Source organism: Rhinichthys klamathensis, unplaced genomic scaffold, assembly GCF_029890125.1.
Source record: "Rhinichthys klamathensis goyatoka isolate OS25496 unplaced genomic scaffold, OSU_Roscu_1.1 h1tg000021l_1, whole genome shotgun sequence".
Taxonomy (NCBI): domain Eukaryota; kingdom Metazoa; phylum Chordata; class Actinopteri; order Cypriniformes; family Leuciscidae; genus Rhinichthys; species Rhinichthys klamathensis.
This window is the reverse complement of record NW_026606572.1, coordinates 1,988,944-2,110,490: the sequence shown is the minus strand read 5'-3', so window position 1 is coordinate 2,110,490 and position 121,547 is coordinate 1,988,944. Positions and strand designations below refer to the sequence as shown.

The 121,547-nt window shown below is 39.5% G+C and overlaps 1 protein-coding gene across 1 annotated transcript; it reads left to right on the top strand.

Annotated features, from left to right (window-relative positions):
- Nucleotides 1-12,387: 12,387 nt before the first annotated feature.
- man1a2 (mannosidase, alpha, class 1A, member 2) lies at nt 12,388-121,313 on the top strand. Its single transcript, XM_056241580.1, has 14 exons — nt 12,388-12,542; nt 14,454-14,923; nt 36,292-36,550; nt 60,569-60,665; nt 84,672-84,790; nt 87,857-87,937; nt 103,144-103,238; nt 104,060-104,183; nt 104,259-104,352; nt 113,368-113,483; nt 113,570-113,789; nt 114,713-114,885; nt 119,643-119,758; nt 120,114-121,313. The coding sequence occupies exons 2-14, from the start codon at nt 14,613-14,615 to the stop codon at nt 120,244-120,246; spliced, it is 1,938 nt and encodes a 645-aa protein (XP_056097555.1). The 5' UTR covers nt 12,388-12,542; nt 14,454-14,612; the 3' UTR covers nt 120,247-121,313.
- The last annotated feature ends 234 nt before the right edge of the window (nt 121,314-121,547 follow it).

Sequence of the window (121,547 nt, the reverse complement as noted above, 5' to 3'; positions counted from 1 at the left end):
TGAACAGCTTGTTTTCTCTCCCAGTCATTCATATAACGTTATCTGACAAAAGTAAGAATATCAGATGTTGTCCGTTTTGTTGATAGTTTTCAGGGAGTTGTGAAAAGATCGAAATTGGACAAATTCTTGACGTTTGCTTAGTGCTTACATAAAAAAAGTTCCATTCATTTTTGGCATGACACTTGATGACTAAGCTCACATTTAACGTTAACATATCGAAAAACAATAAATAAATAAATTGAAATGATGTCTGATTGTAGGCTATGAGTTAAATCTAGTGGCTTTTGTTAAAAAAAATCATGTTATTAAGTGTTAGTCCAGGAGATTGCAGCAATCTTCCACTACTAGATTATGGCTCCTTTTTCATGTTACCATGAATGAAACTAAGAATTGTACATCTTTACAGTGAATTGGACCTAACGTTGCTAGTATGTCTAATAATGAAATTAAGGCAAATAAAAAAATATTTAGACTAAAAACATCAATGAAGTGATTGATTTTACATGTTTAAAAAAAATCATGTTACAAAATAATATTTAACTGTCTGGGGTCCCCTTATGAAAAGAAAATATTCCCTATATGAATGATCAATATATGAAATGGTTTAACAGTATATTTGAAAACATACAGAATAATATATGGTGATAATATATTACAATATATTGAATGAAACATGTCATTCAAGTCACTTTTTGCATAGAAACAAGTCATTTTCATATATTTAAAAATGTGAGAATATATTTACTAATATATAATCTAATTTTATATTCAGTAATACACTAAAAAATATATACAGGGATTAAAGTTATCCGTCGCTACGACGGACTTCCGTTAATATCAGGTTTCTCCCTGTATTTATGTCTTAAATCACCCTTTTCATTATTTTAAGGCCGTAAATATGCTTATATTTCTCAAATAGTGTAATAAATGTCTTAATTTTAGTTCGAATGGGTCGGAAGGACGAGGTGTTCACCCGCTTAGGGAGATGTGATCAAAGCCTGGACTGGAGCAAAAGCCCGTTCCTCTCTGCACAGAAGCGTTCTATTTTCACTCCGCTCCTGATCCACTCCGGGTTTTCCAGTCCCACTCACGGGAAAAACTGCTCCGTGTTCAAACAACTTTAAAAATGATTCCAATATGTTTATTTTTTTAAACCACAAACGTCTGAATTTATAAGACTATATGTAACGGTTTGGAAAGTATTTTACACGTTTAATAAATGTCCCAGCTGCCCTTGCTTGCACAAGTAAACAGCAGGCCTAGCATAGCGCACCCAGGTAAAAAGGAAAGAAAGTTACAGAAAACAACTTCTACAAACAATTTTAATTTGCCAACAGGTAATAATAATAAATAAAAGTGCATGACGTGCAAATCGGGTAACAATCAAGTGCAATATAAACATGTTTTGTCAGGGCATCAGTCCCGAACCGGCATCAACACTCCATTTCAACATCTGCTTCCTCCTTCACACGCGCCTGGCGTGATTTAACTTCTCCCCGGTTGTTCCATGAAAACCCGCAAAACACGAAAAGCTGTGAAGTGATCAATAGGGTTGTTTCTTCTTTGGGTTGAAACATAAAAAGGTAAGCAACCGCTTTTAGTCTCCGCATTTGTCTTCCGACTGTAACTGCTAGCGCTTTCACCGGAAAAGAGTTTACCCTACTTCCGGTCTCGGCGGCCACTTTTGTGAAATAGGCCTATTCTCTTTTACTAACTGTATAAGATCAGAACTAAGGTACAGCTATGGCCAAATGTTTGCAAATAAATAAAATAAAATGTGAGCAAGTCAGCTATAAAAATGAATGCTTAATACATTTATGTAACTCACACCCAATTTAGCGCATCATTTGTATGTTAATACAGTAATAATGTTCTTAGATATCAAAATTACTTTGGCAAAGAACTGGCAAAGAACATGTATGGAACTTGTGGAAGGGCTCTTTATTAAGGAATTCAGGTGTTCACTTTCATTTGGAACACAAATGGCGTCCCCTTCCTGAAGTGCCCTTCAAAGACGTAAAACACCGTTTGGACTTTCGCCCAGAATCTCGCTGGAAGAGTCATCCGGGTACTTTTCGCCTACTGTTTTATGTATACTATGAATACTACTCGGTTCACATGTTTTTCGCACACTATAGAGGTACGTACATTCGGACTCTGTGATTGATCTATTCAGGAACTGGGCCATCTTTATGAGTGAGTGTAACGGTCACCAGCTGGAGTTCCCTTGAGAGCCACCAGAGGGCACTCCACATCAGACTATTGTCATCCCCTCACAAACTACATCTCCCATAACTCACTGCCCGGACTCATCCCTGATTGCATCCACCTGTGTCTCATTACCTTGTCAGTCTCAGCCAGGGTTTCCGTTGTCCGGTAATTACCGGACATTGGCCGGGAAAAAAATGAAATGTCCGACAAAATTAAATCTCTCCGGTCAAATTGTCCGATTAAAATTGCGTAATAATCCCGCCCCCCTAACACAACATGAATTTGAGAATAAGCCTAAAATGTATAAAGCAAAAATACACCGACCTTTGGCTATTATAAAGGAACAGGCTCTACCGTTTGAAAGTTATTAAACAACATCGCATGCATTTCAAATAAAGCGCACGCCTAGAACGGCTGTAATATAGACCTAAACAACGAACGATTGAGTGAGACGTTTCAAATATGGCCAGGCCCAGGCAGGCTAGCCTTAAAGGAACACTCCACCATTTTTTTTTTAAATTGGGGTTATTCACGGTCTCCCCTACATTTAGATAGGTGGGCAAATGCATGTTTGGAAGCACAGGCGAAGCACTGCTACTTGGGCGCAGAGATATCACGCAACACCTGAAATAAAGCTTACCACAAATAACCGGCGAAAGTAATGATTATGCATGAAACATTTGAATTAAAGATAAAGTTGATAAATTGATAAAATTGACGATGCAGACTCGCCATCTTCGCAGTAGTGAACGCGCCTATAGAGAGAAGTGTGCACCCGCCGGCGCCTCCGTGTCCTGATTATATTGTCCACTATATTTGCTTCTTATTTATTAATCCAGGCAAATTTGTTGATGAAACATTGATTAAAATTAAGATACAATTTATACAAAACGAAATTTTCAAGCAAAAATAATATTCGAAGATCGCTGGGTTGATTATTATTCGAAAATCGCACCCCTCCACCACATGCACGCACACATGCATTAGGCTACACACCAGAGCATGTGAGCAAAGCGGAGCGGTGTGACGCTTATTATAAGTTAAAAAACTTAAACATACGTTTCATATTTATAAATAATATAATGTTATTATTTTTTTATTTTATCTATGTTGATTAAGGGAACCGCATGAGATGAGTAAGATAGGATCATAAGATGACCAATATATCGGAAAACATTTGTAATGGGTCAGATTTTGACCACTTATTTAGTTTGTTTTGTAGAAAGCCTTTCTTTAAAGTTTATTTCGTTTTATATAAATTGTATCTTCATTTTAATCAATGTTTCATCAACAAATTTGTCTGGATTAATAAATAAGAAGCAAATATAGTGGACAATATAATCAGGACACGGAGGCGCCGGCGCGTGCACACTTCATATGAAGTGTGCATTTCTCTCTCTAGGCGCGTTCACTACTGCGAAGATGGCGAGTCTGCATCGTCAACTTTATCAATTTATCAACAATTCAAATGTTTCATGCATAATCATTAGGCTACTTTCGCCGGTTCTTTGTGGCAAGCTTTATTTCAGGTGTTGCGTGATATCTCTGCGCCCAAGTAGCAGTGCTTCGCCTGTGTAGAGTCTCCGCAACGGCGATAGATTGAAACGCGCGTCCGAGTGAAGATTGCGCAACTCGCGCAGTGCGTCGTCCATGCAACTGATAGCAGCGGACACGAGCGCTCAGCTTGATTTCAAAAACAACTGATTTTAGCGCTAGATCTCTTATTTAATAGCGAACTAAATGAATGATCTGCTAGTTAACTGGAGATGTTTTATTTATTTGTATTAGGTACATCCGTGCCTCAATGTTTCAAAAAGTGAATGTGTGTGAAACCATAGTAAAAAACAATTGGTGTTGATTGACCCCAATCGGACGTTCATGTTTTTTTCCGTCTATTTGAAAGTTAGGCTAATAATAACATGTTGCATTCTATACGGCCTGATTATGTCATTTTTTAAGTTTAGCCTGCCTCCAGTTTTCCTCAACTTGACTAATTAAGAGGTGATATTTGACCGGCATATCATCAAAATGTCCGTTAAACGAAACCTCTGCCGGTCACTTTGACCGGCACCATTTCTTTCTAGCGGAAACTCAGGTCTCAGCCTAATATAAGGCCCCGTTTACACGTACATGGTTATTTTGAAAAACAGAAACATTTCCCTTCGTTTGTGCCCTTTGTTTACACGCAAACGGAGAATACGCCTCTGAAAACGATTCTTTCTAAAAACTCCAGCCAAAGTGGAGATTTTGGAAAACTTCGTTTGCACGTAAACTGAGAAAAACTGAGTTTTAGGCAGCCAACGTCACAGTATGCGACAGAACTTGCACCTGCGTCAAAAGTGCAACCTATGTTTACATTTTCAATTGGCTATGGTGACCATGGATGCATTCAGAGTAGCAGTCGCAATTATGTTGGTGCAAACCCTTTTCGTCTGTTTCGCATTTGCAAATACAGCTGCTCTATTAGCAATTTTGCAACAACTTCTCCCTCCAACACGAAGAGCCAGTCCGCGTTGCCCGTGTTCCCTGCCTTGTTGTGTTTGTCATTATTTGGACTGATTACCCGGTGTTTATGACCTTTGCATGTTTTCGACTACGACTGTGGATTACCCTTTCAATAAAACTGCATTTGGATCCTCAACCTTCGTGTCTCGGAGCAGTACGTGACAGTGAGTCACTGAATCATTCACTCAATTAATTCATTCCAAAACACTGATTCATTTAAGGATCATTCATTCTGGTTGTTGTGACAGTTGATGGTTTGGCTTCGTTTAGAACTATATTCTTTGGACACTGTAGTAACTGGCAATTATGCCCAACAACATGTAATATTAAAGGGTTAGTTCACCCAAAAATGAAAATTCTGTCATTAATTACTCACCCTCATTCCGTTCCAAACCCGAAAAGACCTTCATTTTTTTTGCACACAAAAAGTATTTCTGTCGCTTCATAACATTACAGTTGAACTACTGTAGTCACATGGACTATTCTAACGATGTCTTTACAACCTTTCTGGGCTTTGAAAGTGGCGATCACGTTGCAGTATATGGGGGGTCAGAAAGCTCTCGGATTTTATAAAAATTATCTTAATTTGTGTTCCGAAGATGAATGAAGGTCTTACTGGTTTGGAACGACATGAGGGTGAGTAATTAATGACACAATTTTCATTTTTACCCATTTAACCCTTTTACCTCTTCTTTAATGAACTGTTGTATAAAAACAATAATTTACAATTGTGCTGCTGTTCTTTATTGTTTGATGCTGATTAATTGTAAAATTTCAGTCAAAGGCAAACATTAAGTATTTCACCTGAACCTAAATCTTTAATTTGGTTTTATATGACTCTGATATGATTATATTGTTTAGTGTAACAGTTAGACTATTGTTTAATTATTAGTGTAATCTAGATATGGGTACTTCTGTTACGGAGATGGTTTTTGCCCCCACTCACTTCCTATTTTCTGAAGCATTATGGGGCAGTGCTATGTCGCCTCATTAACTGGAATGTCAGATACAGTCACCCTTATCTACATTTATTGGTGACAGGATATGCAATCGACAGCCGCTTTGGTCCTGCAGAGCCAATCAACTCGCCCTTGCCTAGACTTCTCAAGGTTGACGCTGTATCCCATTCATTTGCTTGCTGAGTTTAAACTGTCATCGTTCACCATTCCTCACTTCAAAGTCTCAGAACACATCCTGACTCGTTATGCAGGCCCACTGGAGGATGGTCTCAGTCTCACCTCTACTGCTCTTAAAGTAAGATAAACCTTTCAATCATCCGTTTCCTCTGCTTTTCCGTCTCTTTGTCCTCTTTTTGCCTTCACAGTACAGAGGTTTGCTGTGAATTATTTTCTCTTAATCCAGTCTTTTTTGTTGTGGTCTGTGGTTTAAGGTCATTCTACTTTTGGCCAGTGATCTGTGTCGTATTCTCACAGAAAACTGAGAAACTCAGCAGAGCGAAACTCCTCCTTTCTGACAGTGACTTCTGTCAGGGTGTCAAATGTGTGCCTCTTGAACTGACTGACAGCAGATCCAGTCCCTTGGCCACTGCCTTCTTATGACTCACACATGATTTTTTTTCTCCACAGCCTTCAACGGCACTGACACTTGCTGTGGGTTAGTCTGGTATATCATCCTTAAATCAAGAGAAAATAACTATACTTATGGCAACCCAAGGACTAAGTCACAGGCTGATCTAAATGGCCTCATTTCTCTGCTGCTCAGCAGAATGTGAACATGTCCTTTGATGGATCCATGATGTATAAGGGCGCAAACTATTTTATATTCAACCCCAAGACTGTCCTCTAAAATAAGTCCTCTAAACATATATTTGATTATGTAAATCATTCTTAAGATTGCATTATCTAAAGTTTAACATATATTTGATTATATGTAAATCATTTATAAGATTTTGTTATCTGAAGTTGAACATATATTTGATTAAATGTAAATCATTTATAAGATTGCGTAATCTAATTTTAACATATATTTGATTATATGTAAATCATTCTTGCATCACCAAAATTTTACATATATTTAATAATAAGCTATGTAGATAATTTCCACAAAGACGTTGATACATTTTCTTTACATGCAGAGGTGGACAGTAACAAAGTACATTTACTTGAGTACTGTACTTAAGTACACTTTGAGTATCTGTACTTAAATATTTTTTTTTTCTGCAACATGACATCATGACTTTGCGTAAACATACACGCCACTTTCAAGTCAAGTGGCGTGTTATCTATACGCATTTTGAGATATCCGCGTGTATGTCTACGCCGAAACGAACCGTCATCTTTTGCGTGTATGTCTCATGGTATGTCTACGCCGTTAAACGTCAGAGTGATTCCGCGTGTATGTGTACGCCGCCGTTAAATGTCCGAGCGAAACGAAGCAAAATTCATATCTACATCTGTGGAGCAATATTTTTTTTCCTAGGATGGTAGGGGAAGACTCATAAATAGTATTAACCCCAGTGACGGGTAGGTTTAGGGACGGGGTTGGGGTAGGTCATATATTTATATATATACAGTAATGTAACGTTAAGTTAACGGCGTTGATAAACACTGACTTTAACTTCATTACATTTGAAAGACAAATATCGTACTTTTCACTCCACTACAATTCTGTCAAGGTCCTTGAGTAGAAAGTAGGAACGTCAGTCAGGGGATGATTTTGGTTGCAGGGGTTGCATTTTGGTTGGAAATGGAAGTCGTTTGACGTCAGAACCCAACGTCGAATTGGCGTCAGATCAGAACATGTCCAACGTAGAAGATTAATGTCAATCTGGCATTGGATTCTGACATCAACCTGATTTTCATTTTCAACGTTGGGTTTGGTCTTCTAAATGTGAAATGTCATATTTTTGGAGCACACTAGCTTATAGATAACAAACACAGTAAGGCTAACATTGTCAGGGTTCTGTCACTTCTGTCTAGTCAATTTCTTGGGTTTGTGACAGAGCCCTGACACTTCTGTTTTATCTTGTCTGTGCGCACATAAAGTATTCTCGTCGCTTGATAAACTTAAGATTGAGCCACTGTAGTCACTTGGACTATTTTAACGATGTCTTTAACTTTTCTGGGCCGGCAAGTTTCAATCCCTTGGAGCCTAGGGAGGATTGATCCAGCTCTCAGATTTAATAAAAAATATCTAAAGCCTGGCTCACACTACAGGAGTTTTAGGCCGATTTATGCCCGATTTTCCCCTCCCGAGAATCGGAGAAAAAATCTTGTCGAGGACCTCGATCGATTCCGATGTTCGGCACAGATTATCTGGTAATGTGAGGCATTCACAGATCGAATCTTGCACCTCCCGATCTGCTCTTACATAAATCGGGCTCGCCCCGATCATTTCAAACATGTTTGATATTTATCGGGATGAGCAAGATTGTGATTACGTCAGTACTGTCACAATAGCCAATAAGTAGGGCTGTCATGGTGAAGGAATTTCCATTGAGGTAATTTTGAGTGACTCAACAGCGCGATGCGCGCATTATCTCCATTTATCCATTTATTGCTAAATAAATAAGCATAATACAGTATAATAAATAATAATAAAATACTAAATGCATAATAAAGGCATCTGAAATAATAAGTAGCCTACAATCTAGTGTTGTCAAAAATATAGATTTTTCGATATCGATCCTGAACCATCTGCAACTCTTCCGTCTTCCGCAGGATGCACGCGATCTTCAGTAGTGAACGCGCCAGAGAGAAATGCACATTTCATACGGATTACATAAGCAGAGTGCAGTCTGTAGTCTGTTTTCTTTCGTTTTGAATTGTTCTGTTTAAAAGTAGACATGTCTGTGAGGCAAGTAGGCTATCTTATACGCTGAGTTTCGGTTAATTTATCAAGTATCGCCGACGCCTCCGTTTCGTGATTATCTATCGTCTGCTATAGCTATTTACTTCCTATTTATAAAAATCCAGGCAATTGGTTGATGAAACATTGTTTAAAATTAAGATACAATTAATACAAAACGAAATTCGATTTAAAGAAAGGTTTTGTGCTTTCTGTTTGATGTCTTTGTGAAAGTTTTAAAGCATATTTTAAAGTCGCTTAGAGCGGTCATGTCCGTGACATTGTTTTTTCCTCAAATGCCAACACGAAAAATAAAATAATATGAATATTTTATGTTCTGTGGAGACTGAGAGCCCTTTCTTCATCCGGTGGGTAGTAGCTACTGTAGGCTATTACTTTGGTTTGCACAGTGTAATTCACAGAATTAGGCCTAGGCCTACACAAAAATATTTTCATTATAAAATATTTATATTCATTATAAAGTTATATTCATTCAAAGATAGGTTAAATGAAACAAGCTGTTAATTATTTTAATTTTAACTTTGAGCTCCACTTTACAATGCTCAGCTGAGCAGCAATGGGCATTGAGCAACGCTGCTGATGCGTTACCTTAGAGATCTATGGCATTGATTCATTGTATTGAACAGAGCTGACGCCATTCATTAGAAATATCCTTATTAAAAGGATGATTTTTTTTAAAGATTTCGCTTTCCTTAGTCACACGGCAACCTTTTCACGAATATGACTTGATATGAAGGACAGATATTTTGTTTACATCCACCTTTCCGCTTCCGATCTGTTGCGTGAGATCACGTGAGGCGCTTTCTCTGGCACGAATCTTAATAGAGGGTATGCGCATGACGTCACCGTCGGCCGGAGTGAATGCGGTCACGCCCACAAGTGGCAAAAAGACTGAGCGGCAGCATTTGTTTTCAGCGTGAAAGCCGTGAAAATCACACAAAACACATCTAAAACGGGAAAGAGCTTTGCGATTGACTGTACAACTAGATTTGACCAGAAATCTGAGGTACTGTATATTTTTACAGACTGCAAAAAGCTACAGAACAGACTATATTCTGCATAATTGGATGTTTTTAAATAAACACTGACAAAAAACTATACAAGTTTTAGGGCTGGACGATATGATGATATACAGTATAACATTAATGTAAGTGATCACTCGGATTTAGACCTATCTATATTGTATTTATATAAAACGTTTACAGGCAAATTGTCTTCATTTATTTCCCCGGCGTCGAAATCAGGCACATATAAATGTCAGGAAACACGATTCCTGGCTGCATGTCAATATCCATGGATCACTGGATCTTTGATAAGTTGTAAGGAACGCTATATCGAGTCCAACTTTTAGTTTAAACTGATAATAGTTTGTTTTACTCGCGTTAACGCAGTTTCCCCTATTAACTCCAGTCACGCAGCAGCTCTTCTGCCACTCAGTCCCGCTGAGGGGGGCGTGTTCCGGCGGGGAAGTGACGTTAACGCATTCCCTCTATAACATTGTGTAGTGTGTGATGCGCCACGATTTTCAAATCTTGTAGTGTGAGCATGTTTAAGATTTGAGGTAAGAAAATCTGCAAAGATTCTCCTTAAGTGTGAGCTGCAACCAGATTTCAAAATCGGTTAGGATTTTAAAACTCCTGTAGTGTGAGTGAGGCTTTAATTTGTGTTCTGAAGATGAACGAAAGTCTTACGGGGTTGGAACAACATGAGGGTGAGAGTATACTGACAGAATTGTCATTTTAAAAACAAGTAAAGCCTGGTTCACACGGCAGGATAATTAGGCCGATTTTAGCCCCGATTTTAGCCTCGCTCACACTACAGGAGTTTTAAAATCCTAACCGATTTTGAAATCTGGTTGCAGATGGTGAGATTATACATCATTTCCGGAGTGTAGCTTTTCCGGTTTCCCCCTTTCCCCCTCCCGCTATACCGCCATTTTTTAAAGTGACCACTGACTGCACTGTTTGTTTCAACGATGGATCAAGTTGAGGAACGTTTGATTCTTCTGCGATTAAACATTTGCAATAAAATCATTTGTGGTTCAACGTCGATTAGCTCCAGCTGCAACAACATTCTCTCTCTTTCGCTCGCCATTAGGCGCGTTTCCATTACAGATTTTCGCAAAACTTCTGCGATTTTTTCTAAATGTCGATAAAAAACTATTGCGAAATGACGGCATTTCCCTTAACCGATGTTATGCGACTAAAACGTCTTTTTTCCCTCTCGCGATAAGTCATTCCAAAAATCATGGCAACGGACGTTGGTAGGTTTATAGCCTATATCACAGACAGCCACAGCACTAGACTTTATTATTATTAATGGAAGGAGACGTGGTATGCTATCCAAGCATTAATGGCAAGGAAAGACACAGAGTTCCTGAGTGTGTCTCCCTCATTTCTGCTCCGAGGCCTTGACTGTGGCATTTCTTTGAGGTTTAGTCCAGTAGGCTATTCCTGTAATTATTGTTTCTTTTATGAATTTAATAAAGAACTCTGTCTCGTATTATGTCCAAACGGTCAGTGTACTTTTGTGTCCATTCGTTTTCCCTTATTTAACCCGTAATTGCAAAACGAAAAATGAACGTTTGTTGTATTTTTAAAACGCAAAGTTGAACACAAATGCTGCGCAAAAAAAAAAAATCTACGAATTTTCAGATATTTGTTTACGACTTTATATCACAAATTAATATGGAAAATTGTTACTTAATGTCATAAAGCAATATATATATACTTGATCATTCATTATCGCAAAATTAAACCTGAATCAAATGCATTCAAATCATTTTTCATTGTTTTTATTTTTGAAATATTTTTGTTTATTATTTTTTAATATTTGTATTGATAATTATTAATCATTTATTAATCATTATTTAAATAATTATAATATGCATGCAACTAATATTCATCTCAATATTCATCAGAAATCTAGTCATGCATATTTTTCATAAACAGCAAATTGAACATGAACATAAACAAGCATACAGAAAAACAAAGAAAGTAGACAAAAAATTAGGAACTCTGAAAAATTACTCCTATAAATGCTCTATTTTCTCTACCGTCCACAGTCTACCGCTATTCATTTTGCGTTGCCCAGAGAGACTCGTACTTGAGCGACGCTCCCTGGCTTTACCAAACGGCAGCTGACTGGATGTTGGAGGACTGAGAGGAGGAGTAGCTGTTGCAGTAACAACATCCTGGATATTAGAGCCTGGCGGCGCACACGGCTACAGAAATAAGGAGGAACGAAGACATATGGGAGGCGGTGGTGGCATTCGCGAATGTTTCAGTGCATAGAAGCAGGGGCATAAACGTGAGCCAGGCAACTTTCAGGCATTAATTGTGGATTTACGGTCTATGGCGCCGATTTATCCCGAGGCACCGACAAGGTGATGCAGCAGCTGCCGGACGGGATCAGTCCTCTACACGGCTGCCAGCTGAATGCCTTTACTGGATGAAAAAGGCACAGCACACGTCCAGCGCAGGCCGGCTTGATATTTTATTAAAATAGGGCATTATGTAGAGAGGATCCCCCAGCGGTTGCGACACACCCGTGGTTTACTTTCAATATTGTATCGGCTCTCGATATCGCTCTCCGGTTCAGAGACGCTGCCACGGCATCTAGCAGATCAGGCCTGTGCTGAAACACCGTCCGCGCGCTCCGCGATATTTACCGTTTGAAGCTCATGATGATGTGATGGGAACTTTTATCGTTAACACGCAGAAGGAAAGCTCTTAGAGCTGTAACATTGTGTTCACTATCCGGTCGGTCAGTTTGCTTTATGTTCTCCTAGGTTGCGTTACTATATTCTCATATCGAACAGTTTTTTTTTCCCTATCGAAAACGTATTGCTAGTTTAAGATAAATACGCCTTACGGGCGGTGAGGGCGGACTCGCCGTTTATCGTGAAGATAACGACTTGACCCAACCCGGCTCGACACCGAGAAAGCGTTTGGATCAAAGCGAGGATCATGGATCAGAATGATAAAAAGACCCTCACGGTATGTGCTCACATTTAACCATATATCTGTAAATATAGTAATAAAATGGTAATAAAAATCCTGGCTGATGTTAAATATAGGCTACCTGCGTTTTGAGCACGAAACGCTTGATGTGGCGCTGTAATGAAGCACAAGCACTTGTAGTACAGGTGTCACATTGTCATGCTGAAAGTCTGATAAGAGTACTGTCTATGTGCCGAATTTTATATATTTGGCGCATGTTCATTCCGATGATTGTTATTTTGATATAATGCTGATCTCATTTGAACGGTTACTCGTCTTTGCTTGTTTGACTCTACCCGTGTTTGACATGAATGTGAAGCTGTGTCAGGGCATGATAGTCCAAACAAGACCATCTAATAAACAATATTTAAAGTAGTTTTGGACCATAATGTATGCTTGCGTCCTCATGATGATTTTTTGTCTTTAAATGTAGACCATTTGTATAGTGTGAACCAAAAGCCCATGTATGTAATTAATGGGTGGAGTATTAGTAGGGAAAAGGATTTAATCCTTATAATTAAGCAATGTATCACGAGCTAGAGTGTTACACAGTAGGCCTACTGCAGGTAATCACATTTACAGCATTGCTCTTATTCTGTAAAACAGCAAAATTGGTTGTGTAATTTTATAGAGTTCAGTATAGAGTATAGGCTAATTAATATCTTAAGTAACTTGCGTTCAGACAACATTTGACTGATTAGTTGGTATATTTCTTTTCCACCAACAAAAATAGTACTGAAATTAGCCAAAACACCAGGCTTTGCCTGTCACCAAGCAAAACAGACTAAAAGCTGGCCTAGATCAGCATATTTGAGTGAAGCGGAGCGACACAGATTTCCCCTCTTGGCTCAGAAAGCCTCTCCCTGCTTCTAAATCAGTCTACTTCCCTATTATATAGTTGGTGAAAAACAGTATGTGAGATAAGTAGTATGTCCAAATTTATAAAACTGTAAATTAAATTACCCAAACAATCTACTACTTTTGGTGAAATTCCCATCTTTACTATCCCATGAGGCCATGAGAGCGGCGTTGTGAATGGCAGTGAAGTGATACAACTGATGTTAGTAGGTCACATGACAAAATGGCGGATGTACAACATCTGAATTTCATTCATATTACCCATATTCATACTATAAAGCACATACTTTGTACTACATACTGTCGTAGTAAGTTTCAAACCAAATGTTGTAGTCAGTATGCAAGGCTGTCTAAACTGTACACTAGTATTAGCATACCAATCTCACTATCTATTGCTAACTTCAAGTGCACATGGGAAACTCATACCTCCAAATCTGCCTTTTGTTATTATGACATCACTAATTCATGGTGGAAACATAACATGGCAGCCTAAACAAAACAGAACAAAACAAAATGTGTGAATAAACCCAAATAGCAATCACTGACTTATATATGGTATCACAACTAAATGTGAAGCAGACCATGAAACTTGAGTGATTTGACACCGTTTGCTACAGACGTGCTTTCTGCTCACAGATCTCTGTGTATAGATTATATATTACATAATATTATATATCAGTGTCTCTGCCATGTTTCAAATCGTCACTCCCCTTTCAATGTCACAACTTGTGTATCATCTAGAACAGTTTCCCACTTGTAAATGCAACTTTGCTCAGTCATTCATACTCGCTCTTAATTACGATATTTCCGACTACACTTTAAGGGCACAAATATATTGCACAAATAATAGACCAAATTACTTGTGACTACTAGTCTAGAACAGAGGAATCAAATTAGATTCCTGGAGCTACCTGTTATTTAATAAAATTTAGACTCATGTCCTTTCTGCTGCTTAACATAATTGCCATGGAAACTGAAGTTCATTTTTAATGGCAAGCTTCTGTTGAATGTCTTATGACAGTCAGTATCTGAAAATGTGTTTGTTTTCAGAGCAAGTGGAATCAGTTGTGATCTACAGGACAACTCAATTTCTATGATAAGAAGACATTTGGCAGTAAAGCTCTCTTTTACCGCAATGAGATAATAGTGTGGCTTACACAAAAACAACCTTGACACTTATCCCACCATATTCCAGTTCATCATCAAAATATGACCACGCCGGCTCTATTGCCACTCTCGGGACGTAGGATACCTACCCTCTCGCCAGGTGCCTCCTCATTCCCCCATCACAGAGCCACCTTACGGCTCTCCGAGAAGTTCATCCTCCTCCTCATCCTCAGTGCCTTCATCACCTTGTGCTTCGGAGCGTTTTTCTTCCTTCCGGACAATTCCAAACACAAGCGCTTTGACTTTGGCTTGGAGGACGTGTTGATACCGCACATCGAGTCAGAGAAGGAGGCGAGGCACAGCAGCAGACAGGTCATACATGGCGTGGGAGCTCACGACGAGCATCGGCACAGGTGAGATCTCCTCAACATCGCCATGTGTTTTTGTGTCTCTGTGTATAGGTGGTATAACATCTTCACTGTGATGCTTTATTCGGAAAACAAACTGAACCGCTTCTAATCTATCTATACAGCAGGTTTACAGTGGAAGTTCGATCATAGATTTGAGTTCGATGCATGATGTCTGTGGGTCGATGCGGCTGTGTCGGCGCATAACATACAGCATAAATAGACTTATCTGATTGGCTTACGGGTAACCAATGATTTTAAACTTCAGACAAGCGCCCCCTAGCGAGAGAGAAAACACTTCTCTATTATGCCATTCCAGACTCTGTCTACGAAGCAAAGTGAAGTAGCAGAGTCTGGTATTACCAGGCTATATGAATTGAGCATTTTAGTCCAAATTTTCTGAAGAGTCTCGATCTCTTTATGATCAACAGATTTAACTTAGGCTTTTATTCACATATAAACATTGATCAGCGAACATAAACAGAAGCTCAACTGAACCTGCTTGATGTGCACGTAAAGCAAACATGGTTGGTTCCGTTGACCATAACGAATGTGTTATGTGTTAATGAATGTTTATATGTGAAAAAAGCACCTAAATTCAATCTGTTTATCATATAAAGCGATCGAGTCTCTTAAGAAAATTTAGACTAAACCACTCAATTCATATGGATTAACTTTTTGAGTCGTCAAAGTGGTAGTAATTTGGTTTGTTTGAGTAATTATTACAAAGGTAAATAAATAAAGAAGCTAATTAAAAGAGATATATACACTCACCGGCCACTTTATTAGGTACCCCATGCTAGTAACGGGTTGGACCCCCTTTTGCCTTCAGAACTGCCTCAATTCTTCGTGGCATAGATTCAACAAGGTGCTGGAAGCATTCCTCAGGGAGTTTGGTCCATATTGACATGATGGCATCACACAGTTGCCGCAGATTTGTCGGCTGCACATCCATGATGCGAATCTCCCGTTCCACCACATCCCAAAGATGCTCTATTGGGTTGAGATCTGGTGACTGTGGAGGCCATTTTAGTACAGTGAACTCATTGTCATGTTCAAGAAACCAATTTGAAATGATTAGAGCTTTGTGACATGGTGGAAGTAGCCATCAGAGGATGGGTACATGGTGGCCATAAAGGGATGGACATGGTCAGAAACAATGCTCAGGTAGGCCGTGGCATTTAAACGATGCCCAATTGGCACTAAGGGGCCTAAAGTGTGCCAGGAAAACATCCCCCACACCATTACACCACCACCACCAGCCTGCACAGTGGTAACAAGGCATGATGGTTCCATGTTCTCATTCTGTTTACGCCAAATTCTGACTCTAACATCTGAATGTCTCAACAGAAATCGAGACTCATCAGACCAGGCAACATTTTTCCAGTCTTCAACTGTTCAATTTTGGTGAGCTCTTGCAAATTGTAGCCTCTTTTTCCTATTTGTAGTGGAGATGAGTGGTACCCGGTGGAGTCTTCTGCTGTTGTAGCCCATCCGCCTCAAGGTTGTGCGTGTTGTGGCTTCACAAATGCTTTGCTGCATACCTCGGTTGTAACGAGTGGTTATTTCAGTCACTGTTGCCCTTCTATCAGCTCGAACCAGTCTGGCCATTCTCCTCTGACCTCTGGCATCAACAAGGCATTTCCGCCCACAGAACTGCCGCTCACTGGATGTTTTTTCTTTTTCGGACCATTCTCTGTAAACCCTAGAGATGGTTGTGCGTGAAAATCCCAGTAGATTAGCAGTTTCTGAAATACTCAGACCAGCCCTTCTGGCACCAACAATCATGCCACGTTCAAAGTCACTCAAATCACCTTTCTTCCCCATACTGATGCTCGGTTTGAACTGCAGGAGATTGTCTTGACCATGTCTACATGCCTAAATGCACTGAGTTGCCGCCATGTGATTGGCTGCTTAGAAATTAAGTGTTAACGAGCAGTTGGACAGGTGTACCTAATAAAGTGGCCGGTGAGTGTACATTTATGTCTCACTGTATAATTTAATTTCTACCTACATTTATTTGTTTATTGTATTTTTTGGGGCAATTAATTGTATGCTTATTTATTTATTGAGCATTTATTTATTTCTGTATTTATTTTTAAATATGGTAGAATTGGTCCTCCATAGACTACAATTCATTGAGAGTTTAAGTGAACTTCGGTGAAAGAAAGCGCTTTCTGCTTCTTTGTTGTTACAGGGGCCTCTTTGTTGTTACAGGGGCCTCTGTGTTGTTTCTGCTTTCACCATTGAGCTGCTGCTTGTACTCTCTGTCTTAAGAACCAAGCCATGGCTTACTGATGCGCCACTTGCTGGGTTTAAAATCTTGTCTAGGTTTATCCTGTCTGAGGTTTGCATGCAACTTCCCAATTTTTTTTTATTTATCTTTGAAAATGAAGTTGCAATCTAACGTTGTTTGAAAGTCACATGACTTTCCCTGTGCAGTATAAGAATGTCAAAGCTTATTTTCTGTGCATCCCGTGCTTTAATATCATAGCAGTTTTCCCCCACACTTTGTTTGTGCAATACGATCCTCCGTGATAGAAACATTTGAATTAAATGCAGCTTGTGTGTTGTTGTTTTTTGTGGTCACACAAGCTTTCATTTTTGGAAATGTGTGGCACATTTCATGTGGCAAATGCTAACTCTGTCTCAGCGAGGCATTAGTGTGACTGAGGACAGTCTCGAAATTTTACCGGCTGGATTGAAAAGAGCCTCTTAAGTACACTAGAAAATAAACCTGCTGAGCTGATGAAATGTTAACGTTAATGCATATTTATATATTTTTTTGGCACTGTCGTCCCAAAGGTAGAGTTGAAGTGCAGTCAGATGCATGTGTATTTGCTAGTGAGAGACAGAGGCCCTGTTTACACCTGGTATTAAGATGCGTTTTGGTCGTTCGGATCACGAGTGCACAAGTTACGCTAAATACAGGTTAAATGGGGTCTAAAACGCCTTGAGCTTCTCCACATTTGACCGGACTGCTATCAAAGTGTAGACGCTCGGTGTGGTTGGATTCCACACCGGTCGGATGCGTTCGACTTCGAACGGCCACAAAAGACCACCTACTCTCCTACTCTCACTCTAATGCGTAAACATTATGGGAAGCGCGCTAGCCAGACAAGATATAAACGTTGTCAGCTGAAGACCCAAGTTTGGTTTAAAGACAAAAAACAAACCAAGCAACCATGGTCTCTCAACATTGATTTCTAACACGCACTCATGGTCACTCACTGCTGCTCTCCATATGTTTCCATATGTCGTCTCCTTTTGTGTTCATATGTAAATTATGCGAGCTTATTTCGTCCATTAGATCATATCTGAAAAAGCCCATACATTTACCCGCTCAAAGACTTCCCCTCTAAGAAATCAGGACAGAAGTGGTTGAAAGTGGACAAAAGAGATGGATCAAAACAGGTGTATGGGAATGTCTCCCTCGTCTACTTGTGACCAAAACTCATCTTAATACTAGTAGGGTTGTAGCGGTATGACGGTATATCACGTCCAATTGCCATATCGTGAACATTTGCTTCTCTTCGGTATTGGTACAGGCGTAAACAGGGCCACAATGCAGTGGATAGCATTGTTTGAGGAGCCATTCTGATGCTAATAGAACAAACAATGCAGAATGTTGTGTGTTTTTATTGTTATTATTATTTGTTTGTTAATAAATAATTGTATTCATATTATTGTTAATAATAAAAATATAAGTATTGTTTTTTATTTTTATTTAATAATAAAATTTGAGATAAATAGAACTAAACATTTCTAAACATCCTAAACATCGTTTTATCTGTCTATTCTGAGCATTACCTCAAACTGCAGTGTTTCCCCTAGGATTTTTTTTCGTGTTACGGATACGTGGTGTAATTTTTTTATTTTTTATTAATTGAAATCATGTATTATGAATCATTAAACTTATACAACATTATTTTTTTAAATATATGAAAATAAAATTCACACTAATTCTGTTTTTTTTTTTTTCTGGTAATAAAATTAAGACATAAAACACAAATTTTATCATTTATCATCAATTTTAATCATATGAAATTAAATAAACTTTTTGTCAAATAACTTGCTGCACAATGAGCTTTAGCCTACTGTTAAAATTAAAACATGGATTATTCCTTAATTTCAGTTTTGATGATAATTTATTTGGATTAGTGTTAGTGTATTATTACATTGGGACATATCTAAATTCTAATGTACAACAGTAATATATTTTTGTCAAGTTAAACCGAACTTTTATTTTGACGGGTTGCCGTGAAGACCTTTTGAGTTTCTGTGTGTTTATGTCATAATGATAGTTTTTCTCAAATGAAGCGGTGAAATGATCACGAAGTGACTTTCAGAGTGGATCTAGAGCCTGGAGAGGAAATTCATGCATTTGTGTCTTCATATAGGCCAAAAAACAGCGCAAGCGTCACACGTGCTTCAGTGTGTCTGTGCGGTAACGTTAAATGAAACTGCGCGTCGGCGGCACCATTCATTCACACAGAACATGCAGGATTCGTATTTAAATGGTCTTTGTGTTTTAATATTCACACACACTAGTCTACATCGCGATTTGATTTCAAGTGTACTGAACTGCTTTCTATTTTTTCCTCAAATTGAAAAATTCCGTGAAATTCCGCGTTATACACTAAATTCCTTTATTATGACTGGATTTCGTCAGCATTTTAGGGGGGGGGGGCGGGCCAAAACAATGGTAGGGGAAACACTGAACTGTAGTCTTGTAGGCTAGACTTGGGATCCTGTCTGCCGTGTTCATGGTGACCATGTGATCCGTCTTCAGCTGTCATGGCTGTGCTGTTTAATGTGATAATGAGTAATGACATCTCATAATGAAAGTATATATTTAGCTTAGTGTCTTCTCTGCATCTTCTCTGCATTATAGACTTAGTTGCATTTATTTATCATGTTTAGTAAGTGCTCAGATGGCACAGTCATATTCCATGCTCCATTTTTCCCATCAGACAAGCGTGATGGTAATAAATGGGCATTCATGCTTGCATACAGGCATGTTCAGGTTCTCTGTGCTGTTATCATTATGACCCTTCCATTTAGCTTACATTCACACACATTACAACAGCAGTCATGAGGTTTCGTCTAGATGTCCAAATAATTAGCATTAGCCTTTCAACTAATGAAAGATGCATGTGTAATGGAATGGGGAGTGGGTTTAATGTGTATATATATATATATATATATATATTTTTTTTTTTTTACATTTATATTATGTCTGATAACTGTTGTACATAAATTATTTTTTATTGTTTTAGCTCTATGACTATTGCCATTTATCAGTAAAATCAATGTTAAAAGTAGATAAGTGTGAAGTTGAACATCAGCAAATGCACCTCATTTGTTTAATTAGTCATTATTACTATAAATATTAATTGGTTGTCTAATCAAATTAAGATGATTAACTTTTCATCCAATCTAGACATTTTAAGGACATTTTACAAGTTTTTCATTGCCGCTCGCTAAAGCTGCACAATTTGGTGCATTTTTCCCCCCGATAACAATTATGATTTTATTTTATTTATTTCGCTCCATGTTTGGTGTACTTTTGTATTGCTGCTGTAGGCCAAAATATTTGTGTTTTTCTAAATATAAGAATATGAAACAAAATAAGAAATCTTAATATTGTAATTTTTCACTCAAATAGAATATTAAGAAAAATAATAGGGATGCACCGATCCACATTTTTTCACTTCCGATCCCGATACCTGAATTTGGATATCGGCCGATACCGATACTTTTCCGATACCAGAGCTGTGTTTGCTTTAATATTATTATTATCATTATTGTTGATTTTATATGATGCTGAAATAAACTCCTCTCTACAGGCAAGTATGATATGTATGTATGTATGCATGTATGTCAATATATATATATTAAACAATAGATAAACAAAAGATAGACAATTAAACAAAGATACACATTATACAGGCCTACACAGTGCTTTAATTTCAGGAAGGTCTACTAACATTATTCAGGTATGGTCTAAAAATAATTATAATAAAGTAATCAAAAGTAAAATAGCACTGCAAAGTTTATCATAGATAGATTTATGCTTATTAAAGCTAAAGTTATTCATTCAAGAGCTGTGAGTGATTTTCTCTTTGCCTTTTGTTGTTTGATTCTCAGTAATGGAGCAATCGTCAGCATGTTTATTAGACTGCTTCCCCTTTAAGAACGAGTGCACCATATTTTCTCCCAACTATTTCCATAACTACGTCCATTTTAGACAAACTGTTTAAGTGAATCTCCAAGCCGGTCATTTTGACATTTTTGTGTAGGCTACATTTGATCGTTTAGACGTGCATATGAAGCCCAAAGTATAATGTGCTTGTCTCGTTGCGGTCTGTTTCGGAGCGCGCGACGCGGGAACAGCTTCTCTTGCGCAGATTTTTGTGCTTTTAATAGCTTTTTTTATTATTAAAAGCGTCCCGCAATTTAGCAACAGTAGAGACTGCATTTTACAACAATCACCGATCATGCTGATGGGCTGTCGTGTTGTGCGCGCTGTGGCACCGCGTGAGAGATCTCTCTCTTTCTCTTCAGCAAACATGCATCACAGACAAATGGTTTAATTAATACGGCTTTGCAAACATTGCATTTTGCTGTCTTGCTCTGCTGTGGTGTTTCCAGTGTGAAGTATTTCCACCATAGGATTTCCACACAGCGAACATGTTGGCAGCTCAATGCTATCCTGCTAGCTGGCTGCAAACTGCGGAATGGATTTCCTGAGGGGGGGTCTCTGTGTCTCATTGAGCCGCACCTCCGTTCAGGATATCCATTCCACAGTTTGCAGCCAGCTAGCAGACTAGCCGGCGGGCCGCGGGAATCACTTTTGGAGTCGTTTCAGCAGACTACGTTAAAGCGCAGACATGGCTCATGGATATCGGATATCTCCGCAGGTTGGATCGGGAAAATCCGATACGTGAATTACGCTGGTATCGGTCCCGATACCGATACTGGATCGGATCGGCCCCATCCCTAAAAAATAATATTATATAATAATATAAAAAATTATTTTGTATTTTACAGTACAACTGTAAAATCTCAGAACTATTCATGGCTGTCTCAATTTCTTTGCTTTCAATTCAAACCATAGACTATATTAGGTTTTGTTTTGGTGGAAAATTTTTAGGGAGCCCTTAACCTCTCTTTTGTTTACAACAGCTGGTTTATAAGCATTTCTCTTTACAAGATTGGGAAGATGTTCGGCTCATGTTGCATTCCCAAATGCACATTAATAATCCTTGCCTAACAACGGCCCTTAGGTATTCTAAAATCACTGTAAACAATGGCTTCTTGGGGATTATTGCTTTATTATAAGCGAGTCGCGGCCCAAACTCGGATTGGATTCATGGATGTGTTTATGTGGAGAAGCATTCACTGCAACGTGTTCTGTTTGTGTGTACAGTCATTACTTTCTCACATTAAGTTGGTTACTGCATCATTCCAGAAGCTTTATGTAAATGTTCCATCTGTATTTGCCTAAATTCCAAAAAAGTCGATTCACTGTTATACATGAGTGATGAATCCTGCTGATTGAACCTGCTGCCCATCTGCTTTCACTCATGACCCAAAGAGCTCATCCTGGCCATGAGCTCTGAAGCCAAACACAAGCTCTCTGACTGATCCGCCTCTTACCTGGGGGGACTGAGATCTGCGACAGCCGTCTCTTGTTATGCCTGTCTGTGTGCCATGTTCGAGCAGCCTATCCTCTATTCCCCTTGTTTACCTGTGCTGCATTGTTGGTTTTTACCAGTCCTGCAGTTGTGATTAGTACCAGGCAGTTTTTTTTACACTGAATTGATCTTTGCCTGTCTTTAGTGCTGTTTGGACAGGGTTAGAAAACCACAATTTTAACATCTGTGATTTCATTTGCTGGTTATTATCCCCCTCCCTCAAATAAAAAAGGCATTTAAAAAAAACTGAATTTAGGTGGGAAAATGGATTTCATGGAGTTGCTCTGTTTGATTGTGAACAAACAAGTTTACATGTTTACATAAATTTTCAAGGTCTAACAAATATGTGGAAATCATTTCCTTCCCCGTTAATTGTAGGTAAATGAATATCGAGATAAATATCGATATCGTATGATATGAAAAAATATATATATTTTTGGCCATATCACCCAGCCCTACGGCGGGTATCTATTGTTTGGATGAGGGTGTTGCCACATGTCCTGTAGATGTTTGCTTGATGAAACCCCTTGAAATAAATTGGTATATGGTTAAGTTTGAAAAAGATTTGTTTCATTCTCTTAATGCTCACCAAAATATGGTAAAAAAAAAAAACTGTAATCTTTTAAATTGTAATAATCTTTTACAATAACTGGTTTCTATTATACAATATTTTAAACTAATTTATTCCTGTAATGGCAAAGCTGAATTTTCAGCATCATTATTTTCAGTCTTCAGTTTCACATGATCTTTCAGAAATCATTATAATATGCTGATTTGTAACAATATATTATATTTTTTATTTATGTTTATAAAACGGTTAGTTCCAATCCTTGATTCTGATTGGTCAATAGCTGTGCTTTATTCACGATAAAACACGGCTATGACCGCTTCACCCAACGGTTCTATGTATCACTACACAACACCCCTAGCAACCACTCTTAGCAACTTAAACAGATGTTTCATCTCATTGATATTGTTCATTTAAAGCTAGAGCAGAGCATTGTGAGAGATCGAGTAAGCGAGTGTACCTGCATTTACAGTAGACGTAGCATTTTCCTTCAGGTCAGTCCTATATTCATAATAAAAAAATGCGTTTGAATGTCCGCTGCATATTTTGTCCTTTTAACAGTCATGGGGTTTTCCGTGCATAACGTTAGTCATCTGTCAGTTGCGTCTGTCTTCTCCGTGATCACAAGTTCGAGTCCTTTCAAAAGCCTTCTCTACAGACTCACTCACTCACTCACTCATAAAGACAGTCTTTGCCGCCATCTATTGGCGAAATAATATATGTAACTTCTGTTGCTGTTCACGTTCCGGGACTATTTTTTCCAGCGGAAGGCAGGCTTTTAGTGATTTTACTTCATGAAAGTTGCATAGATACATATTTTTCGGCTTTAATATTTTTATTGTGTGGCAACCGTTTTATAAAAGCAATAAGGTACTCGAGGCAAGTGCTGTATCGTGAATAAGTAACGGCTGAAGGGGTTGCAGGCACTCCGCTTCGCGTCGTGCCTAACAACGCCCTCCAGCCGTTACTTATTCACGATACAGCACAGCCTCTCGTACCTTATTGCTTACTTATTACATGGCTTGGTAGAATTCCAATGTAGAATGCGGTCTGTTATTTCTTGATAACAGACCTCTGCTAAGTATAACACACCGTTGCCATGAAAAACAGAGCGTTGCCATGGACGCAGTTCAGAGACGGAACGGACTATTTTCTTTAGCGGAAGCAGTACAATCGTTTTTAAATCAATAAACTCCTTTTTAAATCAATATTTTGAGTCAAATTATTGATTTATTTGGTAGGTACTTAGCCATGTAATAAGCGGGATAATGTATAGCGAGGCGGTTGTTGTATTGCTTCCGCTAAAGAAAATAGTCCGTTCCGTCTCTTACTTATACATATCTCTCCTTTCGCTGCAGGGGCCATTTTCTTTTTTGTCTTTTTTTTTTCATCAGATGGGATGCCAGCAGGCAGTGCATGAACCACCAACTGTTATTTTAACCAGAAAGCTGGCAAAAAAAGTCTAAATCCATAATGAAGCTGGGCATAAGGCAGATTTATGCACAATGTGAAATTAGCTTTAGCTACGGTATCCAACAAAGGTCAAAAGAAATGAGAAGCATTGAGAAAATATCCACAATATACAGTTATTCCTATCTGGATGGGATGGTAGACAGATTTCTCATAGGACGGCTTGAGTTAGCCAAACAACCCTAATATTTACAGGGGTTTGTGCAAGAAAAACACAGACATACTTGATTCAAAAGGGATTTAAATCACAAATACGACTTCAAAAGACAAGGTTACTTAACCTCTTCAGGGAAAGCCAAACTAAACTTTGCTGGTCTGTAGGTATTTTCTCCAGGAAGACGGTTCTGAGTCTGTCATGGTTTTATTTGGTCTCTCGAGGAATCCCCAATCCCCTCTTGATCAGTGTAGAAAAGCGTGAACTTCCCCCGTGCGGTTGGCCTGCCGAGTTGTTGTAAAATTAGTGGACGTGGCTCATGTTCTCTGAGTAAGTGTGTCACTGTGGTGGGCTGATGTAACAGATGCCCTGTGACTCGCGCTAATTGAGTTAGCGCTCACACCTGCCAACCTGACATGGAGCTTAAGGCTCCTCTAAAAGCGAGAAAGTGCTCGGCTTGAGCTAAACCAGACCCTTTCTCCTAAACCTGACAGTTTATTTTTCAATTTTAGTCCTGATACTGTTTAAATTGGATGAGCTACGTTTGATGGTATGTTGGAGATTCAATCTGAGTGAAAAATGTACCTGCTCCTGCCAAAGCTTTAGTAAGAGGCAGATTCATTTGAAGTGTCTGAGCTCAGGCACTGTATTAGAGGCTTGTTTCTATTAGAGCAGAGAAACTGACAGATGATGATGTGCTCCTCAAAAAAAGTGATAATGACGTTATTATTGTAGAAAACATCATTTAGTTTCATTGTAGTTAGTTAGTGGTGCTAAGAAAGGGGGCAGCTGTTGTGACCAAGCGAAAAGATTGCAGATCATCTTTCTGAGCTTAAAATAAAGTTCAGCGTCAGTAGTGATAATGGAAATACAATGTAAAGGCCCCGCTATACTCACAGCAAAGTTATTTTTCATTCTTCGCCTTGGGGTAAAACAAAGTTCGAAATGCGTGACCAACGATATACTGTTAGCGAACATCTGATGAATATGTAAATGTGATAAGCTCTTTCCTCTCTCAATAACAAAATAAACACACAACAAAATTGAAAAAAACGCAAGCATTTTTTAACGAAGCATAGCCTAAGTAAAGCATCTGATCATAGCAACGTGGATATGTTTGCACGAGCTCTGCAATTCGGCATTCCAGTAAAGTCACATCACGTCTATTTATATAGCACTTTATACAATATATTGCTCACAATCAAGCAGCTTTACCATATTAAACATGAAAAACAGTGTCAGTGTCTCATTTCATTAGAAGGACAACTTAATTTTCTACTGTAAAGCAACTCTCCAGTGTTTTCATGTTTTCACTCACGGACGTCTGACCTCTACGGACTGAACAGGAGAAATGAAGCGGAAAAGATTTCCACGTGAAAGGTGAAGCCTCCTCGCACACTACCTATTGCGTAATTGCCACAGACCAATGGTAGTAGCTGTTTCGAAGTCCCAAAACAAACCCCAAACGAAGTTCGTTTTGGCCTGATTTTGTTCGAAATTACGTAACATAAGTTCGTTCTTCGATTTCGCTTGAAGTATATTGAGGCCTTTAGGATCAAGAGGAACAGAATCAACTACAACATATTTAGTGTATAAAAGTGAGAATACTACTTGCCCTACCAGATCATTGGTGCATTGGCACTACATCTGACTAATTTTATAGCATTTGTTAATGTGTTTAATGTGTTGTATTAGTTCTCTTACGAGAGGTTCTCTCGTATTGCGTAAGCTAGCTTACGCTGCGGGAAAGATTCATCTTTGCTGAGATATTGAAGCCAAAAAATTATTTCATAATTTTGTATCCATACACAACGCAGTTCCTCTGCGGCAGACCTAGAGCGGGCTAGCTAGCAGCTCATTGGTTCGCTCAGAGAGAACTGCTTAAGCCTATGGGAGAGCGGGGCTGAACCCGCTTCCAATGAGAGGCGCCCGCGCGCTCATTGCGTCATGACCCGCCAGAATGGGCGTGGCCATGGTGTATATAAGGAGCTCTCCCAGGCTTATATGTTGATTCATTTCATCTTCAGCAAGCTGCACGCTTCTGCTGTTCCTGAGAAAAGCCATCGCCGTCGAAGAAGGCATCCTCTAGCGAGCTCAAGGACCCTGAAGAAGCCGGCCGTCTTCGCCACCTTCAGCCGCCCTGCAAGCTAGGCCATCCGACGATTGTATCCTTTTCTCTATATCTAAAAGAGCCGAGCGTCTTTTTAAAGATGTCTCGTTTTTCCTGCGGCTCTTGCCGCGCTCGTCTCGAGGACGGAGACCGCCATGTCATCTGCGCTCTCTGCTTGGGACTCGAGCATGCAGAACTCGCCCTCGCTGATGGAGGATGCGACTTCTGTGAAAGCCTGCCGTTATCGTCCCTGCGGGCACGACTTCTGGCAGTGAAAACCGCTCCCGCGCCGCCTATTCTCTCGCCGCGTAAAAAGAAACGCCGCTCTCAAAGGCCGCCGGAGCCCCCAGCGGAAACATGCGGGCCGCCGCCGCCGCCTCCCGCTTCCCGCTCTCCCTCCCCGCCCCTGCCGGACATTCAGTTGCCACCGAGTGGCCGCTCTGTTGTTTCCGATGACGCCGCGGAGGAGAAGGACTCCTGTTCACTGCTCGCTTCTGACAGTGAAGACTGGTCATCTCTCGGATCCGCGAGAGAGTCGACGGGGACCCGCGCCGGGATAGAAGAGGAGCTGATGCGCCTCCTCTCACAGGCCGTCGAACGCCTCGGTCTCGAGTGGTCTCCTCCACCCGAGCAGGCCCCGAACCGAATGGACGGTAGCTTTTTTCATCGGCGCTCGACCCCCGCGTGCACCCGGGCCGCTCCATTCCTGCCTGAACTTCACGCAGAGCTGACAAAATCCTGGAATGCACCGCTCTCGGCTAGAAATCGCTCCGATATATCCGCCTCGCTGCGCTCGGTGGACGGAGCCGCCGAGAAAGGCTATGCAGCCATGCCGCCCGTCGAGGACTTGGTCGCCACGCACCTCTGCCCGCCCTCCGCTAGATGGCGTTCTTCACCCACGCTTCCTTCGAAAGCTTGCAGAGCGACCTCGAGCTTTCATGCTCGCGCTTACGCCGCCGCCGGTCAGGCCGCCGCTGCGCTTCACTCTATGTCTGTCCTCCAAGTGTTACAGAGCGATATTCTCCGTGAATGGGCCGAAGGCGGTAGAAAAACCCCCCCCGCCGTCACGGATTTGAGAAGTGCTACGGATCTCGCCCTTCGCGCCACTAAAGCCGCCGCACAAGCTCTGGGGAAATGCATGGCCAGCCTTTGTGTTGCTGAGAGACACTTATGGCTCACGCTCGCCGACATGGGAGATTCTGAGCGCGCCGCGTTTCTCAACGCGCCCCTCTCCCCGACGGGCCTGTTTGGATCTGCCGTCACGGGAATCGTCGATCGCTTTTCTGAAGTACAGAAAGCTACTCAGGCGATGAACTTGTTTCTACCCCGCCGCGCTAGCTCTTCAGCGGGCCGCTCTCACGAGCCCTCCGCCAGAGCCCCATCACAGCGCCCCCCTCCGCAGACTCAAACAGCTCAGCGCAGTCAGAGCGGCCGCCCTCGCCCTCGCTCTCGCTCTGACAGCCGCCCTAGACCGCCGCCCCCCCGTGGCCCGCGACCTAAGATCACGCTGAAGCCTGATCATCAGAAGTCTGCCTAACAATGTCAAGAAAACGACGGTGCTCTCCCGCTGCGGCCGGACCGCCGTCAAAGCTTCGCCCTCTGCCAGTCCCCGTTATTTCGCCGACTGCTGTAGTGTTGACCGCCACAAACAAGCCGGTGTCCCAGCCCGCTTGCGAGCGACAAAAAGCCGTTTTTACGGCTACCCAGAGAAATCTCAAAAAGAGAAATTTTGCCAGTTGTGTAGAAAATGTGCCCACAATCATGTGTTCACCCATACACACAAGCATAACATATCCCGTGTCTCTATCAGAGCCCCATCACATGAAACGGGCACAGCCCGCTCTAATATCAGAGAACATAAACACGCCCACGAGCTCGTGCACGTGTCCCCTCTCTGCTCGCTCTGTGTCACGGCCCATAGACTCCTCTCTGAGTGCAAATCCCGTTGCCACACACATTCAAAGCGCGCCCACACACTGTGTCCAGCCCGCTATGTGCAGCAATCAGGGCAATACAGCCATTCGGCCACTAGCCGCATGCTCCAAAGCGTGGGAAGCCATTCCAGGCATTTCCCCGTGGGTGTTAAGCATTATAAAGAACGGCTACCTGCTACAGTTTCGCCGCCGCCCGCCTCGTGCGCACGCGCAGCTCGAATCTTCTGTCAGCCCGCTGGCCGCCGGCACGCTCCGCTCAGAAATTGCGACGCTGTTGCAAAAGGGCGCGATAGAGAGAGTCCCGCCATCTATGACCGAGTCGGGGTTTTACGGCCGTTATTTTCTGGTTCCCAAGAAAGACGGCGGCCTCAGACCGATCTTAGATCTCAGGTCTTTGAACAAAGCGCTCATGAAGAGACCGTTCAAGATGCTCACTACCAGGAAACTCCTCGCGCAGGTGCGCCAGGGGGACTGGTTCATACCTCTAGACCTGAAAGACGCCTATTTTCAGATCCAGATAAATCCCCGTCACAGGCCATTCTTACGTTTCGCCTTCGAGGGTCTTGTTTATCAATACGCCGTTCTCCCGTTCGGCTTATCTCTGGCGCCCCGTACATTCACGAAGTGCATGGATACGGCGCTCGCCCCCCTGCGAAGCCAGGGGCTGCGCATTCTGAATTATCTGGACGACTGGCTGATTTTGGCCCAATCACAGACGGAGCTTCTGTCGCACCGCGCAGTTCTCCTCGACCATTTGGAAACGCTGGGCCTCTCTGTCAACTGGACAAAGAGCTCCCTTCATCCCAGTCAATCGATTTCCTTCCTAGGAATAGATTTGGACTCGGTCACGATGACGGCTCGCCTGTCTACACAGCGCGCGCGCAGTGTTCAGCGTCTAGCCGCCTCGTTCCAGATGGGCACCCGCAGGCCTCTGAAAACTTTTCAGAGGATGCTGGGTTACATGGCCTCAGCCTCCGCTGTACTTCAGTTGGGCCTTCTGCACATGCGCCCGCTTCAGTTCTGGTTGAACAGCCGTGTACCCCACCGCGCGTGGAACACGGGCCGCCAGCTGATCAGGGTTACGCAAACGTGTCTCACGGCGCTGCAGCCATGGACAGTAGCAGAATGGTTTCGTCTAGGCGTCACGATGGGGACCTTTTCCTGCCGAAAAGTCATCTCGACAGATGCATCCAACACGGGTTGGGGTGCAGTCTGCGAGGGCTCACCGGCCTTCGGCCACTGGTCGATTCAGGAAAGCCCATTACACATAAACTGTCTGGAAATGCTGGCGGTCGAGAACGCGCTCTCGCACTTTCTCCCGCGCTTCCAGGGACACCACGTCCTGATCCGTTCGGACAATATGGCCGTGGTCTCCTATCTCAACCGTCAGGGCGGTGTCAGATCCAGAAATCTCTGTCTACTGACGCACCGCATTCTAGTTTGGTCTCAGAGCCGCCTGCTCTCGCTCAGAGCGACGCACGTGCCGGGCCATCTGAACGACGGTCCAGACATACTGTCCAGGAACCTCATCTCCACAGGAGAATGGTCCCTGAACTCACAGACGGTCCAGTTACTGTGGCGACTATTCGGCAGAGCAGAAGTAGACCTCTTCGCGTCAGAAGAGAACGCTCACTGCCCAATATATTTCTCGAAGAGCGAGGACGCGCTAGCCCAGGAATGGCCTCGCCGCCCGCTCTATGCATTCCCTCCGATCGCTCTGTTACCACAGGTAATTCAGAGGATCAGGGACACACGCCACTCGGTGCTCCTCATAGCCCCGCGTTGGGAGAGTCAGAATTGGGTTCCGGAGCTCACGCAGCTGTCACAGACAGCCCCGTGGCCCATCCCAGTCAGAGCAGATCTCCTCTCTCAAGCTCGCGGCACGATCTGGCACCCCCATCCACAGCGCTGGGCGCTACATGCATGGGTGATCAACGACTATTCGTTGATTTGCCAGAGGGAGTAAGAAACACTATCATACAGGCTAGAGCACCTTCCACGAGAAGGCTCTATGCGTCTAAATGGTCTGTGTTCTCAAAATGGTGCACCGACAAACAGCTGGACCCACGGTCGTGCGAGGTGCCGTCTTTGCTTGTTTTCCTTCAAGAGATGCTGGACAAGGGCAGGTCCCCCTCCACTCTCAAGGTTTATGTGGCAGCCGTCGCGGCGTTCGCGGAACCCCGACGCGCTCAGTCATTGGGCAAAGACGAGTTAGTCATCCGCTTCCTCAGGGGAGCTAAGAGGATGAACCCTCCGCGGCCCCCGTCGGTTCCGGTTTGGGATCTTTCTATAGTCCTTGAAGCTATGAAAGCACCCCCGTTCGAACCGCTCGAGTCTGTGGATCTGAAATACCTCTCGCTCAAAACCGTTTTCCTGACGGCTCTGTCCTCAGTTAAACGCGTTGGGGATCTTCACGCGCTCTCATCCAGCGCCGCGTGTCTTGAGTTTGGACCGAATGATTCGATTGTCATTCTCAAACCTAGGCATGGCTATGTCCCGAAGGCGATTGGTACCCCGTTCAGGGCTCAGATTATCTCCCTATCGGCTCTGCCTTCATCCGATAGTGAGCGCGATGCCAATCTCCTTTGTCCGGTGCGGGCTCTGAGATTGTACACTACGCGCGCTGCCGCGTTCAGACGCGCTGAGCAGCTTTTCGTGTCGTTTGGGGGGCGCACCAAGGGTCTGGCCGCCTCAAAACAGACACTGTCTAGATGGATAGTGGACGCTATCGCCTCTGCTTACGCATCTAAATGCCTGCCCTGCCCTCTGGGCATCAGGGCGCACTCCACTAGAGGCATGGCCTCATCGTGGGCATGGTCCTGTGGAATTTCCGTTCATGACATTTGTGTGGCCGCGGGATGGGCCTCCCCGTCCACTTTTGTCAGGTTTTATAACTTGGAAGTTCCCGCCTTGCAGGCAAAATTACTAGCTGTCTGACGAACAGCTCTCTAAGAAGCTGCATTTCTGGAGGTCCCTCACAACCGGTTCGCCCCTTGTGCTCTCCTGTAATGCTTATACACTTCATGTGCCCGCTCTGCTGGCCCCATACATGCTTATGTGTACACTTCATGAGCCCGCTCTGCGGCCTCTTTGTACATTCACTCCACGTTAAAAAAATTCCCCCGGTATATCCCTGGGTTTTTTCATGAGTGGATTCGTAGCGCGCACGGCGTTGGCCAGGTGTTCCCGCAGCGTAAGCTAGCTTACGCAATACGAGAGAACCTCTCGTAAGAGAACGAATCGGTTACCTAACGTAACCTCGGTTCTCTCTAGAAGAGGGAACGAGTATTGCGTTCCCGGCCGTGCTTGCGCTACTAGCGTTTCGCTTCACGCTGAAATAAATCAACATATAAGCCTGGGAGAGCTCCTTATATACACCATGGCCACGCCCATTCTGGCGGGTCATGACGCAATGAGCGCGCGGGCGCCTCTCATTGGAAGCGGGTTCAGCCCCGCTCTCCCATAGGCTTAAGCAGTTCTCTCTGAGCGAACCAATGAGCTGCTAGCTAGCCCGCTCTAGGTCTGCCGCAGAGGAACTGCGTTGTGTATGGATACAAAATTATGAAATAATTTTTTGGCTTCAATATCTCAGCAAAGATGAATCTTTCCCGCAGCGTAAGCTAGCTTACGCAATACTCGTTCCCTCTTCTAGAGAGAACCGAGGTTACGTTAGGTAACCGATTCGTTTTTCTGGGATGTATTAAGTCTATAAAACTACTGAACTATACTGCCAGTGCCTACATCTATGCTAAGATGAACATTTCAAATACAAGTATGCTACTTTTTCACATGACCTCACGGGTGCACATTTAATTCATTTATCATCTCAAAAGTAAAAAAGTTAGAATCTTTAATCCAATTTTTTGTACAAATGTCTACATTTTTGTCTGATAAAATGAGTCAACATTACAAATCATGGTTGATATCGCTCCTGGTTTGTTTTTCATGACTGAAGTAATTAAAAAAGACAGAGTCCATTGCACACAGCTGTCCATCCTCATGAGGCAGCTTTACATCAAATAGGACAGGGATGGAAGTCAGATAAGAGATTTGTTTTTAAAAAGAGACATGAAAAATGTAGGAAGGAATAAAGAGAGGCTTCGCTCAAGTGCTGTCCACTTAAAGGCTGTAGTCAGACCTGTATGCATCATTTGATACCAGGAGGCTGTTATTCCCCAGAGCAGCTTCAGGCTGAGAGTGATACAGAAAGAAACCACCACACAGCGCTGTATCTTTGAACTCTTGAAAGGCAAGATGGGGCTAGAAAGTGATGGATGATGGGGAGGGTGAGGAAGAAGGCCCTTCCTGAACTCTATATTGGAAATATGAGTTGCTGACCTTATTTTCTAGTTTCTACGAAATGGGCCAGCAGCCACGTGGCTTCGCAGGTGTTGGTGGTATTTTGTTGAAAATGAGCTCAGTTCTCAAGGGAATCGTGTGCAAGTACGTTCACATAAACATTTGCAGGCACTGTACTACACTAAATACTAATGAAAAGCACATGTATACAGTATTTATCAGTGGGCGAGTTAAGCAGTGTGTTCCTCTTATTCCTCAATAACACAGCTGAATACTTCAAGCTGTCCTTGATGCTTCAGATTTCTATAGGTGTTTCTTCATTCTCTTTGCATTTCTCGCTGTCTTTAGGCTATCTCTTTTCTGTCTCTGTATGTGAGCAAGGCAGAAAATGAATCCTGATCAAAGCCTAATGATGGGGCTGAGGAATGGGTCTGTCTGAGATAGATTGGGTCTCCTGAGGCGTACAGAATTAATCTGCTGTACCAGAATGAAAACCTGCTTTATACCTAGAGCCACACATGGGGGGATAATGGCTCCAAAAGTGCTTCTGGACCCATTCTGCTATAGACGGTGTTTGGTGTACTTCCACGATAAGCTTTGACTTGTGAAGAAGCTGAGGTTTGAAGGTGGATGCGTGGGTAGGTTGATGGTAGATAGTGTTGAGCGCACAAAACTGATGGAAGCTGAGCATCTTAACACCTGCTCATGGTGGGTGTAATATAATAAGCGCTTATCTGTTCACAATGGCAAGCTCTGCTGAATTTACCAGTGTTCTATTGGCATGGCAGTGCTATCTAACATCCATTATACAACAACACCATCTTGCTGTATCCGTTTACATTTACATTTAATCATTTAGCAGACGCTTTTATCCAAAGCAACTTACAAATGAGGAGTAGAAGCAATAGAAGCAACGGTACAGTAATGAGATCAAAAAGTATGGATTTAAAACCAAAAAAACCATTTATTTAGACATTTTCAGACAATCCCTGTATTCATGCATCATTAGTTAGATTCATTAATCATTATAGATTAAATATGTCAAAATGGTGTTTCTTTAAGGTTTTCTTGATGTTAACTCTCTTACAGGGAGCTTATGTAATGACATTACATTTCAAAGAATATTCCACCTAGAGCTTTTAGGAATGATGTAGGTGGGTTCACATAATGCCTGTAAATAATGGAATTGCTGATGAAAAGTAGTAGCATACGGAATGGATTGATCTAAACATGTTAATTCAGCCACACTTTGATTTACCCTGGACTGACTTTGTCTCAGTTGGGGTAATTGATTCAAACTAATTTTGACATGCTTCTAATTGCATGTTTGACATTATGAGCCTTCCATGAAATCACCTAGACTCTACCGCAGCTTTGAGAAAGCCTTTCAAAAATAGAGAGAGACTGCAGGGCAAAAAAAAAAAAAAAGCCAAAAGAATAATGTGAGTGGGAGCGAATGGTTGCAGGCTGAGATTTGTAGGTGAATCCATTATAATGGAGCGTTACCATAGACTATAGATGTCTGTACTCTAATGCAGTGCAGAGTTTTATTGGTGTTTACTGTCATTAGTGAGACCCTTTGCTCTCATGTCCCTCGCAAGGGGCCATTAGTGCCCACATTTTTCCAACTCGCGCATGTCCCTGTTTGCAGACTAGCCATTTAACCCCCGCATTAGAAATGCTCACATCAGCACTCACTTTACTGTAATTGCAGCTTTTATGCTCTGGTACGACAACGTTAGTGTCAGTCGCATGTATTTCTTAAGCTAATTAAGTACTTTGATGCAAAATAGTGGGTAAAGATTGTCGATATATATTGTAAGTAATGCATTCAAATGATTGTTAAGCCATTATAGTTTAGAAGATACCAGGAGACAGCGAGACTGGGTGGGGAAGAATGACAAAACGTCTCGCTGTCACCTGGCGAACGTTTCCAGGCTGTAACAATGAATGAACCAGTCTGAGATGACCTGCGTCGCCCCGGCATATCACTGTCTGTGTCACTGTATCCATCTGACCTCTTTTCCTTGCAATCCCCTTCTGCTCTTTCTTTAGTTTGGTGTGCTTCATTGATTCACAAGACCTAAAAATCTTGTCTCCACCCTGTGGGTGTGTGGGGCGTTATTATGTTACCTTGCAGCTTATGAGTCTCCTGTGCATTCTCCCACACTCCACCCCATAATTGCTCTTAATTAATACATGCTAAAGAAAACAATAATATTGTTGTAACACGTAGTTTCTGTTAATACAATTTTATTGCGAAAAACTCTGTGAATGAGTTCCAATTGTTTGATTATAAATCAGGTTTGTTGTTAGTGTACTCTGGGTGGAGTACATATAAAGTGACGTGAAGGCCCCTTCTCGTTTCGAAACCACAGAGAGTCAGGACCTCGGTTTAACGTTTCATCTGAAGGACGGTGCTCTTTGACAGTATTGTGTGTCCCCATCACTACTCTGGGGCGTTAGGACCCACACAGACCACAGGGTGAGCTGCTGGCCTCACTAACACCTCTTCCAGCAGCAACCTTGGTTTCCCAGAAGGTCTCCTTTCCAGGTACTGACCAGGCTCAGCCCTGCTTAGCTTCAGTGGGCAACCATTCTTGGGCTACAGGGTGATATGGCTGCTGGCACACACATTAGTAGCAGTAAGTAGTGAACACAAACACACACCCCAAGCAGTGGGCAGCCATTTTTGATGCGGAGCGATTGGGGGTTAGGTGCTCAAGGGCACCTCAGTCGTGAGTATTGAGGGTGGAAGAGAGCGCTGTTCCTTCACTCCCTGCCGATCGAACCTTCAGGTTACAAGTCTGACTCTCTAACCGTTAGGCCACGACTGCCCCTGTACACAGAGTATAGTGTTGAAAATAAGTATTTATTTCTTTTAAAAAAAAGATTAAAATAAATCTTATAGATCCTAAACTTTAAATTTGTAAACGGGCAGTTTAATGCATAGTATACATTTATACATGTATAATTACATTAACAATTTATATAATATGAAAATAATCAATTATATAATATTAATCAAATTATATCAAATAAATAGTATATTAATGAAATATAAATGTTCCACCTCCTATATTAGTAACAATAAACTGTAAGTAAAGTAACTCTTATATATTTCATTGTGCATCTGCAGGGAGGAAGAGGAGAGTCTTCGTGACAAGATCCGGGCAGATCATGAGCGGGCACTGCAGGAAGCCAAGGAAAAGCTCCGCAAATCCAAAGAGGAGCTGAAGGCTGAGATCCAAACAGAGAAGACCAAGGTAGCTGAGGACTTGAAAAAGAAAGACGGTCCCAAACCACTGCCTCCAGTACCCATGCCCAAACTGGTAGGGGTCAACGATGGTGACCCAGGGGATCCTGACACTAAGGAAAAGAGGGACAAAATCAGAGAGGTAAGAGGAGTGTGTGTTTGCATGCTTTAAAAGGTATATTGTGCTTGCTAGTTTTAAAAATTAGGGCTGTGCGATTTAAGCACATTTCATTTCGATTTTGGTTTCCAACGATTATAAAAAAGCTATAATCAAGATAATGCCGACTTGATGCTATTGCTATATTGCTATTGTGAAATAAATTACTCGCATAATGTTTTGGTCATACTGCCCACTCATGATTGTGTTAAATAATCTTGATTACAGTACAGACCAAATCAATTGCTATTAGGATTTTTTTGGTAGTCGAGCAGCCCAACTCAGAATTTTTGCAACTCCTTGTTAGATTCTCTCATGGTCGTGCTTTGGTGAGAGATGAACAGACATCTTCTCCCTCTCAGTAAATTACTTCACATTGCTTTATAAATTGAACAGTTTTGGCCTATTTAATCTGTTGCAATTTGAATCTAACTGAGGTCTCCACAGGTATAATTATCAGCTTTTGAAAATGGGTTGCAGTTTTGGATGAGAAAGTAATAGCCACTGGCTGATTTGTAGAGCCCGACCGATATGGATTTTTGGGGGCCGATACCGATAAAAAAACCCAGATACCGATATATATCGGCCGATATTATTTATGTGTATATTATAATACAGTAGCAATATTATATGTATTATAGTACAGTATAGTGTTGTCAAAATATTCGGTACTTCGGTACCAAGTCGGTACTTAAAAATTTTAAACGTCACGGTACCGAGTACCCGGTCAAACCCGGTTCTGGACGCGCATGCATGCACGAAGGGCGTGAAGTTGCGTCCTCTTCATGAAACCGCTGAGACATGGCGACCGGCGGCGCTGCTGATGTGGTGTATGTGTATATTAAACTGCAAAAAGACTATTTAAATTTTAACCCTGCATGTTCTGCTTGTCTCTGTGTGAATGAACGGCGCAGATGCGCGGTTTCATTTAACGTTACCTCACACACACACACACACACACTGAAGCACGAGTGACGCTCGCGCTGTTTTCAGTCTCTGCTTCCTCACGATATGATGACATGATTTATGATTCAATTCATCTCCGAGAGTCACTTCATGAGCATTTTACCGTTTCATTTGAGAAAAACTATCGTCATATCATACACGCACAGAAACTCAAAGGTCTTCACGGCAACCCGTCAAGATAAAAGTTCGGTTTAACTTAAAGAAATTGACAGAAATAATTATATTAGGCTACTGTACAATAGATTTAACTACGTCTCCATTAATTAAAAATACTACTACTAATAATAATAATAATGTGTGCATAAAAGGTTGCTTATTTTTCACTTGATTTTTTTACAAGCAATATTTCTCAATATCATCAATATTTTCGTTTAAACAGCATGTAGCCTTCAATGCTTTCATAAATTTACCGTCATAAATAATATAGTAATTGAATTTAATTTAATATTTTTTTTCAAATAGTTAAATAAATTGGAAAAATAGTTCAAACTGATTTTGCTGTGGTACCGAAATTGGTACCGAGAACCGTAAAATTTTAATGGTATCGGTACCGACTACTGGAATTTTGGTACCGTGACATCCCTAGTACAGTACCTGTAAAAAGTTTGGACACACTTTCCTATTGGTGTACAAACTTTTGATGGGTACTGTATATAGAATACACAGTATAAACAGAATAAATATATACACGTTTTGCAATGATCACTCAAATGTGGTGATCAAACACTTGTGTGACAAAGATATGTAATGGAGACAGGGTAAGTGATAGAATGAGAATGATACATTTGAGCTGTAACCAAACTAGTTTGCATTGCATGTTATATTATATTCTAAATCAGCCTTTCTCAAAGTGGGTGCCGCGGCACACTGGGGTGCCCCCTGACTGTGTCAGGGGTGCCGCCAAAAAATTACGTAGGCTAAAAAAAAAAAATCTAAAAATAATCTGTTATTTCATATATAAATATATTTACATAAATACATTCTTCTTCTTTTTAAACATATGAACGTATTAATAAAATTGTAAATTCATTTTAGATAAATATATACGAAAATATATACGGTAAAAAAACGATGTTGCCTACACCGTGTTATCCTCTTTTTAAAATTTGCACCCTGTTGACTTAAACGGGGCAAGTTTTAAACCTGCTTTTAGCCTCTTAACAACCTCAATGTGTCATTACAAGTGCACAGCCATGTGAGTGAACACGGTGAATCTGACTGCAGTAAATGTGAAAGATATGAATAAAAATGATGTTTATTCAGCCAGCTCACATACCCGTATTTTCTTCCTGTTTCGGTCGAAGTCCACAGTAGGCGATTGTCGAGTGTGCGCGCGCGATCATTGGTAACTAAGCAACAGTGGAGACTCAGACTGTCAGCTGTCAGCCGATGACGGTGCTGTGTGGTGTTCTGAGAATATCAGCTCAAATGGATAGTTCATCCGAATCAGATGTTGAACACACGGAGGAGGTTTGATCGCGCGCGCGAACTCGACAATCAACTATTGTGGACTTCGACCGAAAACAGGATAAAGAGATTATTCCTGCCTTCGTGAAAGCTCGGATCACAGTTGAGACTGATATATCAGCCCAGGCATCCACGATCCATTGGCAGATAGTGGCGTAAGTCGCCCGGCGCTGTCTCCCCGTCTTGGTGAACGTGTGTTCACCATCCATGTATAAGGCGCTCCGGATCATAAGGCGCACTGTCGTTTTTTGAGAAAATTAAAGGCTTTTAAGTGCGCCTTATAGTGCAGAAAATATAAAAATATAAATATAAATAAATATAAAAAATATATAAAATTAACCATAAAAATCCGTCTCACAAGAGTCAAGACCGAAGCAAGACACACACACAACTTGACGCAAGTGACGCAGCGGCAACCCATAGCAACGCGTTATAGCAACAACACCTCAGACTGACAGAAACGTAAAAATAAACGTGAATTTAGGCCACTTTAGTTTTGTACACATTGTCATGTTAATTATAAGCAAATAATTTTTTTTATTGACCACAATATACCAAAAGGTGCTATAAAATTGTTATTATTATTGTTATTGTTATTTACAGTTCGTATTATGCTCTGTTCATTACTGTTCTGTCTAAATAAACAGGACATTTGCATTTACATTTGGGTTATGCAGTGTTTTTAAATTATATTTTACACTGGGGTGCCTTGAGATTTTATGCACTTTTGAAAGGTGCCCTGACTGAAAAAAGTTTGAGAAAGGCTGTTCTAAATACTGTTGCATAATCTTCACTAACGACTTTGTCTTTTAATTTAGTCAGTTATAAACATAACTTGTATCAATAAATATATCAAAAGTGTCACTGTCAAAACCTTATTATCTTCTATTTTTAGTCTTAATTCCTCTAATCTCTACCAGTGGAGGAAGAACTCAGATCTTTTTACTAAAGTAAAATTAATAATATCATAATGAAAACGTTTTTAATTACATATGTACAGTACTTTTATACTATTTTAAATAAGTAGTAAGCAAAATGTAAACATGAAACAAAGTGTTATAATTATATAAATTATTGGAATATTGCTTGATGTTGTAAGCGTTATAGGCAGAATGAGCTTTAACACTGTCTACACCGGACGCGGCCGTTATTGCTCGTGTCGCAACAGCTGTTTACCCTAGATGCGAAAATTTTTACAAAGCAGAGTGGGGCATCAGTTTACTGTCGGAGATTTGTCGCTCGCGCAATGCATTTTAATCAATGTTTCATCAACCAATTGCCTGGATTTAATAAAGAAGTAAATATAGCAGACAATATAATCAGGACTTCTCAGCTGCGCGCTTGCAATAGTCACAAGCTCACACAATACGTGACAGAGGGTGGTAGCAGAGAAATCAATTCTGTGAATTACACTGCGCAAATCAAAAGTAATAGGCTACTACCCACCGGATGAAGAAGGGTTGGCTCTCAACAGAACATAAAATATTCGTTTTATTTTATTTTTCGTGTTCGCATTTATGAGGAAAAAACAATGTTACGGACTGACAAGCTCTGAAAGCGGCACTAAAGTGCTTTAAAACTTTCACAGAGGCCTCAAACAGAAAGCACAAACCCTTTCATTAAAGTGAATTTCGTTTTATATTAATTGTATCTTAATTTTAATCAATGTTTCATCAACCAATTGCCTGGATTTAATAAGTAAGAAGTAAATATAGCAGACAATAGATAATCTTAATCTAATCGTAATAAACAATTAAAACGTCTCCTTGCTATATTTGATGTACTCACAATCATTACTTTTGCCAGTTCTTTGTGACAGCTTTTATGTGCTTTATTGGCAGCGCCACCCTTACATGAATCACCGCACCCGCATTTTTTAAAATATTCATTTATCGGCCATTATAAATGCCGATACCGATAGTTAGGAAAATGCCTAATATCGGCCGATAATATCGCCCCGCCGATATATCGGTCGGGCTCTACTGATTTGTGCCTGACTGGAACAGACAGATTTCTACTGATGTAATGCAGATTTTGATTTTCACTATTCCAGATGTACCACACAATGTGTCTTACTGTGTGAGATCTGTTCCTAAATGAAGCTGATTGAAAAACGGCTATTAGTGTTGTTTATTAAGGCATGCATTACTGTTTCAATTCTCATACTCTGGGGTTTGAGATTTCTTGCACTTCTCGAGCTATGGACACAAATGATATTCAGATCTAGTTGACTTTTAATATTGATCATGTTTAATGTGTTTTAGTTGGCGGTGGCACTTTAGGACCTCTTACATAAAGCTTAACAGCCTGTGGGTTGCAGATGATGAGTCAGCAATGCTTGCAGTAAATGCCATTATGCCATTATTTTCACTTTCAAATTGCTGCTTGTCTTTAATGAGCTCCTAAACCTGGAAATAAATGTTTTTCTTTTGTTTCAGTACTTTGGAGACTGATCGTTTTGTCCCCACATAAGTGTGTGTTGATGGTAGTGATGGTTATGGTCTTAGAGTAATTGGTGTCCTTGAGTGTAAAGGTGAGATGACGGTTGCCTTAGAGCTTTTCACCTGGCATTTAACCATGGGCTAACGTCTTTTGTAGAACAAAACACTTTAACACTTGTAGTTTTGAAAGAAATCAATGTTAACCTATGTTATGAAATGCTGCTCTGGTATCATGCAAGATCCTATCCGCCTGCAGAATATTACCCCCCTTCAGGGCTCCAGACTAACACTTGAGAGCTGTAGCACCGATGCCACTATGTTCTACAAATGGTGGCGCCAGCACCAGATTTGGTAGCACTGGGGGAAATTCATCATACAATTAACTTATTATAAACTTAATTTATTAACAGTAATGTGCAAAACCCACATTTTTTTATAGGGACAAGTTAAATAGTTAAATTCTACTCTTATTAAATGTACCATTTGTTGTTCTGTAGTATCATACTGAACTGACCAACAGCCTCAGTGATTATAAAAGGAGTGCTCTTTACTTGTTTTTTTGTACAAAGTTTTTGTTTTTCATGAGACTTTGTGACTTCCATATATTAGTGTGTTCCATGTATTAGGGAGTTGAAATGGCTAATAAATGCTCCTCAGCCGCTATCTACTTGTTATAGTGGTAAATTCCTAGTCTTTTTAAATAAAAGTGCTTGTTTGCCACAAAGTGTTAGTTTTCCTACGTCTTTAAATTTTTAGTTTTATAAATCATCATTAAAAATAACATTACAATTGGATAATATTTAGAGCTTTGAAGTGCCAGAAAAAGTGTGAAGCACTTGAAAGCCCTTGAAAATTGCTTGAATTTCACTCTCAAAAGGACGTAAGAACCCTGAGATGAATCATGTAAAAATTTCTGCCACAATACATTTAGCGTTGCTACTAGGGACGGGTACTGAAACCTGGTATTAAATGAGCCCCGGTGCTAAATTCTGAAAGACTGCAGTATCGATAAGCTCCGACACTATCGGTTCTGCTGTTCTGTACAGATCCAAAAACAGCTGTCGTCGTTTTTTTTGTCTGGCAGTGGCAGCAGGTATTCAATAAAATTTCAAATCGGACCTGTGCTCTGACGATTCTGGCACCCAACAACACAAAAGATGACATTTTAAGCTCATTATGTAGCCGACTCTGTGCTGGTTTGTATTATTGTCCGCCTCCAGTTTTGCCTCCAGCTAACGTTGTGACACAATTGTGACGTCAGCACTAAAAGGGTATATAGATGTTTTATATTTGCTTTGATCGAAACATTGCTGTTTCTTTTGCTATAGATATTTAACATTTCAGTTTATAAAGCAATGTTAATTGTGTTCTTAATTAGTTTTATTGTTTTAATAAAAAAAGTCACAAAAAGAACCAAGAATACCATTAAAGTATCAGATTGATAAGCGGGTATCGGTAAGAGTAGTGATACGGTTAACTTTAACGATACCCATCCCTAGTTGCTACATTAAATCCATGGTGGATGTTGGTGATTTGTGGATTGAAAAGCCTTCTATAACTTGTTCGTTCATGGCACAATGTTTCCTCTGGTTTTCACGTCAGCGCTGTTTGATCTGATATCTGTGGTTCAGATCTCGCTGTGATGTTATTAATTTTGCGGCGATTTCAAACGCTTTTTCGCTGTGTAGTAACGGTGTTGCATACTCGAGATCGGCCCACGAGTGCCAGTTTTGTGCTATTATTCCTCCAAGTTGATAAACGGTCTGCGCAGCTCAAACGAGTAGCATGGTGGTTTTGTTTCAGTTTCAATTCGTTTGGCCTTTAATGTTTCTTATATGCAACAGAAATGGCAGCTCCTATCAGTTGGGAAACATAGTGGTGGCACCAGTGCGACCTCTAACAAAATTTAGTCGCACTGGCAGGAAAAAAGGTTGCAAAATATGACACTTTGGGCACAGTCTGGAGCCCTGCCTTTCCTCAATTCCTGATCAAAAGCGTAATGTATTGTTGTCATATCCGGAGCATTCGGTATTCTTTAGCTAGCTGTAGCATCCCTGTTCTTCTTGTACTTTCAGTATCAATACCATAATGGTGTTTGATGATGCACTGCCAACTATCGACATGAATCAGCATGATTGTGTTGCCGCATGGGCATTCATAACGGTGTGTGTCCACTGGAGTGGAGCGAGCATTTTCAGTTCAGTTGAGCTTCAATAGATGAGCTTCCATAGGAATTAATTGAAAAAAAGGGGAAAAACTCCAACGTTCCCCCTACCCCGGTGATACGGGTATTACCGGTGTTGTCACACGTCGATTAACCAGTGGGAAAATTTCCTCACCGTCACATCCCTAGTCAATAGATATAGTAATACAAACGTGACCTGTGATTTGTTACTAACCCAGGGTGATGTTTGATCTTTGTGAAACATGAAACAAGAAACAAGATGAGTTGTGAAAAGTCTATAATTAGCCATAATGAGAGGTCTGCAGAGTGATGTGGATGAGGGAATGCAGGGCTCTGCCATCTGCTCTATCTGTGTGTTAATGTGTTTTAGATTGGGAATGTGGAGTCTTTACTGTATGTGATATACTGTTTATCGAGGAAGCATCTGCCATTCATCAAAAGATATCAATCAACAATCCCTTTTACTTTTTTCTTCTACCTTACACTGGAAATCCAGCATCATAACATCTCTTAGTGGACTGCTCACAGCGGGGCCATCTGCTGCTCACTTTGGGCCCTTAACCCTCTTTTTACTCTGGATCTGTGTGTGTGTGTGTGTGTGTGTGGCCTGCCTTCATTTAAATGCACTTTGTTATCTCAATAAGCATCACTCCAGCTTCCTAAACCCACCACCTTTGCAATTGCATTATTTTTGCATTATTGGCCAGTTTCTCTACGGCTGCTGAATAACGGACTGTCCCTTTTCTGTCAGAGAAATATGATGAAGACTGGACCAAAATGTTCTGATGAACATTTATTTCAACACGTTCTCATTGCTTGTTTTAAACGCTAGCAGCTGTGATTGTGTTTGACTAAAGAGCTGTATCGTTTTAATCACAGCTCAGTTCATGTGTGTTTGTTTTAGTGTGATTCTAGGACAGTGCTCAAACCTTACCTTGGTCATACAAATGAATACATTTCCCTCTCATATTCAAAACGCTATATATATTACACAGCTCTGTGGAATACTTGATTCTGATTGGTCAATCGTGCCATCCAGCAGTATGTTATTCCTTGATAACACTGGCTCATCCGGGTAACTGAAATCAGAGCTATACGCTTGCTATGAACATTTTTATTTCGTGGAAGTTTTGCGTTTGGTGAGCAAATAAAATATTAAAACTCAAATCAATATTTTGTGAACAATCATTTAATTATGTCATTCAGGTATGGTGGACTCGCTCTCTTGTTTCATACAAACGCAGCTGCTGCATTTTGCAACAGTTGTTTTGCACACAGTAATGGATAAGACCACAAACAGGTATGATTTTACAACGTTTCATCTTAAATCAGTATCTCTTAATCCCTATAATTATTTATGTGGCGAAATGGTGTGTAATAAGTGGTATGACTGTACCGTATCCCTTAAATGTCCATCTAGTTTTAACTTACCGCTTGCTAGCAACTGCTTTCTTCGTGAAAGCTTAAAGACCGTATTATGACATAATTAAATAACTGTACACAACTGTACATTGACCTCATTTATACTGTACATGATGTTAACACGTTAGCTTTACCTCACACATACTACACACTAAATGGTTACAGTGTAACCTGATTCATATGTGCACCAACCAGTCTTAGCTGTTGTCTTTCAGCATGGTTTTACACAAGTGATTCACTGAACTGCTTTTGAATTAGCACAGTGCTAGCTATGATTAGCCTGATGAAGGGACTGGAGCTGACAGGAAAAAAATGCTCCCACAATGCCTCACTCTCGCCATTGCTACAGTAGCACACCTCTCTTGCTTCGTCTGATTAAATGAAAGCGCCAAATTTATCTTTCTTGTGGATTAGCTGCTATGTATCCAAAGCTCAGAGGAGAAAGATGAGAAGTTAGCTGTGTACATTGTTAATGGTGCCTGTCAGGGTTTGTTGTTTGCTTTTGCATGTGGTGTGTGTGTGTGTTAAAGGAGTTTATATGATAGATCCTGATAATGTAGCTTGAATCCCAGATCTGTTTCACACTCAGCAAAAAAAGAAAAAAGTGCAAAAACAGTCTCCCACCTAGCTATCACACTTTTTTGTCGCGTAACAGCTCCTCTATACAGGAAATCAATTGTTGAGTTATTATTTTTTAATACATTTGTAATTATAAAAAAGTTATCAGGAGTGTGATATTTCGAATTATTACAAACTTAATAATCATCATGAAATCAAATTACATCTAAATTTATATTAATTAGACCTTTGAAGGGCGCCTAAACAACCACGTGAAGAATCTGGATTTAGTCAAATTTACTGAATAGAAAGTTATGTTTGTGTGCCTGAAGCCCTATATATATAATTAATTATTGGCATCACCAATAATCATCATAAGTTGAACTTTTGTTGCAGACACAGGAGCTCTCACTCTCTTTGTCTTCGTTAGTTTTAAACATTGTTGTCTAATAATTTATTAGACGTAACTGTTAAACTAAGAAAGTAAACGGTATATGAAGAAGTTGTATAGTGTTTTCCTTTATATTATAAGCAATAGAAAAGGTGGAGAAAGAAATATGTGCTGCTTTTACTTGTACATTATTCTATGTACATTACTGAAATGCACTTTCTGTAAAGCTGCTTTGAAACAATATGTATTGTGAAAAGCGCTTTACAAATAAATTTGAATTGAACTTGTGGTGTGAAACCAACTCTCCTTCACTCTGGCTCTTTCTGGGGCTGTTTACACCTGGCCACTTCATGCGTTTTCTGTGATCGGATAGCTATCCGACCATGAAAAGACCAGGTGTAAATGCCCTCTGAAATGCATTCGAGACGGATTTGAATCCGATCGCTCAAACCGCTTCAGGAGGTGGTCTGGGCCGCATTCCAGACGAAACTGGACAAGTGTAAATGCATCTGGTTGTTGAAACCACATATGTAAATTTTACTCCCCCAAAAATGCTAAAAAGTAAACGTGTGAGAGCGTGTTATAGGCTATATGTCATGTTATAGTCGGATATGACGACGCTACTGCAACACTCATCACCGCAGCTGAGCATCTATTCATCAAGCCAACGTGCAAACTATCGCAAATCAAAGTGAAAGTGAGTCGCAGGCGCTTAACACACAATCGTCTTCATTAAAAGTAAAGAAACGAAATGATCTTACCAGGGCTGTTGCCGCTTTCTCTTATTGCGGTCTTTGATTTTGAAATTTTAGCTGATGATCAATAAAATGCAGCTCAGCTCATATCTGTTGCTTTCGGTGACGTGCACTCCATTAAATCTGCATATAGCACGGGAATTGAAGATCGGATGTATATCCGTTTTGCAAAAACACATTTATGTGACCAGGTGTAAATGGAATCGTTTTGATAAATCAGAAAACGCATGAAGTGGCCAAGTGTAAACAGCCCCTCTGTGTCTCTCTTTGTATGTATTTTGAGTCTTCAAAGAGTGCCTGTTTTGTTCAATCTTCTGGATTTTAAATGGATTTATCATCCCAGAGCAGTGCTTTTTATAATCTTTTCATAAACTCTTCTCCACACACTTGCAGAAGTCTCATTTTGACAATTCTCTGAATGTAATTACTTATAATACTCCCTCTACATTAAATCGGTGATAAGCTTAGTCATATTGATTTGTCTAAGGGGCCCTCAACACAAGCTCCTCGGTTCCTTCCTCCACAGCACTATACTCCACAGCCATAACTGGGATTATGAACGGTGTGTGTGTGTGTATCAGTGTGTTCTTGCATATTTCTTTTGCTTGTTCTAATGGTGTCCGCAGGGCTAAAAAAAGCAAACAGTGAGTCACTGACATAGCTGACATGCTTACTCTTGACCTTTAGTGTGATTAACTATTTGATATTTATACATTTTTGGGTGAACTATATACTGAGAAGTCCTCATTTTCTCAGAAACAAAATAGAACATTTAATTATAGAGAAATATGTATAGTTTACTTCCCTTCATGTCATTCCAAACTTGTATGACTTTTTTATATAAAGAAGATATTTACCCCCCCGACCCCCCCCCCCCCCCCCCCCCCCCCCTCCATACAATGGGCACCAACAAATGTTTGCTTGCCAACATTCTTAAATATTTTTTGGATCATCATGAGGGCAAATGATGACAGAATTTAGAACTATCCTAGATAAAGTATGTTTATTTTATTTTATTCTTTGGCTTTGCTGTCAAGGGCAACAGGATCTGGAGTTTGTGAACTGAACTTGAACTCTCATTACCCACATGAACTCCACCTTAATATGTCAGAGCTCGTCTACTAGCCGCCAGGCCAATTATCTGACGCATGTTGTTTGTGGCATGTTGCTGTGAGAATCTGGAGCTCTGTGATGCTGTTTCTGTTAGTATTGTTGGCAGTGTGAGCATTTACACTGCAGGGTACTGAGACCCGAAGAGCATCAGAGGGCAGTTTCATAACTGTGCATATGCCCTGAAGATGAGATGAGGAGAAGGTGAGACTGTACGCCGCAGTCAAGGTCACTGAGGGAATTAATTTGGCCTGTATTTGAAAGCGTTCAGTAAGTGAAATCATCCAACACAGTACAACAGGATACAACTTGACACTACAGTACTTGTTGTCATCAAAGGATTTTGGGTGATTTGGAAGACATGGTTACACAAAGGATGCATCCTTCAAGGTAAACCGAATTTAGAATGCGGAAGGACGGCTTTTATTCAGCAAAGATGCATACATTAAACTTATCAAGAGTGGCAGTAAAGAGACTTTTGCATTACAGAAATTTCCGTTTCAAATGAATGCTGTTCTTTGGAACTTTCTATTCACAAAAAGTTCTACAAAAAGCACAAAAATGACTATTTTATTAAGCAGCACAACGGTTTTCAACATTGATCATGAAAAGACCAAAGCACCAAATCAGCATATTAGAACGATTTCTGAAGGATCAAAACTATGGCTACTGAAAATTCAGCTTTGACGTCACATTTCAATTATATTCAAATAGAAAACAGTTATTTTAAATTCTAATTATATTTCTCAATATTACTGTTTTCACTGTTTTTATAGCATCATGGGGTAATGCGAATTTGGAGAAGCGAAGGGTTTTATGAAATATGATCCAAGGCATGATCTTGTGGATGGGTTTTGTGAATTGTAATATTATTTCACAATATTACTGTTTACTGTATTTAGGCTCTTGGTTAGGATGAAAATGGCATTTTCTTGTTCATCAAATAGATAGGGTCTGGTATAAAGGATGCTTTGCACCGGTTTGTATTCGTATTTGTCAATTGAGGAAGCAGTTAGAACTTGTGGCAGAGACCAGGGATAGTTTTAGACCATTTTTAGGGGGGCTGTAGTCTGTCGTCTCAGCCGCCCTAAAACTATAATCACCTATCTGAAAGATCTGGCCAGTATTGCTTCAAGAAAGTTTATAATTTTATAACGTGTTTTTAGGTCTTATCAGTTTAAACATTCAAGTGATTTTAAGCCATTCAAACGCAAGAAGCCATGAAAGTGACTTTTTGTGCACGCACACAGAAAGCCACCTGTCAGTACACACAAAATTGTCAAAATGACCGTTTTGACAGGTATCCATGTAAACACAGTCTATGTCTTAAGTGAATGAAAAAAATGAAGAAAATATCGGATATGTATGAAAGGATATAGAACGCCGGAAAGCGCAGCAGGTATGGCAGTTGAAGGCGGCGAGGCCAGCGACTCCAGAGCTCGTCCCGCTGAAAGGCTTGCTTCGACGGCGCGGCTTCTCACTCCGGATCCAGCGATGCGAGTGCTTCGCTGAAGAGGTAAAAATCAGCTTGTATCAGCCTAACGAGCATATTTATAGGGTGAGACCACGCCCCTTCTGGCGGGACGTGACGATATGGGCGCGAATTGCCCCCATTGGTCATTACGTCACGCAGAGTCTCTCTCGATAGGCTGCTGCATTTGCTGCAGAGCAACCAATAGGCGCGCGAGCTGTTTCGCCTATGTCTGCTTGCTGCTGCAAAGCGTTTTACATTAATAAAAAATTAAGGATAATTTTTGGCTTCAATATCTCGCGGAAAAGAGTTTTCCCCTAGCGTAAGCTATTACGCAGTACGAGAGATACTCTCGTAAGAGAACAGATGTTATCTTGACAACTTTCTGTTAGTCAAACAGTAACCTAAACTTGTACCGATTTGAACTGTACTACAGAAAGACTGGTATCATTTTATATAATTTGTAAAGTTTCTTGTATTGACTTGGTACCAATTTAAGTACTGGTCGGGTACTTTTGACTTACTATAGTATATTAATATAGTGGTACAAATTTACAAAGAGGCACCACTTAGGCCAGCGGTTCTCAAAGTGTGGGGCGCGCCCCACTGGTGGGGAATAGAGACGTGACAGGTGGGGCGTGCCAAACGGGAGGAAATTTTCCTTTTTATGCCTTTATATCTTTATCCATACATCCCAAATGTCCCGCAAGTTTCGGGAGTCTCCCGCATATTGATAGCGGCTCCTTGACGCCCGCAAATGAGATCCAATCTCCCGGAATCTGGAGCAAGACCACGCACTAGAGTAGAGAGTGACTGCGCGTGTGTGTGTGACTATTAATGCAGCGCGTGTGAGAGCAAACCGTCCTTATAGCTGTGTCTTGCCGCTTATTAGACCGATCACCCCCGGGGGCGACAACAAGTAACAGGAATTCCCCACCCCCAAAATAATGATTGACGTGACGTCGGCATATTAATTGTAGCGGAACAAACTTTTGCACCCATAGATCGCGCCGATGGGTAGCCAGGTGCGCTGGAAGCTGTTTCATGCGTAAGTGGGGACTGAGGGCTGGGTTGGAAAATAAGTGACGTCATTATGTTGTGGCTTACGACAAGACATGAAATTTCTCTGAACATTGAACATGATTTGAGAGTGGCAGTATCAAGCCTGCAACCCTGCTTTGAGAAATTGTGCAATGCAAAACAGGCTCATTGCAGTCACTAATGCAGGGATAAATAGACCTGTCTTGCCAAATGGATTTCTCTTCTTTTCTTTTTTTAACAGATTGCAAAGTGGCACTTTTATTTCTTTTCTATTTTTGAGGCACTTTTATTTTCTCTATTTTTGAATTTCATGCAAGTTATGACACAGATGCACTTCATTTTCTTTATTTTTGAACTTGCTGTTATTTGATGTAGATAGTTAGTTTGTATTTAGATACAACTTGTTACTATACTAATACTACTTGTTACTTCAATAAATTGGAACATTTTAAGCTTGTTACGTATTTCATTAGCATTTTGTCAGGGCGATGGGGGCAGTGGGGCTTGAAAATTCCCCCTTGTCCAAAGTGGGGAATGACCGAAAAAGTTTGAGAACCACTGACTTAGGCAATGGTCTCTTGCTACACATTCTCACTAAGGGCTGAAGATCAAATCCTTCATCCTCCGAACTCCCTGAAGATCAAATCCTAGAACCGCCCCTGGCAGAGATCATGGGAGCGGATCCTTCTAAACTCCGGGGCCTTTCTGCTGGTGTTCTGCTCTAGATGAGCCCAGTAATCATCTGTTTAACACAACATCAGAGGCCACATTAAACGAGAAATCACCTAACTTCATAACATCAATGTGTTTTATTCCCATAACATCTGTGGCTTATATCCAGCTCTTCTTAAACTACAAAATCATATACAGTGGAGAGAGAGGCTCTTTCTTGCAAGATGAGGACCTTGAACATCAACTGAAGAACCAATATATCTGAATTAGTTGAATGATGGGTTATATTTGACATGTCAGAAGGTAGCGCAGTAGTGTCTGGGTGTGATGTTTAAAGGCTGTCTCCAAAACAAAAGAACTGTCCTGAATCTTTTTAAGTGTCAGAATGCTCTTAAAGTCAATTTATCACCTAGTTTTGCGTCGTCACATTTACTGCAGTGAGACTCTGTCAGATAGGATTCTGTCTGTCCGGGTGGACAGGTTATAGCGTCGTAACTTCAACCTGCAGCTCTGTGGCAAAATGGGTGGAGTCTAAATCAATCACAGGGACTCAGGCCTTCACCGGAGGCAACTGGTAATTGCAGCTCTGCTGCCTGATACTTTCAGAGCGGCTGTTCTTTTTTGACCTCGCTGCAGAATTTTCACAGTTGCTCGTCTCTGTTGGTTTGCTGTAGAGAAAAGAGTGATCTATGAATGAATTGCATGTGCCTGGTGGGGGTTAATGCTAATTAATGCAGCTCCCCCTAGAGGAAACGCTGGAGGGCATTTGTGTGTGTGTGTGTGTGTGTGTGTGTGCGCGCGCTCTACTGGTTCTGAATGCTATATTTTTCTAAGCCTGCAGTAATTAGCTGACCTGGTGAAATTTCACCGTCCTCAGCAGTGATTATTAGATTTTTCATTAGGAACAATACACACAGTTGTGACTCCTATGCAAATTTTATTTTGGAACAGTCGTTCCCAACATTTTGTCCTTGAAGCCACCGTCCTTAATCTAAAACCCCTTCCCATACCTGATGCCATACCCATATTTCACTACATGATTATTATGGCCAAAAGAATTTACGATAATATTACGATATCTATAGAAATGTTGAAAAAAATAATGCTATTAGTCAAATTTATCTTTAAAGTAACACCAGGTTACTTTTGCTCTCGGGGTGGGGTCCCCCTACAGTTGGGAAACAGTATTGCCCTCTAGACCTCTACTACTGTCGTAAACTCTGTCATCCTACATGCACGTGCAATTGTTGACAACCACGATAGCCCTGAACACTGTAGGAGGAGGTCACATGCAGGTGTTCTGCTTGCGTCGCGTGTGAAATGTCTTCATCCCAGGTACAGTGGCATATATTTCAGCATGTCATATGAATATAATTTCATGGGTTTTATTTTTTTTTCTAACGACAAATGATCGCGATGATCACGTTTACAAGCCAGCGTCATTATAGTAGCCTAGTCTATTGGTTACCGTTTTACTGAATCTATATGATACTTCAATGCAATGTTTGAGTGGTAGATAATAACCATATATCGTCAAAATTATAATATCAAGCTACCATAAATGAATCTGCAAATTTTACAAATCGATTTGCATTATAGCTTGAGGCAAGACAAATAAACAAATATCACAGACATGTTAGGTATCCTACAATATGATTTTGTACATCTTATATATTTACTTGCAAGAATGTAGCCCCTACCAAACTTGTGCACGCCGTTTAGACAGGCTTTCATTTGATTTTTTTTTTTTTTTTTGCCAAGTCCGCATCGGTCGGGCACCCCTCCTCCTCCTTCAGCTCACGCCAGCGAGAAAATGCTGGCCCAATGTTAATCCTCGTTCTGCCTTTAACGCGATCACTTTCTCTTTTTCTCTTTTTGCTTTGCTCCGATAAAACCTTTGCTTTCTTGTTTTTCTGTGCTGCTTCGGCCTTGACTATAACATTTGGCTCGCACGTCCGATTTTAAGGAAGTGGTGGTGGAAGTGACGTATAAGCCGTAAAGCAGTCGAATTTTGTAGTTCCCTTTGTTCGCCGGTTACTACCCGAAACCCGAAGTTTAAAAGTACGATTAAAAACGCTACAGACCCCGTCAGGCTATGGCAGACGTGTCATTCAACCTATTGTAAGTCGATGTACCATCACAAGAGACTTGGAAGTATATTATGAAGGTTGAAAAGTTACCTGTTGTTACTTTAAATTTATTTTGTGAAATTAATTACACTCAAAATACGATTGTAGGGATTCGGAGAGAGAATTTTAATCATAACTTGTACAAAAGCATTAAAAAAAACTGTTGATTGGCACTTCCTGCAGACTGGGGTGTCTAACACTCCGTCTTTCTATAGAATCCAAAACACTCCCACATTGGCGAGTGAATTTTATTTTTGGGTGAACTGTTCCTTTAAGACTGATTAGTCAACTGAACATTCAGGCAGTTCACTAAAGAGCCAGTTTTGTAAATGCATAGTTTGCACATTCGTAGACTGCACTAATAGCACAAGTGTTATTAGTGGCCTAAGAGTAAGCTCTATGCTGAAACGACTGATTGTCTCACACACCTCTTTCTACCAAATGTTTGTCTGCCTTGTCTCTTGTTTCCTTTTTCCTCCTTTTGTTCTAATTTTTCTGACTTTTTTGGAAGCCTATTGTAGTCTATCTCTCTCTCCACCCATCATTGGCTTTGTCTTTGCTTTAGGAATCCTTCCAGACAGTGTGATGTGCTCTAAAAGGATCTCCCTCTCACGCTTTAATCCCAGCGTGCGGTGGAAAAACCATCAGCATACCCCTTGTAACATGCCCAAGTGCTTTTGTTGCTCCCTGGCAATCATGCACTCCAAAATAAAAGGCCAATGATAATGAGAAGAAAAATCATATTAGAGCGCCTGAAAGCAGCAAACAGCTTCAATAAAGGTGACGGTGCCCTCAGGAAAGACGGTGATGCATTGTAACCACTTACAGTTTTTGAGAACATTCAATCTAATTTGTCTTGCACTCTGACTTTCATGGAGTCCGAAGGCAGTGCTTGATGGACATAACCAATCCACCTGCAGAGCTGATATGAGCACTGATCACTGTTCAAACAAGTGTGTTGGCAGCCGGATGGTAATTGAAATGCACAATAGGCCGGCCCCATCACTCAAGCAGTTGAGCAGAAAGCGCCGACAAGGCTCATCTATCGCTCTCTTTGTTCTCTCTACAATGTGCTGTGTACGATTGATGGGAGGGTGGAGATGATCGTATCTGTCTTCTCTGGAATTGATATGAACACGACTGCCGATCCATAGGGACCGATCCAGTAAATCAATTAGTCGCTTTGTTCAGATGCACCGAATACTGAATTTGCAGAGTAAACTACAGAACCACTTGATGAATACAGATAGCTTTTAGAACATAACATCAGGAAATTGCAATGCACAAGGCCCATAGACGAGAGAGTCCCATAGTGAAAGTGTGGTTTGAAATGAGCTTGGTGTTGTCCCATGAGGCCTACAAAGCAAAGACAACACAGCTGAAACTGGCGCTCATTTAGGACTTTAATTAAGACTAACCGCGCTTTCAAACGCAGTGATACGGTGCAGCCTTCATTTACAGGAACCTCATTTTTCAGAAACCTGTCTTCAGCGCTACATGCGAGACAACGAATGAACCCACAATTCATGGAGGAATGCTGTGGAGTAGTGAATGAAAGGTCATGCCTTTCTAAAATTTAAATAACTGAAGCACTGTCGTTTTATATTACACTACTTATTTGTTTCTCTCTCATTCTCTCTTGTCCCTTTCTATTGTGTATTTGTTATTTCCTTTGAGGGTGAAGCAATAAAAAATAATTGTCGTCTTTCGGCTTCTCCGATTAGGGGTCAGCACAGCGGATCATCCGTCTCCATTTTGCTCTGTCCTCTGCATCTACACCACCCACCCGCATGTCCTCCATCACCACAGCCATTAACCTCCTCTTTGGTCTTTCTTTTCTACTCCTACCCAGTGGCTCAATCCTAGACACTCTACTCCCAACATACTCCACATCCCTCCTCTGCACATGCCCAAACCATCTTAGTCTCGCCTCTCTCACTTTGTTCCTCTTATGCCTCGTTTCCACTGAGTGGTACGGTACGGTACAGTTCGGTTCAGTACGCAATTATTTGCGTTTCCACTGTCAAAAGTTGTGAATGGTACCAAAAAGCCGAACCGTACCATACCACTTTTTGGGTACCCTTCCGTTGGGGTACCTAGCACAGTGGTACGGTACTAAAAGGTGGAGCTAGACTCACTGCAGAACGGTGATTGGTTGACAGAGTATCGTCACTTGCGCGTGCTACAAGGGCATTTAGAAGCATACAGTTGAAATATAATACTACTGTTATTGTGTCACGAAATGTAGTTTTAAGAGTTTTTCAGGCGAGAAAGTAGTTTTTTAAAGCTCAAATCTGTGGTTTATTTATAGATTTATGATAATTTAAGATCTATTCCAAGCAATCACCGGACGCTCGGCGCTCGTGCACCCCGCCTGGAGCAGCCTTTCCCCGGCTAGTCATTCTGATGTTTGCCGCTGACTCTGACGTCTCTGTAGTGGTTAAACATGAGATATAATTCTTCTTGTACAGACCTAACAGGCGATCTTTGGTCTCGTGAATCTATAATTCGTTCCCTGGTCAATAGTTTTGGCAGAAGGCTAAGTGAAGTTTCATATATTTGAGCGCTGAATTTGTATATTTGACTGAATTGTTTGCTTTATGTTATTAAAGCTTTACTGTATATCTTTTTGTACCTTTTACTTATACTTTTATAATGGCTATTATTGATAAAACTGAAATTCAACAAAAATAGATAGTTTTATTTTATTACAAGATCATCTGCAATGTTGTTTATTGCAACATTTGTACCAATGCAATATGCAATACATTGCCTGGAATATGTTTAATATTTTTAAATTTAAACGAAAAGAGGCAGGGTTGTGTTTTATATTTAGTTTTGTTATAAATATAACGTTACATACATGCAGTGAATATAACTAATCAATAGGCTATGCGTTGCCTGAACCACATTTGTGTGCTTATAATGTTTAAAATGTATTTAAATTAAATCGAAAAGAAGCAGAGTGGTGTTTTATAACATATTTCGTTTTATTGTTGCCTAAAATGTACATAACCGGAGTAGCAGAGCGAGCTGAGTGGCACATTCAAGAACGCGCTGTTCCATCAGCAGAATTGCGCGTCCTCGGGAGTCATTCTCCTGAGTCGGACTTTGCGTGGCTACTTGGTATTGAGAAACGCCTAATGCCAGCGCTTGTTTCTTGTGACAAACATGCCGAGAAGCAAGAACAAGATCTGCTGTCTGTCATCCATTGTTGTTTACTATGTCGCTTTCTTCACGCGAAAATGACGTCGATCGCTTCTTTCCGGCAAACACCACGCCTATCAAGTAAGGGTACTGTTGGCAGTGGAAACGCTAGCCGGATCATGCTGTACCGACCCGACCCGTACTGTACCGTACCGTACGCCTCAGTGGAAACGAGCCATTATATGTGCATTTCTAATCCTGTCCATCCTTGTCACTCCCAACGAAAATCGCAGCATCTTTGAGCTGCCTCCTGTCTTTTTGTCAGTGTCACTGCCTCCAACCCATACAACATAGCTGGCCTCACTACAGTGTTGCGAACTTTCCCTTTCGCACTTGTAGGTACCTTTCTTTCACAAATCACTCCTGACTCTCTTCCACCCACTCCTCCCTTCCTGCACACTCTTCTTCACTTCTCTACTGCACTCTCTGTTACTTTGGACAAATGACCACAAGTATTTAAACTCATCCACCTTCAACGCACAAAAAAATTATGGAATATTGTAATAAATGAATGTTTGTTGGACAGTGCTGCTTGGTCTTTTGTTTTCATATGTGGAAATGCAAGATGATCTTTTTTGAATCTTAATTTACACAAATTATATGGTTATATTTACTACATTTTTAAATTTATTTGAAAAAATATTGAAGTAATAGTTCACTCAAAAACTGTATTATTTACAATACTTGTTCAAAACCCTTGACACAAAAGGAGATTTTTTTTTAAAGAATATTGACTGCTGTTTTCCATCCAAAAGTTAGCAACCACATCCGTTAAGCTCAAAAAATGAGAGATCCCAAAAAAGAAATCACCAAAAATTTGGTCCATAAATCTTGTTGTATGCTTTGTCTTCTGAAGTTATACTTTACCTTATTTACTCAAGAACTGTGACATCAGATTGAGTCAGTGCATTGAACCCGGGAACTGGATCAGTGAATGAATGGTTCTTTTTAACTTTTTAAACTTTTGATCTGATTCTGAATAATGGTTTAAATGTTGTGTGTTTCTTACACAAAGCTTTCAAATAGCTTCTGAAAAGTCATATGTGGACTGCTTTTATGATTCTTAATGGTGATTGTTTTTTTTTTCTTCTTCTAGCTTTTAGCTTCTAGCTTTTTTCTACGTGTGGTCTTTACGACTTGTTCTATGGAAAAGAGCGGTGTGCAGATTCTTCAAAAATTTATTTCACAAAATATACGACGGCAATTTTTGATTGAGATGAAGGTAAATAATGACAGAATGCTAATTTTCGCAATATTATCACACAAAAATCTCAGAAATATAATCCCCAGCCACTTGTGACGGTCTCACCTTTTTTATCTCTCATGCGCTTGCGTCCCTGTAGACACATCTTCATGGGGTAGTTAAAAGCCTGGGCTTAATTTAACCGCCAGTTTAAGTTTTCTTCGTGTCGGATAGGATCTGCTCTCAACGCTTCACAAGGTCTCCACTTAGTCAAAACAACTGTTAATTGACAGGCAGAACGACCCTGAACAGCCCTTGAATAAAACATGAGAGGGAGGTTGGAAGTTATGCATGATCAAGTGGGAATTTAGAGGAAAGTGAAAGAGAGATATGCAGACTCATAGCTCTCCATCTCCTTACAGTTTGTATTTTAGGCTTCTTGCTGATCTTGGGCTTTAATTTGTCTACATTAAAGGGGGTTTAACAATCAGTCTAATCAGCCACCAGCTTTCGGTTTGTTGGAAACAGAGGAAATACTGCATTGTGGTAATTCATAATCTGTTGTGCGCACAGCGTGACATGGAAAGATGGAAAGCAGAGAACAAAATGAAATTATTGACTTCTTTTCATTGCCTTGGCGCCCTCCTGGGTTTCTGCTTTTTAGGCTGAGAACAGCGAAGAAAAATCATGGCTTGATGGCAGCCTACAACAACACTTGACAGTCAGACGAACTCCAGAGGGCGTCTACTGCTTCTGTGTTCATAAGCTCCGTGCCAAACCCTAGTGAGCTGCCTATGCGGCAGCATTTTAAGGCATGCTCTCCTATGCTACGGCCATTTTAAACAGTAGGCAACAACAATATATCTTGTTTTGGCCAAATTCAACCCAATATTTTTATACTTGGATTATGGAGTTATTAGCATAGCAACATGCTAAAGTCAAACTCTTTTGGAATGAATTGTCACATTACTTTCCTATGCGTTTCACGCTATTCATAGGACGTTCCTAATTGGAAATTTGAGGTTCCATCTGAGAACAGGATTTGTTCATATCTCTTTGCGGTCTGGCCATCTCACTGTACTTTCAGTGTCTTGTGGCATGATTGTAGCCTAGAAATCTAGACGCACCCTAGCGGCAGCAAAAATTATTTTGCAGCAAAGTGTCCGTTGGCTTTTCAAGCTGGAAAACCAAACTCTGGTCAGGCCAATCACATCGTGTATAGAGTTGGTGGGCGGGCTTAACAATGACGGCAGAGATGTGACGGTTCCGTGTGATTTCCATAGGTGATTTTCCTGCTAACGTTACTTGAAAACAAAGAAGATGTTGCTGGCGAACAGCGGTCTTTCGAATCGGATTTGGCCGCGACTCTGGAGGTCTTGGAGTTAAGAGACCGTAACTTAAGTCATTCTTAAAAAAGGAAGATGTGTTCGGAGTTTTGACGATCGGATACGGCAAAAGTTTAATATATCAACTAGCTCCGCTGATGGGAAAACGCATGGGACTCACACAGCCACAGCCGTTCGTTGCTCTGGTTGGTTGTAGCGCTGTCCTATTGCGTGCCGAGGGATATTGAAAGACAACCGTTTATCCCGCCCCTCGGATTGAGGTATGCAAATTGTGAGTTCCCAGACCTAACATCTTGAAGTAGGTCTGGCTTGCCAGGCTAGCATGATTGCTGAATTTAAGATGCTTAAATAATTCATTTTCTGATGCATATCGCATTTGGACAAATCGGATATATTTGTTTTAAATATACAACCTAAACAAGTGGCAACACATCAGACACATTTGAAAAATCATTCCTTTCAAAGGGACAATGGCAAATGCTTCCTTGTAGTAAAAAAAACTTCTAACCCTTCTGAAATGTATACACTTAAAGTTTAAGTGTACAAGTGTATAGTACATTATTTGGGATGCGACTTTTTTAGGGCAAAAAATGTTTTCTTATATGACCGGCCCAATGTATTCTTCGGTTTTGACCTGAAAACGTGGCATATGCGTACAGCCGAGCACAGCCTTTCAAAGTATACTCCATTCGGTAGAGTGCACGAACACATGCACACTATTAAGTTTCATCTTTGTCTTTGTGTCAGTGCTATTTCTCTCCAGAAAGTTATTCAATTTAAACGAGTTTAAAGACATTTTTTACCAGAGTTGTTAGAATCTCTAATTTCCTTCACTCAAGTGCTCATAATATACGATGATGAAATTTACACATACACATACTGGATGTGTGTAAAAACCAAAGTATAATTTGAGCTTCAGGAGGCAACATTCTATAGGCTACTGCAAGCTGTAGACATCAATGCAGCTCACTAGCTTTTGGAGCAGAACTATAATTTAATTAGTTTGCCTTTCACGCACCTTTTCATCCTTGTCACAAGTGTTCTGCTTTTTGGAGGAAGTATTCCTCCAAGTGGTAATGTTTGAAGACATGTCTAAATGTGGAGTGGCTTGGAGCTGAATCTCAGCCAGCCGTTTAATGGATGTGAGAGAGAGCACGCCTAGAGCCTCAGCTGAGACAAAGACACGCTTAGAGACGCAGACACACACTGTGTCCATTCATCTTTCCCCAGTAGGAGGAAAAAAAAGAAAAACACACACGCATAGAGTGAAGATATATTGACAGTGTGCTGCTAGCCAGTGACCTGAAAGGGGAATGACAACACAGCAGACACAGTCACGGTCACAGCGGGGGCTTTTGGGTAACAGGACATCTCTGATGCAATGTTTCATCTCATACATGAAAGGCCTTTGTGCATCCCTGTATTATTCAACCCTGTTAAAATGTGTTGTTCGTTATCAGACCAAACAGCTTTTTTGGCTTTCATGTTACTACATTTTGCAGTTGTTTCCTTCCGACATTTTTAAAAGGTTTACGATTCATGAAGGCAGGCGGCTGTAGATTAATCAATCAGATGGATGTGGGTTCTGTAATGCAGATATCCACCATACTTTTTTGTGTTTGTGGGTAAGGCTAACTTCTCGTCATTTCTGTGTCCTAGATGATGAAACATGCGTGGGACAGCTACAGGCAATATGGCTGGGGCCACAACGAGCTCAAACCCCTCGCCAAGAAAGGACATTCCACCAATATCTTCGGTAAGTAAGGGTGCATGTTGGAGTCTCATTTACATGTAAATGACTGCTTTGCGGGATGATTTGGTTCATTGTGGTAAGTACAGACACACACAATTCCATCTACATCCACTTTTGTGTCGTCTATAACTCACACCCTCAAACGATAAGACGTGCTTGCGCAGATCGCCTTCCCTAATCATTTCTCTGTTTGTTTGGGTGTGTTGTTTATCACTGGCTCTCAGCTCTAGAGCTAAAGAAGATTCAACTATTGGGATTGAATCAGATCTGTGTGTGTACATGTGAGCATGCCTGAACAAAGATCATGAAAACACAATTCATCCTGTTTGCTTCTTACTCTGCTGCTGATGTAACCAAGGCCGTGTTTGCAGGAAAAAAAAGTTTAAAATAAATAGTTCTGACACTGTATCCTGATAGGAAGAGCTGCATTGAAAGACCTGGGACTGCACATTCTTAATACACCAAGTTGTGATGTTGCTGATAGGACCAAGTCATTTTTAAACTTTTAAATTTTTTTTAAATGTAAATTCATTAAATATATGCATTCATTTTAAATATATAATGTGTTTATATATAATGAAATATGTATTAATATCATTACTTAAATGTTTTGTCAATGCCATTTAATATTGTCTTATTTAGCCTTGCAAATCGACCTCAGTCTTTCTCTGAAACTTGCCAAGATGTTGGATGAGGTTTTATTTGTTCTTTCTCTGAGAGACCAATGAGACTCATATGAGGCAGTGCTGCATTTTAAACAAAATAAGAGGGAGCTTTTGAAGAAGAACTAAGATTTGAGGTGGAGAGAGAGTGTGGAAGAACAAAGGAGCGCCTCATGCTGCAGTGCGGTGTGCTGAAGTGTATTTCACACTTCACTTTCATATTTAATAAGTCTATCTGTTTCTATCCCCACATGTGGAATGAACTCCTCAGCCGGGCATGTATTTATTGATCAACGTACTTGGGTATATTTTGGAGAGAGACTGATGGAACTCTTTTGGATGACTTTGCTCTTCTTTTCCAGAAGTTTCTCTCTCAGATTCCCTGTTGAAACTCGTTCTCAGTCCATCCTCCCATCTTTTTGTAGAACACGGTGTGCTTTGTTTCATCTGAAGTCCTGTCTTCAAGAGACAGACTGTTTTTCTAAGTTGTGTGGCTCTCATGCCATTGGTTTAGCCAATCTTGCTGTCTGCCTGGTCGGGATCTTTTGATTTACTTTATCCCATCTTAATTTAATGGTGTTGGTTCACATACTCAGATGAAACTCAAATGAGGAAGAAATTCTTTCTTTTTTTCGTGGCTAGCCTCAAATAGAAAATTGTGTGTGTGCATGTAAGAAATAATTGACGACAGGCCAGTAAATTTATTCGAAAAATAGTGCACACCTGAAGTGGTAATGCAACCACATCGTGAAGCATGCACTATTTTCCGAATAATTAAATGGCCCGGATTAATTTTTTCTGCTTTTGCTATGGTTACAACTCCTCAAAACTTTGTTCAGATGTTTTATTTCAATACATTTGTCAGGTTTTTGTCCTTAAAACAGTCTTGTGCGTATAATTAATTTCTTACTCATCCCAAGCCTCCATTGCTAATTACAAAATACTGTATCTTTTTTAGTTCTAGTGGTGAAAGCTTGAGCCATTGGTATGCAGACCAATGCAGTTATTATAGTGAGCGAAAGAGATCGATTGATTGATTAATGTAAGTTTAACTGTTTCAAGTGACTACTACCTTGTTACTGAGAAATGCCATGTAGCCTTTCAGCTGCTGAACTATTTTACTGATAAAGTCGCAGGGCAGCGCTGGCAAGTTTCTCTGCACATATGTTTCCATGTGTCTGTACTATATGTGGAACTTCTTTAGCATTGTTTACTGGAAAATAATTGCACACCTTTGTTAACCAATTAGAATCAAGCATTTAAAAGCCCCATAGTGTGTGTGTGTGTGTGTGTGTGTGTGTGTGTATATATATATTATACAGTAGATAATATACTTAATATAATATTTAAATATAAAAAGGCTATATAAGTAGTTCAGACTAGCTGACTTTTTTTTTTTTTTTGGCTAGCCTGAAACAGAAAAGCTGCCTAAACTATATATAGAGCCATTATTAATGAGTGAGCTGATGCTGCTGACAGTTTCATAATGTCATATTCTGTTGACTGAATTTAAACTGCCCACCCCACATCTAGGATGATTGCTGATGTATTTTATCAATCTGACAGCACAAGGGTTGGATTTGGATGGATCGTTCAATAACTAAATAACTGGTTAGTGGAGCGCGTTATATCTAGATTTTTAGCTGTAATATTTTAAGCGGTGGTGATTTTAGAAACACAGATGACGCAGCATGCTAAAACCCAGCCTTTCAACAGTCTTGATGCTTTTATTGTCCACTAAAGTTTTTCAGAGCTAGCTAAAATGCTCTGCAAGAGGTTGTGTTTCTAAACCCCTCTCCTTTAAAATACTGCTACTACTCTGTCAAAGCACTGCTTTTGTAACACATCCAGCACCTTCAACAATAAATGTCAAGACAATTACTGTTGGATTTAATTACTGTTGGACTTCATGGACTTCAGCAGCCATATCACCCTGTAGCCCAAGACTGGTTGCCTACTGAAGCTAAGCAGAGTTGAGCCTGGTCAGTACCTGGATAGGAGACCTACTGGGAAAACCAGGTTGCTCCTGGAGGAGGTGTCCAAATATACTGATAGGCTTCATACTCTGTCTCCTCTCCACCAGTAAGCTGGTGTGTGGTGGGCGTTCTGGCGCAATATGGCTGCCGTCGCATCATCCAGGTTGTATGCTGCACATTGGTGGTGTTTCAGGAGATTCCCCCCTTCCATATGTGAAGCGCTTTGAGTACCCAGAAAAGCGCTATATAACTGTAACGAATTAATTAATCGCTGTGAGCGACGTTCCCATTATTATGCATAATCTGCAAGGCTTTTGTGAGGATTATGATAGTTTTGTGCAATAAAAGGTTATAGTTTTTATCCAATTTGTTGAGTATCTGTCAGTTCATTTATCGCTAATATACCTGTCTGACCTGTGCTTGGTGGACATGACCTTAAACCAGACTAAATTCAAATTTAGGTGCAAACCTTGATACAAACATACAACTTTTAGAAAAACATTATTCTAATATTGCAGTCAAAGCAGAGGGACAATAAATACACACAGAATACACATATGAAGCACAAAATGCAACATCTGTAACACTTGTGAGGTGAATCTGAACTATAGTGCTTTTTATTGTAATTTTTTTTATTATTATAGTTATTCCTTTAAAGGGATAGTTAACCCCAAAATTAAAATTTTGTAATCATTTACTCACCTTCATGTTGTTCTAAACTCAAACTTTTTTCTGTTGAACACAAAAGAAGATATTTTGTAGATCCTTTTCTGGTTATATGTTTCTGGTTCTGGTTGTATGGACAATACAGTGAAAGGTCAGTGGGATCCAAAACAACAACATTGGACCCCATTAACTTTCTTTGTATGGATTAGAAGAAAGAAAGTAATGCAGGTTTGGAACGACATGAGGGTGATTAAATGATGACCAGAATGTTAATTTTTGGGTGAACTATACCTTTAAAGACAGTCTAGTCACAAGTGAAATACTTTTTTGCACAATTGAAATACTTGGGACATAACAGTAGGCCCTTTTTGTGTTTATACCTTGTTAAAGAATACTGTTCATTTGTGATCCCACACTAAGGCTTTGACCTCTTGATTGTACATCTGATGTGTTGGTCAAAAGGACTGACCATTCCAGTGGCTTACTGTTGCGGTAGGACAGGGACTCGCCCATATCGATCCACTGATAGACATCCATTGATTTTTTTTTTTTTTGTGTGTGTGTGTGTGTAAAAACATTTGACCCATGAAAGCTCGAGACTGCTGCTTGAAGGCACTCTCTGGACAGATCGCTGATGGTATGCACTTTGATCTGTAAACAAACACCCTGTTTGCAGGGAATATTCTCCGTCCGGACCCCAGGGTCAGATTGCGTAACCCAACTGCCACCGTTACCCATGCGATAACACAATTCTATAAATAACCACACGTCAACGTGTGCTCGAACGGCGGAGCGAGTGCCTGCTGCTCTGTTTCTGATGTATTACGATTTAATGTTTAATATTGAGTTGATTTACACTAACATTCAAAACTTTGGAGTCTGTAAAAAAATGTATGTACTTGATGACAATGTTTTAAGTCTCTTGTGCAGGTATTTGATAAAAATGAGAAATATGTGAAATAGTATTACAATTTAAAATAGAGGTGTGCGATATTACAATTTTAGATCGTGAACTATTAAAATGTGTCCACGATCTGCCTTTGAAGAGAGATCGTGCTACAGTGCACATTCTGTCAGGTGCAGTTCTGGCACCGCCGTCCCAACATAATGTGCAATGCAATGTACATTCACATCACATTTAAAACACAGCTCTGATTTTGGGTATATACCAGTAGATATGTTACACTTACGTGACAGTCTCCAGACCTAAACCCAATAGAGAATCTTTGGAGGGAGCTCAAACTCTGTGTTTCTCAGCGACAGCCCTGAAACCTGACTGATCTAGAGAAGATCTGTGTGGAGGAGTGGGCCAAAATCCCTCCTGCAGTGTGTGCAAACCAGGTAAAAAAACTACAGGAAACGTTTGACCTCTGTAATTGCAAACAAAGGCTACTGTACCAAATATTAACATTGATTTTTCTCAGGTGTTCAAATACTTATTTGCAGCTGCATCATACAAATAAATAGTTAAAAAATCATATATTGTGATTTCTGGATAAATTTTTTTTGATTATGTCTCTCACAGTGGACATGCACCTACGATGACAATTTCAGACCACTCTATGATTTCTAAGTGGGAGAACTTGCAAAATAGCAGGGTGTTCAAATACAGTATTTATATACAGCGAGGAAAATAAGTATTTATATAGGCTAGGCCAAGGACAGTTCATATAAAATAATTTTTATTCAATGACAATTCATTCTTTGACAATCATAAAATACTCAAAAACTTTTAGAAAGGGGAGTGGCCGGAGCAGCCTTGGAGAATCTGTGGAAAGAAAACTGAATAAACTGGAATAGAAATATAGCCTGCTTATACCAATGACAATATTATGTTAAAGGCACAATATGTAGGTTTTTTCGCCACAAGAGGGCACAGTTTCCAACAATAACAAAGGCATAGGTTGATGACGCAGTGATGAGCTGAATGATGGGACTTGCTGTCAAGCTGATGGATCTAATAATGTTTATGGATGAGTGCAAACATTCATGTTTTTTAACATTACAGTGGTATGAAGCAGGTCGTGATTGCTAAAGAGACAGATATCACACGCGAGTGCCGCGGATATAAAGGATTAAGGACATTTAATTCTACCGAACTACCCGCAAGTGCTGGATTACTCACACAGGTCAGTTTATTAGACGAATTAAACTTGTGAGCTAACGCAGCGCTGCTTCACTTGGTCTAACGTTACACTATCACACTAAACGGCATTTAAATGTGTGTTGAAAGTTATAATGTTATACTACGTGTTAGTTCGTTTGCTATACGAAACTAGCAGTAAGCTAGATCAACATTAGAATAACATACTGACCATATTCTAACATTTCATCATGTTGAGCTAACGTTATATAACATTGATTTGTTTTATGTACATTTGCTCACCTGTCTAATAAAGCTATCAAGTCGTGACTCGTGAAGCTCTGTCAAGTCCAAGTTAGTCGCGGACGTGGAGCTCTTGGCATCTCAAAAACGCCACGCTGATATTGATCCTCATTTTAGTTCTCCTTGTTTGTCCCAAAGTCTGCATGCCATGGTCTATGTTTGAAAGAAACAAGAACTGCGTGCCGCTAAACGTTACGCACTACGCAGTTGTCCACGTCTGTCGCCATGGTTACGTCATGGCTATGGCAGTATGAACGGAAAACGAGGATAGCGCGGATATTGCGTCATTGACAGGGGACATTTTTTTCCGGGACGGCCACTTATTTAAAATTGAAATTTCTCTGAAATAAAAAATCTTTGGAGACTTTTGGGATATTGTAAGTACACAACTGCAGGAAATATATCACACTGTGCAAGTGATTTTTGGATATTTTATTACAAAATTCTTACATATTGTACCTTTAATATTCATGTTTGCAAAGTTACATAAAAAACAACTTTACCTTATGTCATCTCGTCTGTCAGACATGTACATTTCTTTTTTAACCCATCAAATGAATCGTGCGACCACAGCCCCGACGCTAGCGCACTATCAAAGAGCGCATTGTAGTCAACAGAGCGGTCTGCACTGAATGTGCATTGCAACTTTGTTGCATGAGATGACAGTGATGTCGCATTGTGTGTCAGACTCAGGCCTATTCGCGCCATTCGTTTGGCGGGAGGTGAAACTTCCATATGGTGCCTGCCGTGTCATTCGCCCTGCGTGTAGATCCGGTGTATTTTGCATTTGTAGAAGGCTAGCGTTCCAAGCAGACGTTAGCTGCGACAAATAACCTGTAAACAAATAAGTTATAATGTGCAACTGCATACATTTTTCTTTTTCTATAGTAATAATCTGATAGAAAAACAATGTAATACAAACCTTAATTTCATTCAGGAAATTGTTTTTTTCTCAGAACAGAACACAAAACCTCCATTGACAAATTGATCCAGTTTTAACTGGTTTGCACAGACCCACCATTGGGTTACATTGACCCAGTGTATTGTCAGTGAAATTAACCTAGCTGAGTTACACAAAAGCTACCTAGCTACCCAGAACCTGGTTAAAAAATAAATGAATAAATAACCCAATAAAATGACCCGACAGCCTGAATCCAGCATTTAGGTTAAATAAATAAATAAATAACCCAGCATTTTTTATTGTAGTTAAACCATTAAAAGGTTTTTAGCAGACAATGAAGGGGTGGATTTTTTTTTATTTTTATTTAGTGGTCAAGCTTTGTGTTTTCATTTCTTTCCATCATGATATGGCCGAATGAACTCATTAGGCTTAACCTCAGTATGAACCCACATTGAGCAGGAAGTCTTATCCTGATGTGTGAAGAGAGAGAGAGCGGGGAGGCTGAATCTAGACAGTTTTGGTCTGGGCACAGCCCTCCAGACCCACAGCTGGAGACGGGCCATTGTGTTCTCCGTCATCCCGACGTCCAGTGTTGTTGCCATAGTAACGGGAGGGCTAGCTGAGGTCAGAATGCGTATGCTGGCTGATAAGAGGCAGATCATACAGACTACTTAGTCTTTAATCAGCGCTCTGTCTTGATCAATACCCCACAGCCTGCAGCTAATCAGCCGAGGAGACTTGCCTTGAGTCTGGTGCTCGGACCATTGTCCATAACTGGGTTGTTTTTGTCCCTCATATCTGTTCCCAGGAATAAAAGAGCACAATCAATGAGGAGCCGTGTTATAAAATGAGAGCTCAGCGGTTCTCCCTGACTGGTTGAAAGGGGTGGGGCTTAAAGAGAGTACACCCAAAATGAATATTTTGTCATCGTTTACTCACCCTAATGTTGTAATCCAAACCTGTATGAGTTTCTTTCTTCTGCTGAACACAAAATGTTGGTAATCAAACAGTTGACTGTAGCCATTGACTTCCATAGTAGGAAAAAAATACAATGGATGAACAATTTTCATTTTTGGGTGAACTATCCCTTTAAGCCATGTTCACACTTACAGTGATTTTGGTCGCTAGCGGGCATTTCAGCCACTAGATGCTCTAATGTTAGAGGTGCGCTGCATAACTGGTCATGGTGTTTGAAAATCCGATCACAAGCCATATGTTTCATTTATTTATATATATAGACAAGAAATCAGTTTTCTTGCCACTAAAATGGATAATTTTGCACGGTAAAACATTTGCAGGATTTCACAGAACCTTTTCTGATTCTTGTAGCCCAAAATAATTGAATTTGCTTCAGCTTTTTGTTTTGCAGGGATGTGCCCATCCACTTTTTCAGCAGCTTTGGTTCAAAAAGTATTTTTTATATTCAGAAAGTCTTTGTTTATGAGTTATAAGCCATGAAACAAACTAACCAGCGTGACTCACATTACAATCTTTGATTTGAATAAAAAAAAGTAAAAAGACAATGGTGTACTTAATGGCTTTAATGACGAAAGGAATTACAGTCCCAAGAAGCACTGAACGACATAATCAAAATAATAAAATATGGAGAAATATGAAACCATTAATTTAAATGTTGATTTATATATGTAGAAAAAAATATTTTAAATGAATTGCAAATATGCATATATACAAATATGTAAGAAGTCTGTGAGCATAAGGAGATTGACATGTCATTTACAGTGCTTAATGAGAGTGGGTACGATTGGCTTGTTTTGCAATTCTCAGATTGGTGGAGATTTTATTGCAGAATCTATTTATTTTTTTAAATAGCTGAACTAATGCAGACTGATGGCTTCAACAAAAACAAAACAAACAACCTTTTAGCTCACAGTAAGTTGTCTTTAATGTTTTAAAAGTTATCAAGTTATTCACTCTGTAATTTGTGTTAGTAAAATAAATACAATTGCAATTGTACACTCAGCAAATATTGTGGTACATAATAATTGAATATGCAGTAAACAAAGCTTTTCTCAGCCATTAACATGAACTGAGGGCACTTATACATGACTCATCAACTTATATGGGTACTTATATGACTCATCAACAACAGTGAATTGGACAGTGAATTTCCATGACAATTACAGCTATTTGTAATTGTAAGATGCTATTTGGGAAGAGAAAATATTGCTGATTAAATATTTCAGAGCTGAGCATAACTTAAATGTATTCACTATAACAATGTTAAAGGCCGTGAAATGACAACTTTCTTATTAAATGATATTTCCAGGATTTCAATGACCTTTTGAGCACCGTATCATACACATGCACAAGCACAAGGTAAAAATATGAAAAATTAATATTTTTTGTAAAATAAATGGTGTAAACTGGATAAAATTGTAATTATATTCAATAGGGATGCACGATATATCTGCCACCATATCGGTATTGCCCAATATGTTCATTTTTTACGGTATCGTTATCGGCCCAATAAGAAAATTTGGCCAATATATTAAAGCCGATAAATAATGGATTATTTCCTACAGATCCGCACTGTCCGCCATGATGGTTTTGATTTGCTTGAAATATGATTGGAATCACTTTGAGAAAAAGGAAAATACAGCACAAGTTTGTCATACAGGCTACATAAAATTATAATGAGAACATTAGTATTGTGTGCTTGGGACATGGCTTTTAATGGTGAGACTTTTAGTTTTGTTATCAGGCAAATGTAGATTTATCGGCTAATATATCGGTTATCGGCTTTCAAATATAAATAGTTATCGATATCGGCCAAAATGTTCATATCGGTGCATCCCCAATATTCAGGTTGTGGAGGAGCGGACAATGAGAATGAAAGAGAGGGGAGGGAAAACAGCTGTCTGAGGGAGTTGTCAAGACAAGGGATTGTAATGAGAGAGTATTGCCTCAGTCGGCATGGCTCTTTTGACTTTTCCATTCATTTTTGGTATTTATGACCTCATTTGCTTAATTCCCATCAGCCATCAGCCTCGCCGAAATCTCCAATTATATATGCATCTCAGTACTGCCCAACGAATTGCGTTCCCTAGGTGGTTAATATTTTCTTAATGATGCGTGTGATTTTCTGTTTGACTGTGGAGAGCATGGGGAAGTATACACAGCTTCTCAGCATGTGAGTTTAGTGCTCGTGGCGTGTGCGTGTATGAGTTTTGTCTAGAGACCCGTCAGTACATGACCCACTGTGTTGGTAATGCTGTAATGAGTGAACGAGGATGAGCCCTGGGGCATGTTGTCTTCTCCGTGGTGACTTCATATATGACTGCTGCTCGGCTCGGCTCGGCTCAGGCAGGTGCCAAGCACCACTCTCTCCTGCAATGCAGAGACAAAGCAGTTTAACACTGGGGTTTGGGCTTTTCTCATCACCGTGCAAAGTATGCCAGTTGTGCGCGAATACATCCCAAGCCCGTGCTAAACGCTGATGGATGCACAGTACTAGACAGTTAGTCATGTGTTTTTCCTTTAAATGTCTCACACATTTCTGCTAAAGCCTGTAATGCATTCATCCATCTGTTCAAATGGCATCTTTTCTACAAACAATGCAGATGTAACTTTTATATCGAAGGCTTATTTAATCGTTGAAATGTGTGACTGTACTTGAAGAGGCAATTTGTTCATTTTGTGTAGATAAATATATGTATAAAATACAAATGTAATCGGCTTTTAAAAAATACAATATTATACATGTGTGCATATTTCTAGTGTGTGTCTATGTATATGTGTATATATTCCTCAATTAAATATCATTATGTGGATCATGGATGCGTATTAATTTTTTACTTAATACTGTTTTTAAATCACTACAGTACATAGTATAGCTGTATAAAACAGGCAAATTGCATTCTCGCTTGGCAAAAGTCTAGTCCCTAGCCAATACACCACTTCCTGCAGACAGCAAACACATTCAATAAGTTAGGTCATGCCAGCTCTGCCATCTGAGTTTAAGGTGATGGATTCTTTGAGAACAGAACTCCCCCTGCATAAATTAGTATGAGAAAAAGGTTGGGCTGCATGTGTCTCACTCAAAGCGTAGTGCCATAAATCATGTGAATACGTGAATATAGCCTACACATCTTGCATGATGTCTGCTTTCATAGCTGAATTTCTATAGACCGCCGCTGTCTTGCAGCTTCAAGGGGATTCATAGGGATTCATTGTTTCATTTATATAGGGCTTTTTTGGGTACTCAAAGCGCTTTACACATGGAAGGGGGAATCTCCTCAACCACCACCAATTGACTAGTTCATCTAGATTTGTAATTTTTTTATTTTACCTGTCAGGAAAACCCTAATTTTACAGTTTTTTTTTTTTTTTAAGACCTAGTAGTCGACTAGATGTTCAGGTAAACTTCCAACGAGTTGTCTTTGAAAATATGTACTTTTGCACACACATCGATATCATGCCCTTAGCACTGTTCTGAAGTGACTTGTATTTAAGTGTTACGAGGCTTACTTTGAGTTAGCATGTTTCCAGCTGGCACAGAAAGAAAATGCTGCAAACCCTCCCAACTGACTGACTGATTCCAGCTCAATTCCTGCTGCTTTTCCCGCTCTGCCGGGGTTCTGCTGGGATTAAACTTTTAATAGATGAGAAGATGCCAAGCGCAGGTGGGAAATCGCACAAATTCGGTTCTGTGCAGTCCACCAGGAATGCACGCAAGCCCTTGACATGTTAGAGGAGACCTAGAAACAACGCATTGAAAAGAGTTGGAAATGAAATGGAAAATGGAGTTTGAGAAGGAGAAAAAGTGCAGATAATTATTTTTTGCAATAATTCAGAGCAGTAATTATTTGGCACATAAGCACTATATAGTCATATAATAATAATAATAATAATAACTGAATTAAAAACTTACTCATAAATGGGCCTATTTGATTAAATATAATATTTGTGAATGTATATAATAATAGTTTTTTTTGTTTGTTTTTTTAAACATGTCAAATGCATTGCAGGCAGTGATTCAAATTATTATTATTTTTCTCATTCATCTAATTGCTGTTAACTGGAAAAGCTGCTCTGGTCTGAGCTGCAGTGTTTCTACGGAAAAATGTTGTCGGTGACATTGCTATTTTTTTTAATCGGTTACTCTCCAACATGATACAAACCCTGTTCTTGCTGCACTACCCGGATAATGGCGTGCCCCATGAGTCTCTGCAGCATTAAAATGGTGCAAGAGTCTGTGAGTCTGAGAAACAGGGATCACTCCTCTCCCTCGGCATCACAACTACAGCCATTCATCAAAGTGCTGTGACTCAGTAAATATTCATCAGCCACTTACCAGTGACTGACAGCAAACACCAAATTACAAACAGAGCAGAGATAGAAGAGCGCAGGATGGAGGCAGAGGTTTGGTGAAAAAGGAGACACTGTGATGGAAATAAGGTGTTGAAATGTCTGTGCAGTTATTCATTAAGAGATCATGAGAGACAGACAGACACCAGTGTGCCCTTGAGAGCTGAATGTACGTGACTTGAGTGCCGACACGTTATTTTGACCAGAGCACCTGTACATGGACTGTGATTGCATGTGTGTGTGTGAGTTACAGTGTTGAAAAGCGCACATGGCGGCACCAGATTACTGTAACAAAAAAAAAAATCAAGGCTGTCTGTGAGTTTTTTTAATTACATCAAAAGGTAAATGTATCTTTTGGAGGCCAAAAATGTTGCCTTGATACATTAATGCAGTCAAGTAAATTGTCTTACCCTGGCTGGTATTTTATTTTTTTGTATTCATTCATTTTGTATTTTTAATTTTGTTTACTTTATTTTTATTTTTGCATTTTACTTTTTAGACTTAAGTCGTAAAATATCTTTTGGTCATGGAGGAAAATCATCTTGTAACTCTTAGCGTGAGATTCTCATTAAGTGCCTTAGAGTTTTATCTTGACCTTTGAAGTCCTGCGTCCTTAATTGTGGCTCACAGTCCTGCAGTGTGACCGTTCTGGCAGCTGTCTAGTAAAGAATCAAGCCGACCACTTCTGCCCAGCCACATCTGACTCCAGGCCAGGCTTTAAACTGCTGTCATTAGTGCAAGGTTTCTGCAGTATTATTTCAGTTTCACATGTAAATGAGGACGGCATGATAGCTGTGTTCTGCTGACTTAAAATGGCCAGTCTACACTGTCAGTCATGAAATTCCTAGCTATGATGTAGAGCTTACTGTCTGGCATAAAAGACCATTGATGTTGGTCTGTCTGCCTTTGCTTTTACCCAAGATCATACAATCTAACAAGCAACAGTCAAGAACTACTGAGAAAAGTAAATGCTGTACACCCAGCTTTATACAAAAAACCTATATACCATCAAATGGAGAGCCATGGTCATTATTTCTGTTTTATTCTGTAGTTATTTTTATTATCCTTTGTCATCCGCTGCTGCTGAGTGGGTAGTAATGCCATACTGTATATTTTTACTGTAACTACCATTTAAAAAAAATGTTGCTTGTATTTTTATTTCAGCGAGGATGCATTACAAAGACTTCTACGTTGTTCATACCTGTCAAGTATCCCGTTTTGGCCGGGAAAGTCCCGTATTTTACCTTTCTTTCCCGCCACCCTCCCGTATTAGGATTTTCCTGTAAATCTCCCGTATTTTAACCTGCGTTATTGAAAAATAATAATACCCCGGGCGGAGTAAAAAGCCTCGCGATAACTACAGGTGTGAGGTTAGTGTGTGAGGTCAGATGATGAGTGACAACGCGGGGAAAACAAAAAACAAACAAAAACAGAGACGGATGATGGACGCTATGACAGAGCAAGGCGCTCCTGCCAAAAAACCAAAACCCTCATGTACTAAATACCGCGATCAATGGGATAGCGAATTTACTTTTCTGAAGAGGACCAGGGTGGGGGACAGTCACGCGTTTTGTAAGTTTTGTAACTGCGACTTTAGCATCTCACACGGGGAAGGAATGATGTATGTCAGCACGAGACAGGGTGTTTAGCATGGTACGAAAGATTGTTACAGAGAATAGGATGACGTTAGACAACAGAACTGTTTGCTCTACTCTCATGTAAAATTAACCACTCTGGCCCAGCCCACAAATACACTCCTTCCAAAACAGTTAATACAAAGTCTGCAAAAAATGTGTTCAATAACTCACTAAAAGAGTAAAGAAAAGTTATGTGAAATGAAAAGAAAAACTGCAAATGAAAAGAAAAACTGTAAAAGAAAAGCAATATGAAATGAAAATAATGTGTGGAATGAAAATAAAATGTAAATGTAAAGACAAGCAATGTTAAATGAACAGAAAATATGCAAATAATCCTTTAAATAAATGCTCTTAATATATACCCTATATATATACCATACACACACATATATATATATATATATATACACTCACCGGCCACTTTATTAGGTACACCTGTCCAACTGCTCGTTAACACTTAATTTCTAAGCAGCCAATCACATGGCGGCAACTCAGTGCATTTAGGCATGTAGACATGGTCAAGACAATCTCCTGCAGTTCAAACCAAGCATCAGTATGGGGAAGAAATTTGATTTGAGTGACTTTGAACGTGGCATGATTGTTGGTGCCAGAAGGGCTGGTCTGAGTATTTCAGAAACTGCTAATCTACTGGGATTTTCACGCACAACCATCTCTAGGGTTTACAGAGAATGGTCCGAAAAAGGAAAAACATCCAGTGAGCGGCAGTTCTGTGGGCGGAAATGCCTTGTTGATGCCAGAGGTCAGAGGAGAATGGCCAGACTGGTTCGAGCTGATAGAAGGGCAACAGTGACTGAAATAACCACTCGTTACAACCGAAGTATGCAGCAAAGCATTTGTGAAGCCACAACACGCACAACCTTGAGGCGGATGGGCTACAACAGCAGAAGACTCCACCGGGTACCACTCATCTCCACTACAAATAGGAAAAAGAGGCTACAATTTGCAAGAGCTCACCAAAATTGAACAGTTGAAGACTGGAAAAATGTTGCCTGGTCTGATGAGTCTCGATTTCTGTTGAGACATTCAGATGTTAGAGTCAGAATTTGGCGTAAACAGAATGAGAACATGGAACCATCATGCCTTGTTACCACTGTGCAGGCTGGTGGTGGTGGTGTAATGGTGTGGGGGATGTTTTCCTGGCACACTTTAGGCCCCTTAGTGCCAATTGGGCATCGTTTAAATGCCACGGCCTACCTGAGCATTGTTTCTGACCATGTCCATCCCTTTATGGCCACCATGTACCCATCCTCTGATGGCCACTTCCACCATGTCACAAAGCTCTAATCATTTCAAATTGGTTTCTTGAACATGACAATGAGTTCACTGTACTAAAATGGCCTCCACAGTCACCAGATCTCAACCCAATAGAGCATCTTTGGGATGTGGTGGAACGGGAGATTCGCATCATGGATGTGCAGCCGACAAATCTGCGGCAACTGTGTGATGCCATCATGTCAATATGGACCAAACTCCCTGAGGAATGCTTCCAGCACCTTGTTGAATCTATGCCACGAAGAATTGAGGCAGTTCTGAAGGCAAAAGGGGGTCCAACCCGTTACTAGCATGGGGTACCTAATAAAGTGGCCGGTGAGTGTATATATATATGTGTGTGTGTATATGTTTTCATTTAGGCTATAACACCTGTCTTAAAATGTAAGGGATACTGCTAATGACTGCTCGCGGTGGGCGCCGGAAAATTTCCCTTATTTTCAAATCCAAAACTTGACAGGTATGACGTTGTTACAGAAAATAATCCTATTTAAAATAAATGCTGTTCTTTTAAACTTAAAAGGAATAAATTACATTTTAAAATATATTAGTAGAAAACAGTTATTTTGAATTGTAATTATTTCATTATATTACTGTTTTCACTGTATTTAATCAAATTCATCCTAGGTGAGCATAAGCAAACATTAAAACACATAACCCATTAAAAAAACTAACTCTGTGTGTATGTGTGAAATAAGAATATAAGCACTAATAATATAATAATAAGCTTTAGCGTTTTACTGTATCACAGCCAAATTCATAATGTAACAGGACCGTAAGCTATTCTTTAGCTTTAATGGTGACCTTGATTCTTGATGAGGCAAATGTGATTTCATTCTTTCACTGACACACTTAATTGGGGTGAGGATCTAAACATGATTTTTCCGTGAACTTTTCTTTTAATATCGGTGTGTGACATTTTGCGGCCACGTCTTGGCCAATTGAGGCCGGTGGTATTAAGCATTGTAATTTTAAAATCACAATGAAAGTTGGAAAGGGATTAATACAAGAGAAAATAATCCTCAGGAAACCGCACAGTTCAAATATGTGATTTGTTTTCATTTCCAATAGACCAAACTTCAAAATAATTCCTCATCCATGGCAAATTCGCAGTACGCACACTCGAGCTTTCCAGTGTTGCGTTCTCTCAATATTTACAGAATCCCGCTTCTTCTTTCTACTAGCTAAGATCCACCTGTAGTTTCATTTGCAGCACCCACATTTCCAGTCATGCTTCAGTGGGTTTGCAATTTGAGCCTGTACGGATAAGTAATGGCTAAGACTGTACGGAATAAAAGTAAATGCAGAAATGATGGAAAAACGCAGCCGAAAGCTTCCAGCAAATGTACATGCCCCCAGACAACATGCAGGCCGTGTCTGTGGACATGAGCTCTAGTGGCCCAATCTATTGATTGAAGGTGATCACTTCTGACAGTGCAGCGTTTTATCTGGTCAGAATATACAGTATGTTTCATGTTCTGCTTCAGATGCTTCCTCCTTGTGCTTGTCAGATTTCTCGGGGGGAGGAAAGGCAGAAATAAGTTTGTGACCTTAAAAGGTTCATCTAATATCCTTAGCGTTAACTGCACTGGAGCTTGAAATTAATGTTGGATTTTCATTTCAAGAGCATCAGCAAAGTTAAATTTCTTGGGGAAAAGGCAAGTTGTCCACCCTGAAGCAGTTGGTAATGCCTAACACACATCATAATGTGATGAAGAACCTCCGACACCGAAGGCAACTGCTGGGCAGTGTTTTTATATGAAGACAGGCTTTTAAGAATGCCACTACTAGAATCATAATGCCACCTCTAGAACAAAATCAAGTGAGCTTTAGAAACAACCAAGCAAATCATCACTATGATGCTTATTTCTTGGTAAAAACTGAGCAATAAATTGGAAAACAGGATATTTATCAATTAAACCACTGCTTCAGATTACATTTTTTTCATTCCACCAACAGGATGTTACTTGATTGAATTTTGAAGTGCCTTTTAGCCTTTCTGCATCTGTATACTCTCAGCATTTTTCAGCAATAGTTTCATCATGCGCTGATTCACCAGGAGCGTGATGACTTGACCCCGCAAAACATTGAAACCTTTCATTGGTTACTCATATCAAGATGCATCTTAACAGCCTATCACAGCGGCCGTGTTCACCAGCTCACTAGTTGGCTGTTATCTAGAGTTCAGCATTGCTTTTGCCCTCATGGCTCATTTGTGGAAATTGCACTGGAGATGTTTTTTTCTTTTTGTGCTTGGTCTCAATGCACTTTATGGAGTACAAATTGGTGATGATCATAAAACATTCCTTGAGAGAGTTGCTGCATACAGAATAGAGCCACAAAGCAATTAGACTTTATGGTGTTTAGTTCAAACCTACAAAGTATGTGCCTTACTAATGCTTAGGTTAAAATTGGAGCTGTTTGATTTGTGGATTTTAATTGTAGGTCTTTCTGGTCTGATCTAAAGCAATTTAAAAGTGCTTTAAATAATCTGGTCAGGCAATATTACAATCTTCATATTGATCTTTATATGTTAGCCTGTTTATACACTGCTGTTCAAAAGTTTGGGGTCAGTAAGATTTTGATTTTTTTTGATGAGTTAATAGTTTTATTCAGCGAAGACGCAATAAATTGGTCAGAAGTGAAATACATTTATATGGTTACACAATATGTGTTGAGTAATATCTGTTCATCAAATAATCTTGAAAGAAAAGTTTCGCGGTTTCCAGAAAAATACTAAGCAGCACAATTGTATTCAAGATTTGTAATAATAAGAAATATTTCTTAAACACAAAATCAGCATATTAGAATGATTTCTGAAGAATCATGTGACTGAAGACTGGAGTAATGGCTACTGAAAATATGCCATTTTATATCATATTTTATGTTGTCATAACATTTTTTTTAAAAAAATGACATTTTTTTTAAATATATTAAAATAGAAAGTGATTATTTTAAGTTATAATACTGTTTTACTTCAATTTTTTATCAAATAAATGTAGCCTTGGTAAGCACAAGAAGATTAAAATAAAACCGGCAACACTTTAGTTTAGGGTCCAATTCTCACTATTAACTAGTTTCTTATTAGCATGCATATACTGTACTAGTATATTGACTGTTTATTAGTACTTATAAAGCACATATTAATGCCTTATTCTGCATGACCATATTCTACATCCCTAATCCTACCCAATACCTAAACTTAACAATTACCTTACTAACTATTAATAAGCAGTAATTAGGAGTTTGAGGCAAAAGTGGTAGTTAAAGGTGGGGTATGTGATTTTCTTTTTTGACCATTTTTTTTAAAATCACTTTAAATCCTATTCCTAACCCACTTACAGCCACTGAGTAAGAAGCACTGAAATGAAAATTAAGCAATCTTTTTAATGGTAGTGTGTGTGTATATATAAGATAAAAAATCTTCAACAACTCCATCTGTGTGGTCTAATGTCTCTTGTACATTACTCTCTCTCTTTTCTTTCTACTGTCCCTCTTGCACACACTAGCCAGAGCAGTTTGTTGATGAGCACAGCAGATGTTGCGTTCAGGGTCCAGGGAGAATCAGTGGCAGCAGAAATGGTGAGCACTAAACTGTTAGCTATGGATGGGGTTTGGCTCTCTCCCCACTGCATTCCCTTGATAAACCTTTGAGACGAGACGGATAGAGGGAAAAAGCCTTCTGACTCATGCCTTTGGCTTGGAGATGCAACAAAGTAAAACTCCTCCTCCTTTTTTTTTGGTATAAATAAGTACCCAGAGTCACAAACACATCCCTGCATTACTACATAAACCTTTCCACCACTGAAAACCTCTCCATTGGTTCTCTCTCAAGATGAAGAATCTGAAGAAAAACACAATCTGAACAATGAAATCATCATGCCGGCTACCACTTGCGTGTTCATGTTAGAACAACTTGCAATCTGTCACCAAATGAAACTGGCAAGGATGACACTAAGTGGGGGAGTGTGGGATGAAAAGATGGCTTGTAGGAAGCAGAGAGAGAAACCTGGTCTGATTACCATTGGAATTCCCCAAGTAACTTTGAGTCCAATTTGATTTACACCAGCAAAGTCTGGCATCCAGAATGCCAGCCTTGTGTAAATGCCAATCAAGATTCATTCAGTATGATGAGGCCTGAGAGAGCCAGAGAGTGTGGATTTTAGTCAAGATGGGCAGTGTATTTATGGGAGTGTAAATGAGGTGGTGAGGGATGAATGTGCCGTCAGTTCAGTGGGTCTTGGGTTATATCAATTTTTTTTGCAACCTTTTTAGCCTGGAAATCCAGACCCAAATCCGAAAGATTAAGGGTCTGGCATTGAGTAATGAAAATCGTCCAACTTGAGGGGCGGCACCAAGCATGCATTTGAAAATCTCACTGCACGCAATTGGATAAAAATATGACCAGTCACAACAATACACCCCATACGCTTAGCTACCAGCGGAGCTAACTGGTAGATTAGACTCTTGCCGTATCCGGTCGGCAAAGCAGCAGAAAATTCCTTCTTGCAAAGGAACGTCGAGCGCCGTCGTCTGTTCCTCTTTTAGATAAAAAGCCAAGTCTAACTCGTTCATTGTAGCGGCCAAAGCCGTTTCAAACAACTGGTGTTCATCCATAGCCATCTTGCAATGTTTACTAATGACTTCGACGTCGCAGCGCTGTCGTCATCTGTTTAGCTCGCCTCTGGCCCGCCTATATCAGATACACCGATGTGATTGGTGCAGCTCGGCTACAAGGGCATTAGTGGTGCAACAGATCATCATTGATCCGTGATCCGTTCGGATCATTATCTTCGGTTCGGCACACACGTGATCCGCGGATTGATTTATGAAAAAAAAAAAAATCGTACGCATGTTCAGTCCACACACATCTCCACAGCGTGGTCATGGCGAGCGGAGGAACGGAGGAGCTTGAACGCCCCGCGTCATTTAAATCCCCTGTATGGGAGCATTTTGGCTTCCCTGTCAAATATAATGATGAAGGAAAGAGGTTAGTGGATAAAACCGTGACAGTGTGTGTAGTAGAGTGGCCATACGTCCGAATTTTGGCCGGACAGTCCGGAGTAGCGCTGAATTGTAAGACAGAGAGCATCCTGATTGGCCTGTTTCGGTAAGTCAACCAGTCAACCCCCCCCTAATATCTCTAAAAATAAGATATTGCCTTGTGCACTTTAAGTTGATTTTTTATATTTTAATTTAATAATTTAAAAGACAAAACTTATGTTTATTTGTCTTGTCTTTTTTGCTGATCCGAAAAATGATCCGATCCGTGACTCTGATCTGAGAAACAATCCGAACCGTGAGTTTTTTGATCTGTTGCACCCCTAAAGGGCATAGTTAATGAGCATCCTTACTCGATGCCAGAGTGACTCGCTGAGCAAATTCAAATTGTGCTCTCGCGAGAACTCTGGATTTCCAGGGTACAACCTTTTTGTTTTCTTTGATTAATTTTCTTTGATTTTATTTGAGTTATATTGGTGAACTTGCAAATGAGGGAGTGATACATCTTTGGTGATGGTTCCATAGTGAAATGAAAAGGTGTAGAAAAACACTGAAAATAAAATGGAAAGGGCGATAAAGAGGAAGGCAGTAAATTTAAGTATAGTCTTAAATGACCTAAGAGGACAGGGCTTTAAGTCTTGTAAAAAGAGGGATGAAAAGTGTTTATGTGGTTTTTGAAGGGCTGGGTCCATTTGGGGTGCCTCTGGACAAACTGAAGCAGGAGTCTGGACAGATTAGAAGAGCTAAGAGGCTGAGGGCTGCTGGGTATTTTTAGAGTGATTTAGAGTTCCTGACAATAATGATGATGATAACACTGCGGTTCTACAGACTGAGAGTGAGAGAGAGAGAGATGCCACACAGCATGTCTCAACAGTTTTCCACTCTTGAAATAGTTTTATTTGTGGAATAACAGGATTGCTGAAATCTGATCTTGAACTTTAAACGGAGCTCTTTACCAGGACGGGATAGTTTTACAGGGGCTTTCCACGGATTATATTAAAATATTAAAACAGAAATACAATGTAAAGTTTCTGCTAAATCTTGAGATCTGCTCTAGCTCTCCTTCATACTAGGGATGTCTGAATCCTTCATTTGAATTAGATCTTTTCAAATGAAGAAGTTTGTCCAGTTCACAAATCAGACTAAGACAGTGATTTGAACTCAAGAAATGGATCAATTATCCATTCGCAGGGGTTAACAACTGACTAGAAGGGAAGATTATTGGTGTCATACACCGATTGGTCTGCGCAGCGGCGCTTTAACGTGCCCCTATTATGCTATTTTAAAGTTTCCTAATGTTGTTTTGGAGTCTCCTACAACAGGTTTACATGCATTAAAGGTCAAAAAGAGAAGGTTTAATTTTCTCATAATATATTGCACATTACCACATTTTTCAGTGATTCTCAAACAACTCGTCAGATGAATCAATTTCTCTAAATCCCTCCTTTCCGTGAGCTACTCTGCTCTGATTGGTCAGACAGCTCATTCTGTTGTGATTGGTCTACCATGTACAGCGCGCGTCGAAAACAAAAACGCCCATTGCCATAACGTCAGCTCTGCGTGTCCTGAGGCTTCCTACACCGTAAACTAAACACAGTAACGAACAATGACGTTGATTTTACCATATCAATCTGAGCGCGAGTCCGATCATGAAACACTGGAAGAACTAGTTATTCAACCCGAACTTCCATCGTAAGGACGACTCGAGCAGAACGTTTCTCAGTGATACACTACTCAATTTGAGGTACATTATGCGATGTTGCAACTGTAATTCCTCACCATCAGCATTAACAAGTGCATGTCCATCAACAAACCGAATATTTTACTTATAACGTTACTCATTTATTTACAGAGTATTTTTCTAATTTATTGTGGTGAACTTGTGGAAACTATCAATAACAGTGCATGCATTAGCCGAGCTCTAGCGTGAATTACTGATGTAACATAACCGTTGGTAAAACAAATCTTGCTCCATGCTTAATCTTTTCTCAAAGACTCAAAGTAGTGAGAACGACGGACAATCTGCATTAATAGACACAGTTTTAGGTAATAGTGGCCCACAACTGATTAGCAGAAGTATTTCAGTAAGACAGTAATAATGTGAGTTAGCAGGAGACCTACTGTACACAATATAAAACACAAAACTAAGTATTTTGAACACCATCTTTCAAGAGCAAGCGGTTTGCGAATCCTGCATTTGTCAGTAAAATGAAGGGAACAGCAAAAGTTTAGGATTATACTGCTGTGGTATCATGGTAAAGATGAATTTTCACCACTGATTCTTCACATGCTCGTCCTTGGGCAGTGGGTCTTTACCTTCACATTGTAGAGCACATCGTCTTCTCGACATGATGCTATCCAGTGTCCACAGTGTCCTTTCAGATTTAAAACTTTGCAGGATGTTTTCATTCACTTAGAGCTATGTTACACCCTATATGAAAGGTCGTTTTCCTAAATCCACAATAGGGGCACTTTAAGTCAAACACACCTAATGTGTCCATAGGAACTTAAATTTCAGTCTTTTACCTTATACAATCATAATTATTCCTCTAATGTCCTCTGGAAATAAAAAGTGTACATTACCATTCAAAACGTTTGGGGAGATTTTGATCAAGTCTCACCAATGTCTCACCAATGCTGCATTTATTAGATCAAAATGCAGTAAAAACAGTAATATTGTGAAATATTATTACAATTTAAAAATAAACTGTTTTATATTTAATATATTTTAATATACTTTAAAATGTGATTTATTCTTGTGATGTCAAAGCTTAATTTTCAGCATCATTACTCCAGTCTTCAGTGTCCCATGATTCTTCAGAAATCACTCTGATAATAAGAAACGTTTCTTGAGAAGCAAATCAGTACATTAGTGTTGAAAACAGTTGTGCTGCTTATTTTGGAGTAACAGTGATCATTTTTTTCAGGATTGTTTTATGAATAGAAAGCTCAATGAACAACATTTATTTTAAATGGAAATCTTTTGTAACATTATATGGTTATTCCATGTCAAATCAACCAAATTTCGGAAACATCCCCAGCTTAAATTTCTGATTTTGTTAATATTTTTTTTCTGAAGACAGACAGATCAATTGTGATAAAAGCCAAAATATTAAAGGGTTAGTTCACCCAAAAATCACTGTCATTAATGACTCACCCTCATGTCGTTCCAAGCCCGTAAGACCTCCGTTCATCTTCAGAACACAGTTTAAGATATTTTAGATTTAGTCCGAGAGTTTCCTGTCCCTCCATTGAAAATGTATGTACGGTATACTGTCCTTGTCCAGAAAGGAAATAAAGACATCATCAAAGTAGTCCATGTGACATCAGTGGGTTAGTTAGAATGTTTTGAAGCATCGAAAATACATTTTGGTCCAAAAATAACAAAAACTATTACTTTATTCAGCATTGTATTTTCTTCCGGTTATCTAAGATATCTAAAATATCTTAAACTGTGTTCCGAAGATGAACGGAGGTCTTACGGGCTTGGAACGACATGAGGGTGAGTCATTAATGACATAATTTTCATTTTTGGGTGAACTAAGCCTTTAATGTCATGGATGAATATTTACTGAATAATCCAGTTTTGTAGAGGGGGGTCAAAATGACAATTTTCTCCTGAGGTTTGGAGCCCGTCTAAAATAATGATGGTGCAATCTTTCTAAAGTAATTTTTACTCCTCTGTAATCTGACTCCAAACCTCAGGGTTGTCATTTTGACCCCCCTCTACAAAACTGTGTATTACTCAGTAAATATTCATCCATGACATTTAATATTTTGGCTTTCTACTTCATTTTTATGTATTTTTGTCACCAGACAAAAAATGATCTCAATTTTTAGCTGGGGACCTCTGGTTGAGTGTACACAGAAATTACCCTAAATATGTCTTTATGTGATTTTGATCCAATTTAATGCATTCTTGCTGAATGAAATGATTAATTTCTTAAAAAAAAAAAAATCTTACTGACCCCTTGTTTTTAATGGTAGTGTATCTATCCACTGGTTTGTTTTTCCTCAACATGCTCTGCCTTTAGCTTCACACTAATGCAAATGAATATTGCTTGCATCAGATGGGCCTTATTATGTAACTTTAAGTTTGTTTACATTTAATTAGTGTGGTGCATATGTATTCAGTAAATATTTCACATCCTCTTCTTCGCAGGTAATTCCCAGATGGGAGCCACTATAGTAGACGCCCTGGATACCCTTTACATAATGGGCCTCCACAACGAGTTTAAGGACGGCCAGGAGTGGATCGAGCAAAACCTGGATTTCAGTGTGGTAAGTGGCCAAGACTCGGACATGAACACACAACCAAGATCACCAACAGCACTTGTCTTTGTAGGTTTGGGACAAAGCGAATCTGTTTTTGTTTATAGACACAGTGATATCTCAGGACACTGTTATTTCACAGTGGTGAGCCGTATACTTTGGCAGCAGACTGACACAGCTGTATTAACAGTCGTTCGACACCCCATAACTCCTCAAAGACTTCAGTCCTCAGCGTGTGTGAATCTTTCAGGTTTTGATCAGATTGTGGTGGCACTTTGTGAAAAACATGTGGCGAGAAAAGAGTTGATGTGACACATCACCGTATCCAGGAGACAAGACTGGCGCCATGGAAACAATGCGAGCCTCCAGAGCTCTGCCTCCAGAATTAGCTGGTGATGTTGAGAAAAAAAATGGCAGACAAAAGAGACGTCAGAGAAGGAGCGGGGCCATTGACTGCCCCCAGGGGCCCTGTGTCTCCTGCTCTTTCTCTGTCTGCATTCACATTCTAACCCATTAATGGGATTTCTCCAGTTTCTCTCCCTATCAGTTGTTTTTCCGGCCTCTTCTTCATCAGATATGGAGAATCTGTATGCTCTTCTCAACTTTATCAATCTCTCTGGTCTCCATGTGTTGTCATTTTTCTCCCGTCTATCTCTTAGCAGGACTTACAGCGCATGAAATCTCCTCGGGGTGTTTAGTTCATCTTTTTGGCTTTTCGAGCAGTGGCCTCATTTCTTCTCTCACCCCTCCTCACTGTTACTTTTGGATAAGTGTATCTTATGAAGCATGTGCACTTTGAGGAATGACTCACGCTTGGACCGTTGGGTCTGGCCGTTGAGGGCTCAGCGTGTCACAGTGGGATGGAGGTGCTGGAAGGATTTTTTTTGGAGGAGGGGAATAAACTGCAAAGCATGGGCGAGGAAGGGAAACAGGGAAATATTGGTTCTACAAAAATATTAAGCAGTACAACCATTTTCAACATTGATAGTAGTATTTAAATGTTTCTTGAGCAGCAAATCAGCATATTATAATGATTTCTGAAGGATCATGTGACACTGAAGACTAAAGTAATGATGCTGAAAATTCAGCTTTTACAATTACATTTGAAAATATCTTAACATAGAAAACAATTGTTTTAAAAATATTTCACAATATCATATTATTACTAAAAAAATTTACTGTTTATTGTTAGTTCATGATACCTAATGTATTATTTGTGAATTTATGTAATAAGTTTAAATTAATTATTTCAATCAATTGGGTCTTATTATAAAGTGTTGTCCATTTTATAATTAAATGAATAGTTCACCCAAAAACGAAGGGAAAAAAAATGAAGAGAACATTTTCTCACCCTGATGTCGTTCTAGACTGTTTCAGTGGTTTTTGTATATCAATGAAAATCATACAATGATTGGACCCCATTGAATTTCATTATATGTACATTAAAAAAAAAATACTTTTGTGTTCCACAGAAGAAAGAAATGCATGTCTCTCTCTCTCCCTCTCTCTGCTTCTCTTGTGGTGATGGATGAGGCTGTCTGCCATCAGCATTAATTGCAGCTGTTAAACCAAAAACTAAATTAATGGACCTTGGTCAGGGAACGGTCATATCTGAATTAATCTGGCGCACGTTCATTTTTGTCAAAATTAATAGACATGCTAAATGAATGCTAAGTGAAAGGGTTGGTTAAAGCATGTTCTTGTCTTATCAAATTAGTGTAAAACCTAGTCAATATAAGATGCTTTAGAAGCGTTATGTTACGAACTAGAAAACCTGCTTGTATTTCATAAGCAGGATACAAAAACAGGTGCTGTATTAATTTGGGTGCTGTGGATTATGGGATTGTGAGATGGCTAAAACAGGATTTTTGGAGTTTGTACAACCATGCCATTGAACCTCACTGTGTTTAGATTTTTTTTTTGCATTGGGTGAATGTTATTTTGTTATACTAGACTTAGAGTGTGTGTGTGAGATTAGTTGCTGTTTGCGGTGCGATCTGTGTGTGAATGAAAAAAGCTGCTTCATGGTAATTTTCTCTAAATATAGGTTGAAACGCTATATGCTCCAGCATTCATTTCCGTCTCACTGAGAGATTATTGAATCAGCTTTAATGTAGAATTGAAGTTCATTTGATAGTGCTGCATGGCTGTTGTGTATAGTAGATAATTCATGCAGATTAATGAAGCTGCTTATATGTTTGTTTAAATTATCATGTATAGTAGGTGGCTTCTGGAAGTAAAAATCACATTCATTTTCTCCAGAAAGATTGTTTTTAAAAATACTAGCGTATTCTTATCTCAAACTGATGAAATATTTGAATATTTGGCACTATTTTTGCACAAATATATTGTATTTTTTTATAATTGAATTTTATTCAACAAGGAGGCATTCAATTGATCAAAAGTGACAGTAAAGGCATATATGATGTTACAAAATATTTATACTTCAAAATAAATACTGTTCTTTTCAACGTACTATTTATCAAAGAATCCTGAAAAAAGTCACGTTTCCACAAAAAGATTAAGCAGCACAACTGTTTTCAACATTGATAAGAAATGTTTATGAGTACCATATTAGAATGATTTCTGAAGGATCATGTGACACTGAATAATGTAATGATGCTGAAAATTCAGCTTTGCCATCACATAAATTCATTACATTTTAAAATATATTCAAATAGCGACTTTCAAAACCATAAAATCTTACCGACATCAAACTTTCAAAAGGTAGTATATTTGACTTTTAAGATTTAGTTTTATATTGTTCTGATGTCAAGTTTTATATTGTCATTGTTTTATTTGATATTTGATTTCATTTGCAATGGTTCAAAGGATGCCTTATTAAAGATAAGTAAAATATGCAGTCATGTCTTTTTGAAGGTTTTTATTGTTATAATTTCCCCGAAATGAAAGTTTATGAATTATTTCTGAGCTGGTTGGTTTCATTTAGTCTATTTATCGAATATTTTTTTGAAATACTTGTGGGAAAAATACTTTGTGATTCAAGGACCCTGAAAAAATGGGCAATCACTATTTTGCCCTAACTCCCTCTAATTTTCCCCTCTGTTTCTACAGAATGCAGAAGTCTCTGTCTTTGAGGTCAACATCCGCTTCATTGGAGGGCTTCTGGCTGCATACTACCTCTCCGGACAGGAGGTACATTGTTATCACTTCTTATTGATTTTTGTGTTTCTTCTCTGTCTGTGCTGTTCCGTTCTGTAGTTATTTTGTATGATGGAAGTGTGTACAGGCCTCCACATAGATGAAGTTCTGGACAGAGAGTTCATCTAAGGCCAGTGATGTTGGATCAGAGAACTATGAACAGCTTTTTCAGGGGAAATAAATGTCCCTCTTTCAAGCCCATGTTAATTAACGCTTCCCTTCTGTCTTATCTGCCCATGGACATTAATGGAGAAGAGCACAAATACTCTCTCTCTTTCCCCCCTCACTGAGTAGCATATCTCTGCCACTGCATATCACAATGTTCTCCTCCTTTTAGTCTGAAGGTGAAAATGCAAAGGAATTAAACCGCAGCCATGCGGCACGACCTCGCTGCCACTCCACACACTTCATTAGATGAGTTTAGATACTGGACGTGAAACTCGCCACACTTGCATACAAAGTCTTCATGCTGGTCTGTCCCCTGCCTGCCTCTCTGTCCCCAGTGACCTTTTGTTCTGTCAGTACAGTGTTTGGACATGCCTGGGTGTCAGACCTTCAGTCAGTTTCAGCACAGTCACATTATGTTCATCGGAGTGTTTCCTACATATGTGCTGCTGTCATAGACATGCAATACAGCATGTGCCGAATGTTGGAGGCAGAGTGTCAAAATTACTAGTGTTTGTACTGCCACTGGCAAACACAGAGAGAAGAAGAGTCATTCAATCTTAAATCATTAAATCAGGATTAACAGTGCATTTATATATGTAGTAATTACACATCGTCGCCAAAAAAGCTTTGTACAGGCAACAACATTTACAGAGATTTCGTTTACGTAGATCAGAATCAAAGCAAGCGTTAGAAATACTGAAATGTTGGTATAGCTTAAACAAAATCAGTGCTGTGCAGATACAATTTAAGTTTGTTTTGTTTTGATGGGTTTTTAAATTTAAGTTTTTTTGTTGTTTTTTTACTTTACTTTTGGTCCTTTCTTTACAGTAGTTTTTGAGTTACTTTTTTTTAAAAGACGCACAATAAATATGTATATATTTTTAAATTTACAGAATCAATCAATATTCTATATTTAATTGCGCTGCTCATTTCCCCTATTTTTACATTTAGATTTCATTTGTCATCAAACACTCACCAAAACTTGATAATTAGAAACACTAATAATTTAATAATATAATTAAATATAATCAGGTAATCTTTTGTAAATCTCAAAATGAATATTGATTTTTCATGCTCTACAATTATTTTGTGATTCCTAAATTCACTTTATCTTTTTAATTATACATTTTTAGGTTTTTTTTAACGTTTTATTCTTAAAGCTGCCGTCGGCAAAGTTTTAGAAAAAAACCCGCGCTTCTAACTCCACCTGGAGCGTGTTATTTGTTTTGCAAAAATCCACAGCTCCCGGATCATCGGGTCCAATCAGCGCAGGGGGGTGTGAGATCTGACTGTCAATCACAGATCGGGCACACGCCACCCCTCGCGCACGTTACAATCACATGCACACGCCTGAAGTTCGCGGAAGTTCGCGCAGTAACGAAGAGTGATGGCGGAAAATCAAGTAAGCTCATTTAGAGTATAAATGACGTTAGCAATTGCAATCTATCGGTAGATTAGCCAGGACAGCATACCTCCAAATAATCCATGGTGTTGATGGATGCTGATGAGACGGGCGCGTTCACTGAAAATCTGGTGCACACACACTGACGAGCATGAACTCGGTGGGAGGGTATTCGTTGATAGTGGGGGAGGGGCATGAGAGTTGTAAACATTCAAAATTTTGCCTAAATCCACTCAATCTGCCAGACTTGCCGACTGCAGCTTTAATTTAGTAATTAGACAAAAATAGTATAGCATTTTAATCTTGGTCATTTATCGGCCATAATATGAAAATTATCATCTTATTGCTATCGCCCAGAACTACCTTTAATCTGGCGCTTTAATTTCTTACAGTAGCTTTTGAGTCACTTTTTCGTAAACATATGCATACTCTCTTGGTAGATCTTCAGCATTATGGGAACCAAAGTGTCTTTCTCCATTGATGACCATTCAAAAGCACTGAGTGCCCATGAGCAAAGATGGCTGATTTAAAATTGCTTTCTTTCAGGGGATCATGCAACAGCCAAGAAGTTAACTTTGAGATTTATTGGAGGGCTAATGATAACTTTCTCTAGGTATTATTCTCTAGATCTCCTTGGTGCAGGCAGAGTGTCTACATATGTCCTCTATGCGGTGTAGGCAGCATGGAGCAGATGCCAGAGGCAGTGACTGAAGGCAGTGTGTCGTAAACTGAAAAACCATGCCTCTTTAATAAGAGATTTTTGATCAGACATGATGGAGAAAGCCGCTGAGGGTAGAGGGAATGAAAGCGAGTCAGGAGTAAAGAGAGTTGTGTACTGGACTGATGTCCAGCTGGTGTTTCTCGAGAAGAGAATTTGATCTGAAGAAACGAGGACTCTGTACTTTATCAGCTCTGGAGGTTATCTCTCCTGTGCAAGACCACATCCTCTCTCTCTCTCTCTCTCTCTCTCTCTCTCTCTCTCACTCTCTCGCTCTCGCTCTCTCTCCTGTCAGCCGGCTCTAGCAGAACCCCTATGCAGTGATGGATGATGTTTACTCTGCTGTCCCTCTGTCCTCTCTTCCACTGTCTTTTGATCCTCTTGTTTTTTCTTTTATCATTTTCTTTCATCTCTTTCTCAGTCCCCCTCCCATGTTCCTCAGCTCCTCTCACCCCTGCATCTCTTGGCAGTGTTATTTCATGATGGCAGAGAACAGTAGTTTGGTACATGCTGTACCATGATGGCAAACTCTTTTTAATTGACAGCCATTCAAAAGTAGTTAGTAGCACAGTTATATTCAACCCAGGATCATCGGAAATACTTGTATTGTTGTCATGAAATACTTCTGTGAAAGGTGCTATATAAATAAACTTTACATGACTCTTCTGCAAAACATACATATGCATACAATTCACTGCAGTTTCCAGCTGAAATTAATACTAGAGGCAGTAAAACACCAACAACTTAAATTATTTTTTAACAAAAATTACAATTACGGGGCAGATTACTGATTAATAAAGATTTTATTCTCTTTTACACGTTTCACTTTGGACATTTCAACTGCCTTGAAACGTGTTACAAGCAATGCAATATTTTGCAAAAATGTACCCACATGCTGTTTAATAAACCCGCATCTGCAATGGAGAAAAAATATAATTTCTTATATTATTTTTTGGGGCAATGTTTTTTTAATTTGATATTTTTTTTCTTATACACTTATGTCTTAAAATAAAGGGTCTTCAGTACAGAATCTTTATGTAGTTCTAAGGCACTGTAACCTAATACTAATTTTTAAAAGTAATTTTAATTTTTATATTTCAGTATTATTTTATTTTAATTTTATTTATTATTGTATAGTTTAACTAAAGGCATTCGATATATGACGTTGTATGTGAAGACCAGAAAGAAGCAGTTGTTCCTTTATGGTCATAAAAAGTGACTGGCTCAAAAACTTTTTTGAATAACTCTTTCTAAATGCTTCCTGGAATATGTATTTTTATAGATTTTTTTTCCTTCTGTGGTTAAGACCCTCATAACTTTTTCCAGGTAACTCACCGGCAAGCCAGCAATTTTGTAGACTTATTTCAGGTCTCATGTCTAACAGTAATTTTCTAGTGCATCTAGACAGCGTGTTTCTTCTTATCTTTAAAAGACAAATGCAGATTTTTGTGCAAAAATCAAATATCATTTTTTCTCCTTTTGCTCCTACAGATACTCTGACATTTTGGCAGTCTTTTCTGAGATGGTTCAATTACGGTGTGTTTGACAGCCCAGTTTCTGTACTAAATCAGTAGGTTTCTTTAAACACAATCCTGACGGAGGTTTTCTATCTTAGCATTTTTTTTTCAAGTCAAGTCATCTTCATTTATATAGCGCTTTTAACAATGGAGATTGTTTCAAAGCAGCTTTACAGAGATAAACATACAATTTACGGTAACAGAGATTGTTTTGGCTTTATAGTGATTTTTGAATAATGTTATTTCCAGCTAAAGTTAGTTTTGATTGATTCACTTCCAGCAAAATTATCATTTGTTATTACATTAGGGGCCACTAAGACGACGGCGTTCTCTCTAAACAGACTTTAAACGCGAACCTGTGACCTGATGGCGTTCACATGCGCATTAAAAATTGATTCTATAGTTATATTCGTTTGAATATATGTGCGCAGGTTTGTAATTTCCCTACAGACCATGGCTAAACAAACTACTTGTCTTGCCTATACATTTGATAAAGAATTTTGTTTTATTTTATCACTTCGGGGTACGCGAACCGGATTTTCAACAACGCTTTATCTGTAGAGTGGGAAAGGGATCCTCCATAGGGAGAGGATAGTTGACACTTCAGCACTGCATTGTCATCGGGTCCAGGCGAAGCTCCTTCGTCAGATCTGGATACGGCCTGGATCCGGCAGGCTGCGGGAAAACCTCGGGATAAACAAAGACACTAAAGTTAGCGTAGATGCCATTCTTCTTATGATGTAACGAGTACATCAGGAAGCCAAATAGGATCATAGGCTGTAAGTGAAGAACACAGGCAAATATTGGTTCTTTGTCTTGATTTGCACATTTATTACAGCAGAGATGGTGTGAGGAAATGGTGTTTGCTCCAGGCATTATGCACCAGTTATCTTTCTTTCTCCCTCTCACCCTCCCCATCACTCTCTATGTTGATGCGCTGTCCTGTGGTTGTATATCCTTCACAGTGGTGGAGAATATGCGGTGTCACATTAGGGAGCAGCAGACTCTTCTGTTGTCAAACACAGATCTCATCAAAGGCAGAACACAACCGCAGCCCCGGGCCCAGCAGAGGCAAGATAAGGACAGAGATTTAAGAAGGGAATTTGATGGATGAGAAGATGTTTGTCAACTACTCGTCTGCGTGTTTGATGTGCTGCAGACTTTGGTCATGCCATCACCTATAAAATCTCCTCTTGGAATACAAATAAGTGAGCTTTCTAGACTGGCATTTCCTTATAAACATATCTGGTTTTCTAGGAGCCTCTGGTTTGCTGCTGTATTGCTTGGTCTGTAGATGAGAACGTGTCCAAAAACACTCTGGAAACTGCCAGAAAGTTAACGTCATTGAGCGCCTAACAAGTGGTTATATAAAGATTTGTTTGGCTTTGTACATCTAGACCACCGGTGTTGGTGTTTATTTTGACATCCCAGCGGCGGTTTTGTTTTCCACACTCATCGATGTGAAATGAGACGCATCGTATGCTGGGCCAGCTGAGAACTGAGACGAAATAATTGGTCAATCTCTCAAAAAGTGTGCTGCTGGTGTTATTTCATCCCAAAATCAAAAGCAAGGGCGAATAAATTTAGCATTAAGAGGTTTTGCATTGTGTTTTTGATAAAAGTTAAAGGAATAGTTCACTTAAATAAATAAAGAAATTCTGTCATCATTTACTTAAACCTGCATGAATTTATTTCTTCTGCTGGACACAAAGGAAGATATTTTGAAGAATGTCGGTAACCAGACAATTGGCTTCCATAGTAGGAAAAAAAAAAATACTCTGGAAGTCAATGGAGTTCATCAACTGTTTGGTTACCGACATTCTTCAAAATATCTTCTTTTGTGTCCAGCAGAAGAAAGAAACTCATACAGGTTTGAAACAACTTGAGGGCGAGTAAATGATGACAGAATTGTAATGTTTAAGTGAACTTTTCCTTTAAGTACATTTCCCCAGTATCTTATTACTGTGACGGGGAAACATTTTCCTGTTACCTGTCATGTTTAAGAAGTTATTTAATTGTATACATCATGGTGAGAATAGTTATACTGCTTTTATGCTGATTTAGAAATTCATCAAACAAAAATCTATTTTTCCCAATAATAAGTCTTATGCGAATCACCATTGAGAATAATGGAAATGTAAAAAAAGCTTAAAAGTTAACATTGTAATGCATCACGGTAATGAGAATTTGGGGGAATAGTTCCCATACCAAATACCAACACATTCTATGCAATTTTACTTTGCAAATGTACACAATTTAAAGGTCATATATTGTAGTGAGAAGACTTTTTTTCAGTTACTAGAAGGCTTAAATAATAGTATGCTTAAATAACGAAAAACAACGATATAATTCCTTATTTTCTTTTTGTATTGGGGTGAAATATGTGAGATTCATTAATTGACACAACAAATCCAGCTGTGTAAACATTAAATTGGTGATTAATGGGTCTGAAGAATCTCCTGAGAGCGGCATCATAATGTAGTTCAATCAAGAGGAGCTTCCTTAATGATGTTTGTCTCTTTTTGACATCTTGTGCATTCTGACTGTTTTTCTTTGTAGACTCTGTTGTGTATCTCTTACATTTGTCTCGTCTTCTATAGCCATGCAGTTTATTTATAAACCTGGAGGAATCATTTTAAATAAAGGCAGAAAATGTGTTTGAAATGTAAATGTAGAAATGTACTGTCGCTATTTGCTTTGAGGAGATGAGAAGCTTTTGACTTAATGCGCATTAACATTCTCACAGACAACAGCCTAATTTCTTCATTAGACGACGTCTCCGGTGCTGTGATGCTGATGCTCTGATTGGCTGTGCTTGCGTCAGATTGGTGGTGTTTGTGTCTGCCTTGATTGGCAGCTCCCAATAGTGCTGCCATGGCGACAGATAGAATAAACACCAGGCAGAAGGTTTTTCATAAAAGGCTGCAGATGCACAAACACACTGAGACCCAGAGCAAGAGTGAGGGCAGAAATTTCAGCTTTAACCCTGAACCCCTGGGGAATCCACTGTACAAACACTCATTCCCTCCATTTCCAATGTGTTCCCCATAATCTCTTTATATGCTTCCGTTAGACGTTTAAGGCACATCTCAGGCTGAGGGCGCCATAGTGTATGTATTTGTGTGTGTGTGTTTGTGTACAGAGAGCAGAAGCTGTATCGTGGGGAATGTCCATGCTCATATCCTCATATGTGTAATAACAGGATCATCTCTGGCGCTTATGATCTGCATCAACCAGATTAGGCTTCAGCTTTGGAATCTGCATTCTGGGAATTATACACGCACGCGCGCGCACACACACACACACACACACACACACACGCCGCTCCAACTAGTAATCCTGAGGGAAGCACTCATTCAGCCTAAATTAGCTTCTCTCTGTCTTCTGTCTTACTCTCTGCCTGTGTCTCACATTTCTCACAGTTCCTCTACTCTCTCACCATTTTCTTGTTCTCCTTCATTTTCTCCATCCTCTGAGTGACCATTTGCACCTGCTTTGTTCAACATACAAGACTTATTTTTAAAACATAAAAAAATCTTTTTTTTTTCTTTGTCCCCAGCCTTGTTTTTCTCAAAAATAGCTTTATTTAGCCAGTTTTCTTTAGCAAACAACACCGCACTTTGGTATTTCTGTCATCTTGCTTGCTTGTGTGTGTTTCAGAAATATCTGAAAGGCTGTGTACACTCCTCACACATCTATTCTAGTGAATTGCAGTGCATTTTAATAGACTCCACATAAACATCCTTCAGACAGGCTGGAAATAAAAACCTCAGCAGTGGCTCGGGCAGCTGTGCAGTTTGTCTGAGAACCAGAGGTCTTTTCTCTGCTGCGACTTCATTTTATCTTTCGTCCTAAAAACATGATCAACCGCACAGGAGAAGTCTACCTGAGAGTCATCAGCACAAGATATTTTCTAGCCATTGTTGCACAAAAGCACTTGGTGGGATTGCAGAGTTGGTGTCAGACGGTCTCGCTGAAATTGATGACTACTGCTGGGGGGGAAATAAAATATTGATTGTTGCACATTTGACATCTACTCCTCAAATAATATCTGCGCTGTTGGAAGGGTGAAGTCATTCTTTCTGTGTCTATGCTGGAGAAAGAAAGAGATTGTAAAACTAATCCGTTAATTGAGCTATTTAGTCCAAATTTTCTGAAGAGACTCGATCAATTTATATGATGAACAGATTGAATTTAGGCTTTTATTCATACCGGTATATAAACATTAATTAACACACATCAGTCGTGGTAAACGGAAGCTCAAGTATGTTCGCTTGACATGCAAGAACCAATGAGGTTCATTCTCGTTTTAAGCAGCACGTTTGAGCTTAAAGGGCATATTGCAGGTTAGAGGACCCAACGAGTCAATGTATAGAAAAACAATGTAGTAATTAGATTTTCTTTAAAATATACTTAAAAAAACGTTACATTGGCTTCTGGAGTCGTTTTTGTGAGAGAATTTTACTTCCGCATCTGAAAATGGGCGTGACGGGCGTGACGTAACGGGCGGGAGAGCGGTCGATTCAAACTATTCAAACAACAGGAAAACAATGGATCGCAATGACATTTCGGACTTACTCGTATGACAGACCACGGACGACAGCCTTACAATTATGAGCCTGCTATGCTACCGAGAGAGCAGGGACAGGCCAGGATTAATGTTAGACAGAACAACGGTCAGAGGAGACACACATTATTGCAAAAGTATTATTATAAAAAAACTTGCGTGGAGTGAGTGTGCGCAGCCGCAGTTTATTGCATCACTTAATCACGCTATTTTTGATTAGCCTAGCTGTCAGATACTGAGTAAACATTAGAAGAACAGGCCTATTCAATCTTCCCTGGATGTTTTTTTTAAGAAGAAATTAAATAATAGCAATCAGGAGAATGGAAGCAGGAATAAAAAAATGAGGACTATAGTGCTGTCGGCAAAACATTATACCACTGCAATAAAAACTGCACTGCAACAAAAAGGTAAGGCATATGTGTTTTTATATTTAATGCTGTTCACTGTGAGTTTTAATTAATAGTGTAATAGAGTTATTAGTGCATCGTTCATTCTGTTTGGTAAAATGTGGTGTATATCGTTCGTCGATAATGTCGTTGTTCTACATGCACAGAGGGGAATGCAGGCCTATTTAAAACGCCGCCACGGCAGGTGTCGTGGTGAGAGACCACCGCTAACTTATAGATATAGCCTATATACACGTTCGCTAACGATATACATTGTGCTCACAATATTGTACAGATTATTACCATCGTATATCAGTTAATAGCAAAGCTATTATTGGTCATCTAGGAGTATTGGAATTTACCAATAACAGAATAAACTATCTTTGATCAGGCGCGTACGTCATGCTCATTAATATCCATCCAGACTAACGTTACATGATATAACTTAGCGTTTTCTCATCGAGAGACAGATAGATATTTTTATTCCTGATATACACGTTTTTGTTCCTCCGATCTGAAGTGAACGCTACACACGACCGCGTTTTTCGAAGCCAATGCGGAAGAGAAATCCCGTCTCTACAGCTGCACAAACCGCACACCGCACACAGGCACGATAGATATACAGCAGCACCGTCCCTTTTCTTGTTAGGAAACCTGTGGACTCGATGTCCTGACAGGCCGGAGTTTTTGCAACCTCCACAAACACAATAATTTACCATGACGATGATAAATTAAAATACAAAAACTACCGAAAACACTGATTCACGACCGCTCTCACTGACTTTTTTTTATTCGATGCCACAAGAGGTTTTACATATTCACAATATCACATTAACATTAGCTGCCAGGAAATAAAAAATACAAAAAAAGTTTTACATAAAATCCAGTGCTTTCAAAGCATTACATGTTTTCATAGCTTTTTTGTTTTTAGTTTGTTCCAAGAGATGTACATATAATGTGAAGTCATTTATAAAATGTGAAAAAAGCCCAATTCTTTTTATGTATATGGTATTTTCCTAATAAAACAAATAACTGTATAATATGTTGTTCTTTACATTCCAAATTGTCATTCTGAGTATAAAAAAGCAAATTTACCCGCTCTACTGAATACAAACCTATCTGCGCTGCTGAGGCTCCCTCCCTCTGGTGACGTAAAATGACGCGTGCTGAAAAAAAAAACGTTTTTTACGAGCAGTCAAAGAAACGCTCACTTTATCTACTAAATTTGTGCCCTTATGTCGTTTTAAAACATTTTAAATCCTCCATTACCTTTTCATATGGTATTTTCATACAAGGTTATATATTAATTTAGATTTTTTTTTAACCTGCAATATGCTCTTTAAGAACCAATGAGGTTTGTTCTCGCGGGTCAAGCAGGTTCGGTTGAGCTTCTGTCTGTATGTTGTAGGGCTGGGTACCGAGTTCGGTACTTTTTAGGTACCGACCGAATTGCCTCGATACTACCGAGTATCGAAACATGTCTTGTTTTTCGGTACCACATTTCGGTACCTAAGTGGTTAATCTCGTCAAAGTCAGTGAAACAATAAGCATGCAGCATGATTGGCTGTGGCGGAAAAACACTAGTTTACGCGGCTGCCCAGAGACGCGGCTCGTCGCACGTGAGGCTGCAGTGTGTGTGTGTGTGTGTGTGTGTGTGTGTGTGTGTGTGTGTGTGTAAGCGTGCGTCCCAACCCAGATAGATAGAAAATATGTGGAAATGATCCAAAGTGTACCTATGTCATGTGCCAGACTCGATGCCAGATGCACGCGATGCAATATTTTCGACAAGATCATTGCTGCCAAGACCGGCAACACGGTAAATCTAGGCACTGAAGCGCACAAAATACACTTGAGAGTAATGGTGTTCACATCGAACGCGAATAGAGCGTCAAATACGCGTCTATCGCGTCTAGTTCGACGCTTGAATCTCCAGCTCGAGTTCAAATTTTTCAACTTGCGCGGAAGACGTTCGCGGCAAACGCGTCACCCAATTCGCGTCATTCGCGACGCCCGGCGCGAATGATGCGTCTATTCGCGTCTTTGCATTGACTATGTATGTAATCTACTCGCACAAATAATTAAATTCGCGTTCGGTGTGAACACACCATTAGTAAACACTTGTTCATTAATAAATAATTAAAATATCTCCTTGCTATTGTTTCCACATCCATAATCATTAGGCTACTTTTGCCAGTGCTTTGCTGCAAGCTTCACGTGCAGGTATATATCCCGCCCCCCAGTAGCCTATATTTAATTTAATTCACATTTATTTGAATAGCATTTTTCACAATACATATCGTTTCAAAGCAGCTTTACAGAAAATGCATGTCTAAATTACAATTTAGAGTGATCTGTTATCAGAGGTGCATTAAGTTAAAGCAGAAACAACGAGCTCATTGAAGTAAAGAATACATGTTGTTAAATGATTAGGAAACATAGAAAACTTTAGCATTGGTGCTTTTTTACAAACTCAAAATATGAGTGTAAAAAAGTCAACAAACTGAAAAAAAAATTAGGTAATGTTATATTGTTAAACCTGGTTACATAAAATTGGTATCGAAAAAAGTATCGTTCAGGAACCGGAATCGAAGTCAAGGTATCGGTATCGGTACCGAACATTTTGTTACGATACCCAGCCCTAGTTTGTTGATCAATGTTTATATGTGAATAAAAGCCTACATTCAATGTTCATCATATAAAGTGATCGTGTCTCTTCAGAAAATTTGGACTAAACCGCTCAATAGACCAATTTCCAGCCGACGTCACAGTTGCGTCACGGCACTAGCTGGTGGCAGAACAAAGGGAAAACTGGAGGCGGCAAATACAAACCAGCACAGATTCGGCTACAAAATAAGGATCTTAAATTATTCTTCTTATTATTAAATGTCATCTTGTTGTGTTGTTGGGTGCAAGAATCAATGAAAAATGAATATGCTTTATCTGCATTTTTTTTATTTCTAGAAAATATTCACCTCATTAAAATTGCACCGTAATGTCACTCTTTACATTGTCGTCTTCATCGCGCTGGCTCAGCAGAACTGCGGATCGTACCACACAAGTCTTGTACTTGACCATTCAGCACATAGTTATAGGCATCTAAAGATTTATATGCCCTCTGTTTCTCTATCGGGTAGGTGTAGAAGTCAGGCCACTCAACCGGAGGTAGCGTTAACGTTAATACTGTCAGATCCTCAATCAATGAGTGTAAGGGTCGGCCAATCTGGTTCCGTCCGTTAAAATTAACTTTTGCAAAAAACAATCGTGGTCCTGGACAGTGAGCGACCTTGCACATTAAGATAAAATCGGATTTTCTCCAGCCATTGTTAAAAACAAGCTAACAAAACTTGCAGACTTTACGTTAGTGAAGCGGCCAGAGGGATCGTTCTGCCACCACCTAAGCTCCGCCCACAGAAAAACGTCACCATGTTTACCAACTGAAAATTGGTCTATTCATCTGGATTAGTTTTACGATCTCTTTATGAACTTTTTAAAGCGTCAATGTGTCAGTTGCGCAGCAGTCAACGGAGGGACAGAGAGCTCTCAGATTTCATCAAAAATGATCTTCATTTGTGTTCCGAAGATGAACGAAAGTCTTACGTGTTTGCAACGACATGAGGGCAAGTAATTAATGACAGAATTTTCATTTTTGGTGAACTATCCCTTTAATGGACTTTTCATTACAGGGTTAGAACTAGCAGCCTTCCATTTACCAGCTCTGATTTCACAATGCCACACCAAAAACAAGTTTTCCAATCATGCTGTCAAGAATAGGCTTTATGCCGAGCGTCACGTGACCAAGCCGGAAAACAGGTCACATCGCTTCCGATTCAGGTCTTTTGTATGTGCTTCATGAAATTTTTTGCGGTTTTACTCAAGATAACTTAAAGGGATAGTTCACTTTGAAATTAAATTTTTATTTATATGTTTTAGCTTACCTCCAGTGCATCCAAGATGTAGGTGTCTTTGTTTCCACAGTATCTTCAATTTTGATAATTTTAGGTAAAACCGTTGTTGTCTGTCAGTCATACAATGGAGGTGAAGGGGGTCCTCCTCAAAGAGCAGTCAAAATTAAACATTATTTAATGACTCGTAAATGTAAGTACACATTGATGCCCTAAGACACGAAACGAGTGGTTTTTGTGAGAAAACGAACAGTATTTATATTGTTTTTACCTCTTGTAACCACAGCCATGTCCAAGTTATCTGAGGGCGCGGACGCTTCCGTGTGTGACGTGTACGCAGACTGGTGCATAGATAAACTAGATGTCGCCTTGGCGACGGCAGTTCATTGGAACGAAACCTTAGCCAAGGCGACATCTAGGGTATATATATCTATGCACCAGTCTGCGTACACGTCACACACGGAAGCGTCCGCGCCCTCAGATAACTTGGGCATGGCTGTGGTTACAAGAGGTAAAAACAATATAAATACTGTTCGTTTTCTCACAAAAACCACTTGTTTTGTGTCTTAGGGCATCAATGTGTACTTACATTTACGAGTCATTAAATAATGTTTAATTTTGACTGCTCTTTGAGGAGGACCCCCTTCACCTCCATTGTATGACTGACAGACAACAACGGTTTTACCTAAAATTATCAAAATTGAAGATACTGTGGAAACAAAGACACCTACATCTTGGATGCACTGGAGGTAAGCTAAAACATATCAAAAATTAATTTCAAAGTGAACTATCCCTTTAAAAGGAGCACGCAAAAATGAGCACAACCAATGTCCCTAGCATGTGCAGATTGATATTTAAAAGTTTTTTAATTTTTCTTCTTCACACTAACGTTTAGATATTTAAACAGCATAAAACACCAATAACAAAGTGAACTTAGTAGGTTAGCTGATTACCTTAAAAAACCATAGATATCGTAGTTAGTTCTTACGGCCGTTAACACTTTCTCTGACAAGCGGATGCAATGAGACCTGTTTTCCGGTTTGGTCACGTGACGCTCGCCATAAAGCCTATAGGCTTTTCTTTGCTTTGAATGTGTCCATCTGCAGCAGCAGTAGTTGTTGATGTTAAACTACAGCTTTTCGCAAAGGTTGTATCAGCTAAAATTATGAAATTTATGACAAGGGCAAACAACCCCAGTGCATCATCTCCCCTCTTGACAGTCAGTGAGTAAACACATTCAGGTGTGGTGTTCATTGGGTATTTATTCTGTGTGTTTTCCTCTTTCTTTCTTTTTGTATGAGGCAGTATAGTCAGTTCCCATCTGTTGAGCTTGTGGACAGCGTTGGTTGTCTACGGGGTGAATCTCACAAAACCAATCAACAAACCATGTCTTGGTCATATTTCACCTAAAATAAAAAAAGAATGTTGTTTTGATAAAAGAAAAACGAAGCCTGTTTCAAAATCATTCGGGTTTTTTTTTTTTGCATTGTTCATTTGTGTCAATATACACAACTGTTCAATAGTTTGGGGTTGGTAAGACTCTTTAATGTTTTTGAAAGAAGTCTGTTCTGCTCACCAGGGCTGTATTTACATGATCAAAAATTCAGTAAATACTGTAATATTGTGAAATATAACCGTTTTCTATTTGAATATATTTGTAATTTATTTCTGTGATGGCAAAGCTGAATTTTCAGCATCATTACTTGATTACATCAATTTTGAAAACAGTTGTGCTGCTTAATATTTTTGTGGACACGATACATTTTATTCATTATTTCTGATGAATAAAGTAAAAAAATATATATATATATATTTTTCGGTCACTTTTTTTTAAACAATTTAATGCATCCTTGCTGAAAAGTATGGAAGCAAATAAGAGACATAACTATTTGAAATTTAACAGCCACTGAATACTTAGTTTTGAAATATTTTATTTTGAAAAACATTTATCTGAATTTATTTGCTCTGAATTCACCCCTTTGAAATAATTTTACTTTGGAAACCATGTATCTGAATTTATTTGTTTCGAATTTACCTCTTATTTGCTTCCATAGAAAAGTATATACAATTTTTTTTTTTTTATCTTATCATTCAGTAACTTATTAACAGTAGTGCACATTATTTAAATTGTATATTATTATTTAAATTGTAAATTATATGTAGGGTATGAAAGTATTTGTCTCTGAATTTAATTACATTTTTATTTAGCAGGATTTCTAATCACTTTTGAGAATAATTGGAATTACATAGTCAAAATATTATGATAAAGATAATTCTTTAATTGCCATAAACAGTAAAGCTCAAAGAATCTTAATGTTCCTGAATAAGCTACATTTTCATTATGGAATTGTGTACATATAATTGTTTATTTTACCCCTAAATCAAAAGAAAAAAGACCCTGGCACGTTTTTGTGTGATTCATCCACAGAGTTTTTTATAATTATATATCTTCCCTAGAGCTGACTTGACTCTTTCTGTCCACCTGTGTGCTTTGTCTCCCTTGTGGTTCATAATTTATTTCTCCTCTCTGTCTCTTTTAGGTTTTTAAGGTGAAAGCTGTCCAGCTGGCAGAAAAGCTGCTTCCTGCCTTCAACACCCCAACAGGCATCCCCTGGGCCATGGTCAATTTGAAGAGGTAAGTTCCATACACACCTTGCCTTTCACTCCTACATCCTTTCTCTCCCTTTTTTTTATAATTTCTTTTTTTTTTTTTTGCTCTTTGCTACTGCCTAATTTTTTTCCCATGCTGCCTCCACTCATTGTCCTGATGGTGACTGCCAAATAATGGAAAGCTGTCAGACCTTTTATGTCTGTGAAAGTCCCTGTGGCTTTCTTCCTGTTTAACTCGACTTTCCACATAATTTCATTAGAATGAAATGAAAATTGCTAAATTAAATCTGCGGAGCGCATTGTGAATGTACATTAAGGTTTTTTTTCTTTCTGTGTGTGTTTGAGGAGGGAGGGAGGTCAAATCCTGCCTGACACGGTTTTTGTGAATTAATTGGGTGTTTAGAAGAAATTGCTTAAGACAGACAAAACCACTGCATTTTGGGTGTTTTTAATCCTGAGGGAAAGAACGACGCTGTGTTTTATTAATCCTCATTCTTATAGAGCAGCATTTCTCTCACACACACACACACACACACACACACACACACACACACACACACACACACACACACACACACACACACACACAGTCTAAGTGAATGGTGTGGATACATTCTAAATGGAAATGAGAAGTACAAGTAGAACACAGGATATTGGTCTTGACAGAGGAGTGATGGGCGGCAGTGAATTAGTTTGGGGCAGGAATGAAGCAGTTGACTCAAATGAGCTCACCGTAATTCTTCATTGTCTACACGCTGTAAAGGTATAAAGGTGGATGTTTGCTTCAGGCTAGTAAGAAACATACTGTACGTAAATGTCATGGGTTTTGCCTTCTGTCTTTTTCAGTGGAGTGGGTCGTAACTGGGGCTGGGCGTCAGCTGGAAGCAGTATTCTAGCAGAGTTCGGGACGCTGCACATGGAGTTTGTGCATCTGACATATCTGACAAGAAACCCTGCTTACTATCAGAAGGTACGACTGGCTTTGAGTGTTGTAACTATTCAGCCCTTGTGTTCGTGTCCTGTTGTGAACTATGTTCTGGTTTAGGTGATGCACATACGGAAGCTGCTGGCTAAGATGGACAGACCCAATGGGCTTTACCCCAACTACCTGAATCCTCGCACAGGACGCTGGGGCCAGCGTGAGTACCTCCCACTAACATCCTGTGTGCTGCACAAGAAACTCTCTTTCCACTCTAGAAAAGGCTTTGTATGAATTCCCACACTCTATGAAATGAAGAGGTTTCCAAACACCCACAACGTGAACTTGATGCTATGATAAACGAAAAAATACATGGCACACACAACTGTTGGCTGAAATCGTGCATTTTTAAGTAGATGGAAGAATTTCCTATCAGCATTGAATAATAGATTTCAACATTTCCTTGGACTCTTTCTAATATCTTAGATGAATTTTGTGTTTCTAAATTCGTCATGTTTTGGGACTGCATTATCCATGAATGCTACATACAGTGCTGCCTTAGATTCAACATTTTGCTGCCTATTGTTTGGAAATGCTTTGTAAGTTAAGTAAACTGATATACTAGACTCAAAGTATATCCAATATATTTATGTTGTTGTTTTCCTCGTCAGGCTCAATTTTTACTTTTAAATTTTCAGCTGACCCCATCCCAAAACAATATTTTATTTACTGTATATATGTAACATTTATCTAGTACCAGAAAGACATTCATAAAAGGGTTACATTTTATTTACAAAAAAATAATGTTTTTGATAATAAGCAATATCAATGGCAGCTGTACATTCATTCATAAAAAGCATTTTGTTGGAAAAATGATTCCATTCAATGCAAAACAATACTGATTGGTTTTGTATTTTTCAACCCATTCTTACTGATGCTGCCAAGAATTTCACAGGTCAGTCTTGAGACTTTAACAAAAACTCTGTTAACCCTCTGGGGACCAGAAACGCGCCGGCGCGTTTTGCTCGTTTTTTTTTTCACATAGCAGAAAAATAGACTTAAAGTACTACCATAATTTCTGTTCATATAGAGTTAAGAAATATGAGAAAATAATCTGTTAAATGTCTACTTTTTTATGTGCCCACATACAATCGAAATAAAATATTGTGCTTTTGTAAAATAAAGAATATAAACAGGGTGTGCATTCTGCCTCTCCGTCACCGTGAACTTTTTTTCTGGAGCACGTCTCTAATCTTCAACACAACTCAGCTAATACTATTCACCCAGCCATAAGAAATATATCTTTTAAATCATTTGAGTTTGTACTTTTAAATGATCCGATTCAAAACTATACAAATATTCTCCGTTTATGTCATCTATATAAAAAGAGAGACGTGTCAGCCGTTCTAATTATCTTTCTCTCAGCTCATTATCTCTGGTAATGTGACACGCCCACACTGTAAAACCTGATGAGTTAGTTCAACTCAAACCGTTTGAGGAAACCGATTGCCTTAAATCATTTAAGTTTATTAACTCAAACAATTTAAACTTAAAAAAATATTTGATTTGTGTTCAAGTAACTCAATAACTTATTGTTAAGATAACTTGGGTAAATAAAGTTAATAGTACTAATTCCATTCAGTTAATATAACTTAAATCTATGAAGTACACTGTAAACCCAAAAAAGTTGGCAGAACTCAAAATACTTTTATTAGTATAAACTTAGTTAGCTTTAATAAGCTAATCTGCTAACATAGTAAATGCTAACATATTAGCAATAGTATGTTATACAGAAACACTTGCTGTATGTGCACAGCAATATAAATGGATTATTTGCTCTCAAATCAAGCTGCATGCACCACTTGTCACCATGATGGTAACTATCCTAAAGCCAACATTAACAGAAATTCTTCTAAATTAGCATAACAAAACATGAATCACTACTAAATCTCACACATAACATTAATCTTACACACAAAAAAAAAACATTATATTACACTTAATTTTAGCATTTACTCTCCCTTTCGAGTGCCATCGGCAAAGCATGCTGGGAAATAGACATCACAGCTGTTTCAGTTAAACTTAAGTTCGTCTAAATTAAAATAAATAATTTCATAAAACTCAAAACAATGAAACAGTTCAGTTTACTTAAAATATATCAGTTCAGTGAACTTGAAAGAAAAAGAAAGTGCTAAATACTCATAAAAGTTAATTTGACTGAACTAATTTGTTTAATTTAAGTTTGTCCTACTCAAACCAATTAATTATTTTGAGCATTAGGGTTTACAGTGCACGGAGAGCACACGCTATTCAAACGCAAATATGTGAAGCAACACATTGAGACGCGTTAACGCCCATAAACTCTGAAAACACTATATTTTTTAGTCAGATTAATCTACTGTCGTCTTGCGCGGCTATATGAGGAACAATCCTGGGACATTTACCACAGAACAAGTGCTGGTTTATTTTCACTTCGAGGATGAGCAACAGATTCAGCTGAGAAGTAAGTGTTTTATGCAATTGCTTTGTTCTAATCGCGATATAGAATAACGTTAATGTCTGTTAACGGAAAAATAGCATACTGTTTAAATGTGAATCATGTTTGTGTGTGTGAATGAATTAATGAATGAATGAATGAACGCACAGATACGCACTGTTACAGACTAAATAAAAGACAACATTTCGACTAGTTTTGGATAAAGTTTTTACTCTAAAATAGACATCAAATAAGCTTTTGTTAGGAGTTTCTGCTCATATGTTAAATATATAGTATGTTTTGTCAATAAACTAATCAACTCAGATGTTAAAGTGTTTGTTCCAATGCAAGCTATATCAAAATAATGAATCCTCAACTTTGAAATATGTATGATCAAACTAAGACATTTATGGAAAAAGACCATTTTCTTTTCAAGATGTTTCCAACTCTAACTTTGAACTGAAATAAAACCATGTCTATATGGTGAAGGGTGTGTGATAGAAGTGTCCAGACGTATGCACCCAGTATTTTAAAGAAGAACATTTAATTATTTGCGATACATTATTCATTCACAAAGAATTCAAGGACATTATTCATGTCCCTAAAGGTTGGAGTTTTCCTCATTTTTTTAAATTAAGGCATTAAGATTTTTTATTCCTCTTTTTAGTCAACTTTAGCATGGGTGTGTGTTCACTTATTCTAAGCAGTGTGTGTGTGTGTGTGTGTGTGTGTGTGTGTGTGTGTGTGTGTTGTAAATAAATCCAAACAATCTTTTTTAAATCTCCTCATTCTTTGTGCAAGGCTCCTGATAATGATAGGGCCTGATAGCACACCTAATAGGGCCATTATGGGAGGGTCTTTGTCTTTCTCAGGTGTGGAATGCCACACATATTAATGAGAGATCACGCCTCCTCGCATAAAGCTTTCTCAAACAAAACACGTCATTAAAAATGTAAAAGACTTTATTGTCTTATCTGAATGAGTAGTCAGGATGATTCTCACATAGTTTTGGAGCAAATATTCTAGACTATGTGATACAATTTTCAAAAGTCTTGTGAAGAAATAATCAATATGTGTTTTGTGGCCTTATTTCAGAAACTTTTATTTTTAAGTTTTTCAATAACCATGCATAAATAATATTCTCTCAAAAATACAAACATGTACATACATGTTGCTCACATATCATGGTAGCCCCGTTTGTGCTATATAGAGTGAATTTACACCTTTGCCATTAACATGTTTATAAATAACTGAAAAAAGCACAAATGTCAGTGCATGTCAAAACATCCCAAGGGCCCCAAAAACACCCTGGTCCCCAGAGGGTTAACCAGCTATTTTTCCTTTTAGATATACACCACCGTTCAAACGTTTGGGGTTGGTACAATTTTCTTAAAGTCCCCCAGTAGTCAATAATTGTATCCCTTAAAACTCATCTTTGATCACCAAAATTACATACAGTATTTAAAAGTTGTTTCCTCGAAAAAAAAAAAACCTGTCATGCCTTAAAATAGCTTGAATGTAATTCTACACCCTTGGCTCATTTAGTATACGCCTCCGCTCACTTGCACTAGCATTTATTTGATAAAAAATACAGTAAAAATAGAAATATTGTGAAATTATTACAATTTATTATTTTCTATTTGAATATATTTTAGAATGCAATTTATTAGTGATGTCAAAGCTGAATTTTCAGTGGCCATTTCTCCATTTCTCCTGTTGAAAACAGTTGTGCTGCTTAATATTTTTGTGAAAACTGATGCGTGATTTTTTTCAAGATTCTTTGATGAATAGAAAGTTAAAAAGAACAGCAAATATTTTAAATATAAACCTCTTATAACATTATAAATGTCTTTACTGTCACTTTTGAATAATTTAATGCCCCCATGCTGAATAAAAGTATTAATCTTGATATGATTAACAAATCTAATATATAGTGACGTGACATTGCTCCAATCTGAGACACTCACAGTGGCTTTGGCCCAGCAGGTTATCCTTATTACTGAGTCCTGTTTCGGTACTCTTATTACTGCAATAATCGTCAGAAGAGATTCAAATCAAACGGAGGATCCACAATATCACCCTATGAAGTGTGTTTATAGACACAGATGATTTTCATAATCCCTCTGCCAGGGTTTATTATTCTATAAATATGAATGACGACAGAATAGCAGCTTATCCTCATCTCCTCACTGATCAGTGAGCTTTAATAAAGATGGGATGTGAGGAAGTTTCTTTATTTATATATAATTAGTAATTATGTGTAGTGAAAACACTCCACTGTGTTTTAACCAACTCTTAATTACTGGGAGAGATGAGGGTTTAATTAGTGCCCTGCGTCTTAAGGCTAAACCTGATCAACCCACTACTAGCAAACGTGCGCACACACACACACACACACTAAATTCCAGTAAAGCGTGTGTGTGTCGGTCCAAAGGGGTAGAATGTAATTAAGGTGCACTAGAGATCTATTTTCTAAATGAAAACTCAGCGTGAGTGACAGGCCAATACAGAAGAGAGTATCATTCCCCCTCCCACACTGCATCTGCCCCATGTGCTATTAAAGGGATGGTTCACCCAAAAATGTATATTATCTCATCATTTATTCTCCCTCATTTTATTCCAAATCTATATGGCTTTGTTTCCTGTGTGGAACACAACATTCTTCTGACTTTTTTCCGAGAAAAAAAAAAAAAAGTCGAATTTCTGACTCATTTTGTATTTTCTATACAATTAAACTGAATGGATATATCATGTATAGCCAGGTACTGAAAACAAGCAGCTTGGACATTGTGCTAAACATCATCTGTTGTGTTCCACACAAGAAAGAAAGTCATATGGGTGAGTAAATGATGACAGAACATTCATTTTTGTGTGAACCATCCATTTAACATTATAACTCTCTCTCTCTGTCTGTACAACAGAGGGCCAGGGGCCTTTAGGTTTTAGATCCACATCTCGTCTACAGCAGATGCAGGCTTCAGCCATCATTCTCTGTCCATGACCTGTCCGCTCGCTGTCGGCGAAGCCTCTCTGTAGAGATTTCCTGCCTGGATCTTTGATTGTTACTCAAATCCACCCTGTTGTTTTTTTTCAAAGACTTTGACTGCATTTACTTTTCAGTGGAGGCTGTTAGGGAGTTGTTTTTGATTGGCAGAAGTGAAAATCCAGGCATTCGATGAATGGCAGCAGTGCCAGAAGAGGCTGGGAAATAAAGGCCCAGATGGTTTATGAGAGTCTGACTGGGATTTTTGGGAGTTTGAGTCTGAAACATCTCTGCTTCAATCAATCTTTCCACTGCCACAAATTTGATTTTTTTTCTGTCTCTCTGCACATCAGCCTGCACCATCTATGTATTATACATCATCTTTATCGCTGATAGTGTTTGTTCTTTTTTCATATTTATTATGATTTCTACCAAATTCTTTTCTCTGCTACTCGTACACATTCGCCTCTGCCGTATCTCTTTCTCTCTACCTTTTTTCTCCATTCCTTTTGCTGTCTCTGATCAGCTTGTTTTCTTCTCTCTGTTGTTTTCAACCTGTCAATATTCTCAGTCAAATCATCCTGTCTGAACTTTATTTTCTTATACTTCACATTTTTATATCATATTACTTTTGTAAGCAATTAAACTTATGCTTTTTTTTGCCTAAAAATCCCTGAAGTATTAATTTAATTGGCCATATCTGGGGACTGGTATAATCATAGACACATGGGCTCTTTTGAATTAGCACAGTAAGCAGTGCCCTAGCAACCACAGAATACCTTGGCAACCACATGACAACAGTTTTTGAACTACCTCCAGTATTATGTCGGCGGCTTTGCATTTTTTCAGTATTCCAACATGTCCCACCTCCTGTGACAGGACGGGCTGGTAAGAGTTACTTACAAGTGGTCTGTGATTGGACAGCTCTCTCTCACTTTCTCTTCAGTTTTTTTCCTTGTAATTTTTTTTTTTTCTCTTCTGTTGAATAATTCATCTTAGCTTCTACGTCTTGCCTCTTCCAGGCCAGTCCCTCGCATCCATTAGCATAAAATACATCTTTAACTTTGTCTCAGTGTCTCTGTAAAGGATCTCTCATAAAGTGCTTCAGCCTCCTGCCTCGTTGCTGCCTCGTTGATTTATTTAGCTCTCACTCTGAACGAGCTATTGCAGATGCAATTTTTAGCCATGTCACTTGCGTGTTCACACCTCTCTCGTGTAAAACCATCACCTCTGCATCTGTTCTCCACCCCCAGTCTCCTCTAAAGACCTTTCATAATGGTTTTTGGCAGCTCATCTCCTGAACGCTAGGTCTCTCCCAGCAGGCTGAATGCAGAACAGCTCGCTAGCCCTGGAAGCTATGAGCTGTGACAGTGCTAATGGGCTCCTTTCTCATTCTTCCATGACACTATATACAGCAAGTGTACAGTATACACTCATCTGTCTCCTGCACACATCACACTTCCTGTTCTCCTGTTCTTCTTTGGAGAATATGTGTGTCCTATCTGTTCTCTGGATGGGTTAACACGCTTTTGTGTGAATCTTGGCACTCAGAGAGAGGATGGATGGATGGATGGATAACATGGATAGATAGATAACTTGGATGGATGGATGTATACATGGATGGATAGATATATAACAGATATATGGACAGACAGACATAAACAAATACTTTATTAGATGGATGTATGGATTGATATTGGATACCAGATAACTTAGACAAATACTGTGGCTGGATGGATGGATGGATAGATAACATGGATGGATATAAAACAGATGACATAGACAAATACTGTATTAGATGGATAGATGGTTATATAATTGGATGTACAGACAGACATAGACAAATACTGCATTAAACAGACAGTCAGATAGATGGGTGGATGGATAGATATATAACAGGTATATGGACAGACAGACAAAAACTGTATTAGATGGATGGATGGATGAATGGATAGATAACTTTGACAAATACTCTATTGGATGGATGGATAACATGGATGAATAGATAACATGGATTGATGTGTATATATATACATATATACCAGATATACTGTATGGACAGACAGACAGACATTGACAAATACTGTATTAGATGTATACAGACAGACATAGATATATATAACATAGATAGACAGATAGATAAACTCAATCTCTGTTTGCTGTCATGTGCACCATAGTTCAATATCAGAATAAATAACTCGGTGCCTCTTTTTAAATATTCTGTTTTTGTCCATGTCTTCAATATACCTGTCTTAATTTCAACAGCTCCCTCCGACAAGTCAACACAGATTGTTTACATGTTCTGTTGTAGGGGCCCATTACAAGCCATTACCAGCACAAATGACTCCCAGCCTGTCAAACACGCACTCACTCTGCAGTCATTAGCTGTGTCAAAGTGGAACACACACTCAATGGCTGTGTTTATAAGTGATTAGGTGTGTGCTGGTGTGTGTCCACACTGAATAAACGCCAGCGAAAACATGCTCACTTCAGCGCATTTTTATTGTAATGAGACTCCGTGTCAAGCCTGAATACACTTTTATAGCAGCATTCAGGCACATTAAAAGACTGAGCTTTGAACAGAGAGTAACCAAAACCGAGCAAGTTGAATAACCACGGTTGACTTTTCTTTCCTCAAGTTTAATGCATTTTCACAAAATTAAGAGTTTAGTTGTATCTAATTAGGCTAGTTTTGTTTTGTCAACTCCCTTTACTCTAAGCTTAAAGGGTTAGTTCACTCAAAAATGAAAATTCTGTCAGTAATTACTCACCCACTTGTCATTCCAAACCCTTAAGACTTTCGTTCATCTTCGGAACACAAATGAAGATTTTTTTTAAGAAATCTGAGAGCTTTCTGTCCTTCCATTGACAGTCTACGCAACTACCACTTTCAAGCCCCAGAAAGGTAGTAAAGGCATCATAAAAGTAATCCATGTGATTTAACCTCAATTTTATGAGTGCTTTGTTTGTGCCCCAAAAAACCCATAATTTAACACTTTGTTTACAAAATATAAGTTCGTTTGAGATCAATATTTTGTAAATGAAGTGGTATATGATTGTTGTTGTTTTTTTTTCATATAATTGAGGTTAAACCACTGGAGTCACATGGATTACTTTTGTTCTTTCCTACCTTTCTGGGGCTTGAAAGTTGTAGTTGTGTAGGCTGTTAATGGAGGGACAGAAAACTCGCAGATTTCTTTAAAATGATCTTCATTTGTGTTCTGAAGATTTACATTTAAATTACATTTATTGCGTAATTTAGCAGACGCTTTTATCCAATGTGACTTACAAATGAAGAGAGCAATTGAAGCAGTCAAATCAACAATAGGCCAATGATATGTATTATAAAATAAATGTATTTTATTCCTGTGATGGAAAAGCTGAATTTTCAGCATCATTATTAGTCTTCAGTGTCACACGATCCTTCAGAAATCATTCTAATATGCTAATTTGGTGCTCAAGAAACATTTCTTATTAGTATTGTTGTTAGTTGAAAACAGTTGTGCTGCTTAATGTTTTTGTGGAAACTGATGGTTTTTTCAGCATTCTTTGACTAGAAAAGGATTTATTTGAAATAGTAATTGCTTTTACATTATTCTACATTATCCCAAATATTTCTGTCACTTTTAATCAGGTCAATATGTCCTTGCTGAATAATGAATTTCTTTCTCATTAAAAATCTTGCAGACCTCTAGCTTTTCACGATATTCGCTTTCACAAAAGTTTAAGTCTCAGCTCTCCTCGGTTTATCCTGGTTTCTCTCTCTTGCTCTGCAGATCACACGTCTGTAGGTGGATTGGGTGATAGTTTCTATGAATACCTGTTGAAGGCCTGGCTAATGTCTGACAAAACCGACACAGAGGCACGCAAGACCTACGACGATGCCATCGAGGTGAGGGCTGCTGGTTGCCATGACAACTTGTGTTCTTGTGTTGTGTGTGTTCTCTGTTCATTCTCTCTTTCTCTCTCTTTCTGCAGGCTATCGAGCGCCACCTCATCCGCAAGTCCAACGGCGGTCTTACTTTCATCGGGGAGTGGAAAAATGGCCACTTGGAGCGTAAGATGGGTCACCTGACTTGCTTTGCTGGGGGCATGTTTGCCCTGGGGGCTGATGGGTCGCCGGATGATAAAGCTGGGCACTATCTGCAGCTCGGAGCAGAGATTGCTCACACCTGCCACGAAAGCTACGATCGCACTGGTTAGTGAATAAGAGGGGCCAGTTTGAAGAGTATAACAAAGAAACGCATTAGATCTTTGGACTTCAAATCTAATAGCTAGGTTTCAGTCACGTGATTATGATGACGCGTGAAATTCAGATGGAGGGCAGGGAGTGAAGAGCGCAATGGACGAGATGGAGGAAAGTCCGTACTGTACTACTTTACACGCTATTACAAGAGAAAGATATAAACAAAAAATCCAACATATGTTGGACGTGATCCTTACGTTATGAAGAGGAGCGATTTTCAACTGAATTGAAAGATTTTCCTGCCATCGAGGCGGTAGATATCAGCGACTACCTCGTCTTACAGACATACTTTGACTTTACAAAGTTCGTAAACGTTACACGTTACACAAACATAGCCACTTAAGTTGTATTAACTCAACTTTGACGAAGTGATCACTGCACAAACGGGCATTTTCCCATTCGGCTCCTCCCGACCGCAGACGTAGGTTTGCAAGCCGTTTTTCCAGAGATTTTCGGTCAATTTCTTGCATTTCCCCCCTTATGAACAACAACTTTTGGTACACGATAAAAACTCCTCGTGGTTTGATCGATTTAAGTAACCATAAACGACGCAAAACATAGGCATTTTGAGTTTGTTATAGTGCTTTCTAAATACAGCAAATCACTTCCTGCCCTCCATTTGCATTTCGCGCCATGGCAACGCAGTGGCGTGACGTCATATGAAAACAAGCTATTTGTAGCATGGTGTGTTGCCATGGGAACACTACAGGTTATTTTGAGAGTGTGCCATTTCTATTTCACACAACTTGACTGAGAGACCATGATGGATTGCAGCTCAGCCACTAGCTCTCAGACAGATAGTTTTTACATTTATAGCACGAGGGCCGAAGATTCAACTAATAGTGCTGAACTCCTAAACCTTTTATTGTTTGCAGTACTGAAGCTCGGTCCAGAGGCCTTTAAGTTCGACAGCGGGCTGGAGGCCGTGGCTGTGAGACAGAACGAGAAGTACTACATCCTGAGGCCTGAGGTCATCGAGACGTACTGGTACATGTGGAGATTTACCCACGACCCCAAATACAGGCAGTGGGGCTGGGAAGCAGCGCAGGTCAGCACCTCCCTCTACCTTTCCTGATGCTTCCATCTCTATTACCCCTTTTCCACCAGCAAGAACCAGGTGCTAGTTCAGAGCTAGTGCTATTGCCGGTTCGGAGTTGGTTCGACTGACGAGCTTTCTAAGAACCGTTTGCCTTTCCACAGGCCAGAGAGCCACCACAGAGCCAGGTCTTACTTCACTGTATACATCTCATGTTGCCCAGCAACGCTAGCGTGGCAGCGCCAAACACAAACACACTAGGCTTAATAAACGTGATTTGACTTGACTAGATAGTGCTGAATTGCAGAGCTTGTGCAAACATATCCACTAGGGCTGCGCGATACTGGGAAAATATGCAATATGCGATATTGTTGTTGAGTATTGCAATAACGGTATTTCTTGCGATATAACATTTCCCTAGAGAAATGCTATTTTTTAGGGCTGTAGTCAACCAAAGAAATCCTTAGTCGACCAAAGTCTTGTCCTGCGAAACGATTAGTCGACTAAAAAAAAAAAAAAAAAAAAAAAAAGACGCGATGTTTTGATTGAACATTTTCTAACAATTGTCATAGAGCATTTATAAAACAACAACGAAAAAACATCAAAAATACATAAAACTATAATAATAATACAATTCTTTGAAAATTAAGTGATTTTTTTTTTAACTGCAAAAAGTGAGGAGCTCTGTCCTAGGTCTATAGTGACAGTCACAATCGCGCATCTGACCACACCACACGCTACAAAAAATATAACTGCTATCTGCCACAATGAAAAATCCTAACAAAAGCTCTCGTTTATACAGGCTGTATATTCTTCTTTACTTTCAAAGCTATAGGTTAACTTTTGTCCAGCCTATCTAGGCGTTTTAAAACAAACACACACAAAAACCCAAAGAGCCTAAAAAACAATCCTAATAATAATAGGCTTTATTGTAGGACCGCATATAGGTTTATTTGCGTTTTGTTACATTATTTAGGCTATTTTCAAATGCGTCAAGTGTACAAATAAAAACAAAAACATATCAAGAAAACACAATCTATTGAGTCAGCATGATAAAGCCGTTAAAGGGACTGCTCACGTCTTTTGCGCGCTCAAGTTCGATTTCAAATGTAGGCGCGCGGTGTGCGCTAATGATGGAAGCAACGGTCGCGGTGCGACGCGCTCTTTTTTTTCCAAGTGCGTCCACGCCGCATCGAGATACAAACATATAGTGTATAAAAACATAAAAACCGAAACAAGTAGCGTTCTAACTGAATGAATACAGCTAAACTACCTATATCCCTTACTGAGCACGAAGCAGCAGCGCAGCCACAGGTGCGAACCGAGTGTTCTATGTGTGTGCGCTAAACTGTGGCGCTGTTACAAAATAGCCTAAATTAAAGCATTCAAAGTTGGGGATAAACCATAGGCTAATTATATTTAGAATACAGTAATATGTAACTGCTTATAAAGGAATAAATATCAAGGAGTAAATCATTGAAAATTTCTTTCTATTGGTAAAAAAAATAAATGCAACTGGTCGACCAATAAGAATGTCAGTCGACCAAGACGGCATCGACCGATTAGTCGACTAAACGACTAAAGTTGACAGCCCTACTATTTTTATTAAGCTTTTAAAAAAAAAATCATTTATATATGTAATGGTCATACTAAAATAAACAGGTAGGCTAAAAGATATTCTTCTGATCTTCAGAAGAATATCTCAGTTTTTTCAGAAGGAGTTACGATTAATGGTTGTCTGTGTGTCTCTTGTTATTGTTACTTGGCATTTCGTTAGCAGTTTTGGTAGATGTGGGCTTACACTTTTTGAACTCTTCATCTAGCTCCCTGAGGTTGCGTTTCAGATGACTGTGGAGATTAGTTTCCTCTCGACGTGGCCACAATTTTTCCGCACGACTTAGTGACACCGTCATTTATGTTCACATATCGCGTTTTTTGCACGTGCGAATTCGTTATTTCAAATGCAGGCGTGCGGCAAGCACGCTCAAAACGGAAGCACGGTTTTCCAGCCCGCCTACTTTGATTTGATTGGTCATCTCAGATATTCTGACATTGACGAGCAGTGACGGACCAATGAGGCTCAGATGAAAACACTTAATCACACTTTTTTGGGGGGGATTTGATTACACTATTTCAGATAGCCCGTCGGGCAGGCCGGTTATGCAATTTGGTAGCCCGCCTGGAAAACACAATAGCCCCGGGACGTCGGGCTAGCGATTTTGCGAGCCCTGTAAAGGGATAGTACTAGATTACAGCAAACCCTTTAAGAGCATTTTTGTGCTATACTATAATAAATGATACATTTCTATTTTACAGACTTCTAAGTTGAATCTCAAAATAAAATAGTTCTCCATATTTCATACACTGCATTTATGATGTTGGGATGCCTGTATTGAATAAGCATTACGACAGTGATTCAACGTTGGCAAAAACTATTGAGCTTTTTAGCTTGTACAGTGTCGTTTATCATCCAAAACGCGAAAATAATAATCGTCTTGTGTCAGTTCGAATTTTAATATCAGTGTAACCCAGTAAGAGGACAACTTGTTTTTAAAAGTGGTGCCGATGCAAAATTCTCCAGCACAAAGAAACTGTTCAAAAAAAGTTTGACTCCCTTCTCACCGGGCTGGTATCTCCAGCCATCAGAGTTCAGCCGGATATCAGAGACAGAATAAGGTCAGACTGAGTGTCTGGCACAGGATGTTCCTCAGTATCTAAACCCATATCTCATCGCTTTGATATCCATCTGTAGTCCCAGTCGCTCTATCTGTGGCATCTTTTTGCTGCTCGTGTTAGTCCTGTACCTCTCCGTCGGTATTTTTTAGATGTATCCCTCCCTTTCTTTTGGCCTAGGCTGTGTTTTTAGGGAAGTGTGTTTGTGTTTTTAGAACAGTTTCAAAGTGCTCTTGAGAATGGAGCGTCATTGTTGTCTCTCTGATTGGGTGTCATTGTTCTGCCGTTACAGTACTCTTTCTCTGCATTTGGGCTTCTTTTGATGAGCCACTGGGTGCCTGGGCTCTCTCTCCTCCTCTCCCTCATTGTCACTATCCCCATTTCTGTCAAAGAGAGCAGAATAAAGCTCACTTGTTCCCTATCACCAAAGTTCCTTTGTTGCTATTGCCTCTTTTTCTCTTCTAATTTGATCATTTTCTCTCTCCAGCTCTCTCTGTGCACCTCTTTCTTTCCAGGGTTTCAACGTCTCTTCTCCTTGCGATCCTGGCACTTTTCTTTGGCTAGATAAATGGTGATGTGTTGATCTGTTTGGCGTGCGTCTCTTGGATCAGTTAGGATTTTTCCCAGTTCTCACCATGTCTTTGCAAGATGGCCAGTTAGAAGTTAAACAAATGGCTTTGGTTTAATGTCGTCGGCTTGACAATTTGGTTATTTGAACTGCTGGAGTGTTTGCAGAGATGTTGTTTTATGGGGGAAATCATGTCATTCTGTCTAGGAATGATTATAGGAATTAATGGACAATTATTTTCCTTTTATGGCCGATAACCAATTAAAACTTAAAATCAGTTGCCTAAATTAAATTGCAGCATTTAAAACATCACAGCATTGCAAGGTACAGTATGAAAAGTTATTTTTGCTAATGATTATATTTAAAAGTAATTTTTTCAAAGATGTTGTAAGATTCCAAGGTAATCAAAATGGAAAATGGAGGAAAGGGAGCTGAGCTGAATCTCTGTTGAGTGGGTTAATGTGAGTCTGGATCAGGCCAGCTGCTGTTGTGTTGTAACAGTGTGAGGTGAGTCCTCCGTGTAGCAGCTGTTTCAGAAAGATCTGCTCCAGGTATGTGAGCACATCATGCCGTGTTTTCCTGGCACATCACTCCTGCCGGCAGAGGCTGAAGCAACGCTAATGGAGCGTTATTGGTTCTTGGAGAAAAAGAGCAGCTTCTTATGTTCTATTTCTGGCTTGTCATTACTGTGAGTACACAGTCATGCATTGATTTGATTTGCAGTCACAAAGTGGGGATTAGGACATGGTTTCACTTGATATTGCACATACTGTTTAGACAATCTTTCTGAGCTAATGCACAGGAAAAAGTACATCTGGAACTGACATAGCCTGAGTTACTCACCAATTGCCTGGTGACTTTATTAGAAACTGCAAGAAATTACATAGTTTAATTGAATTTGAGAACAATAGTCTGATGCTCTCAGTTTTAAGAAATCAAAGACATACGGTCATGACTCAAGCGTTAACAACCTTTTCCATGAAATGTTCATCTAAGAGGCTGACATTTTCTTTTTGTCTCAAGAACATCACGTATGTGAAAATATTTCTCACATTAAGCCAACAAAATGAACATTAAGAACAAAAACATGATGTTTTACCAAACTTCACTGTTTGTCACAAATATGCAAGAAAACAAATACAAAAAAAATTCAATTGTGATGGGGACACGTGTAAAAATGATATACAGTACCGTTCAAATGTTTGGGGTTGGTAGGGAAAGTCTCTTTTGTCCACCAAGGCTGCATTTATTTTGTCAAAAATAAGGAATAGTTCACCCAAAAATGAAAATTCTGTCATTTACTCGCCCTCAAGTTGTTCCAAACCTGTATGAATTTCTTTCCTCTGCTGAACACAAAAGAAGATATTTTGAAGAATATGGCTAACCAAACAGTTTCTGGTCCCCATTTTTTCTGGAAACCTTGATACGTTTTTGAATGGATAAATGATGAATAAAAACAACCCCAAACTTTTTATACTCTGTGTGTGTTTATTCTTTCTGTATATAACTTTCTTTTTCTTTTCTGCAGGCTATAGATAAATACTGTCGAGTCAGCGGAGGTTTCTCTGGTGTTAAAGACGTCTACTCCTCCAACCCCACCTACGATGACGTCCAGCAAAGCTTCTTCCTGGCTGAAACTCTCAAGTAAAAGTCATTCCATTTACTGATACACATAATGCGAGTACACATTATTATTGTACATTTAACACTGTAATAATGATCATTTACTACTATAATGCTCAACATTACTATGCAAAATACAGATGATAGCACTGTGAAAAGCAGTGACTATCAGCTAAACAAAGTAGGATTTGCAGAGTAAATTGGAGTGGAAAGACAGCCAGTCATTACTGCAACCTGCTGGTGCCATTGAGACACTGCAGTTTCTCACAAATGTCTTTTGAACGGGATACATCAGATCTGTGACCTAGTTTGGAACAGTATCATGTTAATTCTATGATCCCTGCATGTGTGTGTGTGTGTGTGTGTGTTTTTGCAGGTATCTATATCTGCTTTTCTCCGGCGATGAGCTGCTGCCTCTTGAGAACTGGGTGTTCAACACGGAGGCCCACCCTCTGCCCGTCCTGCACCTGGGCAACATCACCCTGCCTGGCAGCGAGACCCAGCGGTAGAGCGGACGCACCAGGGGGGCGCTCTCCCCCTCACTCGCCCCTTTTCTATACGCCTCCCTCCTTGTGAAAGACAGCAGCTGCTAGTGCAAAGGAGAGGAGAGAACTGTACCCACCAACCACTGTCTCCTCCTGGACTGTGAATCATGGGACTTCAGTGAACGGAGGAGACCGAACTCTCTTTATCTCTGTCTCTCATATATTCTCTGAAGGACAGACTGCCGGATTGATCATGTTCGTCTCTCTCTTGTGGCCGCTGGTCTGACACACACTGTACACACATTTGCGGACATAAAGACCTTCTGAAATGGATGTGCATTTCTCACCAAGGAAGGATTTTAACGAGTTTGTTCGTTCTTTCTTTTTTTTTTTCTCTCCAATTTGGCGGCGTTTCATGTCATCAGCTCAGCACTAAATCACTTCAAAATGGTGGATAAATTGTTCCCAGACCGGAGCCTTTCACTTTCTGAGCTGGGCTCCCGGAGACAGCAGATGTCGGATTTGACCACCTGTGAAATCTTTCTCCAGCTGAGGTTGAATTTAGGCCACAGGCACCCAGGGATGTTCTTTTCTCCAGGATTTCTCTTCAAACAGTCTCTCCGATGTCTCTGTTAAGGTTAGCGGGTAAAAACAGACACGTGCTGCTGCCTGTGAGACAGTCACCACCGTCATTCCAGAAACCTGCGCTTTTCCGTGTGTCTCCATTCCTCTCTTTCTTTTCATCCTTTCTGAATGCTCAATTTCATTCATACTGCTTTCTGAAACATGGATGGGTTTTTGCCATACATTGAATCATCAGTAACACTTGAAGCAGCAGCAGCAGCTGTAACTTGTGGAGAGGAGTCACAGTGCTTTAGATGCTTATTCTCACGGCCATCACCATTTGTTTTCAATTGTGGATGGTGTCGCTCTGTTAGACCAGACCAGGTTTTTTCAACAGCAGAGTTTTACCACTAATCGTAGCCAACGAGATAGAGATTTATATATATATATAAATATGGGGTTTAGAGTTCAGAAAATACACTGTGTGTGCCCTGTACAAGAAACCCAGAGTAAATGAAACCCAAAAACCAGTGCAAAGATTTTGAATCCAGTTGCATAATAACAAAGCCCATGATGTAGTATGTTTTAGACTTGGGAATACTCCTAAACTGAGGTCAAAGACTTTTCTTGTCATTCCTGTTTCTGTTCTTTAAAGTCAAACGCATATCTCTGAATATTTCATGTGAGTTTTAACATGACTTGATCCATGAATGTTTCGGTCCTGGGCTGTAAACACTTGAGAACCGGTGGTGGCAGACAGA

Coding starts and splice junctions, on each gene's coding strand:
- man1a2 (XM_056241580.1), top strand. CDS start 14,613: ATGACCACGCCGGCTCTATTGCCACTCTCGGGACGTAGGATACCTACC. Junction 103,239..104,059: donor GCCATGGTCAATTTGAAGAG/GTAAGTTCCATA, acceptor TGTCTTTTTCAG/TGGAGTGGGTCGTAACTGGG. Junction 104,353..113,367: donor CACAGGACGCTGGGGCCAGC/GTGAGTACCTCC, acceptor CTTGCTCTGCAG/ATCACACGTCTGTAGGTGGA.